The sequence below is a fragment of the Homarus americanus genome, unplaced genomic scaffold, assembly GCF_018991925.1.
Source record: "Homarus americanus isolate GMGI-L3 unplaced genomic scaffold, GMGI_Hamer_2.0 scaffold41027, whole genome shotgun sequence".
In the NCBI taxonomy this organism is placed as follows: Eukaryota; Metazoa; Arthropoda; class Malacostraca; order Decapoda; family Nephropidae; genus Homarus; species Homarus americanus.
Genome location: NW_024745073.1, coordinates 9,979,175 through 10,086,674, shown reverse-complemented (window position 1 = coordinate 10,086,674; position 107,500 = coordinate 9,979,175). Strand labels below are relative to the sequence as shown.

Here is a 107,500-nt window from a genome sequence, read left to right as displayed (position 1 = left end):
CACTTATTATATTATTATTTATACACTATTATTTAAGGTTATGTGTAAAGGAAACGCATTAATGCTTAAAGGTACATTTATTCAACATATGCTAATAATAGTTAGAAAAATTACGTAACCATCACGGTATCGACGGTTTCTTTATCGACGGCCGTCTACAGAACGTAACCCCCGTCGATAAAGAGGGAGTACTACAGTATCTCCTTTCTTATTGTACAGTATGTTTCTAGTGGTATAACGTGTAAACCTTGCTCGACTTTTATAACACCAAGTAAAGTATTATTTGTGAAAGATTATTGTTAATCATATTTTAGAGTTCCACGGAAAATAACTTACTTATTTGTGAGGTTTCGTGTGGTGGATAGACCACGTTGTTCATTGTAGTTTCTAGACTAAATATGTCTTTACTTTTGTGTTCATTATTTTGTCACTCGGTTGAGTCATTTATTTGATCAGATTTAATTTGTATTTGTTTATTTTTGTACATACGGTTATACTTATTGTTTGTTTATTTGTTAATATATTCTGTTATTAAACTACTGCATGTATTTCAATATACCCCGTAGTAATGAGGTGATAATTTGGTGGGATCTATTCCTGGACCTATAGTACAAAGTGTAATTTGTGAATTTGTGATATTGTTACACCCTTAAGAGGCCCAAGGGTCGTAACAATGTGTATTAGCCCACCATTAGCGCACCCGGGTATAGATCACTGACCCACATCAGGGCCTGGGGGGGGGGAAATATAATAAAAATTATAATACTAATTATAATAATGATTCATAGGTCTAGGTCGTGTTTCTCACTTTTGATCTTTTTTTTCATTCTTGTATTTATTATTATTATTATTTTATTATTACAGTACTCCTGTATTATTGTTATTTTTATTAATTTTATAATTATATATTATTATTATTATTGTTTTTATTATAATTATTATTAATGTTCTCTTTTATTTTGGTGTATTTTTATTAAAATTTTTATTTACTCTGAATAATTATTATTATTATAATTACAATTACAATTACAATTACAATTACAATTACAATTACATTTTCGCCCCCCAGGCCCTGATGTGGGTCAGTGATCTATGCCCGGGTGGGCTAATGGTGGGCTAATCCCTGTTTGAAAAAAAAAAAAAAAACGGTTTTCAGAGCTTTTCGGTTTTCGAATTTCGGATAAAGGGTTGTCAACCTGTGTGTGTGTATATATATATATATATATATATATATATATATATATATATATATATATATATATATATATATATATATATATATATATATATATATATATATATATATATATATATATATATATATATATATATATATATATATATATATATATATACACTCTTAAGGTGGACTATTATGGTACTGTCCAGCTCCTGGACCTTGTGTGGGGGGGAATAAGGGGCACGCTCACACCCTCCTACCTCCCACACACCCCTACCTACCACTTAAACACTGTGGGGGAATATATCACCTCGGCATGGTTTGGTATCCTACTGGCAGGCCTTGGTTATACTTTCACCCCGTAAAGTTGTGACTAGTGTTGATGTATCTTCCTACTCAGTACATTACTGTTACATCCACCATTTATCTCAGCCACCTCTCATCCCATCCACCATACAATCATCCACTCACACCAACCACCACGCTCCATACACTTTATCTCAACCACCACCCATGTACTCACCTTACACTCAATCATCCACCAGACTCATTTTGCATAACATATACAGTGTATACCCATTCCAATAACCTCAACCACCACTCATACTCTCCTCCTCATCCACACGCCCCAACCCACACGACCCTATCCACACGGCCCCATCCACACACTAAACCCTTACGTCTCCCACCCACACACCCCACCAACACACCTCGCCCCCACACCCCATCAACCTTCACTCATACAAGTATAATAAGACCAGTCGTGATTTTTGCCATAATTTCTAATACTCGGCAAATTGAGTCGTTTATACCAGTCGTGAATTCCATGAGAGAAATGGAAGAAATATACAAGGTGACGTGACATTTGTAACAACCCCTTGGCTACTCATGGTTGCAATTGCCTGCCTGTACGGCCACCGATAGTGTGCAACCTTCCTAGCTGGGTGGGGGGGGGCAGGGAGGAGAAATAGGTGTCAACAAATGAGGGGTGAAGTGGGTGGGGTGAGTCACTACAGAAGGAGGGGAAGGTGTTAACGGAAGTGGCCTGCAGAGTAGAGTCACAACGACACACTAAACAAAGAGCAATGCTTCTCTCTTATACAAGGTCACACCAGCTCCGGGCACTCCTGGGCACGTCAACAAAACACCTCCTCGCTTCGCACTCTTCACATTTGTCCTTTCTGCAGGTGCTGACATTAAACACGTGGTGTAGGTGTTGACGTTATGAAGGTGGTGTTGACGTTTGGCTGGTGGTTAAGCATTAACGTTAGGCAGGTGTTGACGTTGGACAGGTGGTGTAGGTGTTGACGTTATGCAGGTGATGTTGATGTTGACGTTAGGCAGGTGGTGTATATAGGCAGATGGTGTAAGTATTGCCGACAGGTGGTGCAGGTATTGACGTTAGACAGGTGGTGTAGGTGTTGACGTTATGCAGGTGATGTAAGTATTGCCGACAGGTGGTGCAGGTATTGACGTTAGGCAGGTGGTGTTGACGTTTGGAAGGTGGTGTAAGTATTTCCTACAGGTGGTGTAGGTATTGACGTTAGGCAGGTGGTGTAGATAGGCAGATGGTGTAAGTATTGATGATAGGTGGTGCAGGTGTTGGCGTCAGACAGGTGGTACAGGTGTTGACGTCAGACAGGTGGTACAGGTGTTGACGTCAGACAGGTGGTGCAGGTATTGACGTCAGACAGGTGGTACAGGTGTTGACGTCAGACAGGTGGTGCAGGTATTGACGTTAGACAGGTGGTGCAGGTATTGACGTTAGACAGGTGGTGCAGGTATTGACGTCAGACAGGTGGTGCAGGTATTGACGTCAGACAGGTGGTGCAGGTATTGACGTCAGACAGGTGGTGCAGGTATTGACGTTAGACAAGCTCGACGGACGGTGACGTAGTGCAGGTAAGAAGTTTATGACTAATTTTTTCCTGGAAATTGAGAAATCTACCGAGGGAACCACTACCACCAACACCTCCACCATCTTCCCCAGTCAAGTTCTTCCATGGAAAATACACGTTTCTTGCCTGTTTTATCGTGTGTGTGTGTGTGTGTGTGTGTGTTTACGTACAAGTGAAGTTTGATGTACGGGTATAAACACACATGCTTCCTCTTTGGCTTAAATCCGTATTCACAAGTCGTTCTTCCCTGTCTCTGGATTCTTAAAAATTTCGTAAGACATATTTTTACCATTAATCGAGAAACAAGAGAAGTTCAGGGACACACACACACACGTTGTCACCGTAAAATGTATTGCCATTTCGACGCCAACTCGACCGTTAACTTTGTGATTTTAGTTTAATTGTGCAGTTAGTTTGGAAAAAATGTTAACTTGGGAACCATTGAGAATGTGACTTGACGGTGTTGGTCGTGCGTGACTGTCCTAGCGGTCAACCCTGGGTTACACACCCTAATAGGTGACGTCATTGCAGTATCCCACAGTTGATTTCCATGATCAGGTGTGTGTCGCTTACATTAGGTAAAAAATATTAAATGTGCAAAAACAGCCTTGATTCGCTCTGTATTTTGCCATTCTTAAGCCTGTAATTATGCCCCCGCCAACCCATCTGTTGGTGGTAGTGGCTTGACTGGATTGAACTGTTCCATCCTTCCGTCCGTCACACACACACACTGTATAACTATAGTTAGTGTTATCAACTGTAATCAACGCCTTTACTTTTCAGAGAATTTCCTTGAAACTTGATGGGCCGTTTGCTCTTAGCCTGAAGATATGCAGAAGCTTCTATTTCGCGTATGCTCGAACTTAAATATATCATCTTGTCAAATTGATTGTGACGGATGCATTTACGTCTTTGTCTAACTTGATCTTTTTTTATTCAAGTGAAGGCTGAAGATTTTGTACCGTTAAGACCTACCCACCGTAAAGACCATAAAATACCTTTTTATAAATTTATTTCACTTAGTAACTGCATCTCTTACTGTTAAAACCAGAAATGTTTCATGAGTTCTGTAATCACCTTCATGGATAAGACACAGTATATATATATATCTTACAGTCAAGTCCTTCCCAGCGCCCCGAAGCCTCAAGTCATGTCTTGCGAAAGATCCCGTTTGGCTAAGGAACTTCTCTCGTCTTTATTGTATGCAGAGATTGTGCCTTTTTATTCCCTTGTTTTACTGTTGATTGTTCCTCTAGTCCCACAGGCTTCGGTCCTCTCCAACTGGATGATACAGGTCGTGACACCCTACCTTAACTACAGAGGCGTCTGACATTAACCCCTTGACCGAGTACAGTGACACCCCTTTGAGTACAATAACAGTACCCTTTGAGTACAATAACATAACCTCAACGAACACCACCACAGCCACAACAGTATCACACAGAAACACCAACATAAAAACACCACCACTAACTGGCTGATAAAGGTGGTATGGATCACCTGACCTCAGCCCTTCCTGCCTCTACAATCTGCTACTGTTGTGATGACGTAAGACTTTCCTGCGCGGCAATACCTCGTTAAGTAGCAGGGAAGAAGTGATGGATGGGCGGCTGTGCTGAGGGATGGATCTCTATCAGGAAATGGGAGGGAGAAGCCGGTGGGACTCATGCATAACATCGAAGGCCTTTACATGATGTCTATGGCATAATTTTTGTTTATGATTTAATACAAATGGCATATTTCGATACCATAGCCTATTTACATATTCATTACAACCTGATTTAAGTACAGTACTTTATGTTTTATATTACACTTTACATATTTAAGACTAAGTTACTTAAGTTTTTTATGAGTTAAAGACGAGACTCCTAGAATCTTGGCCTTTCATGTGAGTAATGGGAGGTGGGTGTTCATGGTGTGGTTCGCCAGGGTTAACGAAGCGTGGCTGACTGAGGTGAATGAGTGACGTCAGTCTTAGCCAAGTGTCACATTCTATATATTACGCCATAGTAACGAAGTCCCATGTCTCTCCCATTGCCTCACACCCTCGTGAATTACACTTATTACTTTCTACAGCTTCTTTTGTCAGATTAGAAGTATTCCATGCGTAATATACCGTTCCTATGGCAGCTGCCGTGCAATAAAACCCCAATAACTACATCTAAAGTTTACTGAACGCAAATTTAAGGTTATCGTAGAATTGGTGAAGAGAGTAAAAGTACAGAAGCTCTTTCACTGATTCGGGAAGCAGTGTCACTGACAAGAGCGCAAAAAGACTTCCTGGAGAATGTTTATACACTGGAATGATTCTTGTGGGTTTTGAAGGTCCTCTGCATCTGTGATGACAACGACCATTTCCTGTGACATCCACAAACACGAGCGTCAGTTTTGAGCGATCCTGGTAAGACACCGGGGAGGGGGCTATTTGTGGGGTACAGCGTAGGGTACTGGGCGTATATATATATATATATATATATATATATATATATATATATATATATATATATATATATATATATATATATATATATATATATATATATTTCATTAGCCCAGTAAAGCACGCGGACTTCTACATACAATCAACACCTCAACCCGCCAGGATTCGAACCCACGGCCCACAAGCCCATGACTGTGACCGTTACTCTGACCACCTACGTGATACGGGTAGTCCCCATTAGAGGTTCACGGCCCCATAAGCTCGTTGAACAGGCTTTGTGTGAAATATAACAGAGTCTAGGACTGCTTTTAGTATCCTGGTGGTCCAAAGGTAACGTTCCCCGGTCACAGTCATGGGCTTGTGGGCCGTGGGTTCGAATCCTGGCGGGTTGAGGTGTTGATTATATATATATATATATATATATATATATATATATATATATATATATAATTATTTTTTTTTTATGTTCATTTCATCGTGTTTCGGTCTACACCAGTCAAACAATATTCAAATATGACCATTCCACCAATGCACTTTTGTTTGTATTACAGTACAGTATATCTATTGATGATGACCAGCGACTGGCTGTTGCTCGTGTCCTCCTTGGACTTGGTGAAGTTTAGGTAATGTTATGCAAGCAAGAATCCGAGAAAATGCCTAGGTTCTTTGCAGGCATTCTTTGAAGTGAGAGAACATTGGTTATTCCAAGAAAGGTTATTGGTTACAGTTAGACAAGGAAATTGTCACTGGTGGTCGGCACAATGGGAATATGACAATGATTTTTTTTTACGGGATATAGCCCACCCTGGCACAACGGGGTCTGGGGGCGAAAAAATAAGAGTAAAAATAAATTAAAAATAGGAAAGAAAAAGATTATATTAATCTACACAATGAAGATGCCGGAAAACCAACTTTTTAAAGTGAGACATTGTATGAGTATGGAAACACAGAAGAAGGCAGAGCATTACACAATTTGGCTGTGTGAGGAAAGAAGGAGGTACTATAACGGGTTATTCTAGTGTGACCGACATCCACAGAGAAACGGTGGGCACCGCGGGCAAGACGAGTGTTACGAGCCCATGGCCTTGCCGGCGGTACACAGGATGCCAAATCTACCGAACATTGTCCGTTAAAGTACCTGTAAAAGAGAGAGAGTGAAGCAACATTACGGCGAAGAGAAAGGGAAGAAAGATTATCAACTCAAGGAGGAGAGTTAATAAGACGAAATAAATGCCTTTGATTCCACCCTGTCTAACAGTTGGACAGAAGAAGAGCCACCCCAGATATGAAAGCAGTATTCCAAGTTAGGACGAATGAATCCCTTGTATACTTGAAGCAACTGCTCATGAGTGAAGTAGCGACGGCATCTTTACAGCATTCCCAGCTTTCGGGAGGCAGCTTTAGCAATGTTGAGGATGTGCGGCTTCCATGACATATTAGAGGAAATGGTGAGGCCTAGCATATCTATTTTAGAATTTGGCAGAATGATAGCGTCCTGAAATGTGATTTGTGGGAGATCATCTAATTTGGAAAGTGTGATTGGTAAATGCCGAGTTTTATTACTATTTAATTTAACCAAGTTTCTATTTCCCCATTCGTAGATGCTGCACAGATCCGCATTGACAGATGTAATGATATCAGCTCTAGAAACAGATTTAGTTTGAGAATTAGGGGGAAGGGGAAAATGTGAAGAGTGAAGAGTAGAATCATCAGCGTAAGAATGGATAGAATTAGTCGTAGTGTGAAGTAAATCATTAATTAAAAGAAGGACGAGAGTAGGTGAAAAAATAGAACCCTGTGGGACACCACTATTGGTAGAAAAAGAGCGAGAGATCGACCCCTCGACAACAACTGCCATGGATCAGTTCTCAAGGAAGCTAGAAATTAGAGAACAAAGTGGGGAGAGAAACCATATGAGGGAAGTTTAAAAAGCAAAGACTTGTGCCATACCCTGTCAAAGGCTTTGGAGATGTCGAGAGCCACGACAAAAGTTTCCCCATAATCCCTAGGAGAGGATGACCAAAGATGGGTGCAGTAGGAGAGCAGATCACCAATAGATCTCGCCTGGCAAAAGCCATACTGGTGATCCGACAAAAGAGAATGGCGTTCAAGGTGACGGAGAAAATGAGAGTTCAAGATAGTTTCGAAAATCTTAGAGAAGGATGCACTTAGGGCAATGGGGCGATAGTTAGAGAGATTGGAATGGTCACCCTTCTTCGGGATGGGCTAAACCGAGGCATGCTTCCAAGGAGAAGGAAAAGTTTGGGTTTTGAGGCAAAGGCGAAAGAGGTGAGCAAGCACTGGGGGCTAGAACTTCAGTACACTCCTTTAGAACACGAGGGGGGTCTTCCGTCTGGTCCATGCGCCTTACTCACATCACATCCAACCTGGATAACACGCCAGCAACCCTACGAGTGGAGATTATAGGAAAGTGCATAGGTTTAATAGGAGGAGCAGGAGCAGGAGGGATAGAGTAGGAATCGTCTAAGGTGGAGTTAGAGGAGAATAAGGTGTCAGAGATTGGCTTTATCAGGAGGAGAGTTGGCTATAGAGTTATCAGGTCGGAAGAGAGGAGGAAAAGAGGGAGTTCAGAAGTTATTACAGATGTTTTTTTGGTTAAGGACCAATAAGATTTACTAGAAAAAGAGTTAGTCAGGACAGCGGTCTTTCTTTTCATAAAATTCAGCTTGGCCCTACGAAGAATAGCCTTACAACGATCCATAGAAGTAATGAAAGGAGTGGATAATAGGAGGAGATAGTTTCATAACTTGATATGCCCTATCTCTCCCTACATACAAGAGAACAGGAGCGATCATACCATGATTGTAGAGTGAAAGTTTTGTAGAAGATAGGATAAATGCACTCATACCACCCTGTGTATAACCCCAGCAATGCTGTCAGCACATACAGAGGCGTCCCGAGTGGAAAAGCAACATTCATCCCAAGGAAAGTCGGAGAAGAATCCTCGCAAGGATTGCCAGTGTGCCCTCCGATAGTGCAATAGTTGACGTTTAGAGGGGGGGTGGGGGAGGTGATCGTGCCCAGTTTGATTTACTAGAAATAAGATTATGGTCAGACGACCCTTAGGGGGCAGAAATTGAGTATGAACAGTGTGAGGGTTTAGAGGTAAAACAAAGATCAAGAATGTTACCAAGTTGGTCGTGTCGATGAGGAACGCGTGTAGGGTGCTTAATTATTTGTTCCAGATCATTAAGTAAGGAAAAAGAGAGTGCCTCAGCTCCACCTGGGTCGTCCCTTGCAGAGCAAAGCCATTGCCTGTGATGTAGAGGTAGAGGATCTCGGTGTTGGGGTGTGTGGATAGCAACGACTCATGGCAAGAAGTGAGATACTCAAAGAGTTCTAAATAGTTGGTAGAGTTGGGAGAACAGTATAGGAAACAAAGGAAAATAGTGATAGTTGGTGAATATATTTTGAGCCAGATGACATCACAAAGAGAGGATTCAAGATCCGTGAGTCGAGCTATAGGTGTACCTGACATTTTCAAGACAGAGTTGGACTTGTTGGCACTAAAGGCAAGTCGTTTATTTTTGTCTCCATTGAGTTATGATACGCTACAGTTCTACCATTTAGGTGATCTAATGGGAGACTGGTGTGTCTGCTTACTAGAGCGGTTTAGTGTGTTAGACATTTGAGGAGGTTTGCGCGTCATCAGCAAAGGAGTTATATACGTGATGCTGGAAGGGATGGAGGAGGCAGCTGATATGAAAAAGAGAAGAGGGTAGGGAGCAAGAACCGAGCTTTAAGGCACTGTAAAATTAATGGTAAATCAATCTAGTATAAATCATCCACAGTACCGATATCAAAGTAATCTTGGGTACACCTAATAACAACTCACGGTACACTCACCCACCTCCAGCCAACATTTTATCACAAACTCATCGTAACTATGAACTCCCAATCTGTCAGAAGCTCATAACGGCGAAATTACTGCACTGATATGTATATTTTTTTTACAAACTTTTGTCATACGTAATTATTGTCTCAAGAAAGTCAGATTTAATGGTGACTGTTGTGTTTAACGATTGTAGTTATAGCGTTATTTTTTTTATAGCATTAATAGGCGTTCTAGAATTTAAAAAAAAAATTTCAATACATTTCTCAGTCTTTCCAATTAACGTTTACAAAATTTATGTTTAAAATATAATTCTTATTACAGTGTTGCGTTGGTCACACTCGGCGAGGCGCCAAAATGAGTAGCCTTCATTATTTTTCATTGTCTCTTGCAGCCTTACCTTAGCTATGTATGATTATTATATTAATTGGTAAGCACTAATTAGATCTGTTAGCAGTGCTCCTCTTCATGGTGTGTAATGTATATAGCATTAGTGTTTGTTCCTAGGGATTTACGAAGCTAATGTACAAAGTAGATTTATCAAACACTTTCTAACATCGCTTAATGTGACATGGATTTTATTTTATTTTTATTTATTTATTTTTTTGTTAATGAACCCCGTCCACTTGTACCATACTCGTGAAAGTTGTTGGGTTGGTGGTTAGCTACAGCAGTCGCGATTCCTACTTGGCAACCTCAAGGCCACTTTTTTTTCTTTTCCTTGTTTAACGTAATTGATTTTTTTTCTCAAGTGGGACCTGTTTGTGAATTTGATATATGATATCGCGACTCGCTTAGCAACCAAGCAACTGAAGTCGATATGTGAATTACCTCTATATATAAATGTGTATCTGGTCCTGTTATTTCACCTCTTTGCCAGTTATTATACGGAATGATTATATTTTACAAGTATCATCTGAAAACAATGATCTTCCAAGTGGCTGCAGCAAGACATCATCAGTGTTATATATTTATTGTGTAACCTCAGCACTGTACGTGGGAGCCGTAATGTAGAACAACTTTCCACATTTGCGCTATGCTTCAAAGGAAGGTTAGAAGAGTGTGAACATTGGCGTGCCGGAGTTAACACACACTTTTCCTTGGCTAGGTGTGTGATATAACACTAATAACACCATGTACACTTCTTATGCTCTTCCCGTACTTACACTAACACCTTGACACCCGTAAGAGGCATTTCTCCATATCTTAACCTGTGATTCTAGGTTCAATGTAGAAAGCGAGTTTGCAATTTATTTTCTTCGCCACGTTATATTGTTTTATTGAATTGTTATATATTGCCCATTCTTTCAAACTCAGAAATTGTTGAAAATGTTTGTGTGTTTCTGGAACTCGGTAATTCTCAGTGACTGTTGGTAATACGTGGTTGGATGCAAGTTGACGAGGGAGTTTGTCATCGAGGCAAATAACCAGTCATGTTTATGCGAATTATAACGAATGCAGAAATAAGAAGTGGTCATTGTTTAATGGATAAGTCAATTGTTAACGCAGGAGCTGTGACTTGTGAGTTGGGTGGTGTTTACGTGTATGCCAGACTGGTAAGGATAAAGATGACATATTAAGCGCAGCTGGTCCTGCATTGCAGTGAACAGTGATATCACCCACATGACCCTGACCTATATATACTGTTAATGAATATGATCTATTCCTTTGTGTATGAACCTCTGTCCTGCGTGGCAGTGAGAAGTCATGCCACCCTCAAGACCTGACTGAATTACTCAGAATAGGCAAACTGTACTCCAAGCTTTGTCAATAAATTTGTTAAACTAAAAAAAAAAAAATTGTACACGTGATCCACGGGGGAGAAATAAAGCAATAAAGGCAGTCTACGTCATCCTGAATCCCAGACACATTTGTTCTCTGTTTACGCCTGACCATTGCCTTGTTGACACAGCTGAAGTCCCTCACAACTCTCTAAAAGCTGGTATTTAAAACCAGTCAGTTAAATCACGTCATCAGAACCAAAGTTTCTGGTCATACTCAGTAACTTAACGATTAATTAAGTGTTCAAATGCATTTTGATCTCTTAAAATTGTTATGAAGTTGGGTTAACATTGTAATAAATAATTGGCCGAAACCGGAACTTTGAAAACAAAAGGGAGTTGCGATTCATCTCTAACTACAGGAGGTATTACTAACAAAACTACTACCACTATTACTACTATAATCTCGTTCTCGCCTTGTTACTCAGAGAGAGAGAATATTAAAGAATAAGATGCCTATACTATACATCTCTTCCGACATGTGCAAAATTTACGTGTGAAGTACAGGTAAACTAGACCGTGACTAGCCTGGGGTTACGTCCACTTAAGGTCACCCCGCCAAGTTCACCACCTAAGGCCAGTTATAGTCATAAAAACCTGTGTTAATGACCACCGCAGTTAGCTGTGGTTAGTCTTTACGCCTTTGGACACGAGCGTGGAGGTGGATAGTGGTCACGAGTGTGTGGGTGTCCGGGGGTTACCTGCACCTGTCACATCCTTCCACCCTCAGATATCACATTCACGCCCCCCCCCCTCCTCCCCACGTTCATACCCTCACCTCCCTCCCATGTCCACATCATCGCCGCTTACATCCACACCACTCTACCCCAGTCTCATGCGTATTTACAGGTGTGTGTGTGTGTGTGTGTGTGTGTGTGTGTGTGTGTGTGTGTGTGTGTGTGTGTGTGTGTGTGTGTGTGTGTGTGTGTGTGTGTGTGCCGTTCGTGATAGCGTCGAGAATGACCTGCGGGTGGTCGAGTCTCATTGACCTGTGTTTCACCCACCCACTCACCCCCCAGGTCCCGCCCAGTGCATTGACCCCAGAGCTGCCCAGTTGATGGCTCTGCTGCATCACGCTTGTACAGCACCTTTAACCACGCCTTAACCATGTCTGTACTGCGCCTTTACCACACCTGTACAACTGGGCCTTCATCACGCTTGTATAAATGCGCCTTTACCACGCTTGTTTAATTGCGCCTTTACCACGCCTTAACCATGTCTGAAGCTATAGTTGGAGTTATTGGTTGACACAACTTGGGAAAACTTTGAATTGGATTACCGGAAGATTAGCCCAAGCTTATATCACCTTAAGATTAATCACCGTAACGCTAACCTATAAACTAATACCTCCAGGTAAAGTAAGGGTGTTTATTCATCAGGTGAAATCAGCTGGGTGTAAAGGGGGGGGGGGGCTTCATGTGATCCGGGGAGACGATTTGCCGCGAACTCTGACCTAAGCGTTGGTCCTCTCGCCTCCCAGTGGTACCTTCTCCTCCAAGCTGTAACACCGGGAACCGCCTCACAAAAACCACTTTTTTAAACACTCACTTCTACCTTTCTCCCAGTGCCTCCCTTTCCCTCCCTCACCTTCACACAGCCACAGGATGGGACGGTAATACGTTCTCCCCTTTCCACATTTTAGCCCCTTCCGTCCCACATGTAATCTTGATAATAATTTTCTATCTTATTGATGCAACAGTTTCCTGGTCGCACAGACACAACTCTGCCCAGGACGATAACGTTGTAATGTTGTAACAGAAATACTTCGTAAGATACAGAGTATTTCAAAAGTTTACCTTCTTCCTCCTCCGTCTTTTCAAGTAACACTCCATTTACTGTAGGCTTAAAATCTAGTTCCTTGAGGCCAAGTTATAACCTCAGTTGCCTACATCAATTGTAGGCAAATTACTGGAAGCAATCATTTCAAACTCTATTCGAAACCACCTGGAGAAGCACAAATTGGTCAATGATACCCAGCATGGGTTCACAAGTGGGCGTTCATGTCTAACTAATCTATTAACATTCTTTTCATCAATTTTCGAATCGGTGTACGAGGGGCACAATTATGATGTGGTATATCTCGACTTTAGCAAAGCCTTCGACAGAGTCCCCCACGAAAGACTATAGAAAGGTAGAAGCACATGGCATTAAAGGTAATATTCTAATGGATTAGGGCGTGGTTACAGGGCAGGAAACAGCGAGTGAGCGTTAACGGCACTAAATCCCATTGGAACAACGTCACTAGTGGAGTTCCCCAAGGCTCAGTACTTGGACCATTATTATTTATTATATACATAAACGACATAGATATCGGCATAGACAGCAACATAAGTAAATTTGCTGATGACACTAAAATAGGACGTGTAATTAAATTTGACGAGGACTCCGCAAAACTACAGGAACAAATTTTTCGAATGGTCTAAAAAATGGCAGATGAAATTCAATGTAGACAAATGTAAAGTACTCAGTATAGGAGATGTAAACAGGGAAACCAGATACCAGATGAACAACGATGCCATTGTGAAATCCGACTGCGAGAGAGATTTAGGAGTAATGATGAGTAGGAATCTTAAGCCAAGTCAACAATGTATTTTTGCTTGTAACAAGGCTAATAAAGTACCTGGGTTCATACAAAGGAGTGTTAGTTACAAGACTAGGGAGGTCATCTTAAGGTTATATCTTGCGCTTGTGAGACCTCACCTGGATTACGCAGTTCAGTTCTGGTCACCGTATTACAGAATGGATATAGAATCCTTGGAAAGAATCCTGAGGAGAATGACAAGACTAATCCCGGGCATTAGGAACCTTGAGTACAGAGACAGGTTAAAGCATCTTAATTTGCACTCCCTCGAGAGACGCAGATCGAGGGGCGACGTGATAGAGGTGCATAAATGGAAGTCAGGGCTAAACAAAGGGGACATTACAAAGGTACTCAAACTATCCAACCAGGAGCGAACTCGTCACAATGGTTTTAAATTAGACAAATTTAGATTTAGGCGCCGAAATAGATAATCACTGGTTTGGAAACAGAGTAGTGGATGAATGGAACAAGTTACCAAATATCATCATTAACTCGAATACGCTGGACAGCTTCAAACATAGGTTGGATGCTTATATGAGCAATAGGGATTGGGTGTAATTGGGACTGCCCAGTATGGGCCAATAGGCCCGCTGCAGTTTCCTCCATTCTTATGTTCTTATCGGTATGTCTGGTTGCGGCTGTTGTAATCCAAATTTATATTTACTTTTACAAAAATTCCCCCGAGGTTGCGGTTCGGTAGTGGGTTTTATATCAAACTTCCCAGTGACGAGGCCTGAAACCACTGCCCTTGGCGGCAAAAATTGTCGAGATTGAACACTGCCATTTTATCCTCGATTTCATTCTTCACAATTGGACTGCTTTATTTATTATATCATTTATATTTTTTCTCCTCACAACCAGTAGTAATTCCCCAGAAAATATAAATAAGTTTCTGAGGGGTCAGGAGTTATTCTGATACGAGCGTTCATAGGAAAGACGAACGGGGGGGGGGGGTTCTTATACAGTATATATATTTCTCCCGGTTAACTCTCCTATACCAGTGACATTTGTATCTGTATTTCTCGTCGTTACTCCAGCAAGCACCAGGCATCGGGCGCGCTATGCCATTAGTAAATAGAATATAGCCACTGAATGTATGCTTCTTCCCGACAGACCCGCGCCATACCCTGTTGACGAAGCCACAATCATACCCACCCCTAACCTAACCTAATCTTTTTAATTTACTTATACGTAACCCAATTAGACTTGAAGAAGAAAAAACGTGATCTGGTGTGATTTTATTCAGAGGGAAACCGTCAAGTGAGATTTTGTACACAATACCAATACGCATTAGTCTCGTGAATGAAAGGTAAAGATCTTTGAATTAATGAGACAATTGTATCACCTGAAGATTATCCCCAGCTAATTTCACCATAAGATTAACCATGCTAACTTAACCTAACCTAATCCCTTCAGGTAGCGTCAGAGAGAGTTTTAATCATCAGGTGAAATAATCTGACGGGACTAATCAAGTGATCGTATAAATGCAATGTATCCCAGCGTGTTGATGGTGAACAACCTGCCAGCAACACCAGGGATGAAGACGAGACGAGAGGCTGTTGTGTGTGTGTGTCGCCCGCCACTGCTAACGGGGTAGCACCCACCACTCGTCACACCCACCAGCCCACTCATCTGCACTCACCAAAACCTCCCACACTTACTCTCTCAACCTCTCCCCTACTTCTACACTGCATCCCCCTCCACACCGCCAGACTTCCTCATCTCCACACCACATTCCCTCACCTACCGCTTCCTTCCCTAACCTCCACCCTCTCATCCTCTTTCCCGCATCTTACTCCTTCACCAGTTTAAACTACAAGATATTTACACATAAAGGATACCATCTGAAAATCGTGACGAGTGAGTACAGTATAAGAATCTTGCGACCATAAGAGAGAGACTTTAAGTTAGAGTGAGTCATGTGAGCGTGGCCACGAACCGAGGCTTAGCGCCAAGATAATCATCGCATCACTGAAGGTTCAAGTATAATTCCATAACAATTTCCAATGAATCAGCTAATGGAGGTCATGCTGGTAAACTCTTAGTTGACGAATACAAGTCGTTGTTGTAACTGCGGAGTAAGAGGGACAGTGCTGCAAAAAAAAACCCACCGAAATAACACGATTTACTAGAATTTATGGAGGCCTTATACCCAGTCATGCTGACACCTTCACAGTTCTGTTACTTAACGTCAGGCCGGCTGTGCAACCTCTGCCGCCCACGCCCAGGCGGGGCCTCCACGACGCCCACCGTAAGCCTTGAATCCACGCCCACGCCCTCCAGTCAACCACGCACCTGCTGGTGTAGTGACACTGACGTGTACACTTTTATGTCAGACTCTCCTTAAACAAAAAGAAGACAATTATTTGTGTTCTAAATGTAAGAACTTGTACAGCATAGCGAGCATTTGTTTACATGCAGACTAGTGAGGACAGTATATATACGTTTATGTATAATTACGCGCACTTGAAGGTGCTTACGGGGCTCCTACACTATGAGAAAGAGGGTGTGATGGAAGGCTTACTCATCCAGTTTCGTGTGGTTTGATGGCTACCTGCTGGGTGCTGAAGCTTATGCGGTGCGTAGTGACTGGTGAGGCAACGAAGCGGAGTGGATGAGTGGCAAGGGAGAATAATACGTCAGGGTCCAGATCTAGTTCACTTGAAAACCTGGTACAAGCTAGGCGCTCAAGGCCTCCTGCCCTCGCCAGCCACGGGAGGCTATTCCTTGCAAAAATGGAACCACGTAACACTGCTGCATAGTAATCGCTCCATGACACAAGAACCGCACTATGTAACTCTGCACACGGTTACATAACATGACGTCATACGTTACGGAGTGCCAAAACCAAGAGCAGCCTACACATGCGGGGCTGATACATGACGACGGTGGCAAGTGCCGCTGGCTGCCATCTCCTTACCCTAGGAATGGAGACTTGCTCACTTCAGGGACAAAGAGTTTGCCTATGTGGGGTAAGGACAGGCGCTGGGGACCAGAGTCTCATCCACAAGCTCCTCCTCCTTGACACTGTGGCGTTGCCTGCAGATGATCGTTACAAATCTTCAATGTTAATTGGCAGGTGCGTGAGGAGAGGTGTGACTAAGTTAGACCACCCTATAAGGAACTTGTATATACGCCTCACATATTAACCAGCTGTAGACTTCGCACGCTGACCTCCAAACACCGAGGAAACCCCTTCTATTTTTTTGCCTGTAGTCAAGGCTAGCAGGTAAAATAATTTCCGGGTAGGAAGTAGAGATGTCACGTCAGCCAGAGAAGAGTGTCAACACCTGGTGGCCTTGACAAACTAGATGGTTAAAAAGCATTTAATGCTTACAATTTGTGGCAAAATTTAGTCATCAAGAGGTAATTTAGTGAGAAGCTTCATCTCATCAACACCTCAACAACAATGTCAAATGAAAGCACCAGCGGGGAGAAACTGGAGTGGCACACGGCAGTCACCTTGCATGAGGGTGCCAGCGTATGAAATGACAAGGGTGGCACCGTGCTAGTTCCTGGTGCACCGTCACACAGTAACTTCACTCACACCTGCTGCCCTCTACACACCTACTGCCTTTCAAATTCACGTTACCCTCTACACACCTACCTCCCAAACACCTGCCACCATCCACACATCCCCTTGCCACATACCGGCTGCCCTCCATACACCTGCCTTGCAAACACCTGCCATCATCCACACACCTGCCTTCCATACATCTGCCACCCTCCACACACCTGCAACCTTCCACATACATGCCACCCTCTACACACCTACCTCCCAAACACCTGCCACAATCCACACACCAACTGCCATCCACATCTCTCCCTTCCATAGGTGTTACCGTTATACACCTCTTAGTCCCCTTACACCCCAACCTTGCACACAGCCCAAAAATTACTTAACTTGGTTCGTGTAGGGTAAATTTGCCAAGGGTAAAAATGTCCCTTGAGTGACACAATTTGGACACACACACATAAGAACATAAGAATGGAGGAAACTGCAGCGGGCCTATTGGCCCATGCTGGGCAGTCCCGTTTACACCCAACCCCTATTGCTCATATAAGCATCAAACCTATGTTTGAAGCTATTCAGCGTATTCGAGTTAATGATGATATTTGGTAACTTGTTCCATTCATCCACTGCTCTGTTTCCAAACCAGTGTTTACCTATTTCACGCCTAAATCTAAATTTGTCTAATTTAAAACCATTGTGACGAGTTCGCTCCTGGTTGGATAGTTTGAGTACCTTTGTAATGTCCCCTTTGTTTAGCCCTGCCTTCCACTTATACACCTCTATCAGGAGGTCGCCCCTCGCTCTACTGTACGTCTCTCGAGGGAGTGCAAATTAAGATGCTTTAACCTGTCTCTATACTCAAGGTTCCTAATGCCCGGGATTAGTCTTGTTATTCTCCTCTGAATTCTTTCCAAGGATTCTATATCCATCCTGTAATACGGTGACCAGAACTGAACTGCGTAATCCAGGTGTGGTCTCCCAAGAGCAAGATACAGTTTTAGGATGACCTCGCTAGTCTTGTAACTACACTCCTTTGTATGAACCCAAGTACTTTGTTAGCCTTGTTACGAGCAAAAACACATTGTTTACTTGGCTTAAGGTTCCTACTTATCATTACTCCTAAATCTCTCTCGCAGTCGGATTTCTCTATGGCATCGTTGTTCATCTGGTATCTGGTTTCCCTGTTTACATCTCTTATACTGAGTACTTTAAATTTGTCCACGTTGAATTTCATCTGCCATTTTTCAGACCATTCGAAAAATTTGTTTAGATCTTCCTGTAGTTTTGTGGAGTCCTCGTCAGATTTAATAACACGTCCTATTTTAGTGTCATCAGCAAATTTGCTTATGTTGCTGTCTATGCCGATATTTATGTCGTTTATGTATATAATAAATAATAATGGTCCAAGTACTGAGCCTTGGGGAACTCCACTTCTGACGTTGCTCCAATGGGACTTAGTGCCATTAATGCTCACTCGCTGTTTCCTGTCCTGTAACCACGCCCTAATCCATTTAAGGATATTACCTTTGATGCCATGTGCTTCTACCTTTCTAATTAGTCTTTCGTGGGGGACTCTGTCGAAGGCTTTGCTAAAGTCGAGATATACCACATCATAATTGTGCCCCTCGTCCACCGATTCGAAAACTGATGAAAAGAATGTTAATAGATTAGTTAGACATGAACGTCCGCTTGTGAAGCCATATATATATATATATATATATATATATATATATATATATATATATATATATATATATATATATATATATATATATATATATATATATATATATATATATATATATATATATATGCAAGTAAATCACTGTAGTTGCGCGTGATCCAGGTATCGGCTGATAACCACAAGGAAAAAAGAAAACACGAAGTTCCCAAGCTCTTTCGTGTAATTCACATCTTCAGGGGTGAGTACAGACTAAGGAAAAGTACAAAACAAGGTGTATATATACAGAGGAGGGTGAGATCAGGTCCACAATGGTCAGGTATTAGGTAATGACCCTACTAATCTTTAAAAAGCACGGCAACGGTCGGTAGTCAGGTCAGAGGGTAAGGTGACCCAACCTTCTCACCTGGTTACAAATCTTCTTAATTACAAAATTGTCCAGTTTGTACATGCCATTACTCAAATTCATGTTGAATGCTTCTGTATGTTTAATAAGACTAGATTCTATGATGTTCCAACTGTCAATTGAATTACAAGGTAATATTGAGGAGGCGTTATCCCAGTCAATGCAATGCTTATTACCCCTCAGATGAACAAACAGAGCATTGGATTCCTGGCCTGTCCTCACACTATATTTATGTTGTTTAAGTCTAGTTACAAGATCTTTACCTGTCTGGCCTAAGTAAAACATATTACATTCCTTGCAAGGAACTTTATAAATGCAACCAATTGTGTTGTTGGGGGAGTTCTTGATTAACATTTGTTTAACAGTGCATGAGTTTTTAAATGCCACATTGACGTTCCAGGTTTTTAGTTGTAAAGGAATGTGTGAGAAATATTTGTGAAATGGTAATGCTAAGATATTCTTATGGTCATGGGTGGACTTGGGATCAGTTCTATAAAAAGATTTCTTAGTAATGTTCAGGCATTTGTCTATGAAAGATCTAGGGTATTTAAGGTTTGAGCCAATATTATAGATATATTTATATTCCTCATCAATGAATTCCGGGCTGCAAATTCTCAAAGCACGTAAAACCATTGTTGAAAATACTGACTGTTTGAGTCTATTATGGTGGGCAGAATAATAATGAATGGTCAGGTATTAGGTAATGACCCTACTAATCTTTAAAAAGCAGTGCGGTGCTTTTTAAAGATTAATAGGGTCATTACCTAATACCTGACCATTGTGGACCTGATCTCACCCTCCTCTGTCTTTATACACCTTGTTTTGTACTTTTCCTTAGTCTGTACTCACCCCTGAAGATGTGAATTACACGAAAGCGCTTAGGAACTTCGTGTTTTCTTCTTTCCTTGTGGTTATCAGCATATATATATATATATATATATATATATATATATATATATATATATATATATATATATATATATATATATATATATATATATATATATATATATATGCTGATAACCGTAAATAATTCATAACAACTGCAATTAAGAATGTAAACAATTGATTGCCTCAGGAACCCACCTGAGGAGACAGGTTGATCGCGTCCGGGGAATGGGGTGGGTAAGGTGTACGAGGAACCAAGCTAACACTCACCTCTGGGATATGTCCCAGGAATATCCGTCTTGCTGCTTCATGGCGGTAAAGTTCATCCTTATATGGTGTCCCCGACTGGCTACAGACTCTAGGATCCTCCTCCACAGGTTTATCCTGCAGGACCCCACGTCCAGGTGCTGCTGCTCCTCTCCCTCCACTCTTTATCACTGACTCACCACCTGAATAACAATCGACTACTTTCACTTCACTGACAGCGAGACTCAAAAGAATTTTCTCTTGTTAATACAAGCTTTCATAAAGTACACATGATACGTTTTTCCTTCTAAGCCACAGAGTCTAGAACCCACTTAATTTCCCAGAAAGTAGAATCGGTGTTTCTCCCCTATTCACTGCTGGAGAACTAACAGTGTTACTGGCGTTGAAGTCACCCTGTATTGCCCACCTCCTCATGGCCAGCGTCAGTTAGTGTGACCAATAAGAAACAAGGGTTTAGACTGAATGTATTCGTATTGGCTTCTTCAGCGGTCTTGTCTTATTAAGTGAAAGTTCAAAAGTGTCTTGGGTCGCTGCTGGAGTATTGAACCTCTTTCTGTAATGAGTTTTCCCATTCATGTAGTATAATTCGTATGTAGCATAATTGTAAATTATAATCTATGATTCTTGTTGTAGTACTTTAAGTAAACTTTTGCTTATATGTTAGTGGGGATACAGCACTACCATGTTGAGCATCTAGTGAGAAATGGCAATTCCTTGGGGAGGAGTCTTACTGTCAAGGGGCGTAACCCACACGACCACCTCACGTGAGATGCATTCTAAGGGGAAATATTCATATACAGTAATTTGCAAATATTTCTTACATAATAAAACTATTCGTAATTTTTCTGAATCCGTACCAGATACGAGAACAACTCGCAAATATGTTGTTAAGATAGCAGATGTGACTGTATGGAGTGGATTAATATCAGGGAGACAAATGAGTGCCAACTTTAACTTAGTAATCGATGTTCATGAGATCATAATATTTGTTTATTGGGTAATCTTTTATTAGCATTAACACTGGTAGTATAAACTTATCATAGTGGAATATTAAGTATTGTCTTTTTGTGTTATCCTCGGAGTTCTATTAAATAAGCTGTATTATGTTGTTCTTATCCATATCGTGTTTTTGTACGGGATGAATTACCCTAAAAACAAATCACACACACTCTTTCTCTCACACCTCCGTCAACCACCGCTCTTCTTTGTTCCTTTACCCATGACTAGTGCAATGTGGGAAGTGAGTGTACTGCCCGCCACGCCACACGCCTCCCTGACCCTAACCACACACACACCTTGGACCCATCCCATCAACCTATTTGGTGTCCTTAAAGCAGAATGATTTGACACATGGTATAAGTAAAAAAAATGACTGGATGGACGGAGGTGACAGAGACAAACGATGGGGTAAAGGGAGATGAGTGAATGGAAAAAGTGTGATATAATAGGAGAGAAAAAAGAAAGATACAGAAGAAGGAATAGAGAAAGATGCACAGAGTGATGGAGAGAGTTGGTGTGGATAACATGAGACGGGTTATCTGTTTGAGAGTGTTTTGGGATGAATGTATTGTTTATGTTTGTAGATGTGCACCTTATGTGTGGGAGACGCGTGAGTGACACGCGTGGGTAACTTGTGAGTAAATTATGCAGGAGGGATTCATTGAGGTACTTAAGGGCGATCAGTAGAGGAGAAATACACACCTAGGTCACATAATACACCCTTTCCTGGCCCACTTCGTTGATATTGTTTTCTTCTCAATTGCCTGTGATTTTTTTTGGGGGGATTAGCCCATCTGGGCGTAGGTCACCGACCCACATCGGGGCCTGTAGGCGAAAAAATAAAACAAATTGAACCACGAATAAATACAGAAATTAAAATAAAATAAAAACAGATCAAGAAAGAGAAACAATATTTATGTTCTGTTGTCAAATTAAAAGAAATAATTGAAACCCTGCAATTGTGTGCAAAGGAGACAGAAAGTCAGTCAGATCACCAACCTGGGACTTGGTCACAGTTTTTGTGACATACCTAAATTAACCCCCTCCTCCCCCCCAAAAAAAAATATATATGCTCAGAAGGATTTCAACTTCCAAATCTTTTATTTTTTACTTTTATCCTCTTCGCCACTGATCGGCTTGTTAGCCGCTTGGGCGGTTGGTCACGTCTCTGATACACACTGTTGGCAGATACTGGGCATACACTGGCTCTTAAATATATCGGAACCTGCTCCAGTGTTGGTCAATTCTGGCCTTGAAATAACTCACACTCGGTGCCGTCACAACGCTCCGACAGATTGTTGCAAGAGTTCACAATTCTCACTCCGAAAAATTTTGCCCTCTCAGATTTCTGAACTTGTGGCTTCTTCAACATTGAGCTGTGGTCCCTTGTGGGGCAGACTTCCTCCAGCAGGCATGTACAGTCGCGGTCAAAAGTCTTGAACACTTGACAGTATTTGTCATGTAAGTAACCGAAGATCTCAGGTATTAAGGAGAGTTTTATCTCATTTTGTGGTTCAGGCATAATATGTGATGACAAGTAGTGTTATCACTATATCCCAATCATATATGTATAACTCAAAAGTAGATCCAGATATTGCTAAGTGTTCAAGACGTTTGACCCCGACTGTACATTCGATTGAGTAGTGCCCCCTGAGATGTTTATACACTTAGATTAGGTCGCCCCTCACCCGTCTGTAGTATAAGCTAGGTAGTTGCAGGCGCTACAATCTTTCTGGGTAACTGAGGTTCCGTACAGCAGACACCAGTCTGGTGGCCCTCCTTTTGACATTTTCAAACAATTGACAATCTCTAGCGTACCTCGAGGACCAGACGGGGTGAAAATACTCCAGACGGGGAAGCACCTCACTCATGAAGATCGTGACGAGTGACAGACCATCCAGATATCTAAATGTCTTTCTTATAAGACCTACTAATTTTGTTGCCTGATTCACCATCTTCTCACAATGGCACGAGAATTTAAGTTTATTGTCGACTTACACACCCAGGTCCTTTTCACATTTGGTCTCAATTAATGCAGTCTCTTCGTCCTGTTGGGACATGTGATATGTTTTCTTACTATTGGTGCGACCCAGGTGCATCCTTTTGCACTTCATGACATTGAATTTTAGCAGCCATTTCCTCTACACCCCCTGTACCTTTCTTGAAACTCATAGATATCTTTCTGCAACTCTTCACAGTCTTCTGGTTCTAAATTTCCCTAAATAACTGGCATCGTCCGCAAACATTTGCATGGTGGAGTGTATAGCTTCTTGCATGTCATTAATGAAACAGACAATAACAACGGGCCCAATACACTGCCCTGTGGTACCCCGCGAGTCACAGGTACACATGACGATTTCGTAACATTTATCACCACACACCGTTTGCGACCATGCAGAAAGTCTCTGATCCACGCTAGGACACTTCCCGAATCCCGTACCCTTCCAGTTTAATTCTCAGCCTTTCATGGGGTACACTGTCGAAAGCCTTGGCAAAATCTATGTAAATAATGTTGATATTTCCGCCTTGTTCTAGAATTTTAGTCCAAGCATCTCGTACCCTGAGTAATTCTGGTAAGCATGATCTACCGGGCATAAAACATTGCTGGCATTCCTTTACAAGGTTGTTTCATAGCAGATGTTCCATCATGGAATCTCTTACGATGCTCTCTAGTACTTTACTTTTGCTTTACTTTTATCCTCTTCATCACTGATCGGCTCGTTAGCCGCTTGGGCGATCGGTCACGTCTCTGATTACTTTTCCTTTTCATTTATCCTCTTCACCAAAAGATCGGCTCTCTAGCCGCCCGGGCGATCGGTCACGTCTCTATCACGCACTGTTGGCAAGTACTGGGCATGCACCGGCTCCTGAATGTACCTGAACCCTCTCCAGTGTTGGTCAAGTCTTGTCTTGGAAGAGCTCACACTCGGTGCCGTCACAACACTCTCTGGTAGATTGTTCCAAGAGTTTACAGCCCTCACTCCGAAAAAGTTTGCCCTCACAGTTTTATGGACTTGCGGCTTCTTCAATCTTGAGCTGTGACCCCTTGTGGGGCGAGCGTCTGCCAGCTCCAAGTAAGGATACACGACTGAATAGTGCCCCCCGAGATGCTTATACCCCTCAACTAGGTCACCCCTTGCCCGTCTGTAGTATAAGCTAGGCAACTTCAAGCACTCCAATCTCTCAGGGTAGCTGAAGTGCCGAAGTGCAGGCACCAGTCTAGTGGCCCTCCTTTGAACATTTTCAACCAACTGACAGTCCCTAGCATATCTCGGGGACCAGATGGGGTGACAGTACTCCAGATGGGGAAGCACTTCACTCTTGAAGATCGTTACGAGGGACAGACCGTCTAGATATCTGAACGACCTTCTTATAAGACCCAATAATTTATTTGCCTGGTTTACCTTCTTCTCGCAATGGCCCGAGAACTTCCGCTCATTGTCAACATACACACCTGGGTCCTTCTCACATTCGGTGTCAACTAGTGCAGTTTCTTCATTCTGTTGGGACATATGATACGCCTCCTTACCGTTGGTACGCCCCAGGTGCATCCTCTTACACTTCGTGACATTGAATCTCAGCAGCCATTTCTTCGACCATTCCTGGAGCCCACAGAGGTCCTTCTGCAGCTCTTCCCAGTCCGTTTGGTTCTTAATTTCCCAAAATAACTTGGCGTCATCGGCAAACATTTGTATGGAGGAGTGTACAACGTCAGGCATGTCATTTGCACACTATGCTGGTCAGGTTAACTGGTCTATAATTATTCGTGGAATGACGATCGTCCTTCTTGAAGATAGGACTCACATAAGCCATATTCCAGTCGTTGGGACATTTTGCTCTTCCAGGCATTTGCAGAACATGTTCTTTAGGGGCTCCGTAAACTCGTTACACAGTTCTCTTAACACTGGGATGTACAGTCGGGGTCAAAAGTCTTGAACACTTAGCAATATCTGGCATCTACTTCTGAGTTATACATATATGATTGGGATATAGTGATAACACTACTTGTCATCACATATTATGCCTGAACCACAAAATGGGATAAAACTCTCCTTCATACCTGAGATCTTCGGTTACTTACATGACAAATACTGTCAAGTGTTCAAGACTTTTGACCCCGACTGTACCATATCTGTCCCGGGATTTTTGTGAATCTTTAAGTTTGACAGTTTATTTCTTATAACTTCGTGCGAGAACACAATCTGGGTCAGCTCGTGTCAAACCGTCTTTCCTAAAATGTAGGAAGATTGTGCGCATCCTCCCTTGTGAAAACCGATGATTTTTTTTTTTCAGTGCCTTCGCCTTATCCTGGTCAGAATCTGCATAACTACCATCTTCAATCCTCAGGTCCGATATGCCCACTCGCGTTTTTAATTTCGACTTTGTGTCGCGGTAAAAAGCCTTTGGGTTTAACTGGACCTCATTAGCAATCTGCCTCTGGAACTCTTTTTCAGCCCTTCTACACTCGACTTTGCTTGGTTCCTGGATCTGGCTTACATCCTCCGGTCCTGTTCGTCATTTGTCCTCCTAACCCACGCCTTGAAATCCTGAGTTTTCTTCTTAACTTTGCCGACCGCCTCATGGTTCATGTGAAGCGGTCTCCTTGTATTCCTGGAGGCACTGGGTCTGGCCTTGGGTATATATTTATCGATCGAATGGTTTATTTTACTGGCTTTGGTATTCAGCGTAGCATCTGCGTTCTTATTCCTTAGTAAGTCAGGCCAGTGTATACTCATCTCCCCCATCCCGTCGTAATTTCCTTTGTAATATTTGAACTTGGACCTGGTTTTGTCATGAACCAAGTAACAGTTAAATCTCAAGACCAACGTTACGTGGTGACTAGTGCCAACTGGGGCTAGGTGTTCCAGATTGGCTACCATACCCTCGTCGTTAGTTATGATGAGGTCCAGCGGTTTGGTTGGGTGTTTGCTCCCCTCTGTAGTGAGTCGGATCTTTAACATGTTGGAATAGAAATTGGGTCTTATAAGAAGGTCGTTCAGATATCTAGACGGTCCGTCCCTCGTGACGATCTTCAGGAGTGAAGTGCTTCCCCATCTGGAGTACTGTCACCCCATCTGGTCCCCGAGATATGCTAGGGACTGTCAGTTGGTTGAAAATGTTCAAAGGAGGGCCACCAAGCTGGTGCCTGCACTTCGGCATCTCAGCTACCCTGCGAGATTGGAGCGCCTGAACTTGCCTAGCTTATACTACAGACGGGCAAGGGGGGACCTAGTTGAGGTTTATAAGCATCTCAGGGGGCACTACTCAGTTGAGTGTCCTTACTTGGAGCTGGCGGACGCTCGCCCCACAAGGGGTCACAGCTCAAGATTGAAGAAGCCGCAAGTCCGGAAAACCGTGAGGGCAAACTTTTTCGGAGTGAGGGTTGTAAACTCTTGGAACAATCTACCAGAAGTGTTGTGACGGCACCGAGTGTGAGCTCTTTCAAGAGAAGACTTGACCAACACTGGAGCGGGTTCAGGTACATTCAGGAGCCGGTGCATGCCCAGTATTTGCCAACAGTGCGTGACAGAGACGTGACCGATCGCCCGGGCGGCTAGCGAGCCGACCTTTTGGTGAAGAATATAAAGGAAAGAGTCGTGACCGATCGCCCAAGCGGCTAACAAGCCGATCAGTGGCGAAGAGGATAAAAGTAAATTTGGGTAGTTTGACGTGGATTCATTTCTCCAGTCGATGTCGCCATAATTAAAGTCCTTCCTGACAAGGCAGTGGCTAGGGTTCTGCACCTTTACATTGTCAATTAAGGTTCCTAAATTTGTTTGGTTTAATACGCTACAGTTTGGGGATCTGTAGATAAATCCAGCAACGAGTAAGTCTCTCCCCCCTCAGTTTAATTTTATACCACTTTGATTCTTCGAAAACCTCCTCTTCCCGCACTTTCACCTGGTTGGCTCCAAGGTCTTGCCTAGCATAGATAACTACACCCCTCTTGCAAGTTTCTTGGAAAATATTCGTAAATGAATCATATCCATCTATAATGAAATCACATTCCTCTGGGTCGATTCTCCTGTCCTTGTACAACAGTTCTACAACTCCTAATATATCGGGTTTGTAGGGGTTCTGGGTACTCAGTTCTAACTACAGGAGAGAACACAAACACCTGTTCTGTAGGTTCTATTTGATGGAAGTACAGAGGTGCGCAATCCCAGCGCCGGTAGTCCCTACACTCTATATGGGTCAACTGACCTCTCTCTGACCTCCCAGGCAACATGTGGCAAGTGGTACATTAGCAGCTTCCAGATGTCGCCAGGCACATTAAGCGTGTGGTGACATGAAAAAGGGGCATTGCCACACGCTACTGACTAGATAAGTAATATATATAAATGGGGTACATACATAGTATACATACAACATACATAATATACATACAGGGTTGATATACCCTCAGTAGTGTTATAAACTCCGCTCTCTTGTCGAGGAACGTGTCGGTATTAGTGGACATGACTTTCAAGCCAGAAATTGTCCTCTGTAATGTCTCTGGTCTTGGTATTGTCTCCGGCCCTCCTCTATTCTCTGCAGTTGCCTCGTTTACTGTATCTCTTGTGGTTTGTGGGCGTGTGGTCAGAGATGATAATGTTTACATGGTGCTCGCTTCCTCAAGGTGGGAGGTAGAGCGGATGGCGGGTGTCCTGTTGGTCCCAGGTTCTGCTTTGGCGTTCTTGCTCCCACTACTCGCTCCATGTATAATACAATCCGGGCGGACGTACTTGGGTTATAACCCAAGTATGTCCGTCCCAGCTCTTCATTGACTCCTCCCTCCTCTGCTTCAAGGACTCCAGGAGTTTTTTTTGTGCTGTTCCCTCTGCATTACCGTGCCATCTGGGTTTATGAATATACCCTGAAATGTATTGCTCCTTGCTATGATTTTGCATGCTGAATAAGTTCCCATTTCTTATACTCACTCACTAGTGTGATCCTGAGGGGCGGGGCTTATCCTCCTACCTTTGTCTTAGCCCCCTCGCGTCCTAAGTGGGACCTGATAATTTCAGAGCCCCATCACAAATATTCAGAAATTTCAACCTGTGTGTTTTCCTCGTTTCAGCTTCCTCCGACTGGCTCTCGGGGACACTATTATGTTGTTCCTACGCTTTGAACGTTCCCGTTTCTCCTCTTCTTCCATATCAATAGGTCTACCAGTTGTCAACTCATTAACACACTTCTGCAGAGTTCCTAGCCACTGGAGGACCTGTTCAGATCCTGCATTACCCTCCATCACCTTCTGTGACCCTGCTGCAACCTGAGCATAGCTCTTCTTAACTACTTCCTCCGCTCTGTCACCTACTTCCTCAGCCTTCGCGAGGATCTCTTCCCCAACCTGCCCCAGCTTGGCAACCAACACAGATTTAGCTTCATCTATTTTTGTCTCTAGGTATCTCAATTCCCTGTAGTTTTCAAATATCTCGTTTACGTTGATTATGCAGTTAGGGAAATACCAGCAACAGTCTTCATGCTTTACCGAATTCACCACCGTCCGAAACACTGTTAAGCACAGACCTGCACAGTGTACGTTAGATGTCGCCCTACAGTAATTTTATATCTATCAACTTCTTGGTGATGCTGAGGTTTTAGTCCCTGATTCCCTATGCCTATCCATGCATTGCCACAAACTTTCCTCTTCCTTTAACGTATTTTACACCTGTGGGACACCGGTGCTTAACAGCTGTTACTATAAGGGAGGAGGGGTGTGTAGACTCTGTAAAAATGTCCTTAGGCTTAAGCCCAGTTTACAATGTAATATAATCCTAATTGTCTGCTTGATAATGATGATGATAAGCTTTATTATTACTGTGATAATTTCTTATGTGTCTTGGTCTCAGGACTTTAGTTTCAAGGTCCCTTTAAAGCCCCCACTGCAGTATTCGCATAGGCCTCCTTGACTGTTGAGTAGGGAGGAGGAGGGGGGGGGTTGCCAACCACCGGACTCTCGCACTTACTTTTTCTTTTATCCTCTTCACCAATTGAGCGGCTACTTAGCCGCTTGGGTGATCGGTCACGTCTCTGTTACGCACTGTTAGCAAGTACTGGGCATGCACTGGTTTCTGAATGTACCTGAACCTGCTCCAGTGCTTGTCAAGTCTGGTCTTGAAAGAGCTCACACTCAGTGCAGTCACAACACTCTCTGGCAGATTGTACCAAGAGTTTACAACTCTCACTCCGAAAAAAGTTACCCCTCACAGTTTTCTGGGCTTGCGGCTTCTTCAACCTTGAGCTGTGACGCCTTGTGGGGCAAGCATTCGCCTGGTCAGGTTCACCGGTCTATAGTTTTTAGTGAAATGACGATCGCCCTTCTTGAAGAATTGACTCACATAAGCCATTTTCCAATCATTGGGACCTTTTGCTCATCCAGGCATTTACAGAACAGGATCTTCAGGGGCTCAGCAAGCTTGTTGCACAACTCTCTTAGCACTCTGGGATGCACCGTGTCAGGGCCGGGACTCTTATGAACCTTTAGCTTTGACAGTTTATTTCTTATAACCTCTTCTGTGAACCCAATGTGGGTCAGTGCTGTGTCGAACCATCTGTCCTCAAACACAGGTAGATTAATCGCATCCTCTTGTGAACGCCGAGGAAAAAAAACTATTAAATGCCTCGGCTTTGTCCTGATCTGAATGTGCGTAACTACTATCTTTTAAACCCTTAGTCCGATACTCCTAATCACGTTTTTAATTTCGACTTTGCATAGCGGTAAAACGACTTTGGGTTTCACTTAACCTCGCATGCAACCAGCCTCTGGAACTCCTTTTCAGCCCTTCTACACTCTGTCTTTGCTTGGTTCCTGGCTCTTGCATAAATCCTCCTATCCTGCTCATCATTTGACCTAACCTGTATGTATATTATGTATGTTGTATGTATACCATGTATGTACTCTATTTATATACATAACTTCTCTAGTCAGCAGCGTGTGGCAATGCCCCTGTTTCATGTCACCACACGCTTAGACAAATGTGCCTGGCGACATCTGGAAGCTGCTAATGTACCACTTGCCACTTGTCGCCTGAGAGGTCAGTTGACCCCTATAGGAGTGTAAGGACTCCCTGCGCTTGTAAACGCACTCCTGTATATTTCCGTTAATAAGAACCTACAAAACTCTACAGGTGTTTATGTTCGCTCCTGTAGTTAGAACCAAGTACCCCGAACATCTCCATAACCCACACCTTGAATTTCTGAGTTTTCTTCTTAACTTTGTCGACCACCGCATGGTTCCTGTGTAGAAGTCCCCTTGTATTCCTAGAGGCACTGGGTTTGGTCTTGGGTATATATTTCTCAATCAAATGGTTCACTTTACTAACTATGATATTCAGCATAGTGTCTGCGTTCTTATGCCTTAGTGAGTCAGGCCAATTGATACCCCTCATCTCCTCCTTCATCCCGTCGTAATTTCCCTTGTAATATTTGCACCTTGGCCTGGTTTTGTCGTGAACTAAGTAACCGTTAAATCTGAATGACAACATTACATGGTGGCTGGTGTCAACTGGGGCTAGGTGTTCCAGTTTGGCCACCATACCCTCCTCGTTTGCTATGATGGGGTCCAGTGGCTTGGGTGTTTGCTCCTCTCTGTAATGCGTTGAGTCTTTAACATGTTGGAATAGAAAATGATCTCTCAGAGTTTCTACAAAAAAGAGTAGCGGGGTTATTTATGTCATTTGGCGTGAACTCATTTCTCCAGTCGATGTCGCCATAGATAAAGTCTCCCCAGGATAAGGAGGTGGCTAGGGTTGACCATCCCTGCATTGTCTATTAAGGCTCTTAAGTTCCTTTGGTTTAGTAAGCTACAATTTGGGGATCTGTAGATACTCCGTACAATAAGTAAGTCTCCTCCCTTAATTTAATTTTACACCACTTTGATTCTTCTAAAACGTCCTATCCCTGTACCCTCACCTGGCTGGCTCTAAGGTCTTGCCTAGCATAGATAACCACACCCCTCTTGTAAGTTTCTTGAGAAAGGTTCATAAATACATCATATCCGTCAATACTGAACTCAGATTCCTCTGGGTCGATTCTCCTGTTCTTGTATAACAGGTCTACAACTCCTATTATATCGGGTTGGTGTACCTTCAGTAGTGTTTCAAACTCCTCTCTCTTATCAAGAAACTTGTCAGTATTAGTGTACATGACATTCAAGCCGGAGTTTGTTTTCGGTAACGTCTCTGCTCTTAGTAGTAACTGCGGCCCCCCTCCATTCTCAGCAGCTGCAGCATTTGCTAAATACACTGTATTTTACAGGGTGTGGTTAGAAATGTCATTGTTTACACGGTGCTCGCCTCCTCTTGGGTGGGAGGTAGAGCGAGTGGAGGGTGTACCACTGCCCCCTGGCTGTGTTGGCGCTCTTGCTTCCACTACTCTCCCCCTAGATATAACCCATGTACACCCGTCCTCGTTCCTCCTCGACTCCTTCCTCTTCTGTTTCAAGCCCTGCAGGACCTTCTTGTGCAGTTCCTTCTGCATTACCGTGCGATCTGGGTGAATGAATACATTCCGAAATGCCCTGCACCTTGCTAAGTTCTTTGCCTGCCGAATAATCTCACATTTCTTCTCACTCACTTACTAGTGTGATCCTGAGGGGGATAGGCTTGTTCTCCTGCTTTTGCCCCAGCCTCCTCACATCCTGAGGAGGGGATGGCATATTCAGAACCTCTATAAAAATATTCCCAAACTGCAACTTATCGTGTGTTTTCCTACTCTCAGCTTCTTCCGACTGACTCTCAGGGACTCCATAAACTATTATGTTGTTCCTCTGCTCGAAACGTTCTCATTGTTCCTCCTCTCACTTAACAGTAGGTCTGCAAGTTGCCATCTCTACAACACACTTCTTCAGAGTCCCTAGCTGCTGTAGAACCTGTTCTGATCCTGCATTACTCTCCCCCACTTCCCGTGGCCCTGTTAATGGCTGAGCATAACTCCTCTTCACTGCCACCTCCATTCTATCGGCTACTTCCTCAGTCTTGGCAAGGATCTCTTTCTTTTTTACTTTTACTTTTATCCTCTTCGCCACTGATCGGCTTGTTAGCCGCTTGGGCGATCGGTCACGTCTCTTTTCATTTATATTCTTCACCAAAAGATCGGCTCGCTACAACTTGTTCTAGTTTGGTAACCAGCTTCATCTATTTGCATCCCTAGGAAACTCATTCCCCTATGGCTTGCAGTTGCCTCTTTCACCTTGACTATGCAGTCAGGGCAATACCAGCAACAGCTTTCATGCTTTACCGCATTCTGTAACGTTGCATTTTCAGGCCTGTACAATCTTCATCCAACGTCTCCCTGCAGTAATTGCACGTCAACAGACTTCCTGTTGCCGCTTCAGCTGTTGGGGATGGAGGAAGAAGGGGGTGGGGGGGGGGGGCGCATTCAGACTCTGTACAGATCTACTCAGTCTTAAGCCCACCTGTTTACCATGTGATGGACTTCTAATCGTCAGCTCAATAATAATATTGATCTTTCTTATTACTATGATAATTGCTTTTAATGTCTTGATTCCTTTAAAAGACCCACAGGCTCGCTGCCTGCGTATGGGCCGCTATGACTCGTGCCACCCACCGGGCTAGCACAATTAATTTCTTTTGTCCAAGGAATTTACCCCTCAGTGGGATGACTTCCTTTATAATCACATCTACTAATTGAAGTCAAAGTGAAGTGAGATGTGGGAGTGATTATGCCCTTGTGGCACACCAATGTTATTTAAAGAGAAAAAAATAATCACTTAGCTGCCTTCTGCTGGTCTTAGCCTCCCCGCCACTCTCGTGCATACTTTGTTGCCGCCCCAAACAGTTTGAGTTGTCCTTTTTTTTTCTTTTTTTTTTCTTTTTGACGAGTTTTTGGTATCTACTGTATGTGCTATCCCTATGTACACCGTATCTTGTTATGAATGACGGATCATATGCCCACTTAGTCTTTTAGAAACAGAAATAACAACAACTTTCTTTGGGGCGGAAAAAAATGCCATTCTAGATAGCCCGGCTTGCTTTTTTTTAAAACTATTATTTACTTCTATTATCTTTTCCAGCTCGTGTCAACAAATACATCTCTATGTGCTATCTCTGTGTACACTGTATCTCCCTATGAATGGTGGATTGTAGGCACAATTTCAGTCCTTGAGAAAGCACACACCACAAAAGCAAAAAAACCTTTGTGGCATCAATAATACAACTTGGTTACTGCCGACAGTTGTGTGGTGCCTGATGCTTTCCCCAATTTGTTCCTCACTTTAAGTTATTTACATCCTCCTCCATGGTCACTGATGTCACTATTAACTGTCATAACTAAGGGCACAATACTACACTCTCTGTTGGCCTTTGGATGGTCAATCACAGAGAAAAAAATAAAATAAAAAATACGGATAAATTTGGTCACATGACAATGATTTTGTGGTTGTATGCCTCCAGACCTAGGCTGTACCTCCCATCGGTGGAGAAGTAAATTTTAAATATACAATCATGAATAACATCAAAAATCCTCCATCGATTTACACATTTACATCATTAAGACGATCTTCATGCTCTTGTGTAATCACTGTCCAATTTCTGCTGCTCAATAACGAGGGCCAACACACTTTGTTAAGCAGAGGCAACAAGACCCGACCCGCACTACTTAACTAGTGTGTAACATACAGTACCAAGATATATTTGCTGTCTTAGCTTACAAAGTAGCAACAATCTGAATATAGTATTCATGAAAATGACACTGCAGGTACAGTACATGTACAGTACCGTATACACTTATGTAGTCTCTTTAAAGTCAGGAGAAAATATACAAGGTGAACTAACAATATACCTTTACTTATACAGTATCATTATTTACAGTATAATATATATATATATATGTAATATAATATATATATATATATGTAATATAATATATATATATATATATATGTAATATAATATATATATATATGTAATATAATATATATATATATGTAATATAATATAAATATATATGTAATATAATATAATATAATATAATATATTATAATATAATATAATATATATATATATATATATATATATATATATATATATATATATATATATATATATATATATATATATATATATATATATATATATATATATATATATATATATATATATATATATATATATTATAATTAATCCACGGTTAATCACACTTATGCAACAATACAACAAGCAGAAGTAAATTATTCTTATACATAAATCTGTATTAATATCTTACATACCCGATACAATATTACATATTTCATTAACCCTTTACAGTATAAGTAGGGATTTCTCTTAGCCGAATAAAATCATCTGGCACTAGCCAGAATAAAATACCTAAGAGCAACACTGTCCTCTAAAGGGTTAAGTCATACCTGTTCCTTGTTCATCATTTACATCCCTTATTATTCCCTTGTGTACAGGGCCCTCACTGCTGAAGAAATTCAGCCAAATAAAATATTACAAGTGGAGTCTCTGTAGTGAAGGGGTTAAATGCTTGATCAATACAGAAAGTGGATATTCATATTATCCTGTACAGTATACAGTCAACCCTCACTTTACGCGGTCCCACATTCCGCGTTTCCACGTTTACGCGGTGCCCTGCCGAAACCCAGGATGCTCACATTCCGCGGTGCGTGTACCCCTTTACGCGGAGAGCGGCTGGCGAGCCGCACCATTTTTGGATCCAAACCTCCCGCCATCCGCCATGTTGTGTAAGCGGCGCGAACATGGTGCGCACAAGGTCGCCCAGTCATCAAAACATTACCCGCCACCCACCACAGCCGGCCCAAGTCAGTGATAGTGATAATTATGGTGAGGATATGGACTTATATGGACTTTGGGGGGTTTTACAAAGAGGCCCTGCAAGCCTCTGTGGTGGATAGTGATACAATTGATACAAGTGATACAGGTGAGGGCCAATAATCTGCCCTCTGCCTCGGAACCAACCCCCCATCCCCGTGTGCCCAGCCATTTTTTCTACTAATGTAAGTGTTAAAAAACCTAATATTATTGATATTTCCCTTAATTATTAATTGTGTGTGCATACCATCATAAAGTTAAGATAATATTTTTACTACAACATAGTTGTGTGTCGTCAAAAAGTGGAGTTTGGGGGTCGGCCCGGTCTCTATTTCAATTAATCCCATATGTTATGTTATTCACTTTACGCGTTTCTCACTTTCCGCGGTACCCTGTGGGTTACATTAACCGCGTAAAGTGAGGGTTGACTGTATTGTAATTTTAGGTTTCCTGCATAACATTCTCAAAGAAAATTAAATCTGTCCTATTTAGGCAGTACAGTATTACCTTCCTTAAATTGTAAACTTGATAACTGCTGGATTCAACATGCTATATTTGTAGTTCATATCTTTCAACATGCAAGTAGGTGTGTTTGTATGTGCATGTGTCAGGAGATATGTGTGAATACCTGTACTTATATACAGTACTGTAAATGCACATTTATATGTATTTGTTTATCTGCAGTTTCGTTAATTCTAACCAGTACTGTATGTCTAAAACACTACAGTACTGTACTATATGAACACATTTAGAAAAAAAAAAAAAAATTAAAGGAAAATTTTCAGCTACAATGTGTAATTTAATCACATTAAAAGAAACATTTTTGTAATACTGTACTGTACAGTATTATCTCCGTTAGCTGGAATCCCTCAAACCCGGAACTCTCCGATAGCCGGAATTGAAATTTTCTCGAAAATCGTTCCCAAAGCCAGAATTTTCCAGAAAATTCCGGCATTGGGAAAGATTTTCCGAGGGGCACATTTTCCAGAAAAATCTGAGAAAACTTTCCCGATACCCGGAAAATTCCGGGAATGGAGGAATTTTGTCCAGGTTTGAGAGATCAAAATCAGGCACATTTGTTTAGAAATAGCAAGAAAAATTTTCCATTAGTACTCAGAAAATTCCGAGGATGAGGGATATTTTTCCAGGTTCAAGAGATGATGTAATGGACAATTTCTGGAACTTCAGCGAACATTTTCTCCGTTACCCGGAAAATTCCAGGGATGAGGGATTTTATTCCGGCTTTGAGAGAGTTGTCTCGTTACCCGAAAATCTCTCATTCCCGGAATGCTCTGTACCAATTGTTCCGTCTAACGGGGATATAACTGTACAGTATGTACATGTACTCCTCGACTTACGACCACCGCAGTCGTATGAAATATTTTTCAAATTACGTATTTTCGAGTCCCGACGTTAGTGATCGCGATGTGTACTGACAAAATTTTTTTTTGTAATTCCCTTTAAAATGGCTGGCAAGCATAAAAGTGAGAGTTCTCGTGGTGCTGAGAAGAAAAAGAGACCCATTTTAGATTTTCTATGTATTATTTTCGCCTTTTGACTTACGACCTGGTCGTCGGTCCGGAACCCCGCCGTAAGTCGAGAGACTATACATTACTTGTATATGGCCTGCCTACTAGTACTACCATTTTACAGTAATAAACTGTAGGGTATCTAAAATATCCTCAAATTAATATGTGCTCCATAGGTAAATTAATGTCACTTTTGATGATGAACTTCTAAGTTAATCCAAACTTATAAAGCTTTTTAAGTATGTTAAATCCTATATGCAGCATTTCATAAATAGCTAATATCCAATACTTAGACTCTTGAAAAGTAACCTAATCCAATTACTGTAATTTAATGCTTTTAAGTTAAAGAAAGGAGCTCTATGCCCATAGTCCACACATATTTATGATACCTGTACTGGAATTATTTCTGGTGTCAAAAACACGCAAGCTTATCCAGTCAAAAAAAATTCTTCACTCATGTTGGAGAATTATGCATTTGATATTACCTTCTGCTTACAGACTGACATAGTTTGAGAAATTGACTGTAAAAAGTATTTGGGTATTCCAACAATTTGGGAAATTCAATTACACTAGGATATCTAGTAGTACAGTACAGTGACCCCTCGGTTAACGAACTGCCTTCCATAAGGATCTTCAATTCGGTTAACGAATTTCTTACGAACCGACCTCAACATGTTTTCGCTTGCACTGGCCGGGCAACCAGCTTTAGTATCAGTCCGCCAATACATTAATCGGTTCTAGGGCTTAAATTCCTTACTATTTTAGTAAATATCAAGAAGTTTATACTATTCAATAATTTTAAAAGTTTAATATTCAATTTTTTAGTAATTTTAACAATTATTGAACATAATTGAAGGTAAAGTGACTAGTTTAAAGTGCAGCATCCAGCCTCTTAACACAGCAAACAGGCATTATCTCTCTCTGTTTTCACTGGAGGTAACATCTTGCTTGAGACTCTCTTCAACTAAACGCTTTTTTTCTGTGTTTCCAAGCAAATTATTGGTCATTTTGAAATATATTTTACATATTGACAATATATAATGCAGTGCAGTGTTGATTTAAAGAAAATAATCTTGAAATACACCAAGAGAACTAAAATTTTATGGGTGAAATGGTGCCATGGAGTGACTTCTCTTCCACCCCAATGCCTTCTCTTCTTCTTTCTCCTCCACCCCCATTCTAATTCCCACCATCATCATCATCATCATCATCCAGGAGCCTTCTACATACACACCTCAAAGTAAGTGAACTTTTCTACCATTTTTGTTGAATTTAGGAAATTTTCGGTGAGCTGGAACCAATTACCCAAAAACCCATTGAAACAATGGTTTCGGTTAACGAACGACCTTCTGGAACGGATTGAGTTCATTAACCGAGGGGTCACTGTACCTGTAGTTGAAGAGCAAGAGATACATAAATTGTTGATATAAATAGTTCCCAAGAACATGGTACAGTATTTCAGACAAAGCCATTGACCCACTCTATTAATGAATACAGTACTTGTACAGGAAATAGGAAATTTGGGTATGGATCTGTGTAAACTAATTTCGTATTTCTTAAAATATTGGGGGTTGCATGCCAATGCAATACTGCTCTTAAGTAACAAATATCAAGAATTAAGATTTAAATTAACCAAAATATTGTACAGAATCCTTCAAAAAGCATCCACAGTGTTCCTTTATGAGTCTTTTTATACAGTGGTCCCTCGGTTAACGAGTTACCTCCCATAAGATTCTAACTTCGGTTAACGCGCAATCCCTCGATTAGCGAGTTTCTTACGAGCCGACCTGAACATGTTTTCGCTTGCACTTGGCTGTCAACCAGCTACAGTATAGTATTAGTCCGCCAATACAGTAATCGGTTCTAGGGCTTAAATTCCTTACTCTATTAGTAAATATCAAGAAGTTTATACTATTCAATAATTTTAAAAGTTTAACATTAAATTTTTTAGTCATTTTAACAATTATTGAACATAATTGAAGGTAAGGTCACTAGTTTCATGAGCGCCATCCAGCTTGCCAACACACCATACAGGCATTAGTCTGTCTGTCTTTTCAGTGGAGGTAACATCTTGCTTGAGACTCTTCAACTAAATGCTTTTTTTCTGTGTTTCCAAGCAAATTATTGGTTATTTTGAAATTTCTTTTACATATTGACAATATATAGCGCAGTGCAGTGTTATTTTAAAGAAAATAATCTTGAATTACACTAAGTTTAAACTTAAAATATCACGTGTTGAGATTTTTTGAATCCAGCATGGGGCCTAAGAGATCAAGAAAAGCGATTTCAATCCAAATCAAGCAGGAAATTATAAAAAAAAACATGAAGAAGGCATTAGAACAAATGCGCTATGCAAAGAATATGGCATGTCGACATCAACTGTGTCGACAATTCTTGCACAGAAAGACAAATTTAAAGAAGTGAAAGTGAGAGACAAATATACATGTTTAAAAGTAGATCCCTAATTGCAGAAACTGAGAGGTTACTTCTCATCTGGATTAGGGAAAAACAGATGAAAGGTGATTCAGTTTCTACAGAATTTATTTGTGAAAGAGCCAGGGAGATATACGAACATTTAAAGACAGATCAACCTGGTTCTTCAGGCACAGAATTTGAAGATTTTAGGACCAGCAAAGGCTGGTTCGAAAAATTTAAGAAAAGAAGTGACATTTTTAGTGTTGTTAGGCATGGTGAAGCTACTAGTGCTGATAAGGAAGGGGCAGCAAAGTTTTTAGTTGAATTTAAAGAACTGGTGGATGAAGAAAATTATCTTCCACAGCAAATGTTCAATGTGGACGAAACTGGGCTGTTTTGGAAAAGGATGCCCAAAAGAACATTCATCACCAAAGATGAAGCCTCTTTACCTGGACATAAACCCATGAAAGACCGTCTCACTCTATTGCTTGGTGCCAATGCTTCAGGGGATTTCCGACTGAAGCCTATGCTTGTCTACCACTCTGAAAACCCCAGGGTGTTCAAAAAACAAAAAGTGGTAAGAGGAAAGCTTGGAGTTTATTGGAAGTCCAACCGTAAGGCATGGGTGACAAGACAGCTCTTTAATGAATGGGCTGTTGAGGCGTTTTGCCCTTCTGTCAAGAGCTACCTAACCACCAATAAACTCCATTTAAAGGCTCTTCTCATGGATAATGCCCCTGGGCATGACCCTGAAATTGCCAGAACTTTGGAGTATCAATTTGACTTTGTGAAAGTGTTGTTTTTGCCTCCCAACACTACATCAATCATACAGTCAATGGACCAGAATGTGATCCGCAACTTGAAGAAGTTGTACATGAAGAAAATGTTTAGGAGGTGTCATCAGGCAGCTTCCACTGATCCTGAACTAACACTGGCACAGTTCTGGAAGACACAATTCAACATCCTGGAGGCTGTGTAATTGATTGTGTCATCATGGCAAAAAGTCTCCACTAGATCCCTCAATTCTTCATGGAAAGCACTGTGGCCATCAGTAGTCCATGATTTTGAGGGATTTGAGGAAGAAACAGAGTTGGACCAGGAGATTGTGTCCATTGGTCAGTCATTGGGCCTTGAAGTGGAGGAGGAGGATGTGGAAGAGCTTGTGATGTTTCATGAGGAGGAACTTACTCCTGAAGACTTGAAGCAACTGGATGATATGATAGAAGCTGACAATGGTGGGGAGGAAAAGGAAAGTGATGACCATATGTCAACTAAAGAGTTGAAAGATGTCATTTACTACTGGGAGAAGTACGGGAAACTGGCTTCAAGGCACCCAGATGTGGAAAACTCTGAACTAACTTTGTGTCATATTGAGGACATAATGGTTTCCTTCTTTAAACATAAGTTAATGATGAGGAGGAGAGATGCCCCACAGACCACAATTGACACGTTCTTCAGTAAAAGGCGGAGGGAACAAGATGCTAGCCCTCAGCCTTCCACTTCAAGAAGGAGAGGATGATGCTAGCCCTCAACCTTCCACTTCAAGAAGGAGAGAGGATGTTCATGGTGGAGAATCTGTCAGTCCAGAGGTTCCTGACATTTTCATGGAAGGTGACTCACCTTCCAAGGAGCAGTAAAATTCTTCTCCTCCACCTCCACTTCCTTCTCTTCTCCCTTCTCCTCCTCCACCTCCCACTTCAAATTCACATCATCATCATCGAGGAGCCTTCTACATACACACCTCAAAGTAAGTGTACATTTCTACCTTTTTTGTTGAATTTAGGCAATTTTCGGTGAGTTGGAACCAATTACCCAAAAACCCATTGAAACAATGGTTTCGGTTAATGAGTTTTTCGGTTAATGAGCAACCTGCTGGAACGGATTGTGCTCGTTAACTGAGGGACCACTGTACTTGAAAGTAACTGTAATATATATTTTGGGAAGATTCCATGTAAGTTCACCCCAGTTTCAGGGAAGTTCTAAAAAAATATAAGTAAATATCTAGATTGCTTTGTGGATGAATGATCTTTTCCTATCAACACTAAGTTTCTCATAAGAAATGCATTACAAACTGAAAGACTGCCATTTGTGAAAAGGCAATATTTTCCTATGTCAACCAGTCAAGATAAACTACTCGTACAAATTCAAAGTTAATCTGTTGTTTCCAAATGCACAAGTGCAGTACCCAATAACTGTTATTGTCTATTCAAAGATTACTTATAGTATACTAAACAAATTACAGTTAATATTGCCATTCACAGGGTTTTTCATATACAGTATACAACTTACCATAAATCTAATTTTTTACAATTCACTTAATACTCTTACAATTTTGTGTCGAACACAATTTGAGCAGCCCTAAAAAAGTGTATAGGCATTTAAACCATTGTAGTTTCTCTTCAAGTTTTCACATGAGTAGCTCAGAATTAATCAATATGAGGTTCTTAGTCTTTTTTATCCATGGTATACCTGTCAACCCTAACTATGGGCCACCCTTAAGAGCTAACTGTCTTGTGCACCTCCCCTAGACCATCACAGCTAAAAAAAATTATTTACTATTTTGATGAATGAGACAGAAAATACAATATACAGGTACAATGTTTCCCATTGAAACTTTAAAAAATACTTAATTGAAATACTGTATAAGCAAATTAAGGTTGTTATCTACTTACAAAGGATTCAACTGAAATACTGTACAATTGAGAGAATGAAGTACAGTACTACTGTACTGTACAGATAACTGAAGAATTCTAACATGAAATCAAAATTTTTCTAAAAGGACAAAGGATAAGTATACAGTACTGTATTGCTTAAAATGGGTTAACGAAGTGGCACAAATTTTAAAGCTATCCTGAAATCTCTTTTTTGACTTAAGTTAAGCAAGTAACCTTTGAAACAGTTTCAATACTATTAGACAGCATATCATACTTCCTAAGCACAATGGTACAATCTCTGGCCTTGAATGAGATCTGTATTATTCTGGCACCCTATTCCTTTCAAGTAAATGGCAGACTGAGGCATGGTTAAAGGCTACAATGTAGTAGTGCCACTTTGGTTAGGAAGAATGGTATGGTAACTGTTATGTTGAGACAAGTATGTATGGATATTGAGGGCTATCCACAAAGTCTGAGGATCAGATAGCAAATGTTAGACTCGGTGATGTAGTCAAGACGGAGACCACGAACAAAACCATTCACAATTTAAGCCTTTATGCTTCACCTGAATATTAGTCCCCCCCAGTGCTTACCAGAAGTTTTGCTCCCAGCATAACCAGCCCAAAACTGTCTGTGGGCTAATCTTTAGGTGCTCCATAAAGGCTCAAATTGTGAATGATCTCGTTCATGATCCCAAGTACCTGTACATCACTGGTTAGAATTATAAAAAAATATTATGAATAGACAGATATCTATAAGACAGGTAAACAGATGTGAATAGTGAACAATTTGATGAGCATTTAAAGTAAAAAGTAACTGTGATGAAATTTTTGGCCAGAAGATGAAAGATGGGGAGACATAAAGAATTCAAAGATGAGTTTAATAATAATAATAATACACCAGTATACAGAACCAATGGAAAAACAAAACTAATATTTACATTCTCCCAAGCTTGATGTCACCTTAATGAGCAACATTGCCTCAGAGGATAAACATATGCATCATCTCGGGACTCTCAACATTCAAATCCCAATTCTTCATTCTAATTTCTTTACTCAGTTCTTCTCGATCTTTTTTGCTTATGGCCCATGATGAAAGGGGTCCAATAGTATGCAAGTGTGGGCATTCAACAAGCAACCTCTTAAGGCCAGCTAATGTCAACATTGGGCGGTGTAGAAAGAGAGTCCATAAATTATGCATAGCACCTGTAGCCAGGAGATCATAGAGTACTTGGTCCTCTAACATGTCTAAATTATGGATGAGAATATGCAATTCACGCAAAGATTCACATTTACTTACTAATACTGATAGATCCTCAGACGTAATTGTTGTGCCCTCGAGTGTCAGGTGCGACAGGGACTTGAAATACAAAAGACGAGAGCCAATTGCAGAATAAGGCACATCAGGTTGGATTGGACTATTGTTAAGCTTTAGTGTAAAGCTCTGTAGATTGGGACAGGTACGTATAACATTCTGAAGATGAGTTCTCGTAAATGTCAGGCTTAAAGGTGCCATAGTGAGGTGCTGAATAGTTAAACTTCTGAGATTGCTCCCACACTGATCCAAGTACCACAATAAGGCAGGCATACTGCAATTCATAACATTGAGGGTTTTTAGATTTAGACTAAGAAGAGTTGCTAGAAAATTTCTATCTTTTCTCTCCACTCCATTGCATCTTAATGTAACATCATGCAATCGAGGACAAGTTTTGACTATTAAAGATAAGACATTCTCATCTAGTTCCATATATGTATGCAAAATTCTGAGGGAATACTGTGTTGTGACTTCCTCATATTTTTCTGGATTAGTACCATGTAATGTAGTAAATACATCCCCTATATTAACATCTGGGGTAACCATGAGTTCTTCAATATTTCGGCACAAATGCAGCAACATTACTGCACTGGCTGTGCATGCTAAAGTGTATTCTAAATTTACCTTTCTGAGTTTTGTACAAACTGACTTAGAGGGTATCCGAACACCTCTCCTTATCTGAGAATATGTATCATGGGATGGAAAATGGCCACCTAAATAAAACACACCTTCATCATCTACATCAGTACACATTTCAATGTTAACTTCTTCTAAGTGGGGGCAAGTTCTTGACAAGAGTTGAAGCATGAAGTTATTACACATTTGAGAGCACTTCAATGTTGTCAAATTTGTTAGTGTTCTAAGAAACCTATAAAGCGGTTCAAGTTTCATGAACTGCTGGAAATCATATGTACTGTACTCCAGATCTAAGTCCAGCTGGCCATGAGACCCAGTCATCTTGAGAGTTCTCACACTCTGTCCATCCATCTTCTCCAACATTGGTACAATACTTCGACTATCATTGATCCATATGAACTCGGCATGCAGTTGTGTGCAAATGTAGATGTATTTTTGATTGAGTAGCTCAGGGAATACAATCTGTGGGAGAAAAGATGTTGTTTAGTTTTAGGAAAAATTTCATGTTGAACAATGTGACCTTACCTCCCAAAATGGCCTGAGATATTGTACTGTATTGTATTCTTCAATTTTTTTTTTCACGTGATAACCGGGATAATTGATAATACTTCAATAGTTTCACCAAATAAGTACTGTACTATCACAAGTTTCCCCAAGTAACATCATCCCTCATCAACCAGTAAACATACCTTCAGTAATTTCTGATTAACCTTTGTTAAATACCTGTATGCCACTGCCTGTATGGGAAGCCTAGTGTTACAAACATCATCTCTAATATATATACTGTACTGCACACGTCATTTATAATGTACCTGTATGTTGGAAACTAATTATATTCAACAACTGATGTTACAACACTTTAACCCAGCAAAATATGCAGCAGAGGGAAAGGCAGTTGTGTTAACCAGGTTTTAATGTTTAAACAGAAGAAGTAATGACACATGGGATGCTGTACAGTACTATGTATAAAGGAAAAGAGGGTCACCTGAAGATTGGACACCCTACTTTATTTCATGTTACCTGGGAGAGTTTGGTGAGGTGGTTAATCATCAGGGGAAATAAGATGGAGTGTATAATCTTCAGGTGATCCAAGAAAGATGCATTAATCAAGTTTGTTCACCTATTCACAAATTGTGTTTACTCGAAGGTACAGTCAGCAAGAACAGTTATTGAACAGCTGGGTTCGACAGATTTCAAAATGAGCACATAGCTTTTGTCATTTCAGAATGGTTGGTATGTATGGTTGTAAAGTGACTAAATATTTTGTAATAATATACAGTATGTTAGTCATCTTTATAACATTTACAGGTGAAAAGAAGTAATTTAATTTGCAATAAAATTTCCTTGGAGAGCAATGTTCAAATTTCTCATTTGTTTTGTCATATTGTATGATGCTTAGCGTGTTCGAGAACTTTTTTGCTAACTGTACACAGATATAGCCAAACATAGGAGCATCTTCCATATCACTTAGAGCATCCAGTTTAAATAAATTACCTGTAGTACAGTACAGAAGTTGGAGATGGTGACAGGGTAGGATCAGGTAACTACAGGTTGAAAACTCACAAGTCTAAAATCACACAAGCCATGTTGTGAACAACTAAAATATAGCAAGACCCAAGCTGTACAATACTGAAGAATCACAAGAGCCAAGCCCTGAACCATTAGAAATTCTAATACAATAATGATGTGTTTGATTACAGTGTAGCAAAACAAATCATAATAAGAATATTGGCATAATGATGCATATACGTACAGTTATACATGTGCAGTGTAAATGTGTAAAGATCATGTACTGATTGGATCATAACAAATATGGCTGATTTGAACATAATTACCGTACAGTACCTTATGTGACTCATGAAGAAGCGTATGACACACAGAAGCTTGGATTTGAGGAGGTAGGAAGGTCTGCAGATGATCTATTACAGGTATGAGGTCACTGGTCAAAAGACTGTGGTCGCAACACAGTCGCCTGATCAGATAAGCCACTCTTCTGAGTGTAGATGTCTGCAAGCTCACAACTTGTTTGAAAGGTGGCATTCTTGAGGGCGTTTTCACATTACTGTACTGTACCTGAAATCTGAATGAGACAACATCAATTTTTATTTACAATTGTCATACACGAAAGTAAATGACAATATTTTGTGACATTTCCAGTCTCAAGGCTTAAAAAAATCACAAAGGCAAACCTCCAGAAAGCATTCTTCTTTCTTAAAGTTTAAGTGTTTCTATGGAAACAAAACAACTCTATGAGCAAGAACATCTCTAGGAAAAGCATATCTGTTCAAGCTAATTATAAATCTTGTATTAATTTCATAAAATATATGTAATCTGGCAGCCACCCAAGGGATACTTTTATATAGGATTTTCTAGTAGGATCTTCATTGTTATGTCCTGTTCATTTTAATATATAGAATGCAAATTAGGTAGGGATCAAGGAAAAACTAATTTGAAAACCACTTGCAAGATAAACCACAAGAGCCAACCAAATTTAAGTATCCTTTCATCATAGTTCCAAATTTCCTGCCATGCCCAAAATATAGGAATGGCAAACCACCCTGTTCTGCAATTTGAAGTGTTGCAAATTGCATTAGTATGGTGAACAAATGCAAGATTTCTTTTTAATATTTGCCTATAACACCATATTTTAAAGGCCTTTAACCTCTTTCTGGTGTCTGCTGAAACTGTCCACGCTTCTGACCCATACAACAGTCCTTGTCATATACAGGCAGTCTCCGAGTTACAAATGGGTTATGTTCCTGGACCCTGTTCTTAAGTCAATCTGTTTGTAAGTATGAAGAGTATTAATTCCATAGTTTAGGTTATGTTAAAGCACAACCCTGCCTATACACAACAAAATTAGTATCACATACATAACAAATATGTAAAATACTATAAATAAAGTTATTTTAAACAATATAAATTCAGGTAAAAAATGACAATTTAGTTAAAACCCTGCCCATGCAAAACAACAATAATTACATGCATTACAAGTAATGTAAATACAGTACTGTAATTAAAGTGATGTTAAACAATATAGAATAATGGAAGTAATACAGTACAAAAACTGGGATTATTTAAGATACAGATTTTTTTGATGAATATATTGGGATCCCAATCGTAAGTGTGGGTGTTTGTAAGTTGACTGTTCGTAGCTCGGGAAATGCCTGCATAGCCTTTCAGCAGCCATTTTCTCAAGTTGTAGTTAATGTTTCTTTTCATTAGTTCTTTAAGATTATTAAATGCTGCTTTAGATTGACCTATTCTTATTTCTTTTGCACATCTACCATCACAGCTACTGTTACTTCCCAAATACACAAATTGTCCACTTGTTTAAGTTCCCTGTTACCTACCATAGTTTTTATTTTTATTTGAGAGAGGAGGGTAGGCATTGTATAAATCAGGTGCCAGTTTGGCCAGAATGGTTATGTCGTCATACAAAAAAGCCTTTGTGTAGTCTCACGTAACTGACTTATCAGATTTTACTTATGTATTTTTCCTCTGCCAGATTTATCTTTGTAAAGTACTGCGAATCATGTCGGGGTGTATTACTTCAGATAAGGGAGCACTTACACCCACTACCGCACACACATACTTACAGTGATATAATGTTGAGGAAAAACCAAGCACGGGGAGGCGCCCCTAAAGTAAGACATTAACAAGTTTTCACTCCTTATATAAAAACTAATGCATGATGGAATATATCGTCATTCACCATAATTACAAAAAGAAACAACTACTGTATTCAGCCATCTCGGCGCAGAGACCTACAATCTCATCAGCTGATCATTGATGAGGTAAACAAAGTGAACTGCTAGCGCACAGCTCTCACGGAGAAGGCAAACCTTTACGGCGAACGGCGGACGAATAATACGAGTCGTTACCCTATAGTGGCTCCTCTCCCCACTGAGCTCCGGCCGCGCGCCTTCTAGCCAATCAGCGTACAGCCATCATGCTAGTGACAGGGGGGAAGGAGGTTCAGGGGAAGAATAAAGGGAGGATTGAAGTGAGTTTTAGGAGAAGAGAATAGGTGCAGTGGCTAAACGCCGCTTGCGTGAGGGAGTATAAGTTGGAGGCAGCAGCAACTCGCCTGGATGCGGCCAGGAGGCGACAGGACAGAGTCAGGCTAGCGTCAGGTCAAGCGTCAGGTGCGTGTTGGGTTGGGCCATGGATTCTCAGTGCTTGGTTGGCTTGATTGTGTGTGTTGTTTTCTTGTGTGGAGGAAATGTCTTGGTCTTCTGTCTTGGTATTCTTCTTAGCTTGATGTAGATTTTCTTCTAACTCTCCTCCTCTTCTTGCTCTCTTGAAGTGTCCTTTCATTTGTGTTTGGGTCTTGTTGTTCGTCTTCCTCGTGTCTTATGTGGTAGGGCGAGACTGTGACCGAGGAAATCGATGGCAGAGGTTCCAAAGACGCACTTAGCAGGATGAACTTTCATGTTGTTGTTCGGCAGGCGTTGGAGAAGGAGTTGTAGGTGGTGGTGGTGCTCAGCAGCGCACTCGTTGAAAATTCTGTCTGCCGCAGTTGCATACAGTTCTGCTGGTGCCGTAGAGTAATCTACTGCGGACAGGATGTTGCGTACTTGTGTGGGTAGCTTTTGTGCGTGAAGCTGGCGGAGGATAGAGTCAGGAAGTATGTCTGTGTGCCGGGAGTTCAACCTGCACATCTCCTCCCAGAGAAATCCCGGAGTTGAGTTTCCAAGGGAGATAGAAGATAGGTTCTGTAGGAGACTCGGGCGGGTCCGTTGGTAATGCGTTTTTAAGGCATCCCGCAGAGTGGCGAATTTGTTGTTCGCTGGAGGGTTGGAGATGGTCTGTGAAACTTGTGTGGCGACTTCAGTGGGCAAGGAACAGAGCAGGGCGCCGTACTTTTGCTCGTCTGTAGCTGTAGAGCCGATGAGGGTTGCTTCCACATGAACTAACCAGTCCTCTACGTTGTGGTTGAAGGTCGGCAGAGAGATCCGTCCGTCCATTCTTGCGGGAGTAATAAATAATAATAATAATAATTAACGGTTTATTGAAAGAGCTTGGCAGCCAGAAGGTTGAAAATATACAGTTACATATTTGAGGAATGGGTTTCGAATTACAAATAATATACAAGTAACATAAGTGATACAAATAAGATATATAATAACTAGATGGGGAAAAGCTCAAACTACAGTGCATTTCAACATAGTGACAGTGCAAGAAGTAGTATTTACTGGGAGTGAATTCACTGGTTTATTACAAGTTATTGATAATTTTTACAATGGTTGGGACTGGGCTGTTCTTATAGTGATCAATTCGTGCACGTATGGGCTGGATGCGGTTGTGGTGTCGAACAGCAATTCTCCGGCTAGGGATCTCATGTGGTAGTAGGAGCCGGTGTCGAGGATGGTGTAGAAGCTTCTTACCAAATTTGCAGATGAGGTCGTGGTGATGGTCAGTGAGAGTCGAAAGGGTCAGTGTGTTGAGCGCTTCTTGATATGTGGAGTAGGAAGGGGAGAGAATAATCTTGCATGCCCTCTTTTGCACTTTTTCTAGGTGTGTGTGTGTGTGTGTGTGTGTGTGTGTGTGTGTGTGTGTGTGTGTGTGTGTGTGTGACAAAACCAGTCCAGGCTCAAATATTACAAAGGAAACTATGATGGGATGAGGGAGGAGATGAGTATACACTGGCCTGACTTACTTAGGAATAAGAACGCAGATGCTACGCTGAATATCATAGCCAGTAAAATAAACCATTCGATCGATAAATATATACCCAAGACCAGACCCAGTGCCTCCAGGAATACAAGAAGACCTCTACACATGAACCATGAGGCGGTCGGCAAAATTATGAAGAAAATCAGGATTTCGAGACGTGGGTTAGGAGGCTGTATGCCAGATCCAGGAACCAAGCAAAGTCGAGTGTAGAAGGGCTGAAAAAGAGTTCCAGAGGCAGATTGCAAGTGAGGTCAGGTTAAACCCAAAAGCTTTTAACCGCTATGCAAAGTCGAAATTAAAAACGCGAGTAGGCATATCGGGCCTGAGGCTTGAAGATGGTAGTTATGCAGACTCGTACCAGGATGGCCTTTCATCGGTGTTCACAAGACAGGATGCGCACAGTCTTCTTGCATTTGAGGAAACCGGTTTAACACAGCTGACCCACATTGTGTTCTCGGACAAGGTTATAAGAAATAAACTGTCAAAGCTAAAGATTCACAAGAGTTCTGGTCCAGATATGGTACACCCCAGAGTGTTAAGAGATCTGTGTAACGAGCTTCCGGAGCCCCTTAAGATCCTGTTATGCAGATGCCTGGAGGAGTAAAAGGTCCCTGACGTCTGGAAGATGGCTTATGTGAGTCCTATCTTCAAGAAAGACGATCGCCACTCTGCGAATAATTATAGACCAGTTAACCTGACCAGCATAGTGTGCAAAGTACTAGAGACCATCGTAAGAGATGCCATGATGGAACATCTACTACGAAACAACCTTGTAAAGGAATGCTAACACAGTTTTATGCCGGGAAGGTCCTACTTAAAACAATTACTCAAGGTACTAGATGTATGGACTGAAATTTTAGAACAAGGCGGAAGTATCGACAATATAAACCTAGATTTTGCCAAGGCTTTCAACAGTGTTCCCCATAAAAAGGCTGAGAATTAAACTGGAAGGGTACGGGATTCGGGGAAGTGTCCTAGCGTGGACCAGAGACTTTCTGCATGATCGCAAACTGTGGTGATAAATGTTACGAAATCGTCATGTGTACCTGTGACTCGCGGGGTACCACAGGGCAGTGTATTGGGCCCGTTGTTGTTTGTCTGTTTCATTAATGACATGCCAGAAACTATACACTCCTCCATGCAAGTGTTTGCGGACGATACAAATTTATTTCGAGAAATTAAGAACCAAATAGACTGCGAAGTGCTGCAGAAAGATCTCTGAGCTTCAAGAATGGTCGGAAAAATGGCTGCTAAAATTCAATCCCACGAAGTGCAAAGGGAAGCAACTGGGTCGCACCAATAGTAAGAAGACATATCACATGTCCCAACAGGACGAAGAGACTGCATTAATTGAGACCGAATGTGAAAAGGACCTGGGTGTGTATGTCGACAATGAACTTAAATTCTCGCGCCATTGTGAGAAGATGGTGAATCAGGCAACGAAACTACTAGGTCTTATAAGAAGGTCGGTCGTTTAGATATCTGGATGGTCCGTCACTCGTCACGATCTTCAAGAGTGAGGTGCTTCCCCGTCTGGTCCCCGAGGTATGCTAGAGATTGTCAATTGGTTAAAAATGTTCAAAGGAGGGCCACCAAACTGGTACTAGCTCTACGGAACCTCAGTTACCCAGAGAGATTGGAGCGCCTGCAACTACCTAGCTTATACTACAGACGGGCGAGGAGCGACCTAATCTAAGTGGGCACTACAGGGGTCACAGTTCAAGGTTGAAGAAGCAACAAGTCCAGAAAACTGCGAGGGCAAATTTTTTCCGAGTGAGAATTGTGAACTCTTGGAACAGTCTGTGATGGCACCGAGTGTGAGCTCATTCAAGGCCAGACTTGGCCAACACTGGAGTAGGTTCCGATATATTGAGCAGCCAGGTCATGTCCAGCACCTGCCAACAGTGAGTAACAGAGATGTGACTGATCGCCTAAGCGGCTAATGAGCCGATCATTGGCGGAGGATAAAAATAAAAGTAAAAAAGAGAAATGCGAGGAATGAAGGGGGTTTGATAATAAAGTTAGACAAAAGGAATTTGTAGAGTATCAGTGGCGTGATAAAGAATAACACATGTCGCGACTGGAATTAAAAGAGGAGATTGGTGTAGTTGGTTTCATTGGGACATTGACCATGGAAATAGCATTTATAAGAAAGAATGTGGAGACACGAAGGAGAGGTAAGGGGGAGGTGAAGGACTGGTCCTTGATATAATAGGACAAATTGCTTTTGTAAAAGGTAAGAAGTATGGATGTTTAAATTATAGACATAAAAAATGAGACTTGGATTTTGGAGGCATTCTTTGCAGTGTTTTTTTTTTTATCCTCTTTGCCACTGATCAGGTCGTTAGCTGCTTGGGAGGTCGGTTACGTTTCTGTTACTGTTAGCAAGTATTGGGCACATGTGTACTGGCTCTAGGACGTTGCTGTACCCGCGCCAGTGTTGGTCAAGTCTGGTTTTGAGAGCTTTCACACTTGGTGCTGCCACAACACTGATAAAAGTCCATTGGCTGTTCGCTGTTTATCCTCCGTAACTTGGACTTTATTTTTACTGTAATATGATGCAACATCTCTTATTATTCTTGAATTTATCATAAACCTAAAATTATAGTATGGTTTTAGAAGAGTACAAAATGGACAAAAAATAAAAGAGTTTGTATTCTGCTCTTTTTATTGGCTTATTTTTTCTTTATGTATTGGAGACGAAACTCAATAGTTTCCATAGTCCTAAGAGGTGGGGTGAGGTGTAGGTGTCAGGCGGGATAAGTGGTGCAGCGTCGCGAGTCGTGTTGGTGACTGGATTGAGTGCTGCAATTACTTGCGGCGCACTCCGGTAATGACAGTGCCGCGGGCCAAATAACACAAGCCTCTGTCTCTTGTCAGCTCAGTAGGGGTGGAGAACTCGGAGAAGAATGCTTGGGTATTCTGCTTGCTATTAGTGAAGAGGGAGGAGGCGGAGGCACAGGAGGCAGAGGATCGGGAGCAGGTAAAGGAGCTCTGGTCGAACTGTTCATTCTCGTTACATTGGAACCTGGTGCGACATATAACGATTAGTAATTGAGATAACATGTGATTAAAATTAATCATTAAAGACATTCTTTTAGCTTTTAGGGAAAGATAGGACAAGTAGCTTCCTCAAGACTCATTTATTCAACACTATATGCTGCTATGAATCGTGTTTAGTTTTTAACATGAAAGGTTAGATACATAGTTACAATTTTCATTAAATAATTTTTTCATTAAGAAAATAATTTATGGTTAGCTGAACGAATATAAATATGGTACTAACGTGAAGCGATAGAGTGTGGTGGTGTCCTGGGTGTCGCGGACTGGAGTGCACACATGGAACTTACGGCACCCGCTCTCAGAGTCTGAGTAGTAACCCTGCCCGTACCTCGAGCACCTGTCAGCAATACAAAATTGTATAACACCTTCCATATTTTGGAAAAATTTCTCTGTGTTATCTCTTAGTGGTTCAGATATAATATAAGTAAGAAATATTAAAGTAAATAGATAGAATATTACTCACGAGAAGGAGGTTGAGACCTGCCCCTCAGCCAGAGAGGAGGTGGTGGGCACGATGAAGGACTGGAACACTCCCAATACTGTGTCCCCATTCACGTTCTCGATGTGACCTGAGATCTGCGTCATCTGAAACGTCGGATAGTAAATCCGTATCATTTATTTCCAATAGGAATGGCATGTATCACACAGCAATAAAAGTAATAATGAAAAAAAGGCTTTAGATGAGGCCCTACAACAATGGAAATCCTGTAAGACAAAGTACAAAGAAACCAAAATGAAGTGCTGAGATCATATGTAAAGGAATTTGATGCATTTACTACTGATGGAAGTGTACTGTTTTGTAAATATTGTGAAGCACCAGTGACAGCGAGCAAGAAATTTCAAGTCCAACAACACCTTAAAACAAGCAAGCACATCCGACTCGAAGCTGTTAAGTCCAATAGTGCACAAAAGGAGCAACAACTACTTCTTGCATGTTCCAGTAAGGCTTTATAAGTGAAATTTTTAGTGCATATAAATGCATATTCCCCCTGTTTTTAGTGCATATTTGCATGCATATTTCATGGTTTTTTAGTGCATAACTATCCGGGCCCTAGTCATAATCCTCAGAGAAATGGCGAAATATTTCTGGTGCAACAGACACTATTAAAAAAATTCCTAATGCGTGTTTCACTCAAGTAGTGTCGTGATTTACATTAATTTAGTGTTGCTTTTTTTTTTTTTTTTTTTTTAAGAAGCTTACCTGAGAGTTGAGGAAGTTGGTACTGAGCTGAGCATTTTGGGAGTCCTGGATGTGATTACTGGTAGAATGGACTTGTTGGTTAGAAGTCTGGTGCTGATTTCCTGAAGTTTGGAATTGACCGCTGAAGGTGTGGAGGCGGCCATCAGTGTTCTGGTGTTGTTCCTTGCTGACAACTTGATTTCCGACAGAAGTTGAGTGTCCCTGTTGGTTCTGGAAGCTGGGAGTCTGGGATGATTGAAACCTGTTCCTCTCTTGGTTCTGTCCAGTCTGGAACCTGCTGGACTCTAGGTTCTGTCTAGAGAGAAGTTGAGTGTTCTGCTGCTGGTTCTGGTCTCCGAGGTCGGGGTTCGAGAATTTGTTTTTGTTGAAGCTGAATCGTTCACTCCTGAGTTGATCATTATTGCCGTTAGATAACTGACTCTGCCTGGATACCTGAGAACTGAATGACTGTTGATTCTGGGCATTGAACTGGTTCCTGTTGGCCTGTTGGGCAGAGAACTGGTTCCTGTTGGCCTGTCGAGCAGAGAACTGGTTCCTGTTGGCCTGTTGGGTCTGGGTAGAGAACTGGTTCCTGTTGGCCTGTTGGGTCTGGGTAGAAAACTGGTTCCTGTCGGCCTGTTGGGCAGAGAACTGGTCTCTGTTAGCCTGCTGGGTCTGGGCAGAATACTGGTTCCTGTTGGCCTGTTGGTTCTGGGCAGAGAGCTGGTTCCTGTTCGCGTGAGTAATGACAGAGATCTGATTCCTGTTGGCTTGGGTAGAGAACTGGTTTTTGTTAGCCTGTTGTGTAGAGAACTGGTTTCTGTTAGCCTGTTGGGTCTGGGCAGATAATTGATTCCTGTTAGCCTGTTGGGTAGTAAACTGGTTCCTGTTAGCCTGGTGGTTCTGGGCAGAGAACTGGTTCCTGTTAGCCTGTTGGTTCTGGGCAGAGAACTGGTTCCTGTTAGCCTGTTGGTTCTGGGCAGAGAACTGGTTCCTGTTAGCCTGGTGGTTCTGGGCAGAGAACTGGTTCCTGTTAGCCTGTTGGTTCTGGGCAGAGAACTGGTTCCTGTTAGCCTGTTGGTTCTGGGCAGAGAACTGGTTCCTGTTAGCCTGTTGGTTCTGGGCAGAGAACTGGTTCCTGTTAGCCTGTTGGTTCTGGGCAGAGAACTGGTTCCTGTTAGCCTGTTGGTTCTGGGCAGAGAACTGGTTCCTGTTCGCCTGTTGGTTCTGGGCAGGGAATTGGTTTCTGTCCTGAGTTACTCTCTGGGTAATGACCGCTTGAGTCTGTGTTACGGCCTGTTGGTTGTCTGAAGCGAGCTGAATGCTGCCTTGTTGTCCGCTAAGGTGCTGGGAATTTTGGTTGATGGAGAGACTGTGAGACTGGCTGCCTGACAGACTATGGCCTTGGTTGGCAGAGAGACTGTGAGACTGGCTGCCTGACAGTCTATGGCCTTGGTTGGCAGAGAGACTGTGAGACTGGCTGCCTGACAGACTATGGCCTTGGTTGGCAGAGAGACTGTGAGACTGGCTGCCTGACAGACTGTGACCCTGGTGGGCAGAGAGACTGTGAGACTGACTACCTGACAGACTATGGCCTTGGTTGGCAGAGAGACTGTGAGACTGGCTGCCTGACAGACTATGGCCTTGGTTGGCAGAGAGACTGTGAGACTGGCTGCCTGACAGACTATGGCCTTGGTTGGCAGAGAGACTGTGAGACTGGCTGCCTGACAGACTGTGACCCTGGTGGGCGGAGAGACTGTGAGACTGACTACCTGACAAACTGTGGCCTTGGTTAACCGAGAGACTGTGAGACTGGTTTGTGGAGACACTATGGGTCTGTCTGTCACCGTGACCAAGGTTGGAGTGAGTGCTGTGGAGCTCCCCGTACTTGATGTGGACCAGGTTGTTATTAGGTGTGCGTTGGAAGTGTTGCTCCGAGTGGCCTGAGCCGAGCACATTATCCAGCTTGGCGCCGGAGGCCAACACTAGCAGCGTACCTGCAAAGTTTTTGGAGGGACTTAGGAATAACCATAAATTTGAATCATGAACTGCATTCTTCTAGAAATTTATCTAATGTGTGGAGAGTTGATCGATAGATACTAAAATCCAGGCTGCAAGTCACTAGCTAAAAGTCTTATTCTAATTTGGTACTTGTTAGCATGTGGGGGTGTACCAGTAGCTTTAGAGATTAACAAATTTCACTTGCACGTCTGCCTTAGCCGTAGGTGAAACCCTTACCTAGAATGGTGATCTTCATTGTGTGGAAGAATGGGCGGATCTGCACGTCTTCCCCTTGCCTCCGGCCGTTTATATACTGGATCACATGGTGCGATGGTGCCAAGTAGGCTTTCTCAAGGTTTGCTGTCTTGCAAATGATAATTCGCCAAGAGCCTCAGAACAGAAAGTAATCGCCCAAGAAATATAAAGTGGAACGTTCGGTTTGTATATAAAAATCTGTAACTTCATACATGAACTTATTCACATACTGTACCTGCAAATATGGTTTCACTACACTTACATAATGACTGCTGTTACGTGAAGCTAGGTTATAGCCAATCATGCTGGTTCCTTCCTATACCCCTCCGTCCCCCTCCTCCGACACCCCCCCTCCCCCACTCTGGATACAAAAATCCTTCCCGACAGTTATTAACTTCCACGGTCACAAATTAGCAACAACAGCTGACACAGGTCATCTACGTCTGTATTCATATTTTTTCTGTTTTTCTTTTTGTCACCTTTACTGTGTAGGGGTAATTACATATTATCTTTGAGCTGCATATCATGTAAATTTATTAGTGTACAAGGGAAGTGCACTTGAAGTTATGTTTTGTGATAGATGAATCACGACATTGCTCCTGTATTGCAGTATCTGTGCACAGCATGTGATACTCCCTTACTGTCAACAACACTGCAAGTGCAATACTCCATTATCACTAATTATGTGTTTCCGAAGTCCTAGCACATGAATTATGTATTTTCTGTAGAGAAATTTAATTCACATGCTAAGTAGGGTGAGATCACTTAGAATTAGAGGTGGTACAAAGTATTGGGAGAGATTGTCTATTTACAATACATTTATTTTTATTCAAAAAAAGTAGTAACACTCCCCAATTTTTATGTTTTGTATATCGTAAAAAGTTGTTTTGGGTTATTAATGTCAATTATATCGTGTTTTTTTTTTAATTTCCTCTTTGCACTCATTTTTTGGTTATAATTATTTCTCTATGTTTATAGAACTAATTTGATTAATAATGCGACTGGAATTAGTTTTCGTTTTGGTCATAAATTCCATTATGAGGTCAAGGTGAAAGTGTAGTGATGTTAATCGTGAGTCTTTGGAAGTCTATCTCTTAATTTCTAATTGTTAATGACTAATGTATGTAGTACTTATCTAGGCTAAGAGCTGAAGCGCAGCAATGCCTAAATTAAAAACATCAACAACCGGTGTGTGAAGACATTTGGAAACTGGCCTAGCAAAGGACTACAGTGACTTGTGCTCTTGTCTCCTAATCCAGACGTCGATATGAGAAATAAAATATAACTGGAATGATAGTTTCAAGAGCAATAGTCACAATATCTAAGTGAGAGAGGAAGCAGTAGTACGTATGAGTAAATATGTTCTGAGACGTGTGTCACCACTAGCTCTTTCACCTCACTTGCTGGCATGTAACCCGTCAAGCAGCCTTCGTGGACTATGGGAAATGACGTCTCACTACTTTTACTTCTCAGTCCTCATCTCCCCTTCCCACAGCAACGGGAACAGTATGGGCCCTGCAGGAAGGAGGGGTCCTAGGTTGGTAGGAAGGTATCCCCGGCGGGAGGCAGGTATCGGGTATCTCAGCATTCCCAAGGTGATGGGAGCTCCCCTGTGCAACCGGTGTGACCCGTCCTACCATATTTGCCTTCCCCGGACTGCCTCCACCCTAACTTACTTATATATATATATATATATATATATATATATATATATATATATATATATATATATATATATATATATATATATATATATATATATATATATATATATATATATATATATATATATATATATTTTTTTGGGGGATCGGTGGTAGAAGCGGTACCGTTCTTGCCTTGCAAGCGAGATGTCACGGGTTCGATTCCCGGGCCGGTGGAAGTTGTTTGGACTTACTTCCTAGCCCCCATTAGTCCTTGTTCACCTAGCAGTAAAGTAGGTACCTGTTGTAAGCCGAAAGTTGCGAATTCGTATTCAGGGAGTTGTTGGAGCTTCCAATAACTTGATGACATAAACCACTGACTCCTCAGGCTTCTACGCCCTTGACTCTTCAGGCTTCTACGCCCTTAACTCATGAGACATAAAGGCAAGCATGAACTTAGCATGCTTCCCTGTTGGGCGCTGTAAACGCTTCTGCGCTTCACCTTACACAAGGATGTAGGGGAGTGCCCAATAAAAAAAAATATATATATATATATATATATATATATATATATATATATATATATATATATATATATATATATATATATATATATATATATATATATATATATATATATTATTATTATTATTTTTATTTTATTTTTTTTATTGTTATTTTTTTTGCCCTCTTTGTCACTTTTCAGCTAACTAGTCAGCCAGTCGGTCGGTCAGTTCAATGTTGCGCTTATAGTTGACAGTACAGCACTGGAAGTATTTGCCAACTACGTGACAGAGACGTGACCGATCGCCCGGGCGGCTAGCGAGCCGATCAGTGGCGAAGAGGATAAAAGTCACCGATCGCCCGGGCGGCTAGCGAGCCGATCAGTGGCGAAGAGGATAAAAGTCACCGATCGCCCGGGCGGCTAGCGAGCTGATTTTTTGGTGAAGAGGATAAATGAAAAAGGAAAACTGCTCAGAGACGTGACCGATCGCCCAAGCGGCTAACGAGCCGATCGGTGGTGAAGAGGATAAAAGTAAAAAAAAGTAAAAGGAAGTATACGAGCTCTTGAATGTACATGGACTGTGGGAGCTCACACTCGTTGTTATCACAACATTTGCAGGCAAGTTATTTCACGGGGTCACTTGTCTAACTCCAAGTTAATTAGCTCTGACAGTTTTCTGCACTGTTAGGTTCTTTACCACGAGGCGGTAATTTCTGGTGCCCGGGGCGCCCAACCGCAAACTCCAGATATGTACTGTACGTTTGATTTAATGCCCCTTAAGGTGCTTATACATTTATATGAAGTCATCACCACCATCCACAGTCTCCTCCACCAACACTCACAGTCTCCTCCACCAACACTCAGTCTCCACCACCACTCACAGTCAAAACCTTCTCTCAACTGGTTTACCTCCAGTCTGTGTATCGGTTACTCGGTCGCCTCCACTACTTGCAGATTCTCCTAATTGCCATGTTGCCATACTTGCCACCTGACATATAACAAGTGCCGTACTTATACTTGTACATTATTCTATTCGAAGCTTATTTAACTATTATATCTATGCATCTTATGATTTGCCATACATGTACACATCACTTATCAAACTTACGAATCATTAGTTGCCATAGATGCATACATCACAAATTCTCATAGTAATTGTGCTCATAACGTTTTGTCGTACATGTACATATTAATAGTTGTAATACTGACACAGCCATATGTCGTACAAGTATTGCATATAACTACCACAACTGCACACACAACGTTTTGCCATTACAACAGCAATATTGTCCTATTTTGTTGATGTATGAGCAGGGCCGGATTAAGATCCTTAGAGGCCCTAAGCACTTAAAAGATTTTGGTGCCCCCCCCCCCATATATATGTAATTCAAAATATAAACAATAATAAACCATAAAATAAAATGTTATTTTTCGAAATTAAACAAAATTTACAGTAAGATGGAAAATAATGTTTATTTTTGTATACGACCACTTTATTTTTAGTTGAAAAGTTTTCTCCTACTTTTTTTAATTGCAAAGTCTTTGATCAGATCCTCAAAATTAGTCTTATGTAACACATCTGCTTCTATACTTAGTAGAGATAAGGGATCCAGCCTGCCGGGCAAGACAAGAACGTTCACGTGAGCCTCCGTGGACCATGAGGCAGTTAGCAGATCCTAATTTTGTTGTATATCATTAACTTCTATAATTACTATTTATTATTATTATTGTGTATATATATATATATGTATGTATTTTTTTTCATTTAATGTGTGGGCCTCTTTTTGTGAACCCTGGTTCAGCTGCACCATTTGCAGTTTTGCACCATATGGTCCATGGTAAATCCGGCTATGGAAAATTTCTGTGGTGCCCCCCTTCCCTTGATGCCCTAAGCACATGCTTATTTTGCTTAATGGTTAATCCAGCCCTGTGTATGAGGTCTCCCGCATACGAAAATCTGTAAGGCAGGGTGTAGATTGTCGACTATATACACATTCTTTTAAACACCCTGTATATCTGTAACTGTAGTCTATACTGTTCTTGTTAAGTGGCGAATCATCAGAGAGGTTGGCTGTATAATTATGTAAAGCGCAATCTTGGAATTTTTAGTTTTTTATCCAATAAAATAATAATAATAATTATTATTTTAACCAGACGTTATTGTAACATGGAATATAGCAATGATATTATTGAAGTTACATTAGGTACGGTTTTGTTGTGGTAGAATCCAATGAAACTTATTATGAGTATAAGTATGTTGAAAAAGGTTTGAATGAGTTCCAACTCAATAAAACTTTACATAACATCATCTATGAATTGTTTGAAAACTGCTAGCCCTGAAATGCACCATCTTAAGCGATCCTGTTTCTGTGATCGACGTGAACATTCTGCGTTTGCGCAAGCACTACTTATTACAGTATGCTGAGGCATTATGCGCGCGTGTTTTGATTAACATGCTGTAGTATGTTAAGCGATCGAGGGTGGAAATGAAACTAGATGTAAAATAGGACACTGTAGTTTATTCTTACTGCAGAAATAATTCGAATTAATTTTGTTGTGAATTCTTTTAAACTGATAGTTTATTAAAAAAATAATTAGTGGGTATCTACTGGGAGTTTTTAAATAGCAAATCCGAATTAGCTTAAGATGCAGACGGTAACACGCTGACTGTTTGGTTAAAAAAAAAATATATATATTTTTTAAATAAATTGTCAGTTGACCTTGAAAGATGACCATCGATTTTGGAACCCAATACATATTGGCTGGTCGGGGGCCGCTCACACCATATTAGACAGATGAGCAGAGCGAGATAAAAGATAGTCAACAATAAAGCCTCAATATTGGCTCTCAGCTCCTGAGTAAATGTTCACAGATTTCAGGGTAATCCCTCGGAAAAGGCTAGTGTCTCATATGATACATCACTTTGGTTGTTAAAGTAAACAACAGAAAAAATCCGTGATTTGGAAGCTTGACACTTATGTAAGGTGCACGAGAACTACGAACACTAATGATAACCATCATCTCTATCGTGTTCCTGACTAACCTCGAAAAAGTAATAACGTTGGTGGTAGGTGGGTTAAAGACTGACGAATGCCAGTGGGAAGGGAGTGAGTATTCCTTTGCCATGGATTTTTTTTTTAATGATAACTTTTGAACGCATTTTTTTCATGTTAATTGTAGTATTTTTCTATTATACAGTATTTGAGTTTCCCACACAAAACACTGTAAATTGCCCTTGACCGCTGCAGGACCCAGGAGACATTCCAGCGATCCCTTGAGCTCTATGGCAGCCCAGTGACCCCATGACCTCTATGTGAACCCTTATGATGCATCTTGTCATGTCGTGTTTGGGAACCGCGGGCATAAATCTTAGTTTTTTTTAACATCCACTTAATACTACGTACTTACTACTTTGCTATCACTCGGACTCGAGTATGACGATCATCCAGCTATTAAACAATGATATGAGTTATTAAGAATGTCACCAAGGTTGGTGAGTTCTGAGGTGACTAAAGAGGCCGATACGGGACCAGCAGTGCCGTTCACAGGTGTTGCACGTGTGGGGGGCTACATCTAGTGCGGGAGGGGCGGCAGCAACATCTTTTCGACGTTGGTGCTTGCCTGCCTTAGTATGCAGTCAGGCACACTCGAAAGTATTGACATCTTCTTGTGTGGTGCTCCTCCAAGCGTTACGGTGTGGAACAATCGTCTCTCAGGTGAGGGGGTCGATTTGACACTTTTTCGGGTTTGTCTGAAGACTATTCTTATACCTTTTCAGTTGCTCGCCAGCACTATGTTTACTATTCATGAGGTGACTGTAAAGCAGCTGCTTTGGCAGTCTACTGTCGTCCATGCGGGTAACATGGCCAGTTCAGCAGAGTTGTTCATGGATAATGGTAGCCTCGATGCTCCTACAGTTGGTGTCAGCGAGAATATTGGCATTTCTTCTCTTGTCTTCCCACCGCTACTAAAACCCAATATAATATAAATGTTCAAGCCTATAGACATAGGCCTAGTTCAGTAGACTACGTTGGTGAAAGTTTTCAAGTGCCTTGAGGTGCCTCCTGTATGTGACCCATGTCTTGCTGCCATATAGCAGGGTGGGAAGGACCACTGCTCGATATACGTGCAACTTTGTAGATAATTTCAGCTCCCTACAGCTGAAGACATGGTTTCAGAGTCTGCCAAAGGCTTGAAATGCACATCTGATCCGATGCTAAATCCTTTCATCGATGTCCGCGGTGGTGGACAGGTGAGAGCCGAGACACCGAAAGTGGGTAACATTAGAGAGGGTAGTACCGTTAAGCTGGATGGATGGTGGAGGTGTAGCTGAACCAGGGGCAGGCTGAAAGAGAATATGAGTCTTACATACATTTACCTCAAGGTCGAAGTGTGCAAATGCATCTGCGAAGGTGTTGAGGATCTACTGTAGGTTGCGTTCAGTGTGAACGACAAGGTTGAGGTCGTCTGCCTGGAGTTGTCTTATGTTGAAAAGACCCTTCATCTGGTACTCAATGTCCACCCCTCCGGCTAAATTGGCACTGGTACGAGTAAGGAAGGCAGCCAAGAATATGGAAAAGAAAGTTGGTGCCAGTACACATCCTTGTTTTACCTCCATTTGGATGGGGAAGAACTCAGACTGGATGCCATATTGGAGTTGCCTCACAATAATGATGAATTATGGTGGACAGCCAAAACGGCTGAGGGTCCACCAGAGGGCTTCCCTGTTGACCAAATCGAAGGTCTTGGTTAGGAACTTAGGTCGATGAAAGCCATGTACAGGTCACAACGCTGTTTTCTGCACTTTTCCTTTATCTGGCGGGCAGCAAAAATCATGTGCTCTGGTCCCCAGCTGCCACTCCCACTCAAGTACAGAGACCCTACATCAAGACCTACAGGCCGATTACTGACTCTGCACTGCGCCTCTTCGGGCAGTGAATAGTTCACCATCCCTGGACTGAAGTACTTAGCGTGGATGACGTGGAAACCAAATGGATAAATTATACCAACACCACCACGGAAGCCCACCACCACTTCCTCCCCGAGAAGTCCGTCAGATCTCACCCAGCTGACTTGCCCTGGATCACACCTCGGATCAAAAGACTTATGCAACAGAGAGACAGAGCCTTTCATCTCAATGACCACATCCGCTACAGGTCCCTTCGCAACCGAGTCATCCGCGAAATACGCACTGCAAAGAAGTCCCACTACCCAACCAAATTACAACACCTGAAGCAGACCAACATCAGTCAATGGTATGGTAAGCTTAAAGAACTCTGTGGACTAAACAATAAGACACACCCCCTCCCCTTCCTTAGCCATCTCACTAATGTTGACGCAGCTGAGCAAACAAATAACCATTTCGCTACTATATGCCAGACGCTCCCCCGGCTTGACACAACCACTCTCCCTGCTTACCTACCAGCCCCCCTTCCCACTGACTTAGTAGAAGAATTTGAAGTAGCAAAACGCCTGGACAAACTAAAATTAAAACGCTCTACCACCCCCATTGACTTACCAATGAAACTTTTCAAGGAGTTCTCCCCGGAGCTTGCTAAACCCCTATGCTCCATCATCAATGCTTCTCTCAGTCAAGCCAGATGCCCAGCTGACTGGAAGACCTCTTATGTATCACCAGTGCCCAAGTCAACCAGCCCACAATCCTTAAATCAGCTACGACCTATTGCAATCACCCCAATACCCAGCCTAATCTGTGAAAGTTTTGTGTTCGACTGGGCTTATGCTGATATTGCAGGAGTCGTAGACCCTCAGCAATTTGGCAACATGAAAACTTCCTCCACCACTCACTGTCTTGTCAGCTTTCTCGATTACATATACCGCCATCTCGAGAAACGAAAAACGTCTGTAGCTGTTGCCTTCATTGATTTCACTAAAGCGTTCGACCTAGTCGACCACAATATAATCATCAACAAAGCTATTGACCTCGGGCTTCGGAGAAGTCTTATACCATGGCTCACAGACTTCCTCAGTGACCGACGCCAAGCTGTACGCTTCCGAGGGGCTGTCTCCACCTTTCAGTCACTCACCTGTGGCGTCCCCCAAGGCACCAAGATGGGACCACTCTGCTTCCTTATGCTCATCAATGATGCCCTAAGAGAAACCCCTGCTCACTGGAAATATGTCGACGACGCCACCATTGGGATCAGCGTCAACAATTCTGCTCCCAACTATACCGCCCTTCAGGATTTATTGAACAGTCTCCAAAACTGGGCCACCAACAACCATGTCACCATCAACCATACCAAGACCATGGTTATGCACATCAACCTCTCCTCCGACATTGTCCCACCTCCTTCCATTACTCTAGGTCCGAACACACTCCAGGTTGTAGATTCCACGAAGCTCCTCGGCGTCACCATAGACAACAAACTAAATTGGAAACCACACGTCAGTGAAGTTGTCAAATCCTCCAGTTTCCGTCTCCACCTCCTCCGCCGACTCAAATCCCTCGGAGTTCCTGCACACGAGCTCCTCAGTGTTTACACAACATTCATACTTCCCAAGCTCACCTATGCCTCCCCCACCTGGTCTTCCTCCCTAAATGCCACACAACGTAAACACCTAGAAAAAGTGCAAAAGAGGGCATGCAAGATTATTCTCTCCCCTTCCTACTCCACATATCAAGAAGCGCTCAACACACTGACCCTTTCGACTCTCACTGACCATCACCACGACCTCATCTGCAAATTTGGTAAGAAGCTTCTACACCATCCTCGACACCGGCTCCTACTACCACCTGAGATCCCTAGTCCGAGAATTGCTGTTCGACACCACAACCGCATCCAGCCCATACGTGCACGAACTGATCGCTATAAGAATAGCCCAGTCCCAACCATTGTAAAAATTATCAATAACTTGTAATAAACCAGTGTATTCACTCCCAGTAAACACTACTCCTTGCACTGTCACTATGTTGAAATGAACTGTAGTTTGAGCTTTTCCCCATCTAGTTATTATATGTCTTATTTGTGTCACTTATGTTACTTGTATATTATTTGTAATTCGAAACCCATTCCCCAAATATGTAACTGTATATTTTCAGCCTTCTGGCTGCCAAGCTCTTTCAATAAACCGTTAATTATTATTATTATTTATTATTATTACGTAATAGTCTAAAGCCACATAGAGATTCTGGGAGGAAGTTTTCCGCCTCAGGAAGAAGTCTGTTTAGGAGGACTCTGGGAGTAATCTTGTCAGCTACAGACAGCAGTGAGATCTCATGGTAGTTGCCAGTCTGACCAGTCTCCCTTGTTCATATAAATATTGACGATGGAGGCGTCTTTAAGAGCTTGGGGGATTCCTCCTTTTCCCATATATTCTCCAGGAGAGAGTGGAGACTGCTGGTAAGCAGAGGTCCTCCTGCTTTATTCACCTTGGCTGGGATTCCATCAGGCCCTGAGGCTTTGTTATTTTTCAACTGTTTGATGGCAGTAGCTACCTCATCCAGGTTTGGAGGATAGCTGAGGTGGGTTAGTTCTGGATGCTGAGGGACCTGCTGGGTAGTCAGGACATCCACATTGGTGTTTCGGTTGAGCAGTAAATGGTAGTGCTCTTTCCAGCACTGAAGGATGCCTTCTTCGTCTTTAATTATGGAGTTACCGTCGGATGAAGAGAGGAGAGCTGCGGCATGAGTGATTGGCCCATAAAATGTTTTAGTGGAATTGAAAAATTCGTGCATCTTGTGTTGATCTGCAAGTTTTTGTGTTTCACATGCTTTATTTTAAACCAGGTCTTTATATTGCAACGTTCGCACGAGGCCGTCGCTTTCTTCTTGCGGAAGGTATCAGCTTTGGTCCATGACTAAACGTTGTTCTGCCAGTCAGTTAAAGCAGCACAATTCTCATCGACGAGTACTGTACATTGATTTCCGGGTCATTTTCATCAAACCAGTCCTGGTGTATTCTTTCAATCTGGCCGAGGGTCTCTCTGCAGGTTTTTGTCGACATTGTCAAGAATATCCCATTCAGCACTGGGATTTGGGTTGTTTGTTGTTGGGTTGTTTATCAGCCCACGTTCGAGCAGCTCTCTGAAAGCATGTGCTGTCGCTGGATCCTCCATACTTTTAGTGTTAAAACCTCTTCTGGAGGATTGCTGCCTTCGCAATTTTGGGGCGACATGCAGTGAGAGCTTTGCACTGACAAGCCGGTAATCAGTGTCGCAGTGGTCTGAGCCACGCATGGCTCGGATGATGAGGATATCTGCGATCTCTTTCTCTGACAATGAAATAGTCAATGAGATGCCAATGTTTGGATTGTTGGTGTTGCCACGAATCATTGAAGATAAGTAAATAATCCTTAAAAATGCAGAAAAACAAGCCGGGCTACCTTAAACGGCATTTTATTGCCGCCTCAAAAAAATATAAGTTTCTTTTTGGGGGTTTTCTAAAGGACTAAGTGGGCATATGATCCGTCATTCATAGCAAGGTACAGTGTACATAGGGATAGCATATAGATACCAGCAACTCGTCGAGGAGAGCTGAAAAAAAAAACGAAAGACAAGTCAAACTGTCTTGGGCGGCAACACTGGACGCATGAGAGTGCCAAGGAGGTTAAGACCAGCAGAGGGCAGCTAAGTGATTATTTAATTTTTATTTTTAAATAACATTGGTGTGCCACAAGGGCATGATCACTCCCACGTATCACTTCACTTAGACTTCAATTAGTAGATGTGATTATAAAGGAAGTCATCCCACTAAGGGTTAAATTTCTTTGTCAGAAGAAATTAAGTGTACTAATCCAGTGGATGGCACTAGTCAGTGACTTAATACACAGCGGAGCGTGGCTTTAAAGGGACCTTGATGCGAAAGCCCTGCCACCAAGACACAGAGTAGAAGCAATTATCATAGTAATAATAGATCACAATATTATTATTATTAAACCGATGATTAGAAGTCCATCACATGGTAAACAGGTGGCCTTAAGGCTGAGTAGATCCATACAGAGTCTGCACGCCCACCACCCCCCCCCTCCTCCTCCTCCTCCTCCTCCTCCTCCTCCTCCTCCTCCTCCTCAACAGCAACAACCATGAGGGGTATGGAATCAGGGACTGAAGCATCACCAGGAAGTCTGTTGACGTGCAATTGCTGCAGGGCGACGTTGGATGTACAGAGTGCAGGTCTGAGCAATCCAGCGTTTGGGACATTACAGAATGCTGTAAAGCATGAAGGCTGATGCTCGTATTGCCCTGACTACATAGTCAATGTGAAAGAGGCGATTGCAAGCCATAGCAGAACGAGTTTCCTAGGGACGAAAATAGATGAAACTGGATCCTTGCTGGTTGCCAAACTAAAACAAGTTGGGAAAGAGATCCTTGCTATGACTGAGGAAGTAGCCGATAGAATGGAGGTGGTAGTGAAGAGGAGTTATTCTCAGCCCTTAGCAGGGCCACGGGAGGTGGTGGAGAGAAATGCACGATCAGAACAAGTTCTTCAGCAGCTAGGGACTCTGAAGAAGTGTGTCGAAGAGATGGCGACTAGCAGAAGAGGAGGGACAACAGGAACGTTTTGAGCGGAGGAACAACGTAATAGTTTCAGGAGTTCCTGAGAGCCAGTCGGAGGAAGCTGAGAGTAGGAAAACACACGATAAGTTGCAGTTTTAGAATATTTGTACAGAGGTTCTGAATATGCCATCCTTCCCTCAGGATGTGAGGAGGCTGGGACAAAAGCAGGCGGACAAGCCTCGCCCCCTCAGGATCACAGTAGTGAGTGAGAAGAAATGGGAAGTTATTCGGAATGCAAAAAATCTTAGCAAGGTGCAGGGCATTTCAGAATGTATTCATTCACCCGGATCGCACCTGTCAGGCAGAGGGAACAGCACAAGAAGCTCCTACAGGGCTTTAAGCAGCAGAGGAAGGAGTTGAGGAGGAACGGCGACGGGTGTACATGGGTTATATCCAGGGGGAGGGTAATGGAAGCAAGAGCGCCAGAATAGAGCGAGAGGGCAGCGGTACACCCTCCATCCACTCTACCTCCCATCCAGGAGGAGGCGAGCACCGTGTAAACAATGACATTTCTAACCACACCCTGCAAAATACAGTGTATTTAGCAAATGCTGCAGCTGCTGAGAATGGAGGGGGGCCGGAGTTACTACGAACGGCAGACGTTACCGAAAGCAAACTCCGGCGTGAATGCCATGTACACTAATACTGACAAGTTCTTTGATAAAAGAGAGGAGTTTGAGACACTACTGAAGGTACACCAACCCGACTTAGTAGGAGTTGTATAACTGTTGTATAAGAACAGGAGAATCGACCCAGAGGAATATGAGTTTAGTAATGACGGATATGACTTATTTACGAACCTTTCTCAAGAAACTAGCAAGAGGGGTGTAGTTATCTATGCTAGGCAAGACCTTAGAGCCAGCCAGGCGAGAGTACAGGGAGAGGATGTTTTAGAGGAATCCAAGTGGTGTAAAATCAAATTAAAGGGAGGAGACTTATTGTCGGGTGTATCTACAGATCCCCAAACTGTAGCTTACTAAACCAAAGGAAATTTAAGAGCATTTACAGACAATGCAGCGATGCTCAACCCTAGCCACCTCCTTATCATGGGGGACTTTAACTATGACGACGTTGACTCAAGAAATGAGTTCCCGCCAAATGACATAAATAACCCAGCTACTCTTTTTGTAGAAACTCTGAGAGATACTTTTCTGTTCCAACATGTTAAAAACCCGATGCATTACAGAGGGAAACAAACACCCAAGCCACTTGACCTCATCATAGCAAACAAGGAGGGTATGGTGACTAAACTGGAACATCTAGTCCCAGTTGACACCAGCCACCATGTACTGTTACTTACCTTAGTTCATGACAAAACCAGGCCAAAGTGCAAATATTACAAGGGAAATTACGACGGGATGAGGGAGGAGATGAGGGGTATCCAATGTCCTGCCTTCTAAAGGCATAAGAACGCAGGCACTACGTTGAATATCATAGCTAGTACAGTGAACCATTTAATCGAGAAATATATACCCAAGAGCAAACCCCTTGCCTCCAGTGGTCAACAGAGTTAAGAACACCCAAAAATTCATGGCTTGGGTTAGGTGAAATGATCAGCAGGAGAGAAGGATGTATGCAAGAGCCAGAAACCAAGCAAAGTCAGAGTGTAGAAGTGCTGAAAAGGAGTTCCAGAGGCTGGTTGAAAGCGAGGTCAAGTCAAACCCAAAGACGTTTTACCTCTATGTAAAGTCGAAATTAAAACGCAAGTAGGAGTATCAGACCTGAGACTTGAAGATGGTAGTTATGCAAAATCTGACCAGGACAAAGCTGAGGCATTGAACAGTTTCTTTTCCTCGGTGTTCACAAGAGAATATGTGAACAATCTTCCTGCGTTTGAGGACAGACGGTTCGACACAGCGCTGACCCACATTGTGTTCACAGAAGAGGTTATAAGAAATAAACTATCAAAGCTAAAGGTTCATAAGAGTCCTGGCCCTGATATGGTGCATTCCAGAGTGCTAAGAGAGTTGTGCAACGAGTTTGCTGAGCCCCTGAAGATCCTGTTCTGTAAATGCCTGGATGAGCAAAAGGTCCCCGGTGATTGGAAAATGGCTTATGTGAGTCTTATCTTCAAGAAGGGTGATTGTCACTCCATGAATAACTATAGACTGATGAGCCTAACCAGCATAGTACGTAAAGTACTTGAGAGCATTATAAGAGATGCCATGATGGAACATCTGCTACGAAACTACCTTGTACAAGATTGCCAACATGGTTTTATGCCGGGGCACTCCTGCTTAACACAATTACTCAAGTTACTGGATGTTTGGACCCCAACTCTGTAACAAGGTGGTAATATCGAAAATATATACCTAGATATTACCAAGACTTTCGACAGCGTACCCCATGAAAGGCTGAAACTAAAACTGGAAGGGTATGGGATTTGGGGAAATGTCTGAGCATGGATCAGAATCTTTCTCCATGACCGCAAACAGTGTGTGGTGATTAATGGTACCAAATCATCATACGTACCTGTAGCAAGCGGGGTACCACAGGGCAGTGTATTGGGCTCGCTGTTGTTTGTTTGCTTCATAAATGACATGCCTGATGCTGTGCATTCCTCCATACAAATGTTTGCGGATGATGCCAAGCTATTTTGGGAAATTAAGAACCAAGAAGACTGTGAAGAGCTACAGATGGAACTCTGTGAACTTCAAGAATGGTCGAAGAAATGGCTGCTAAGATTCAATGTCACGAAGTGTAAGAGGCTGCACCTGGGACGTACCAGCAGTAAGAAGGCGTATCATATGTCCCAAAGGGACGAAGAAACTGCATTAATTGAGATAATGTGAAAGGGACCTAGGTGTGTATGTTGACAATGAGCTGAAGTTGCGAGAAGAAGGTGAATCAGGCAACTAAATTATTAGGTCTTATAAGAAGGTCGTTCAGATATCTAGACGGTTCGTCCCTCGTAACGATCTTCAAGAGTGAGGTGGTTCCTCGTCTGGTCCCCGAGATATGCTAGGGACTGTCAGTTGATTGAAAATGTTCAAAGGAGGGCCACCGGGCTGGGGCCTACACTTAAGCACCTCAGCTACCCTGAGAGATTAGAGCACCTGAAATTGCCTAATCTTATACAGGTACTGCAGATGGGCAAGGGGTGACCTAATTGAGGTGTATAAACATCTCAAAGGGCACTACTTACTCAAGTGTCCTTACTGTATGTATGTTATGTATTCCATTCATATATAGTATTTATTTAGCCTAGCCAGCAGCGTGTGGCAATATATTTGTTTTGTCCCACACGCTTAGATAATGTGCCTGGCGACATATGGAAGCTGCTACATGTATCACTTGCCACATGTCGCCTGAGGGCTCAGTTGACACTTAGTCAGAGTAGGGAGTGCCGTCTTGCTTGTACCTCTGTATGTCCAGCAAATAGAACCTACAAAGAACTCTACAGGTGTTTGTGTTTGCTCCTGTAGGTAGAACTTAGTACCCAGAACATGTACACTTACCTGGAGCTGGCGGACGCTCGTCCCACAAGGGGTCACAGCTCAATGTTAAAGAAGCTGCAAGCCCAGAAAACTGTGAGGGTTAACTTTTTCAGAGTGAGAGTTGTGAACTCTTGGAACAATTTGCCAGAGAGTGTTGTGACGGCACCGAGTGTGAGCTCTTTCAAGACCAGATTTGACCAACACTGGAGCAGGCTCAGATACATTCACTACCCGGTGCTTGCCCAGTACTTGCCAACAGTGCATAACGGAGATGTGACCGATTGCCCAAGCCGCTAATGAGCCGATCAGTGGGAAAAAAAAAATACTTGTACTGCAATACATATTGTAAATGCAACGCGTGACCAGGAATTTTGTGTGCAGAACATGAATTTCATGTTTGTTTGTTTGTTAACAAATGTCAAACATTCACTTATTCTTACAGAAATGTCGATTAATTTTACCACTTACATTTTTCAGTAACTTAGGATAGCATGATGATCAATTTATCTCTGTGGATGCATGTCTAACACCACTTACAGTGATTCTTTGTACCTGTATTAACTCCCCTCTTATTTACATATTCTTTCAAGGTGAAATTAAAAGCCCCCATACCTTATCTTTTTAATATGGCACTGCATCAACATCATCATGATAAAGAAGATGGCATTAATCAATTCTCAGGTAAAAAAACAACAACTAAAATACAGTATTATAAACTGTTGATTCTTACATTTAGATATTGATATTTATTCAGTAAAATTATATCACAAGTTTACATTAATTCAGTATGTACCTTATTGTACACTATATAGGCAATACAGATACCGTATACAATTAAGCATGTATATTAACAGTTCAATACTGCACATGTATACAATGTAGCAGATATATAGGCAATGCAGTATACAATACTGCTGTACAATACATTGACCGTTCAGGTATACAAACAATTTACAATGTACCAAACAATCTGGGTATATAAACAATGGTACCGTAAACAGTAATTCATTTTGACTAAAGATAGGCAACAAAACCATTATATATATGTATACACAGTAATACCCGCTTTACTTTCCGCGATTTCTCAGATTTCTCATTTACGCAGTACCTTGCCACAACCGGACTTTCACTTTCCGCGGTGCATATACTCATATACGCGGTGAAGTATAATTTATTTTTTTATTTTTTTTATTTAGCTCATAAAGTTCATACAAATTACCCAGCCAGAATATAATTTACATTGCTGGAATTCTTACAATATGATGATCATTTTGAATATAAACATCATGGATTTTGCATTAGACATACAAATTTTAGATCTAATGTAATAATTTGGTTTACACAAAGCAAGTATTTTATCTTTTGTGCAAAATATATGAAGTTTACATACAAAATATTCCCTGACCTGCAAGGAATCCAGAAATGTCAATTATATTATCCTAACTTTAGTCTGAGGTATTATTTATTACTAAACGTTTAAATCTAGTGTTTCACCCAATCATTTCTCAGAGAGGTAGGGGCCAGTGAGCTGGGAAGAGGGGAGGGGGGATTTGAGTCTATTATTTGAATGGACATTAACCTGGTGACTGTATTTCTCTTAAATATTAATTGTGTGAGCATACCATCATAAAATTTAGATGTTATTTTTACTACAACATAGGTATTGTGTCGGAAAAAGTGGAGTTTGGGGGTCGGGCCAGTCTCTATTGGAATTAATCCCATATGTTCTGTTGTTCACTTTATGCGGTTTTCACTTTCCGCGGTACCCTGTGGGTTCAATTGACCGCATAAATCGGGGTACTACTGTATGTTAATATTACTGGCTTTACTGTGCATGCCAGGTACTGTATATTATAAAAAAGTGTTCTCTTCCCCTTGTGCCCTGCCAGTTCATATCCCTAATCCTTACAAAATTTGTTGTAAGATATTCTAGGCACTTACCAAGCACCAAAGCATCCTTCAAGCATAGGTGGTGATGATATTCTTAAGATTGGTCATGCTGATATTAGCACCACAGATGACAACAGCTACACGGAGACCCTTGAAGTTAGCACTAACTTTTTTCATAGCTGCCAATGCCACCCCTGCAGCACCTTCCACCACCTAGGAAAGACAATTTAAAACAGGTTTAAATAACAACAAGAATATTGACATATCTCTCACTGTTGTTTCATTGCTCTAAATAACATTTATTGTTCCTCACTATGTAGCAGAAGAGGACCTGGAAATAAATACAGGCCGTACTGTCCATTGGTCTTAACTGTATAAGTCCTATTTTGTGAACAAACTTAATGAGAATTTTGATACAGTTCAGTATTTGGTTTAATGAGGGCTTCTTGAAGATGGATAACTACCATAGTGCAGAACTGTACATGTACAGTACTGTACTACATTCCTCCTTGTTCTGGGAAGTTATGGCCTCATTTATTTTCCTGTTCAATTGCAAATCCAACTCTGTGAACTCAAAATTACTGTATAGCATTGTATTTCAATGAAACTTGATATATTATAGGTTTATAACTCAAGAATAATTTAAAAAAGTTCTACATTTAGTATTTTATCTCCAACTAGGGACCTCAATCTACTGGATCTTGTTACTTTCTCATTCATTTGCTACTGTACTGTATCCTGTATGAGGAAGATATCACGTGTTACAATTGATTGAGTACTGAACTACTATAACCTATAACCTATATTTGCTATAGTTAGGGATTAATTAATTAATGATAAGGATATTAGTTAACCCTAGTAGAGATATAAAAAACCTAAGGAACATATTATACTGTAGTGTTACCTCTTAAAACCACTGTCTCTATTTGATTTGAACGAACACAACAAAGATGCCAAGTAAGGTCACTACCACTGTAATATGAATGGTTAAAATTCATTTGAACCTGGCCTGCCATTGCTGGCCCAGGAACTTAACCAGTACAGTACTCCTTATCAAGATTACATATACCTGTACAGTATGGTACTGTAATATGTTTTTACTTCATTGAAAAACCACAGATGGCAAGTGAGAGCACTGCCAATGTACCATGAATGACTAAGAGTCATCTGCTCTGTGAGTTAGTAGTACACAACCAAGATTAACTCACTAATTATTATTTGAACCAGGAGTACACACCTTAGATGATCTACTTAACTTTTTCTGATGAGTTACAAGTACAAAATCAAGATTTTTCATTAAAATCTTATGATTTCACATGATAGCATGTCGTAACCTTCCTACCTTCTTATGGTTCTTTAGACAATAAAAGACAGCTTCAGCTATCTCATGTTCCTCTACTAAGACCCACTGGTCCACCAAGTCTCGGCACAAGGGGAAAGTCACAGTAAATTCTTCTATTCCACCTTTGGGAAGTAAAGAAAATATATTCTTTAGACATACTATACAGAAATCTTTTTTAAATGATATATATGGACTGCAAACATACTGTCATAAACTCGTATACCTGTACTGGTAAGATAATAAAACTGCACTACTGTACAGTACAGTACAATACCTAAAACACAGTGACTAGTTACTGGATTATATATTTATCTACAGTACTGTATTTACAGGAAAACATTTAATTTCCATTCTTAATGTTCTTTGTTTTTGACTTTTCAACTGCCATTAATAACACTCTTACGTTATTGTAGATGTTAATTACCTGAAAGGTAAATCTGAATTTTGATAATATAATTCCTTCATCTGTTTGTGTCGTTACGAATCTTGAAAGTGCTGGTACACGAACAACTTGGTGTTTAAAGTCTTTAGTAATACTGTAGTTGTAATTCTTGGCCTTTCATTGCCCAAAATACATTTATTTTATAAAGATAGGACCAAATTTAGGGATTCTAGTGTGCAAGCAAACAAATAAACACATCGAACCAACCAATATACAGTAAGTCCTCGCTTAACGTCGTCCCGCTTAACGTTTTATCTGTACTACGTCGCTAAACATTAGAGACCAAAAAATGTTTTAACGTTCCGGTGATTCGGTACAACGTAGTTTTGCGTTATCACAGACTACTTTTTACGGCGCATCACCCTCTCTCGTGTGGCCGCGCTACGCTCTCGGCTCGGCGTTCTACCCTCACTCGCGTAACGTCACATCCTCGAGCGACACCAAGTTAATCTCTGTTACTTCACATCATTCGTGTGTGCTTAAGTGCTTTTGCTCTAAAACTGTACTCTAACCATTCGAAATGGCTTTCAAGTGCCCATCAAGTGCTCCTGATGCTAGTGTAGTGAAGAGGCAACGTAAGACCATTACCCTTGCTATGAAAATGGATGTATTAACCCAATTTGAAAAAGGGGAATGCGCTGTGGACATAGCCGCTGTGCTTGGCCTAACCCCCACATTGGTGCGTACTATCCGGATCAACGCTGACAAGATTAAGGTTAGTGCTGGAAGTCGTACTACTCTCAGTGCAACTGAAACAACTCATACTAGAAGTACAGGTACTGTGATAGTAAAAGTGGAAAAGATGCTGGCTATGTGAATGGAGGACCAGAATCAATGCAATGTGCCTGTGAGCCTTATGGTTATCCAGCATGAGGCCAGATCCTTGTTTGATGACATAAAGGAAACTGAGGGTGAAGGATCGAAGGATGAGACCTTTACAGCCGGCCGAGGATGGTTTCAACGATTTAAGAGTCGTTATAACTTCTACAACATAAAAATTACTGGTGAAGCTGCTAGTTCAGATACAGTTGCTGGCAAGACTTTCCCGCCTGAATTCAAGCAGATTATTCAGGAAGGAGGCTACTCATTGAAGAAAGTCTTCAATGTGGATGAGTCTCATCTCTTTTGGAAGAGGATGCCTGAGAGGACCTATATCTCCAAGGAGGAGAAAAGAGGGCCAGGTTTTAAAGCGGCAAAAGACCGTTTGACGCTGCTGCTTGGCGCGAATGCTGTCGGTGACTTCAAGCTGAAGCCTATGCTGATTTCTCTCGCTGCCAACCCACGGGCCCTGAAAGGTTACTCTTAGGATCACCTTCATGTGATTTACAAGGAAAATTAGAAGGCATGGATAACCAGCGCCATATTTAGTCAGTGGTTGAACGTGTACGCCGTCCCTGCAATGAAGGAATACTGTGCCAAGGAGAACCTTGACTTCAAAATTCTTCTGATCCTTGACAATGCTCCAGCTCATCCTCCCAATCTCGACGACTTGCATGACAGTGTAAAAGTTGTATTCCTGCCTCCCAATACGGCAGCACTGATGCAGCCTGTGGGCGGCTTCAACATTCTTCATGCAATTGAGAACATTGGCAAGGCATGGGAAGCGGTTTCAGAAAGTTGCCTGAATGGTGTGTGTCGTGTCGTAAATTGTGGCCCGAGGATTCACGGACTTAGTCCCAGCTGTGAATAGGGATATCCTCAGCTTGGCTAAACAAGCAGGCTTTCATGAGCTGGAATCAGAGGATATTGAGGACGTCCTGGCATCCCATACAGAAGAGCTCACCAACAAAGATCTGCAACTGTTAACAGAACTCTTAACTTACAAGAGGATGGCAGAAGCATTCAACATGTTCCAGCAAGCAATGCAAATCCTTATAGATGACGACCCAAACAGAGAACGTAGCTCAAAGGTTCAATGAAGCATTGATGACAGTCTTGGTTGTTACACTGAGATCTATAAGGAGAAGAAGAGTAGCACCAAGCAGTCAACACTGGATTCATTTTGTCGTCGTGGGACGGCAGAAGCAGCTTCTTCACAACAGCCGGCAGCTGAGGAGGAGCACACAGCAGCCGAGGAGGAGCACACAGCAGCCGAGGAGGAGCAAACAACAACGGAGGAGAAGCAAACATCAACAGAGGAGCAAACAGCGGCGGAGGAACCCCAGTCAGAACAGGAGGAGGAGGCAGCTGCAGAGTCTAGGTGACTAACCACCCTCCTCTGCTCCCACCCTCCTCCCCTCCCGCCTCCTCCACTCCACTACCCACCACACACTCACTCTACCACCTCCGCCCATTGGTGAGTACCAATATAAACTTAGTGGTTGTATATGCATGCACTATTTTCTATAGAAATGGCAATGATTTTCTGTATATGTTTGTATTTCACAGGGCAAAGGGAGTCTGGGGAAGGTAACTCCTGTATTTTATTTACATTTCTTTTGGGGAAAATTGATCCGCTTGACGTTGTTTCATATAACGTTGCGTTTTCAGGAACGTAACCCCGACTTTAAGCGAGGACTTCTTGTATGTAAGGCAAACATATGTAGAGATAGCTATAGGGTATCTTTCAAGTACAGTGTCTGCCTTATAAGCTATGCTTATTTATTTTGTGGACAGATATAGTTCAACTCCATGTATGAAAGGAAATAATTAAATATAAAATAGATGAAATATATACATAAGTTTATTACTGTGATCAGAAATTGTAACAAGCAAATTTTATGACACAGTTATTGCTAAATACTCAGTACTGTACAAAAAAATTTCTGTACAGCTTGACTTACTGACCAGCAGTGCCATCAGACAGGGTTTCCTTGCTCTCATCTTGGATGATTCTACCCACTTTCACTGACTCGTGCATCACTTTTGAGTTAGCTGGAGAACATCCTACAATCTACAGGAGGACATGACTTGTGAGATACATGACATATGCTTCATATGGAGAAGAAGTAGGCAAAGGTGTTGAATTTAGAAATTGAGGACTCACATACACTGTATTGTACAGTCGGGACCAAAAGTTCACTCCCACCCAAATTGAAGGAGCATCGACACCAATTGAGATGAGACTCTCAGGGTAAGTCAGTTTAGACTCATTCCTGAGACTCAGTTTCACTACGAGGAGTGAACTTTTGTCCCGACTGTACAATCAGTTTGGATATTGGAATGTAAAGCAAATACAGTAATATCTCCATTAGCCGGAATCCCTTAAACCCGGAACTCTCTGATAGCCGGAATTGAAATTTTCTCGGAAAATCGTTCCCAAAGCTTTGGGAACAATTTTCTGGGGGCAAAATTTCAGAGAAAATTTTCCCGATATCCGGAAAATTCCGGGGATGGGGGAGTTTTTTCCGGGTTTGAGAGATGAAAATCAGGCACATTTTCTTGAAATTCCGAGAATATTTTTCCGTTACCCGGAAAATTCCGGGAATGAGGTATTTTCTTCCGGCTTTGAGAGAGTCGTCTTGTTATCGGAAATCTTTCATTCCCAGAAGTGCTCTGCACCGATTGTACCGGCTGACGGGGATATCACTGTATAACGTAGTGTCACTGAATATACACTTGAATACAAAGGGTTGAAGGATGTACTGTATATTAAAGTAATGAAGATGAAGACGGAAAAAACATATAAATACTATTCTGTTCTACAGGTTGACAACCCTTTATCCAAAATTCCGAAAACCGAAAAGCTCTGAAAACCAAAAGTTTTTTTGTGGAACAAAACTTTTTTTTTTTAACAAGGATTAGCCCACCCAGGCCCCGATGTGGGCCTGGGGGAGCGAAAATGTAATAGTAATACTAATTATAATAAAAATAATAATTAATAGTAAATAAAATTTATAAAAATACACCAAATAAAATGATAATAATTATAATAATAATAATAAAATTAATAATAATAATAATAATAATAATAACAATAATACTGTATTAATAAAATAATAATAATAATAATAATAATAATAAAGAAATACAAGAATGAAAAAAGATAAAAAGTGAGAAACACGACCTAAACCTATGAATTATTATTATTATATCCCCCCCCCAGGCCTCAATGTGGGTCAGTGACTTGTGCCCGGTTGGGCTAAAAAACCATTCTGAAAACCGAAAAATTCCAAAATCATAAATGCCTCTGGCCCCAAGGATTTCGGATAAGGGATTGTCAACCTGTATCTGTTTATATCCAATATGCCATTTCAGTGATATAGAATAAGATGAACTACAAAGAGCATTCTAAACATCTCTCTTGTTCAACATTTCATACATACAATAATACAAAAAAGTGACTCGAAAAAGTTTTCTAGGAATATATTTATTACAGTCTACAAATAAAAGACCAGTTATACTTCTTTAATATACTGTATAAAGTGTACAACAGTTATAACCACAAAAGGCTGCAATCATATTTAATTTATTAATGTACAGCATAACAGTATCTCCAAGTGTATATTTAGGTATGTTAATTATTTTTTGTATTAAATTACAATTGTATGACCGGAGGGTGGAGTAGAACACATATCCTTCAGATATTTTTTACTTTTTTTCTTTTATCCTCTTTGCCACTGATCGGCTCATTAGCTGCTTGGGCGATTGGTCACATCTCTGTTATGCACTGTTGGCAAGTACTGGGCGTGCACCGGCTCCTGAATGTATCTGAACTTGTTCCAGTGTTGGTCAAGTCTGGTCTTGAAAGAGCTCACACTCGGTGCTGTCACAACACTCTGGCAGGTTGTTCCAAGAGTTCACAACTCCCATTCCGAAAAAGTTATCCCTCACAGTTTTCTGGACTTGTAGCTTCTTCAACTTTTAGCTGTGACCTCATGTGGGGTGAGCGTCCTTTACTTTACTTTATCCTCTTTGTGACTGATTGGCCTGTTTAATGCATGGGCAGTTTTTTCATCTCTGTTATGTACTGTTGGCATGTACTGGCTCCAGAATGTATCATTATCTGCACCAGTGTCGGTCAAGTCTGGTCTTGAATAAGCTCACACTCAGTGCCGTTGCAACATTCTCTGGCAGATATTTCCAAGAGTTTAACAACTCTTATTCCAAAAACGTTTGCCCAGACAATTTTCTGAACTTATGGCTTCTTCAGCCTTAAGCTGTGACCCCTAGTAGGGTGGGCATCTACCAGCTCCAGGTATGAAAACTCAACTGAGCAATGTTTATAGTCGTCTATTAAGTCCTTTGGGCACGATCTTTCACAGAAAGAAAAACTTACCCCCAGACCTGGACCCCCTGTACCTTGGTAATATAGTCCTCAAACGTGAACAAAATACTAAATTCCTTTGAGTTATTGTTGATGAGAAACATAACTGGAGAAACCACATACAAGCCATTCACAGTAAAATCAATAAACAGTGCGGTATCATGTATCACACTCGACAGTCGCTCACTCTCACAGCAATGAAAGAAATCTATCATGATCTTGTTTACCAACACCTGATACACTGTCACACACTATGGGGGGCCTCTGGCTCTTCAAAAACACAATCTCTGGTTACTGCACAAAAGAGAGTTGTATGGACAATGACCTACTTGAAAAAAATCAGATCACACAAACGAAAAATTTGTTATACAGTTTTGAAATTTTTAAAATAAGGATTTATTAACACCTACTGCTGTGCCCTCTTTGTTTACAAACAAATCTATCAATCACTTGCTTGACAATAATTATTTCCAGTTCCAGAATAATCAGAGATACAACTTAGGCACCCAGAGCTACTAAGACCACGTCCCATGTGCTCCTCTCAGTCCCAGACCTCCATAAAATATCATGGTGTGAAGGTGTGGAACAACTTACCCCCACCCATCGGAGCAAAGACTACGCTCCCTTCCTTTAAATCAGTCAGAGTGAGGTTGTTGATTATATGTAGAAGTCCGCGCGCTTTATGGGCTAATGAAATATATATGGAACCTCGTGTTTTGAAGCCGGATTTGGTAAAAAGTTACTCTGATTACTTAAGTGGCACGGAAAGTCCCCTATTGGAGGTTCATGGTGCCATAAGCTCGATGAACAGGCTTTGTGTGAAATATAACAAAGTCTCGGACTGCTTTTAGTATCCTAGTGGTCTAGAGGTAACATTCCCCAGTCACACACATAAGATAGTGGGTTCGATTCCTGGCAGGTGAGGTTGTTGATTATATGTAGAAGTCCGCACGCTTTATGGGCTAATGAAATATATATATATATATATATGCAAGTAAATCACTGTAGGTGCGCGTGATCTAGGTATATGCTGATAACCACAAGGAAAGAAGAAAACACGTGCTTGGGAACTTCGTGTTTTCTTCTTTCCTGTATATTGTATATATATATATATATATATATATATATATATATATATATATATATATATATATATATATATATATATATATATATATATATATATATATATATATATATATATATATATATATATATATATATATATATATATATATATATATATATATATATATATATATATATATATATATATATATATATATATATATATATATATATATATATATATATATATATATATATATATATATATATATATATATATATATATATATATATATATATATATATATATATATATTAGTGGCCTCGGTTAACGAACTCAATCCGTTCCAGAAGGTCGTTCGTTAACCGAAACGTTCGTTAACCGAAACCATTGTTTCAATGGGTTTTTGGGTAATTGGTTCCAGCTCACCGAAAATTTCCTAAATTCAACAAAAATGGTAGAAAAGTTCACTTACTTTGAGGTGTGTATGTAGAAGGCTCCTGGATGATGATGATGATGATGGGATTTAGAATGGGGGTGGAGGAGAAGGAAGAAGAGAAGGCATTGGGGTGGAAGAGAAGTCACCCCATGGTGCCATTTCACCCATAAAATTTTAGCTCTCTGGTTTAATTCAAGATTATTTTCTTTAAATCAACGCTGCACTGCATTATATATTGTCAATATATAAAATATATTTCAAAATGACCAATAATTTGCTTGGAAACACAGAAAAAAAGCATTTAGTTGAAGAGAGTCTCAAGCAAGATGTTACCTCCAGTGAAAACAGAGAGAGACTGACGCCTGTTTGCTGTGTTAAGAGGCTGGATGCCGCGCATTAAACTAGTCACTTTACCTTCAATTTTGTTCAATAATTGTTAAAATGACTAAAAAATTGAATATTAAACTTTTAAAATTATTGAATAGTATAAACTTCTTGATATTTACAAAAATAGTAAGGAATTTAAGCCCTAGAACCGATTAATGTATTGGCGGACTGATACTAAAGCTGGTTGCCCGGTCAGTGCAAGCGAAAACATGTTGAGGTCGGTTCGTAAGAAGTTCGTTAAGCGAATTTTTTTTCGTTAACCGAATTGAAGATCCTTATGGAAGGCAGTTCGTTAATCGAAATTACGTTAACAGGGGTGTTAAACGAGGGGTATTATATATATATATATATATATATATATATATATATATATATATATATATATATATATATATATATATATATATATATATATATATATATATATATATATATATATATATATATATATATATGACACTTTTAGCAGTGTGGCATGGGGCACCGTCCTGCATGAAAAGGCTTGCCTTAGCTTTATCAAATGATTCAGGTAAGAAATCACTGAGCAGTTCAAGATAGTTGTACTGATTCATCATCTGGTTCTTAGGGAGGATTACTAGTTCACCAACGCCATAATACGTAAAAGAAGCCCAAACCATAAGCGAGGCAGGGTGCTTACCAGTCTTTACAGTGTACTGTGGGAGGTGTGCGTCTGAGTGGGGCGGGCAGTACACCCTCCCACCACTACTTTCCATGAAGAATTGAGGGATCTAGTGGAGACTTTTTGCCATGATGACACAATAAATTATACAGCCTCCAGGATGTTGAATTGTGTCTTCCAGAACTGTGCCAGTGTTAGTTCAGGATCAGTGGAAGTTGCCTGATGACACCTCCTAAACATTTTCTTCATGTACAACTTCTTGAAGTTGCTGATCACATTCTGGTCCATTGGCTGTATGATTGATGTAGTGTTGGGAGGCAAAAACAACACTTTCACAAAGTCAAATTGATACTCCAAAGTTCTGGCAAGTTCAGGGTCATGACCTGGAGCATTTTCCATGAGAAGAGGAGCCTTTAAAGGGAGTATATTAGTGGTTAGGTAGCTCTTGACAGAAGGGCAAAACACCTCAACAGCCCATTCATTTAAGAGCTGTCTTGTCACCCATGCCTTATGGTTGGACTTCCAATAAACTCCATGTTTGCTCTTACCACTTTCTGTTGCTTGAACACCCTGGGGTTTTCAGAGTGGTAGACGAGCATAGGCTTCAGTCGGAAATCCCCTGAAGCATTTTTCGAACCAGCCTTTGCTGGCCCTAAAATCTTCAAATTCTGTGCCTGAAGAACCAGGTTGATCTGTCTTTATATGTTCGTAAATCTCCCTGGCTCTTTCACAAATGAATTCAGTAGAAACTGAATCACCTTTCATCTGTTTTTGCCTCATCCAGATGAGAAGTAACCTCTCAGTTTCTGCAATTAGGGATCTACTTTTAAACACTCTGGTAGATTTGTCTCTCACTTTCACTTCTTTAAATTTGTCTTTCTGTGCAAGAATTGTCGATACAGTTGATGTCGACATGCCATATTCTTTGCATAGCGCATTTGTTCTAATGCCTTCTTCATGTTTTTTATAATTTCCTGCTTGGTTTGGATTGAAATCGCTTTTCTTGATCTCTTAGGCCCCATGCTGGATTCAAACAATGTCAACACGTGATTTTTTTAAGTTTAAACTAGCTGTAAATAAAGAATATTTTCTTTAAAATAACACTGCACTGCGCTATTTATTGTCAATATGTAAAATAAATTTCAAAATGACCAATAATTTGCTTGGAAACAGAAAAAAAGCTTTTAGTTGAAGAGAGTCTTAAGCAAGATGTTACCTCCACTGAAAACAGAGAGAGACTAACGCTTGTTTGGTGTGTTAAAAGGCTGGATGGCGTGCCACAAACTAGTGACTTTACCTTCAATTATGTTCAATAATTGTTAAAATGCCTAAAAAATTTAATATTAAACTTTTAAAATTATTGAATAGTATAAACTTCTTGATACAGGTTGTACCTCCCTAGTCCGGCATTCTGTGGTCCGGAACGATTTTAGTTTGTCTAATAGGTAGATAGGCAGCTTTTTTTTTTTTTTTTACTTATCTGGTTCATGGTTGTTATTGCAGGAGCATTAAATTTCTGCCCCTCAGGCCCCAATGTGGGTCAGTGACCTATGCCTGGGGAGGGTAATCCCCATAAAAAAAAACAACAACAAAGCCGCGGGAAATTAAGGTTTGTTTACATCCGGCAGTTCGGCTGCTCTCTCTCTCTCTCTCTCTGCTTGTCTATACAGAGTACAACATTTAACCCTTCAATATATAAGAGCAGTAAATAAGTGTTGCTTTCATATTCTTATGTAGAGTAATGACGATATGTTTTCACATGTGCGCACTTACATATGCTCAGTCTCACTTTTTTTTTACCATTAATGGTTAGCTACTTATATTGTTCCATTTATTAACATTAAATAACATTACAGGTACTTCAAACAACCATATTAATTTTTTTGCATTAATTTTACTACAGCTAAAATCAGGGTCTTATTTTCTTCAGTTTTATATGTAGAACCAATCAGTCACTGGTTTCGTAAGCTTTAACATAAACAATGCCGGCAGCCGTCTCGTCTCCTCTAATATTCCACGTATTATTAATAAATTGTATTGTTAATTTTGCACACACATACATTAATTCAATAAAACAAATTCAGAAACATTAATTAAAATATATAAGAACAATAAATAAGTGTTGCTTTCATATTCTTATGTAAAGTAATGACGATATGTTCTCATGTGTGCGTATGCGCACTTACATACACGATCTCTCTTTTTTCTTACCATTATCGTTATAGCCATTTTATTGTTCCATTTTGACAATTAAATAACACAATAAACAACTATATTAATTTTACTACAGCTACAACCAAGGTCTTATTTTCTTCAGTTTTATATGTAGAACCAGTCAGTCACTGGTTTTGTAATCAACGAAAACAATGCTGTGTCATTTCCTCGTGTGTTTTAAAATTCTACGTATTATTAATGAATTGTATTGCTCATTTTCCACACAAACATTAATTCAATAAAAAAGACATTCAGTAATAAACAATAATGAATCTTTTGTACACAAGAGAAATGACGCTGTTTACACGATTATGCACGTCGTCTGCACGTTGGCGGGCCATTCAAACCTGTCGAAATTCAAGTTTCCGCCATCAAAATTTGTATTTATTAATTTTTTTGTGTTCTAATAAAATAATGCTACATTCAAAAACTGCCAAATTTGGAGGAAGCAATATACCTACATTTAAACCCCTTCCTGTTATGTCTTCAAAGAGACCACACACAGAGAAAGTGGAAAGAAGCCCAGGCATGGACAAGTCACCATCCAGGAAAAGGGGCATTCTTAAGAGTCCAGCATCATGTCCTGGGCACCCGTCAGTCCCGAGGTTGCCGGACTAGAGAGGTACAAATCGTATTTACTAAAACAAGGAATTTAAGCCTCAGAACTAATTAGCAGTATTATGACTTGTGTGATTCTCCTGAAATCTGCTAATCCGCATTCCAAATGCTATAGTATCCCAGCACCAAACGGAAGCTGCCCAGGGGGGCGCTACCAGCTGCTACTGTATTCTTAGCATATATACATATATATATGTTACATATATACATACATACATACAAGGCGAAGCATACAAGGTTATAATGAATATATAACAATGAATGTGTGTTCATACATTCATTATTATTCTGCCCACCATAATAGAGTCAAACAGTCAGTATTTTCAACAATGTTTTTACGTGCTTTGAGAATTTGCAGCCCGGAATTCATTGATGAGGAATATAAATATATCTATAATATTGGCTCAAACCTTAAATACCCTAGATCTTTCATAGACAAATGCCTGAACATTACTAATAAATCTTTTTATAGAACTGATCCCAAGCCCACCCATGACCATAAGAATCTCTTAGTATTACCATTTCACAAAAATTTCTCTCAAATTCCTTTACAACTAAAAACCTGGAACGTCAATGTGGCATTTAAAAACTCATGCACTGTTAAACAAATGTTAATCAAGAACTCCCCCAACAATACAGGTGGCTGCATTTATAAGGTTCCTTGCAAGGAATGTAATATGTTTTACTTAGGCCAGACAGGAAAAGATCTTGCAACTAGAATTAAACAACACAAATACAGTGTTAGGACAGGCCAGGAATCCAATGCTCTGTTTGTTCATTTGAGGAATAACAAGCATTGCATTGACTGGGATAATGCCTCCTCAATATTACCTTGTAATTCAATTGATAGTAGGAACATCATAGAATCTAGTCTTATTAAACATACAGAAGCATTCAACATGAATTTGAGTAACGGCATCACATAAAAGGTCATGTGATACTACAACATATTCTAAACTCATAAATAATCCTCTCAACACTGTCAACACCCAGTTCAACAAAAAATTTAAGTCCCTATTGAGAGGCAAAGCTACTCTCATTAAACATCTTACTTCAATGTCCCCTCCACTGCCATACATGTAATCAAGACCCACAAGCCCAATAACCCAGCAAGACCCATCATTAGCTCAGTTGGGTCAATCCCTTATAAACTATCTAAATGGTTAGTTTCTTTACTAAATCCCCTAGTTGGCAACATTTCTAACTCCAATATCAAGAATAATATGGATCTGGTTGATAAACTCAATAACTTACACATTAGTTATGATTTTAAACTGGTCAGTTTTGATGTAACATCACTCTTTACAAAGGTCCCAGTTGATGATTTACTAGAGTTCCTCATAGATTCCCTGGATGACATTTCACTGCCGGTCTCGAAAGACGACTTCATCGAACTCATCAAACTATGTATTAAGGATTGCAAATTCGAATTCAATGGAGAATATTATGCTCAAAAATTTGGTATGGCAATGGGTAATCCACTCTCACCTGTATTAAGCAACCTATATATGGAATTCTTTGAAAAGAAACTATTTCAGTAATATTTTACCATCCTCAGCAGTCTGGTTTAGATATGTTGATGATGTATTATGTCTCTGGCCATGTAATGAGGACCTAAAAGCTTTCCTGCCACAACTTAACAACTTAGCCCCCTCGATCAAATTCACTGTGGAATTAGAGCAAGACTGTAAATTGCCATTCCTAGACTGTCTGATACACAGAATAGGTAACACTTTTAAGTTCAGTATTTATAGAAAACCAACTAATGTGTGTTCATACATTCATTATTATTCTGCCCACCATAATAAAGTCAAACAGTCAGTATTTTCAACAATGTTTTTACGTGCCTTGAGAATTTGCAGTCCGGAATTCATCGATGAGGAATACAAATATATTTATAATATTGGCTCAAACCTTAAATACCCTAGATCTTTCATAGACAAATGCCTAAACATTACTAAGAAAACTTTTATAGAACTGATCCCAAGCCCACCCATGACCATAAGAATATCTTAATATTACCATTTCACAAAAATTTCTCACACATTCCTTCACAACTAAAAACCTGGAATGTCAATGTGGCATTTAAAAACTCATGCACTGTTAAACAAATGTTAATCAAGAACTCCCCCAACAACACAATTGGTTGCATTTATAAAGTTCCTTGCAAAGAATGTAATATGTTTTACTTAGGCCAGACAGGTAAAGATCTTGCAACTAGAATTAAACAACACAAATACAGTGTTAGGACAGGCCAGGAATCCAATGCTCTGTTTGTTCATTTGAGGGATAACAAGCATTGCATTGACTGGGATAATGCCTCCTCAATATTACCATGTAATTCAATTGATAGTAGGAACATCATAGAATCTAGTCTTATTAAACATACAGAAGCATTCAACATGAATTTGAGTAACGGTGTGTACAAGCTGGACAATTTTGTAATTAAGAAAATTTGTAACCAGGTGAGAAGGCCGGGTCACCTGACCATCTGACCTGACCACCAACCGTTGTGTGCTATTTAAAGATTAGTAGGGTCATTACCTAATACCTGACCATTGTGGACCTGGTCTCACCCTCCTCTGTATATATACACCTTGGTTTGTATTTCTCTCTCTAGTCTGTACTCACCCCTGAAGATGTGAATTACACGAAAGCGCTTGGGAACTTCGTGTTTTCTTCTTTCCTTGTGGTTATCAGCATATACCTAGATCACGCGCACCTACAGTGATTTACTTGCATATATATATATATATATATATATATATATATATATATATATATATATATATATATATATATATATATATATATATATATATATATATATATATATATATATATATATATATATATATATATATATATATATATATATACAATCAGTCGCACTTTTACGCATGGATTGAACCCACAGGGTACCACATATGAACAACAGAACATATGGGATTAATTCCAATAGAGACTGGCCCGACTTCAAGCTCTACTTTTTTCCGACACAATACCTATGTTCTAGTAAAATAACATCTTAATTTTATGATGGTACATGCACACAATTAATACTTAAGAGAAATAGAGAAATACAGTCGCCAGTTAATGTCCATTCAAATAATGGATTCAACTCCCTCCCTCTTTTCCACACTTCACTGCTGGCTCTTCCTCTGATATTTTGGGGAAAAACCACTAGATTTTAATAAATAATACCTCAAACCAGTTAGGATAATATAATTGACATTGCTGGATTCCATTAAGATTAGGAATATTTTGAATATAAATGTCATATATTTTGCAACAAAAGATAACATATTTACCAGAGTAAACATTATATCTAAAATTTGTATGTCTAATGCAAAATCTATGATGTTTATATTCAAAATGATCATCAAATTGTAAGAATTCCAGCAATGTAAATTATATTCTGCTGGCTATTGTATGAATTTTATGAGCTAAACAAATATCTTCAGTTAATATAAAAAAAATATATATATTCTTCACACTGCCAGATGGTCTCGGTCCTCTCTCCCCCACCAACCCTCCCTACCAGATGGGGAAACCAGAATATTTACCTTTTTAGTAATAAATAATACCTCAAACTAAAGTTAGATAATATAATTGACATTGCTGGATTCCTTGTAAGAATATTTTGAATATAAATGTCATATATTTTGCACAAAATATAAACATATTTACTCAGAGTAAACATTATATCTAAAATTTGTATGTTCAATGCAAAATCTATGATGTTTATATTCAAAATGATCATCATATTAATTCCAGCAATGTAAATTATATTCTGGCCGGGTAATTTGTATGAATTTATGAGCTAAATAAAAAAAAAAAATATTATACTTCACCACAGATATGAGTAGATGAACCAAGTAGAAAGTTCGGTTCATGCAGGCAATCACAAGATATGAGAAATCGCTAAGAATGAAACCTAAAGCGGGTAATACTGTGTGTGTGTATATGTATATATATATATATATATATATATATATATATATATATATATATATATATATATATATATATATATATATATATATATGTATATATATATATATATGTATATATGTATGTATATATGTATGTATATATATATATATATATATATATATATATATATATATATGTATATATATATATATATATATATATATATATATATATACATGTATGTATATATATATATATATATATATATATATATATATATATATATATATATATATATATATATATATATATATATATATATGTATGTATATATATATATATATATATATATATATATACATATATATATATATATATATATACAACACACACCAACACGCACACACACACACACACACGCACACACACACACACACACACACACACACACACACACACACACACACACACACACACACACACACACACACACACACACACACACACACACACACGCACACACACACACACACACACGCACGCACACACACACACACACACACACACACACGCACACACACACACACACACACACACACACACACACACACACACACACACACACACACACACACACACACACACACACACACACACACACACACACACACACACACACACACACGCACGCACACACACACACACACACACACACACACACACACACACACACACACACACACACACACACACACACGCACGCACACACACACACATACATACACACATACACATACACACATATATGTATATATATATATATATATATATATATATATATATATATATATATATATATATATATATATATATATATATATATATACATATATATACAGTTAATAAGTACTGTAATATATAAGAATTACAGTACACCTGTACATTACAGTACAGTATATGTATTATAAAAATACAGGTTTCTTTACCTTGCATGATGGCCGTTCAGTTTTCACATATGAAGCTATACCAGCAATAAGTCCACCTCCACCTACAGACACAAAGATGGCATCAACGTCTGGTAGATCTTGCAGAATTTCAGCCCCAATAGTACCCTTACATAGAAGAAATAATTTGTGATAGTAATTAGAGAAGGAATAGTATAAGCTCATTTCATTTAAAGTAAAAGTGGTTCATTGAGACATGCTCACCACTTTTTTTACAACATGTAACTTCTAATCACATCCATCCCAGAGCTACTATGCTTCCTTTTAGCCACTACACCACATTGATTCATTTTGGAATTGATGGCTACAAAAATAGTTCACCAATGTCACCAAAGACGCAACAAGGTAGATAATTACTGTATAGTTCTTGGAGCACTTCAAAATAATGCCTGTGGACACAGGCGACTGGTACTAAACATGCATAGCATGGGCAAGAAGGATGACCTTTAAGAGAATGGGAGGCGGGCGGTAATTTCAATCGCTCAAACGCTTGTACCTCCCAATGATTGACGGATTTCAGCCTTAGAATCTTCTTAACTTCGGTGAATTTTTACGTGTAGTTTCGCAATTATTTGACCACTTTCCGGGGTAAGTACGAAATCACTTACAAGGAAGACACTTATAACAGGGACCCCCTTACTGTATAATGGAAACTTCTGGCTAAGGGTACAAGTCTAGGTTAATTATATGAGTGTGTAAACCAAATGTTGTAATGTATCTAAATAACAGGAAACTATACATTAATTTTGATGACAATATGTTTGCTAAGTTGATATTGGCCATAGAATATAAATTGCAATTTGCTGTTAAATAAATTGACAATTAGCAGGTATCTACACAAAAAAAATCTTTTCTGAAATATTAAAGAATATGAACTGAAGAAATATTAAATGGAGCAAAAACATTGATCATGAACAAGAACAAACTTATAGGTATAATAAACAGCACGGTTCACTAGATAATTATGGTACCTGACCAGCAAGGACATAATAGTCATTGTAAGGAGACAGATATTTTACACCATTTTCTTCTGCCAGCCTACGAGCATAGGTCTCTGTTTCAGCGCAGTCTGTGCCATATTCCAGGAGATTTGCCCCGGCTGCCTGCATGAAGGAATAAGGCCTTTTAATATTTCAGTACCCTGTAGTTTTATCAATCTAAAAGTGCCCTTTCATATTTTCCTTATATTGTACTAAAATGGAATATTTCTATTGCACTACGTAGGAACACAAAATTCCGAAAATTAATTTATTTTTTGAAAATATTAATTACAAACATAAATTTCTTAAACAGCATATACTATACATATCATTAAACACAATATTGTACATTACAGTACAGTATAATGTTGCTACAAGAAATTTAAAATTAAAAGATAACACCAACCATCTACAAGATGTTAGTTTCAGACTGTAATAGCATTTTTTATGTCTCAAAAGTGCCAGTTCTAAAATATTCACTGGCACTCAAAACACTACAGAGTCAAGGAACTGAAAATAAAAAATATATATATTTTTTAAATAAGTAACAAAAAGTGGCAGCAAAAGAACATTCTAATACTGCTCTAGACTCTCATGGTGCGAGGGATCATCTCTACTATGCAAAATAATTTTGGAACTTGTGGTGAGAGGATTTAGTAGGTTGGACATGTACTTAGGATCATCAAACATAAATGTCATTATGCAGAGTTTGATATCTATCCTCGCTTTAATTGGAAGCCAATGCAATTTGATCAAGAATGGGATAGTCGGAGTCCTCGATAGGAGAGCAAAAATTAGCCTGGCAACCCTGCTTAACTTTGTACATTCTTCAGTAGATAATTAGGTAGGCAGACCCATAAAGAGTTACAATAGCCAACCCAAGACAAAATAAGTGAATGTAATAGTGTCACAAGACACTGTCTTCCCAAAAACAGTTTCAAAGTACAGTATACCGTATAGAGATTTCAATTATGAAAGTTGCAACTATTAACCAATGAATTTCTATGCCCTTTAAAATTCAGTTTTGAGTCAAACTACATTCCAAGATTATGAACAGAATCGATAAGACTGATTTGTACTTTTCCAAAGTTTAAAGAACAAAAATCATCTGTGCTGTCATCTCGTCTATTTCCTCGAATGACGGTAATCTCGGTTTCCATCATTCAGCTTAAGTTTTCTCTTAATCCAAATTTTAATATCAGATGTGAAGGATTTCATTCTCCTCAATATCCTAAACATTTATTATTTGTACATAAAGCTGTGTATCATCGGCATAAAAATGGTAGGTAAAACCATGAGCGTCCAGCAGTACAGTATAGACTGTAAACAAACGTGGTCCCAAAACTGATCCCGGTGGGACTCCAAACTGCAAAGGAACTGGGTATGAAATGGTTCCACCAACGATCACACATTGAGATCACTCTGACAACTACGACTCGAGCAGTGAGAGTGCATCATCAAGGTCACTGAACAACCAAAGATTCTGAAGTAACGGACAATAAAAAAGTATATTCTGGCATCCCCATCAATCCACAGTTTTACTACATAGAAAAATACTCACTCTCAGCTTTTTCTTCTTCTCATCATCTGCAGTGACTGGCACGAACACTTGACCACCAACTCCCAGAGTCTTGAATGCCAATGCCTACGTGAAAATAGCAACACCACTTATTATTAAAACTTTCACTAGGGTAGTAAGGATGACTGATGCTGAAACCCTACCAGTCATACTAAACTTACCATGGGACATTGTTGGAAGGAATTTCTACTAATATACTGTATATATTATATATGTAGTTGTTAGCTTACTTCCGGTACAGTATTTATATTTTTCTAAACATCTGTGTTGACTATGAATTGATATATCTGTACCATTGGAATATCATGTGTGATGCACCAGACTGGTGCCTGCACTCTGGCACTTCAGATACCCAGAGAGACAAGAATGTCTAAAGTTGCCTATCTTATATTAAAGGCAAGCAAGGGGTGACTTATTAAGTCTGCAAGTACTGTACTGTACTCAGTCGAATGTCCATACCTAGAACTAGCATATGCCCTCTCCACAACAGGTCACAGCTTCAGGTTGAAGGATCCACAAGTTCAGAAAATAGTCAGGGCAAACATTTTTGGAGTGAGAGTTGTGAACTCTTAGAAAGTCTGCCAGACAGCATTGTGACAGCACCGAGTGTGAGCTTATTCAAATTCAAACTTGACCAACAGTGACACAGGTACAGATACAGTACATTTTACACCCAGTACTTGCCAACAGTGCATAACAAAGGTGAGACCGGTCACCCAAGTGGCTAACGGGCAGATCAGTGGCAAAGAGGGTAAAATAAAATTTTGGTGAGGTTATTTAACCTATTTTTTTTTTAGATATACCAGTACCTGTACATCACAGTAACTTGTAGTAGCAAAATGTAGAAATGTACTTTTAATTTCAAAATAATAAATAATGCAATTGTTCACTTTACACAGGTTAAAAAATATTCGAAAGACCAAAATGGTGTTAAATTAATATAAAATTAAATACAGCCACTCCTCGACTTACGACGGGGTTAGGGACCCAAATCCAGGTCGTATTTCGAATTGGTCGTAAGTCAAAAATGCGAATATAATAAATAGAAAATATATAATGGGTGACTCTTTCTTCTCAGCACCACAAAACTCTCACTTTTAAGCTTGTCAGTCATTTTAAAGGGAATTACAAACGAAAATTTTGTCAGTACACAGCGCAATCACTAATGTCGGGACTCGAAAATACGTAATTTGAAAAAATTTTGATACGAATGGGGCGGTCGTATGTCCGGGTGGTCATAAGTCGAGTACGTAGGTCGTAAAGTCGAGGAGTAGCTGTATACTTAAAACTTAATTTTGTCAATAAAGCTTCAGCTACAGATTTCTTTCTAATATTGAATGATAAAGTTACAGATTTATCTAATACTGTACTGAGAAAGGATAATTTCTAATTTACATAGTACAGTACAGTATACAGTATAGAAAAAAATTTAAATAAATCGGTTCTTCCAATTAACTCTTAGACTTATTTCAGCCTAAATTCTGAGATGGCTATACAATATTATATGACTAAAAATGCCATTACATTACAGTACTGGGTACTGTACCTAGCTTTTGGTAGAAAATCTAAACAATATTTATACAGTACTGTAATTGTACAATAAAAAATAATTTACTCACACAAGCAAGACCGTGGTTTCCAGTTGAGGCAGTGTATACTTTAGTGACGCCCTTATCAGCTAGCACACCTATTTTATTGAATGCTCCACGCACCTTGAATGACCCTGTCACTTGCTCATTTTCTGTTTGGTATAATAATGTTTAAATGTAAAGGTACAGTTTGATGAATATACTGTACAGTACTTACACATCAAATACAGTACATGTTGTACTGTACAGTATGGCAACCCCTGATCATTCATCAATTAGGCATGAAAATCTGAAACATAGAAAAGTATGAAACTGCCTAGGGCCTCTTTGTGAGGTTCCGGGTAACTGTACTGTTCCACCTTTCCCTCTTATAAAGTAGGCAATTTCCCTCTATCCAGCACATGTGCTATATTGCCTCTACATACCCTCTTTATTACCCACTGCTCCTGCATCCTTGTCATACATCAATCCACTACTGCACATTTAACAACCTCTGCCATTCCAAACACCACATGCAGTACACTTCACCATTTCTTACCCGTTCCCTCCCAAAAACACATGATGTAACTCATCTCCACAGTCCTTGTACAGGTTGACAATCCCTTATCCGAAATCCTTGGGGCCAGAGGCATTTTGTATTTCGGAATTTTTCGGTTTTCAGAATGGTTAATTTTTTTTTTTTTTTTTATCTTAGCCCACCCGGGCACAAGTCACTGACCCACATTGGGGCCTAGGGGGCAAAAATATAATAATTATAATAATAATAATAATAATTCATAGGTCTAGGTCGTGTTTCTCACTTTTTTCTTTTTTTCATTCTTGTATTTATTATTACAGGTTGTACCTCTCTAGTCCGGCATTCTGTGGTCCGGAAACTCCCGTGGTCCGGAACGATTTTAGTTTGTCCAATAGGTAGATAGGCAGCTTTTTTTTGTTCTTTTTTTTTTTTACTTATCTGAATTATTATTATTATTACAGGAGTATTAAATTTTTGCCCCTCAGGCCCCAATGTGGGTCAGTGACCTATGCCCAGGTGGGCTAATCCCCTTAAAAAAAATAAGCCGCAGGAAATTATGGTTTGTTTACATCCGGCAGTTCGGCTGTTCTCTCTCTCTCTCTCTCTCTGCTTGTCTATACAGAGTACAACATTTAACCCTTCAATATATATGAGCAGTAAATAAGTGTTGCTTTCATATTCTTATGTAGAGTAATGGCGATATATTTTCACATGTGCGCACTTACATACGAGCAGTCTCACTTTTTTTTTTACCATTAATGGTTAGCTACTTACAGTATTACCCCGCCTAACGCGGTTTCACTTAGCGCGTTTTCGCATATACGCGGTGCCTTGCCAGAGCTGAACTTTCACTTAACACGGATTTTTTCCACATATACGCGGTGAGTGTCCGGCTCGAGATGCTATTTTTAGATTTTGCCCACGCGCCACCCGCCCGCCTGCCTGCCTGCCTCCCTCTCTCTCCCTCCTCCTCCCTCCGCTTGGGCAAGCCGCGCGGTAAGGTTGCGCAGTGTGTGTCTTTGTTGCGTTATCACTGACGTCATATGACGTATCGGACTGTGATTGGCCATGCATCCCTACCCCCCTCTGCTGCTAGCTGTAATTGGCTTAAAGTATTATGACGTGACCACCCCGAGGGAGGGAGGGAGGGAGGGAGGGAGGAGAGACGACGCTTGACCTAGCCGCGGCAGTTTCATCCCTCAAGGCCACCCGGGTTAACGCGCATCCATTGTTCCGTAAAATGGCTTCCGCCGGACCACCACCGCCCCCAGAGAGAGACCTTTCCTTACCTGGACCCAGCGGCACTAAGCCAAAGAAGACACGACGTTCATTAAGCTACGAGGTGAAGTACCAAATTGTTCAAGATTTGGAGAAAGGAAGACGGCAAGTTGATCTCGCGCGCCAGCATGGCGTCAACGAATCTACGATTCGTACGATCAAGAAGGATGCAGCCAAGATCAAAGAGCACATGAAAATCACAAAGTCTGCAGGTGCTTCATCTATCAGGTATTGCCAGAACAGGGTGCTGGCAAAAGTGGAAAATTTGCTGGTGAGTTATTTGGTGCGTCAGGCGCGACGCAACATGGCGGTGGACACGCGCTCAGTGCAGGAGTACGCACGTGAGCTATACGCAGCAGTGACACGTAAACTGGGAATTGCAGAGCCCAAACCCTTCAATGCTTCCTCTGGTTGGCTGCATAGGTTTAAGAAGAGGAACAAGATCACCAACATCAACATTGGTGGTGAGGAAGCGAGTGCTGACCGTGTGGCGGCTAGAGATTTTCCTCCGTTTTTACGTGAGATTATGGAGGAAGGACAGTACAGTGACGACCAGGTGTTTAACATGGACGAATCTGGTCTTTTCTGGAAAAAGTTACCTTCCAAGACCTTCGTTGTCCAGTCTGCCAGCAAGGTAAGGGGTCGGAAGTTGCAGAAGGAACGCATCACCGTCCTGTTTACCACCAATGCCTCCGGTACCTGTAAACCAAAGTTATCGGTGATTCACACAGCCCGCAAGCCGCACGCCTACAAGAATATGGACATGAACAAGCTTAATGTCCACTGGCTAACCGCACGTAAGGCGTGGATGTCCTCTTCTCTGTCCCTCTTCTGGTTTGACAACTGTTTTGTTCCTGACGTGAAGAAATTCTGCGAGCAACAGAATGTTCCATTCAATATTTTGTTGCTCCTTGACAACGCACCTGGACACTCGCCCCTACTTATGGATCGTCACCCCAACGTAAAAGTGGTCTTCCTTCCTCCCAACACTACGTCATTAATCCAGCCCATGGACCAGGAGTTGATCTGCAATGTGAAAGCTGCGTACTCTGCAAAGAAGTTCAAGCTCCTGAACGACTCTACCAACACCAAGGATGAGTTGCGTAAGCTGGGTGACACCGACAGCGAGAGCAAAAGCGACGAGGACAAGGAACAAGAGGCGGTGACTCAAGAACTTCTCGTCAAACAATTTTGGAAGAAGTTTAACGTTAAACAAGCTGTAGACTTCTTGGTGGAAGCATGGGATCTGCTGACTATTGCTACGATTCGTCACGCATGGAGACATGTGTTGCATGGCATACCAGGTGAGAGGAGGAGTGAACCTGTGACTGGTCAGGTTCAGACTGTTGCAGTAGCAGTGGACCTTGCCAGAGAAGCTGCGCTCAATATTACAGCTGAAGGCTTCTCCGAGACCACCAACGAAGACATCCTGGAGGTGATCAAAGTTCCTGAAGTGACTGCCGACGAGATGTTGGAAGAAGAACACGCCAGTGAAGAGGAGGAAGAAGGTGCGTCATTCTCCGAAGAACCTAGTTTAAGTCATAGTGATATTAAGTGTGTCATAGAGTTTACAGAAAAAATTAAGTCCGTCCTTTCCCGCGACAATGACGATGAACGCTATGAAGTCTTCCATACCCGACTGGTGCAGGCTATGGAGCCGTACATCAAGGTGTATCACGACAACATCAACACCAGCCGTCAGCAAAGCATCACCGAGTTCTTCGCCCGCAACCCACCACAGCCAGCCCAAGCCAGTGATAGTGAAATTGAAGTTGACTTTGAGGGATTTGTCAGGGAAGCCCTGACAACTGTAAGTGACAGTGATGTTGATTCACCTAGTAATGGTGATTCACCTGAGGGCCAGTAATCTGCCCTCTGCCTCGGAACCAGCCTCCATCCCCGTATGCCGACCCATCTCTTCTACTACCGTAAGTGTTCCACAAAATTTTTCGTTTTTTAACCTATTCTTTATTTTTCCTATGTTAACCTTTATCTTTCCTAACCTAACCTCTTCTATATTACTTGTTTTTTCATACCATCATAAAGTTAAGATAGAATTTTTACTACAACATAGTTATGTGTCGTCAAAAAGTGGAGTTTGGGGGTCGGGCTGGGTTCTATTGGAATTAATCCCATATGTTCTGTTGTTCACTTAACGCGGATTTCACTTAACGCGGGACCCTCTGGGTTCAATTGACCGCGTTAAGTGGGATACAACTGTATATTGTTCCATTTATTAACATTAAATAACATTACAGGTACTTCAAGCAACCATATTCATTTTTTACATTAATTTTACTACAGCTAAACTCAGGGTCTTATTTTCTTCAGTTTTATATGTAGAACCAATCAGTCACTGGTTTCGTAAGCTTTAACATAAACAATGCCGGCAGCCGTCTCGTCTCCTCTCATATTCCACGTATTATTAATAAATTGTATTGTTAATTTTGCACACACATACATTAATTCAATAAAAACAAATTCAGAAACATTAATTAAAATATATATGAACAGTAAATAAGTGTTGCTTTCATATTCTTATGTAAAGTAATGATGATATGTTTTCACGTGTGCGCATGCGCACTTGCATATGCGATCTCTCATTTTTCTTTACCATTATCGTTAGCTACTTCTATTGTTCCATTTATTAACATTAAATAACATTACTTAAAACAACCATATTAATTTTACTACAGCTACAACCAAGGTCTTATTTTCTTCAGTTTTATATGTAGAACCAGTCAGTCACTGGTTTTGTAATCAACGAATACAATGCTGTGTCATTTCCTCGTGTTTTAATATTCTACGTATTATTAATGAATTGTATTGCTCATTTTGCACACATAAACATTAATTCAATAAAAAAGACATTCAGTAATAAACAATAATGAATCTTTTGTACATAAGAGAAATGACTCTCTTTACACGATTATGCACGTCATCTGCACGTTGGCGGGCCGTTCAAACCCGTCAAAATTCAAGTTTCTGCGGTCAAAATTTTTATTTATTTATTTTTTGTGTTCCAATAAAATACGTTAAGAATTAAAAACTCGCGAAATTTGAGAAGCTACTGTAGGGGTATCGATATATTAAAGTTGTCTAGCACTCAGGATGGAAGGAAACTCTAATGTGGTTTTCTTGTATAATATATAAGTTATATGATAGACAGTCTGGTGCTGGAGGTGCTGTGTGGTGAGGGGCTGCTTGGTAGAGACGTGCGGTGAGTAGCTTGTCGAAGGAGGTAGATGTGCAGGAGCTTCGTTAGAGAAGGTGTTGCCTGTTGCTGGCCTCCTGGTTGAATGAAATGTTAACAGCGTGGAGCTTGCTGGAGGAGATGTTGCTTGTTCAGGAAGATGGGCCAGAATGAGAATTGGTTGGTGAGGAAGCTCAGAGAAGGACATGCTCGCTGGCGGGAGCGAGGACCGCCAGGCAGGCGAGGAGATGCGAGGGGCAGCCAGGCAGCGGCGGAGGAGGAGGTGTTGCTAGTTCAGAAGAATGGTCTGACTGAATCTCAAGGGAGAGACAGAGCTTATATACACCCAGCAGCGGCTATGAGTCATGGTGGGAAAACCCGAGAAGTAGCCGGTGAATAGTTCCGTTGCTAAGATACGGCGGGCATTGGAATGCGGATACGCTTGGTTGCTAGGGAAGACGGTAACAGGTGGTGGCGTGGCTATGCAGTTAGTTTGTAGGGGAGACATCCACTACACTACTATACGACATTTGACCCTTCAATATGTCTTCAAAGAGACCATGCTGCAGAGAAAGTGGTGCTAGTGCTTCCAGGCATAAGCACAAGTCACTATCTATCCAGGAAAAGGTTGAATTTCCATGGTCCGGCAATTTCCATGGTCCGGCACCGGTCAGGTCCCGAGGTTGCCTGACTAGAGAGGTACAACTTGTATTATTATTATTTTATTAATACAGTATTATTGTTATTATTATTATTAATTTTATTATTATATCTTATTATTATTATTATTATTATTATTGTTATCATCATTATTTTTTTTTTTGGTGTATTTTTATTGAAATTTTTATTTACAATGAATAATTATTATTACAGTATTATAATTATTATTATAATTAGTATTACTATTACGTTTTCGCCCCCAGGCCCCGATGTGGGTCAGTGATCTATGCCTGGGTGGGCTAATCCCTGTAAAAAAAAAAAAAAAGTTTTGCTCCACAAAAAAAACTTTTAAGTTTTCAGAGCTTTTCGGATTTCGGAATTTCGGATAAAGGTTTGTCAACCTATATACTCAAAATAAAAGTACAGTACACCATTAAGTGCAATTGCTAATGGTGGAAGTTCCCTTTGCTGGACTTGTATCCTGTAAAGTGAATCGGCATCTGTTCAATTACCCTTCAGCGGGAAAAAGCTTGCATAATTATTGCTCAAAATATGTAAAGAATTTTGAATTATCCTTTCCCAAATCTTGCAGGAGTTTTACCTCTGACCATGAATAAAAAGACTACATGTACAGTACAGTACTGTTATACAGATATGTTTTGTATGTCCCTAGTTATCACTTTCATTGATGAATGTTATTTGTAAAAGTCCCTACTACTGTACAGTACTGTACTGACTACTGTAGTATATAGCTAATCAAAGGTACAAATGCTTCATTATGCTTTGACAGTATTAATAAAAGGATCCTGTATATCCTATTCTTGTCTGCTGTACCACAGTGATATCACTGCTGTACTGTATACAGTTTTCACAACTGCCTTTATGAACTCACCAAGTTTGAGAAAGATGGAAGCAGATGTCTCTTCTGAAAGTGTGGGTGTGGCCAGGAGTGGAGTATGGTGGACATACGAGCAAATCCTTAATGTTGCTTCCTTCACCAACACTGACACCCCCTCGAGTGTAAGGTTTCGTTGAGTCATCTAAGAGGCAGTAGAATATCATGAGTATTCCTGTAACCAAATAAATTCATTTCAGTGTCTTGAGGAATATTCTGACTACCTCATAGTTGAATCTCTTAGATCCAATTAAAAATTACTGTACTGTACTGTACTGTATATAAGTGCATTATAGATGACTATCCTACTTTTTAAGTAAAACCTTCATGAGGAAACTCACAAGAATTCTACAGAATATTAGAGCCCAATGCCAAACTGACTTACTCCCTACACAAGCGTCCTTTTTTTTCTTCTTGTTATACCATCAAAGGTCAAGCCGTACGGCCTCCTCGAGGATCATTAACATAAGAACATAAGAATGGAGGAAACTGCAGCGGGCCTATTGGCCCAGACTAGGCAGTCCCATATACACCAAACCCCTATCACTCATATATCCGTCCAACCTATATTTGAAGCTACCCAGCGTGCTTGAATGATAAAGTTTGGTAACTTGTTCCACTCATCCACTACTCTATTTCCAAACTAGTGTTTACCTATCTTTTGCCTAAATCTAAGTTTGTCTAATTTAAAACTATTGCTATGAATTCACTCCTGGTTGGATAGTTTGGGTACCTTTGTTATATCACCTTTGTTTAACCCTGACTTCCATTTATACACCTTGATCAGACACCCCTCACTCTTCGACTCCCGAGGGAGTGCAAATTAAGATGCTTTAACCTGTCTCTATAATCAAGGTTCCTAATGCCTGGGATTTGTCTTGTCTTTCTCCTCTGTATGCTTTCTAGGTATTCTATATCCATTCTGTAGTACTGTGACCAGAACTGAACTGCATAATCCAAGTAAGGTCTCAAAAGCTGCCTAACTACCTATTGGACAAACTAAAATCGTTCCGGACCACGGGAGTTTCCGGACCACAGAATGCCGGACTAGAGAGGTACAACAGTATATATATATATGTGTATATATATATATGTGTATATATATGTGTTTATATACATATATATATATATATATATATATATATATATATATATATATATATATATATATACAGTATATATATATACACACACATATATATATATATATATATATATATATATATATATATATATATATATATATATATACATATATATATATATATATATATATATATATATATATATATATATATATATATATATATATATATATATATATATATATATATATATATATATATATATATATATATATATATATATATATATATATATATATATATATATATATATTATGTGTGTGTGTGTATATATACCGTATTTTTCGGCTTCAAATACGCACTTTTTGACAAAAATATACCTCGAAAATTACTATGGTTCTTATAGGATGCTAGTCGAGGGTTGTAGCAGAGGTTTTTGAAATCAGCCCCTTACAAAGACTATTTCCTCATTACAGTACTTAACAATTACAAGTATTCTCTATACAGTACTATAAAACTATTGATTTTACTAATATTGTTCATATATTGCGAAAAAAATAAAAATAAACCCTTACTGCTTGTGTTTTGTTTACTAATGGCAGTGGTGCGGCAGCGCCATCTATTGACGAATTGCTAAAGCTTGTCTGCTGGTCTCAAAGAGCAGGAATGTATGTTTCTTTATATGTAGGCTCTCATAGTTGGACACCTATTTACAGTAGGCTCTCATATTTGGAGACCCATTCAGACTGTAAAAACCCCACAAATTAAAATCTTTCAAATTTGAATATAACTTCGTCATCCAAGTAAAAAACACACAAACCCACACACAACAACATTGGCTGTCCATATGTTTTCAACTTTACCACCAGTGGTGGGTAGAATTTTTTTTAATTCAGAAACATTAAATAAAATATATATGAACAGTAAATAAGTGTTGCTTTCATATTCTTATGTAGAGTAATGACGATATGTTTACACTTGTGCTCACTTACATACGCCATCTCACTTTTTTCTTAACCATTAATTGTTAGCTACTTTTATTGTTCCATTTATTAACATTAAATAACACGACTTAAAACAACCATATTAAGTTTTTTTTAATTAATTTAACTACAGCTAGAACCAGGATCTTATTTCTTCAGTTTTATATGTAGAACCAATCAGTCACTTGTTTTGTAAACAGCGAAAACAATGCTGTCTCGTCTCATAAGAACATAAGAACAATAAGGAGTCTGCAATAGGCCGGTTGGCCTGTGCATGGCAGCTCCTGTCGAGAGTTACTACCACTCTCTATCATCCATGAATCTATCTAGCCTCCTTTTGAAACTTTCCAGAGTTCCCGCACTTACTACAAAGTTGCTAAGCTTGTTCCACTCGTGTGTTTTAATATTTTATGTATTATTAATGAATTGTATTGTTCATTTTGCACACATAATCATTAATTAAACCAAATAGAAATTAAGTAATAAACAATAATGAATCTATTGTACAAAAGAGAAATGACGCTGTTTTGTTAATGTTTACAAAACCAGTGACTGACTGGGCAAGACCTTAGAGCCAGCCAAGACAGGGAGAGGATGTTTTTGAAGAGTCCAAGTGGTGTAAAATCAAATTAAAGGGAGGGGACTTACTTATCGTCGGGTGTATCTACAGATCCCCAAACTGTGGCCCACTAAATCAAAGGAACTTAAGAACCTTAATAAACAATGCGGCGATGCTCAACCCCAGCCACCTCCTTATCATGGGGGACTTTAACTATGGCGACATCGACTGGAGAAACGAGTCCACCCCGAATGACTTGAATAACCCTGCTACTCTTTTTGTAGAAACTCTGAGAGATAATTTTCTGTTCCAACATGTGAGAGACCCGACACATTACAGAGGGGAGCAAACACCCAAGCCACTTGACCTCATCATAACAAACGAGGAGGGTATGGTGGCCAAACTGGAACACCTTGCCCCAGTTGGCACCAGTCACCATACAGTGTTGTCATTCAGATTTAACTGTTACCTAGTTCAAGATAAGGCCAGGCCAAGGTGCAAATATTACAAGGGAAATTACAATGGGATGAGGGAAGAGATGAGGGGTATCAACTGGCCTGACTTATTAAGGTACAAGAACGCAGACACTACGCTGAATATCATAACTAGTAAAATGACCCATTTGATCGATAAATATATACCCAAGACCAAACCCAGTGCTTCTAGGAATACGAGGGGATCCCTACACATGAACCATGCGGCGGTCGACAAAATTAAGAAGAAAACCCAGAAATTCAAGACGTGGGTTGGGTCAAACGATGAGCAAGACAGGAGGATGTATGCAAGAGCCAGAAACCAAGCAAAGATAGAGTGTAGGAGGGCTGAAAAGGAGTTCCAAAGGCTGGTTGCACGCGAGGTCAAGTCAAACCCAAAGGCGTTTTACCGCTATGCAAAGTCGAAATTGAAAACGCGAGTAGGAGTATCAGACCTGAGGCTTGAAGATGGTAGTTACGCAGATTCTGACCAGGATAAAGCTGAGGCATTGAACAGCTTCTTTTCCTCAGTGTTCACAAGAGAGGATGCAACTAACCTTCCTGCGTTTGAGGACAGACGGTTCGACACAGCACTGACCCACATTGTGTTCACAGAAGAGGGTATTAGAAATAAACTGTCCAGGCTAAAGGTCCATAAGAGTCCTGGACCTGACATGGTGCATCCTAGAGTGCTAAGAGAGCTGTGCAACGAGCTTGCAGAGCCCCTGAAGATTCTGTTTTGTAAATGCCTGGATGAACAAATGGTCCCCAGTGAATGGAAAGTGGCTTATGTGAGTCCTATCTTCAAGAAGGGCGATAGTCACTCCACGAACAACTATAGACCGGTGAGCCTGACCAGCATAATATGTAAAGTACTTGAGAGTATTATCAGAGATGCCGCGATGGAACATCTACTACGAAACAACCTTGTAAAAGATTGCCAACACGGTTTTATGCCGGGGCGCTCTTGCTTGACACAATTGCTCAAGGTATTGGATATTTGGACCCATATTCTAGAACGGGGTGGTAATATCGACAATATTTACCTAGATTTTGCCAAGGCTTTCGACAGTGTACCCCACGAAAGGCTGAAAATCAAACTGGAAGGGTACGGAATTCGGGGAAATGTCCTAGCGTGGATAGAAGACTTTCTACATGACCGCAAGCAATGTGTGGTGATTAATGGCACGAAATCGTCATCTGTACCTGTAACAAGTGGGGTACCGCAGGGTAGTGTATTGGGCCCGCTGTTGTTTGTTTGTTTCATAAATGATATGCCTGACGTTGTACACTCCTCCATACAAATGTTTGCCGATGATGGCAAGTTATTTCGGGAAATTAAGAACCAAGCGGACTGTGAAGAGCTGCAGAAGGACCTCTGTGGGCTCCAGGAATGGTCGAAGGAATGGCTGCTGAGATTCAATGTCACGAAGTGTAAGAGGATGCACCTGGGGCGTACCAACGGTAAGGAGGCGTACCATATGTCCCAACGGGATGAAGAAAATGTACTAGTTGAGACTGTGTGTGAGAAGGACCTAGGTGTGTATGTTGACAATGAGCTGAAGTTCTCGGGCCATTGTGAGAAGAAGGTAAATCAGGCAAATAAATTATTGGGTCTTATAAGAAGGTCGTTCAGATATCTAGACGGTCCGTCCCTCGTGACGATCTTCAGGAGTGAAGTGCTTCCCCATCTGGAGTACTGTCACCCCATCTGGTCCCCGAGATATGCTAGGGACTGTCAGTTGGTTGAAAATGTTCAAAGGAGGACCACCAGACTGGTGCCTGCACTTCAGCACCTCAGCTACCCTGAGAGATTGGAGCGCCTGAACTTGCCTAGCTTATACTACAGACGGGCAAGGGGGGACCTAGTTGAGGTTTATAAGCATCTCAGGAGGCACTACTCAGTTGAGTGTCCTTACTTGGAGCTGGCGGACGCTCGCCCCCACAAGGGGTCATAGCTCAAGATTGAAGAAGCCACAAGTCCAGAAAACCGTGAGGGCAAACTTTTTCGGAGTGAGGGTTGTAAACTCTTGGAACAATCTACCAGAGAGTGTTGTGACGGCACCGAGTGTGAGCTCTTTCAAGAGAAGACTTGACCAACACTGGAGCGGGTTCAGGTACATTCAGGAGCCGGTGCATGCCCAGTATTTGCCAACAGTGCGTGACAGAGACGTGACCGATCGCCCGGGCGGCTAGCGAGCCGATCTTTTGGTGAAGAATATAAATGAAAAGAGACGTGACCGATCGCCCAAGCGGCTAACAAGCCGATCAGTGGCGAAGAGGATAAAAGTAAAAAAGTGATATTATAACAACTAGAGTTATCGTTAAGTCTTTCAAAAAATGTGGTATCAGTAATGCTATGGATGGCACTGAAGACACATTGCTTTACGAGACTGACAGTATTGATGATGGTGATGATAGTTCCTCCCGTGATGATTCACAGTCTGGTGATGAATCCAACTACGACGACTTCTCAGTATTTGAAGATGAAAAAAAATGCTTTTGACTGTTTTACTGGACATGATATTTAGAGATTTACATTTTTTTTTAGTGTTTGCTTACCAAAAATGTTATTTAGACTTATTTTTACCGAGTTTTTTTACTTGTAATTTTTTGTTTTTAAATAAAGATTTATTGTTTTATTTGGACATTTATATACATGTTTACATTTGCTTACCTTCTACTGTTGGAAAATATTTTCCGTCGTTGTAATGCCGACAAAAACATGAGGAAGAATGTTAACACTTTGCACTACAGTTTGCGAGACGTGAAGGTGACCAGAAGGTGTATAAAATGAGTGCTGTATTAAAGTTTTCACCTTCTGGAGACGTTGTCTTTACTCTTCCTTAGGGAGGTGGTGGTAGGGTTGAGTTGGTCAGGTCTGATTACAGCTTGTAGTGGACTTCTCCCCTACAACTGCATAGCGGTGTCACCAGCTGCTACCATCTTCCCTAGCAACCAAGCGAGCGGCGACACCAGATGTTACCGTAACCTAGCAACGGAACCAAAGACCGGCGACTTTCTCGGGTTTTCCCAACATGACTCATAGGTGACTCACGGCTGCTGGGTATATAAGCTCTGTCTCTCCATTGAGATTCATTCTGGCCATTCTTCTTGAACACGCAACACCTACTCCAGCAAGCTCCTCGCTGTCCAGTATTCATTCAACCAGGAGGCCAGCAACAGGCAACATCTCTAACGAAGCTCCTGCACATCTACCTCCTTCAACACGCTACTCACCGAACGTCTCTACTGAGCAGCTCCTCACCACACGGCACCTCCAGCACCAGACTGTCTATCATATAACTTATATTATACAAGAAAACCACCTTAGAGTTTCCATCCATCCTGAGTGCTAGACAACATTATACCACGAATTCCTACAAGCTAATCCTGCTTCTTCCGGATTCCCTATGGAGGTGGTGGTTG

The 107,500-nt window shown here is 40.6% G+C and overlaps 4 protein-coding genes across 9 annotated transcripts in view; all 4 read right to left on the bottom strand.

Annotated features, from left to right (window-relative positions):
- The window catches only part of LOC121878390, a 31,015-nt gene extending 10,146 nt beyond the window's left edge, over window positions 1–20,869 (bottom strand). The window contains exon 1 of the mRNA XM_042384595.1: window positions 20,493–20,869. The gene's annotated coding sequence lies outside the window, so the exon portion shown is untranslated. The remainder of the gene's footprint in view (window positions 1–20,492) is intronic.
- Window positions 20,870–42,444: 21,575 nt separating this feature from the next.
- On the bottom strand, window positions 42,445–47,624 carry LOC121878441. The gene is made up of 3 exons (XM_042384671.1): window positions 47,411–47,624; window positions 45,657–45,891; window positions 42,445–44,273 (listed from the first exon to the last, which is right to left on the bottom strand). The coding sequence occupies exons 2-3, from the start codon at window positions 45,849–45,851 to the stop codon at window positions 42,843–42,845; spliced, it is 1,626 nt and encodes a 541-aa protein (XP_042240605.1). The 5' UTR covers window positions 45,852–45,891; window positions 47,411–47,624; the 3' UTR covers window positions 42,445–42,842.
- Window positions 47,625–52,146: 4,522 nt separating this feature from the next.
- Window positions 52,147–56,071, bottom strand: LOC121878479 (rab-3-interacting molecule unc-10-like). Of its 6 annotated transcripts, none has more exons than XM_042384727.1 (6): window positions 55,972–56,071; window positions 54,268–55,730; window positions 53,755–54,237; window positions 53,017–53,138; window positions 52,777–52,890; window positions 52,147–52,518 (listed from the first exon to the last, which is right to left on the bottom strand). In XM_042384727.1, exons 1-6 carry the CDS (start codon window positions 55,988–55,990, stop codon window positions 52,302–52,304), a joined length of 2,418 nt encoding a protein of 805 aa, XP_042240661.1. In that variant the 5' UTR covers window positions 55,991–56,071; the 3' UTR covers window positions 52,147–52,301. The 6 variants fall into 6 exon arrangements, with proteins under 6 accessions (XP_042240661.1, XP_042240660.1, XP_042240663.1 ...); XM_042384726.1 differs by having other exon boundaries at window positions 53,755–54,267; window positions 54,298–55,730; XM_042384729.1 differs by having other exon boundaries at window positions 53,755–54,463; window positions 54,620–55,730.
- A 16,850-nt stretch (window positions 56,072–72,921) lies between these two features.
- On the bottom strand, window positions 72,922–102,700 carry LOC121878372 (L-threonine dehydratase catabolic TdcB-like). Its single transcript, XM_042384575.1, has 9 exons — window positions 102,632–102,700; window positions 100,969–101,116; window positions 94,459–94,580; window positions 92,822–92,905; window positions 91,252–91,383; window positions 90,263–90,388; window positions 77,555–77,660; window positions 74,326–74,447; window positions 72,922–73,196 (listed from the first exon to the last, which is right to left on the bottom strand). The coding sequence occupies exons 2-9, from the start codon at window positions 101,114–101,116 to the stop codon at window positions 73,053–73,055; spliced, it is 984 nt and encodes a 327-aa protein (XP_042240509.1). The 5' UTR covers window positions 102,632–102,700; the 3' UTR covers window positions 72,922–73,052.
- Window positions 102,701–107,500: the final 4,800 nt, after the last annotated feature.

Bases quoted from the DNA above. Each gene is read 5' to 3' on its own strand.
- LOC121878372 (XM_042384575.1), bottom strand. From the start codon at position 101,116: ATGACTCAACGAAACCTTACACTCGAGGGGGTGTCAGTGTTGGTGAAG. The intron at 94,581-100,968 runs GTGAGTTCATAA...TATACCAAACAG, and splicing joins TTCCATCTTTCTCAAACTTG to AAAATGAGCAAGTGACAGGG. The intron at 73,197-74,325 runs GTAGGAAGGTTA...TGTCTTTCCTAG, and splicing joins GTCTAAAGAACCATAAGAAG to GTGGTGGAAGGTGCTGCAGG.
- LOC121878479 (XM_042384725.1), bottom strand. The intron at 52,891-53,016 runs GTGAGTAATATT...TATTGCTGACAG, and splicing joins CAGGTCTCAACCTCCTTCTC to GTGCTCGAGGTACGGGCAGG. The intron at 52,519-52,776 runs GTTAGTACCATA...ATGTCGCACCAG, and splicing joins ACCACACTCTATCGCTTCAC to GTTCCAATGTAACGAGAATG.
- LOC121878441 (XM_042384671.1), bottom strand. From the start codon at position 45,851: ATGCCACCTTTCAAACAAGTTGTGAGCTTGCAGACATCTACACTCAGA. The intron at 44,274-45,656 runs GTACTGTACGGT...TTTCTCCCACAG, and splicing joins TTCTTCATGAGTCACATAAG to ATTGTATTCCCTGAGCTACT.